This window comes from Apostichopus japonicus, chromosome 2 (assembly GCF_037975245.1).
Source record: "Apostichopus japonicus isolate 1M-3 chromosome 2, ASM3797524v1, whole genome shotgun sequence".
In the NCBI taxonomy this organism is placed as follows: domain Eukaryota; kingdom Metazoa; phylum Echinodermata; class Holothuroidea; order Aspidochirotida; family Stichopodidae; genus Apostichopus; species Apostichopus japonicus.
This window is the reverse complement of record NC_092562.1, coordinates 740,113-884,291: the sequence shown is the minus strand read 5'-3', so window position 1 is coordinate 884,291 and position 144,179 is coordinate 740,113. Positions and strand designations below refer to the sequence as shown.

The window sequence follows — 144,179 nt, the reverse complement described above, 5'->3', positions numbered from 1 at the left end:
AAAATTTGAGAATGTTCAGAGGCTGTTTGCAAACAGGCATTTCTTTGGGAGGTGGTGGTGGGTTGGCTGTAATTCCAAACATTTTCTTTTTTCGCTCTTCAATGTGTTGTTTCCTTTTAGTAAAGAAAAATTTAGACAAATTTCAATTTTGACATTAGGTTACCAGTGCTGGTAACCTAAAATCAAAACTGAAGTTCAATCAAAAATTTCCTAAGTTAGACCTAGCCTATGGTGGCCTAGTCCTATAACTTGGGTAGCGAATAATCGCCATGATTCTGCCCCATACATAGAGCCTACAGTGAATATCACCGTTCGCCTCACAAGTAACATTTACACTCCAACGTTAGGCCTCACAAGTTACAGTTAGGCCTTACGTTAGGCCTAGTCTAAGTTAGGCCTAGGCTAAGTTAGGGCTCACAAGTTAGGCCTAGGCTAGGCCTATGTTACGAGTAAGATGGCAAATAATCCCACACTGTGGTTTCGAATCAAATTAAAACATCGAATTTTATCAGTTGTTTTTTGCATAAGCTGTTTGATTTGATTGAAACTAGAAATGAACTTACTGCTGCCATACTGAATACTGAAAAGACGACCGCAACTTGCTTTCTTGTGACTTTGGCCCTGATATATTTCGCGCAACTGGTTCATACTAAGTATTTCATATTAAATGGAAAAAATAAGGAAAAAGCTGGGCATGCCAGAAAACAGGAGGGTCGTAAGGCTAAACAATCACACAACAGTGATAGAGAACTTGCTAGAATATAATTTGTCTGGATGAGTGGTATATGAAGTGCGCCTTCGTCAATAACGGTTTGCCAAATATTGGGGAATGTTTTCGGAGAATGGTGCAACGGGTGGAGGTTGTGAATGTGTGTGAATGATGGAGTGTCAGGACGGAAAAAGGAAAGTTTTAAGTTGCCATTAAAACGACTGATCTGAAGACTTTAGTATTCATGTAACTTTAAGTTGTGAGTTTGTTCGAGTTTCCGTACGCTCAATGCAATTAATAAACTTTTCTTTTTAGGGAATTTGGACAAAGTTTAGACGTAGTGTCGAACCGAATGATAAATCTATACTGGGGAACTGGGGAGCAAAGTCAATCGGATTGCTTAATCAGCTTTATAGAGATATAACTTGTAATGGTGGTGGTAACTTCTTATGTATATCAGGTACCACAGGTTGGGGGAGGGGGTGTGGGGGTTGCGGCCCGTTGACAGATTTCGTTCTCCGGGAAACTTTTCTGCTGCTCGACTGAAGGTTAATTTTCACAATTAAAGTGGCCCGAGAACCTTACGACAAGATATAAACGTCCCTGGCCTATACGTACTATATCCAAATAGTCATACATTTAAAGCTGAAGAAATCGGAGAGTATGCTCTCACGTGATTTAGAAATCTATCTTTCAAATACCAAGCTTATGCATTATTCTAATTTAAAAGGGTCAATCAAGAAATACTATAAAACATCCAAAAGAAATGGTCTAAGAAACCATGTGACAGAGATTCGAAGATGGCAGTGATGTAAATAATTAGGGTATAAACTTCGCCTGTTAGGACGAAAGGGTAATAACAAGAAAAGATAAATGAGCAGAATAAATACAAATAAATAACCAATCATTTACAAGTTCTACTTTGGATTATTGCTTCGTCAATATAATGGTCATGATTTTACATGGATCTCATCCGGCAACTGCCGTAATGACTGCGTACATTATTACAGCGCAATCATTAACCAGATGTTTTGTTTTTTTTATTGTTGAGATTCAACCTGTCAAGTTTCCTTAAACTTTCCAACCGCTGAGTTAGAAAGATTTAGGTATCAGGGAGGCTGTAGGCAATTGGGTGGGGGAGGGGATGGGGAGGGGGAGGGACGGTCTGTAAATGAAGGGAAGTTTGAAAGCGTATCATTGCAAAAACATTTTACAGGTAAACTTAGTAATGAGCAGTATAAAGCGTATCTGTGCACGGACAATTTAAGTTGTCATTTTACAATGAATGATCGATGATGACGTCACGCCAAATACATCAACTTAGATCACTGTTCCAGTTCCTGTTTTCACACTGTTATTATTGTATCTTTCCGACCAGCGAAACCTCCTGTTCTTGTTACGTCTCTGCATTAATTTACCTGTGGGTGTTGATTGGGTTTTCGAGTGCAGTTCAAACTTAACCCATTGGGCAACAGCAACTTTACCAAAATCTTTCAGTAAGTTCTTTGAAGAACCCCTGGATGAGCCTCTGTCTACCAAAGCCAATGAAATTTGCGGAATCTAGAATCATGATAAAAAACAAAGAAACTTACTGAACGTTTCTTCTTTTCATTCATGAATTTGCGAAATATACTTATATATATATAGGTTAAAGCTAGCTCTCATAACACAGAATTACAACTTGTTTTTATTATTATTATTATTATTATTATTATTATTATTATTATTATTATTATTATTATTATTATTATTATTATTATTATTATTATTATTATTATTAGGATTATTAGGATTATTAGGATTATTAGGATTATTAGGATTATTATTAGGATTATTATTAGGATTATTAGGATTGTTAGTAGGATTATTATTATTATTACTATTACTATTATTTTCTATTATCATCATCATGAAACGATAGTGAATTCATACGGTATCTATAAAAGTCCCTTCGCTTTCTTCTTGAAAGCAAAACTTAACATTCCTGATTAAAGAAAAAATGATCATATGTTTGTTTGTTTCTTACTGCATGCACGTTAACTCCTTAAAGTATGGATCTAATTTTAAAATATGGCAAATTGTAATGGACGTACTTCGAACAGTGTTCAATGTTCAACAATAGACATATACTATTATATATAGTACACACTTGTACTTCATGCTACGCACAACAACAAAACAAATGCCATATAGGTTATATACCATGGCAACTTACCGCGTCCGATTTATATTGAAGAAACCCGAATCTACTCTTTTCTCCAGCTTGAAATATTGGAGGAACGAAGCGGTTTGAAAATCGTTTCTTGAAAGGTATAGTAGATAAATAGGACATCTTTTTTGTTTCCTGCTTCATATAATGTCGCAATCCCCGGAATTCATTTCTCGTGTTGGTTGGTGCCCATGGTACATATAGATATCGAAAGACTACGTTCCGAACGCCTTGGGTGAGAGTTCAATATCGCAAGCTGCAACCACGAATGGTTGCGCACGTGTTAAAGTTTCATATGATACCTATATAGTCAACGCGCGGTATTTAGGCACACCGCAGTCCAATAACTTTTAGGTATGTGCGCTCATGTCCGTACGACGCGCGCACTCTCGCAACCCATTTGAAGACGTTTTCCTTTCAAAGGGATCCATGCATTCCATTGCTTAGAATTATTGGAAACGAGCTTTTCTTAAATTCCACGAAGTACGCGATAGAACAGTCAATGGAATTCTCAAGGTCCATGAATCACAGTCTTAATGGTATATAACATTAAACACCGGCTTTCAAAGGAACTTTAATTTAAAGAAAAACAAATTCAAAATTTTCGATTCGACTCAAGTTACTTTTACTATTTGAATTGAAACTTGACTAGTGAAGATGACTAACATTTCTATGGTTACGTATAGTTTCGTATAGTTACGTATAGTTTCGAAAAGTAACGCAAAAATTATCAAATTCAACAAAAGAAGATGCTTTCAGTAACGTTTAACCCCACCCCCACCCACCCCAACCTCAACCACCCCAACCCCAACCCACCCCACCACACTGAGATACAATATTGGCATCATCTAGGAGATCAGTCAAAGCATCAAACTGGTATATTGTTGAAGTTTGACATGGAATGTTGCTCGATAAATATTAGTTGTAAACAATTTGGAGTATCCATGCAGATAATGGAGAAACTTGTATAAGACAAAACTGACATTGTTTAGAATTAAAATCTGTCGTTACCACCCAGACTTGTCAGAATTGCAACTATATTTGTTTAATAGATTTCAATATAACCGTACGTGCAGTCATCCTGTTCAAACTGATAAACTTATGATTTCTTTTTGACAAAAGCTAAATATTGGACTTGTTAATTTTTTTCTTTTTCTTTTTTCTTTTTTACCTATTTATATATTATTTTATTTAGTTTCCATAGTGACAAGAAGTCAAAGGTGTCTATTAGTCTATGTGTGTGAGACGTTTTGTTTTGTTAAATACTTGAATAATGTTGACTCAATTATAGGGTAATTGCCATCACAGACATGACATAAGAAAACTCTTTCAATTGTTCAATGACGGTACTTGATATTTTCATGTGTATGGAGATAAGGAATTGTAATGTTCACATGGCTTAGTCCGTCATTTTCTCCTACTTGAATGAATTTCAACTTCTGCTTTCGAATGATCTGTAGCCATTTCCGGATTATCAAGTATAGAGAGACGAAGAAGCGCATGATTCCCCCACCCCCCCTCCTACCCCCGCCCTCCCAACCCCCTAAAATCATGGTATCTTCGCAAACATTTCCAGGCACAGCCAATGTACATTGCTTGATCAGTTGGTAATGTGAATAAGAGACAACCGTTAATCAGTATAAACTGAAGTGTGTTATAACACCGTAACACTTGTTAGACCTGTCAGCAGATGCTGTTTCAACTAATGACTGGTTAGGAGTCTAAACCGCTGTCCCTATGTTTGACAAGTTAGTTTACCTTGTAAAGATGGTTCAAATTGCAGATTTTAAGCGTTTTGCAGTAAAGTGTCATCCATTTTCTGTTAAAATGTGGACGAAATTATTTAGCGAAACCTTCAGAGTAGTCTGGTTAGTCCAGTCAATCATTATGCATTGGATTGTGTGTTTAGTATTTTCTGTTTGTAAGTCCTTCTCAGTAGCAACTAGTCATAAATGTAACACATGTTAAGAAATTATAACATACATCGGTTTAGCTGTTGAACGGGTACTCACCTTTACCAGTTTTAACTGATAAAGCCATGAGAATCGGGTGTCAGGCAAGACATAATAACAGCAAACACATTTGGGGGATGGAGGAAGGGAAGGGGGTTGTCAGGCAGATGCCACAGTAACGTGCAGTGACACACAGTGTAACGTTAGGCACCATAACCGCAGTATCATTCGATGCAATAGAGAATGTGGCAAAAATATAGGAAAAAATATTTCTGTCTATATATATATATAGTCAATTGAGGGCGACATGCATGTGCTCGCACCCTAAGCCGGTGGTGTCTCCCCAAGTTATATTATCCCCGACGGAAGCCGAGAGATGTACATCTGGTATTCATTTGGTCCACACAATATACCTCCGTATGTTTACACACTATAGATCGTCCTTATACTAATGCAACCTAACAAACTATTTACCCTACAGTGTGTAACAAATAAAACAAAGATTGTTGAACGTTGTATAAAGCAAAAGTCAACAGAATAGCTTCTATTTCGCCTTAATCAAACTTACCCAGTCTTGTCCAATGATTAAAACCCTCTTTAAGGTTACTAGCCGACATTTGTTTTACACATTGGTTCCAAATTGGTTCATTGAATGACCATGGTCTCTGTGTCGCCGACGTGAGCCCTTTTATTGTTGAACCGAGAAGTGGGGAGTCAAATATGCAAGTAAACTATATACTGTAAAAAACTTGATCAGTTTGTTCTGCGAACGACCCAATAACCCAGATGTAAATTGTTGAACAAGAGACGTCTTTTTAACCCAATTGATGTCAACGATTATCAAAATATCGCCTCCAAAATTTGAACGAAAACTTTACAAATGAATTGTTTTTCGATTTTCTTTTTCTAATGAAGGTTTGAAAGTATACTTTCTTGCAGTAGAAGGTCAGTTTCGAGTCAGTTAGTTTCACTATAGAGACATTGATAAGAGTAAACCTAGATGAATAAATGTCTTATTGTGAGGGAAACACGTGTTGATGTTTAAACGTGAGTGACCATTAATTGACTTTACTAGCATATTTGGTTGAGTTGATGGTACTAGTGACCTTGATGATACTGAGATACCTTCCAACAAGTTTTTTTCTTTTTCTTCTTCTTTTTCTCACAGTTAGTGTAACCAAACATAAATGAATATACTGGATATATCAATAAATCATATGCAAGCATCCAAATTATGTCTTACAGACAATAATTCGTACCGTAATTAATCACAGGTTAGAAGCATTCTGAAAATTTTCAAATGATTTTCGTTTTTGAAATCCAATCTGAATTAGTAATGCTAATGGCGTTCATTGTTATGAGATTTTTAACATCGAAAAGCACTCAAAAAAATGATCAACAATAGCTCAAAATATTCGCGACAAGAAAACTTGGGTCTTCCAAAACGATTTTAAATTGTTAATTTTGAGCGATTTAACCTTCCCTTCGAACCCAACCCTATACCAACCCAACCAATACCTCCGACTCTACCACGCTAAACCCACCCATCTTCAAGAACACCCAACCCCTGTGGCTGTTCGACTGCCTCCTCCCCCTCCCTCCATCCGCCCCTACCACTTGCCATAAACTTGCGATATGACCCAGTCACCCCGAGCCACAATCTGACAATCTGTCAAAAAGACACGGAAGCATAACTTTGCAATTATCTTGTTAAAGTGGGTGAAATACCTGTATTGGTTTTCCAGTGGTTATAGCAACCGTACGGCGCGAACGATAAAAAATAAAACCAAAAAGAAAAAGGTTGACACACGAAATCTACAGTTTGTTTGTAAGGTTTTTTCTTATTGAATGTTGCTCCTAGAGATACATTAAGTGGTTCGCAATGGTCTTTGTGAAGCCAAAGCTAAATTATGCTAATCCTATTTCGACTTACCCCATGCAAGACATTTACAGAAGCTATATAGCGAATAAGACTTCTTATCAACCGTTGCATCGAACCGTTTGATCAAATTCTTTCGAGGAAGATACAACGAATAGAAGTCGGACTAAGTAAATTTAATTTGTTACGTCAACATGACTTCAGAAACGAGATTAAGATATTTAAAGTCTTTGATTTCTTGGAGAAAGTTAAACACGTCTTGTACACAACAAACTGAGCCCTTTAGATAGGTGAAAAGGTAGCGAAAGTTTAATCCCCAAAATGAAAGAAAGAAAAAAGAAAACACACAAAATCAATGTAGACGTTAATACCATCAGACTGCGGTGTAGCTTAGTATGGGTTTTGATAGAACTAAATGTATATGAGGGGGGCTTAAGAATAAGGTAATTAATGTGGTAGTCTAGGCATAAAGGCCTAGATTTTTGTGTTTGCTGAGAAAACCGTATCGTACCATATGACGGTTAGATGGTCTCAAATGTAAATGAAAGGATTACTTGAGAGTTTACATCTACAAGGTCGTATAAACCCACCAAGAAAGCAACGTATACATTTGCCAAAGAGGGGGGGGGGGATACTTATGTATGGCCATGCATGTATTATTGATAGTGTGTTGGAAATAGAGTTATTTTAATTTAAGAGCACGATGTCCTTGAGAAATGCAAGTATGTTCATTTACATGACTAGTTACGGTATTGTTCCCTTTTAGATGAATGGGGGAAAGATGTGGCACTTTAAACTATTCGAGGGCGTCTTTTTCATTTAATAAATAATAAATTGAAAGTAGAGCCTGTGCAACAAATTCATCAAAATCCGCCAATCTCGTTTATGTACCAACACAATAACCAGTACCGGTCTAGCAGGCAATCCGTATCACACTCTTCTTTGTCAGGGAGCGATATACTTCTATAGAACAAATAGAGGTGACTGTACAGATTGCTGTACGTAGGGTATATACGAATGCAAAAAACCCAATGCTAGTTTAGTAGGCAAGTATGAAGAACCACTGGCAGGAACCGTGTCCTCTTTAAGGGTGGAATGTAATCTCTGCAGGACCCAAGTGAGGTGACAGTCTTTCTTGTGTATATGCGGACACATTAACCTATGACCAATCTAGCAGGCATATATGTAGGCCTGTTTTAGGAAGGTCCAGAATACTCTTCACACTTTGCGTATGGCTATACATACGAATACAAAACCCAGTACCAGTCTAGCAGGCGATACCGGTAGATCCAGAAAGCGGAATATTCAAGATACGCAGGCCGATGGAGATTACGAAATCTTTATGCAGTGTTAGGCTTGCAGGCCAAAATACCGTCTTCTACATAAAAGTCCCTGCTTGCCGATGGGAAGTATCTCTTAACAGGACCAAACTGAAACAAGTGCAGGGATACAATATACCTAGTTCTAGCCTCGCAAACGACTTATTTTATTCCGTATCTGCACAACCCCCGACTTAACGCACTATGAGTTTCTTTCCGTTGGCCTAGTTGATTGTTAAGTGATATTCAATAGGTACGAGCTACGCAGGCAATACCACTTATCTTTCATACTGAGTCACTAGTCGCACTGAAAATCATACTGAATCTGTCATCGTGTTCTATCGTCTTCTCATTACGTTATAGACTTATGCCGTCGAGTCTTGAAGTAGTTAATTCCTGCCAAACATCTCAAGTGGCTAGAATTTCGAAACATGTCTATCAACAGCTGTTTATCAAAATCCAAAAAAGATTATCCCTCTCAGAAATGTCTCAAAGACAGCAAGAAGAAAAAAAAAATAATAATAAAATGTATATGATCTTTAATAGTCGCGTTTTGTAAATTGTTATTTCCCTAATTCTCACAACGATGTGAGGTATAGCGGCGAGACAGTAAAGAGTAGAAGTGTTTGTGGGTGACAGAGAGAGAGAGAGAGAGAGAGGTGAGAGAGAGAGAGACGGGAAAGATTATCTACTTCGTAATGACGCGACACTCTGTTGAACTCAAGTGGCGAGGATCAGCCATGAAGAAGCTATATCCATATTGCCAGCAAAAGCCGAAAGGAGTAAACTAGTATGTATAATGACGATAACGCACTAGAGCTTGTTTAAAAGACGGTTGGGCGACGGATTTTATTGCTTTAAAATCGATATTATCTTATCGTTTCTGTCAAGGAGAGGTTTAAGGAAGATACAAAACGCTCAGGTCAAATTGATACCGAACATGTTTGTGGCCGTATATTAAATATAATGTAAGATAAGATTAATATGATCCCATCAGGGAAGTGTATTTAAAGTTTACGAAAGCGAAAAACTGGTTTTATATATATGTATGAGATTATAAAGAAGATAATACATGCATGGGGTGGTATATGTTTAAGTTGCTCGACGTATATAAGTGAAACTGATAATTACTAAGCAATATTCAAAAGCAATGTATCCATGTGTTTCTTACTTTGTTTTTAAGTTGCTTGTTTGTTTGTTGCTGTTATTATTGTTGTTGGTGTATTGGGGGGGGGGAGGGAAGGGGGAGGAATGGGTGTTGGCAACTCGCTTCAATGTCGTCATCATATATGGCGAAAAAATTACACGATCAACTGTGATTACAGAGGGTGACCAAAATTTGAAAATGTTAAACAAAGAATCATTCTTGGCAATTGTGATGGGCCATTTTGAAAAACCACGATAAGCGACTCCCCCACCCTATGGCCAAATCCTTGCAAGCTTCACTTAGTCCTCTAATTTGACTGGGTATTTAGTGTTTTCCTGAAATCATGATTATACTTTCAGAAAGGAAAATGCATAAAATCGTATTAAATGGTAATCATATGAAAATTATTAATAATTGTAAAATGAATGTCACAGAGAGGAGAAAGTTGCAACAGTTTGTTTCATTACTTAAAAATAAAATGTAAAAAAAAAGAAAGAAAAAAAGACATGTCCAAAGTTAAATGGACGGTGTTGGGCGGATAAATACTGTTGAATCTTGGAAACAAAATTCCCCAACTGAACGTCCCCCCCCCCCCATTGACGATGAAGGTGGGGTCACCTCCTCCACCCCCCCTCCCCCTCTTAATATTATATTTGCGCATGATACGATCGTCTGAATAATTAGAAAGAAATACATTAGCAGTCCTAACGTTATAGATGGTATGAAGCTAATATCAAGTTAGCTTTGCATTATGTACTAGATGCGAAGTAAACTATGCTTGTACGTGTTTAGTTTTAACAACACACTTAGCATAATTTGACACTTATTTATTATACTGGGTTTTATGTACCCTATCGTATCAATAACTTGCAATAATTTATAACCATTGCTAATTCATATAGTTTCTCTTTTTTCTTATGAAACAATAATAATTCACATACATGGATTAATTCATTTACCATGTCCATGCAGCACCCCATTAAAGATAAAATAACATCTTATTAACTCTTGTTTTTCCGGTACTCGTAAATAATCAATCAGTAAAAAAATAATAGTAATAAAACGATAAAAAATCAGCCGCTTATATAACGTGTTCTGTCACTTTCTGAATTGCCGCCTCGCCGTATTTCCGCCCCGCCTTCTCCTCCCTCCATAGCCCGCGGAAGTTCTCTTATCGATGTCCGGAACAGATTGACGCTTTTCACCACACATTTATATATAATTACACAGCCCACAGTACAAAGACCCTGATGGCATAAATCCTACACATTATAACTTAATTAGGATAGATCCTCGTTATGTCGCATATTCAAATATGAAATATGACAATCATATATTTATCAATGAATCCAATTTGCAACAGCGCCTCCTAAATTGATCTCGTTTAGGGGGGAAACAGTTTATTATCGACAATAAGTCATTCAGTGAATGCCGAGAAGAGAATCGAATCCGTTTAGTAACAGCGACTGCGATATATTGATAGCTATATGGAGAACTGAGGGCGATATCCGGTAGTTTTCATTGTATATATATATAGATATATATATATATATATATATATATATATATATATATATATATATATATATATATATATATATATATGAATCAAAGAAGGTAATAGTGTATTCATTCTATAGGTTTAAAACTTAATATAAATAATTCACGTTTTTACGTTAATTTTACTCTCACAGATTCGTTCTTTTTTCCCATTGTGACATTATGAAAGTATATATATAGAGAGAGAGAGAGAGGCCTTTGTCTTCCAATTCATATTTAGAAAACCAAACTTCCATTATAAAGATCGCAATCAAAGATGTACAGATATACCTTTGGTCGATTCATTTGTCCTTTTGAAATGAATGAGAAAGGTCAAAACTTGAGATCTACCCACTCGCCCTACCCAACCCCCCGCCCCCAACCCCACCCAACAGAGCACCATGGTTGCCCATGCATACTTATGTTATCCTTTTTCAAAACATTACTTCCATTTCAATGTATCCGAGGGAACTACAATATCAAACATGCTGCAAAGCCTCTGGTGCCTCTCCCAATCCACCCACCCCCCCCCCCCGCCTCTCCAATCGGTGTGAATCTTCACATACCCTTCTACGAATGTTTCGTACTTACGTCCATGCGATACACTTTCATTAATGAACAACTTGGTTAGAATTGCCGTAAAAATTGTAACCACCTTTTTTTCTCCTTTTTGTTATACATTTATGGATAAATAAACTTCTTTTTAAGAAATCCTTCTTCTTAAAAAATTCCACATTAAACTGAAATTTGAATAGTTATTATCATTTGCTTGATATGAAGATGTTGTTTATTTTATGTAGTATTAAAGTCTACTTTTAACTCAACTTTTATGATATATAATACCAGGAGAGAAATAATATTAAAAATAAAACCCGTTGTTTTACAAAAATCTGTTTGAGCGATTCAGCTATTCGTTTCATTCCTTTTAACTTTTTTTATTTTCTCTCTTGACTGTTTTCTCATCTTTGAAAGATTGAATAACTTTAACAAACAATTCAAAATAACTTTGCTAACCTCCTCACTCCCCCCCCCCCCCCTATCCACGAAACCCGCCCACCGTACCCTTCGTCTACACCCCATCATTTCCGCTTTTGCTGATTAGCGGTGGCATTAACCTGTGTTTTTTTCTTTCTTCTCTTTCTTCCTTAAACGTCTTTACCAAACACTTCAATGGCCTAGTTTTATTTTCAAAGCTTTTTTTTGTAAGGTTGAAAGTTCGTGGTATTCCGATGAATCAAGATATGGAATCTGGAGTGTTTATTAGCCATCAATTAGGATAGTTTTGGCAGCTAATGGGCTTTAGATCGCTCTGTAAACAGATTTACATCTCTGCAAGTTGAAGTTCCACTAACCGAACTGTTTTTCTTTTTTGTTCTTTTCTTTTGGAGCTGTTAATACTATATGAGCCCGTTATTGGTACACGGTGAGGGTCTGTTATATATGCGTGTGTTTGAAAGGTACAAAAGCAATTGAAAGGGCTTCGCGCTTAACAAATTTCGTTTACTCACGATTATTTTTTTTTTCTCTTTCTCTCTCTCTCTATACTTGTTTGATTGATGTAGGAGGTTCTATAATTTGGCGAGCATTTAAGTCTGGTAAATAAAAAGGAACTGCGTATATACTATGACAGCCATTTGTTATAACGCAATACTTTTTATTTTGTTCACTTAAAATCATCTGTCTTGGTAATTAGTATTGTTCAAACTCTCTTTCGATTAAACGGGGTATACATTCAATTAATAGATGTTTCCTTGGTAAACTATCCATTAACTTCGAGAGTGTGGGGGGGGGGGCAGGATGGGATAAGAGAAAAAGAAAGCAGAGTAGATGATTGCTTTCGCCGATTGATTAAAGATTTGTTAAAGACAAAGGGAAGACAAGAAGGTCAATTTTGTTATAATCACAAATCAAGTGACTTTGCAATCAATAATATTTGCCAAATCATTTGATCTGTAAACGGAGTTATTAATAGGAATTTACCGAAAAGACTCAATCTTTTTGAAGAACCTTTAATTGAAATGTCAATTTGCACTATACGGCCGGATCTGCAGAATCAACGGGCAACGTCTGTTAGCTGGATATTTAATTGAAGGTATATATTAAAGTAAATTTGTGACGTGTAATTTATCTTAGTGTTGATCAATTTACTTTACCGGTATGGTATAGACAACGGTTCATAGAGTTAACAAAAAAAAAAAAAATGGGAAGAAAAAGGACAAAGTGAAGGTATAGACAGGGCAACATGCGAACAGTAAATATCAACTTATTATATAAGATTTTATTTGGTATTATTATGTCTTCTTCCAAAACAAAATGGGGGGAGGGGGGGGTAAGGTCTTTCGATGTAAGGATCACTTTTTGAGAATTTTGGTTCTGCTAAAGTTTCCTCGCTATATGCCTCTCATCTCTAAATATACCATCACACTGTACTACTGATACTCTTAACCCAACTAGTGGCGTACGCAAAGGGGAAGGGCCAGGGTCCCACCCCTCCCCCCCAGAGCCCCTACCCAAACCCACCCAAATGCCCTACTCTACACCATCCCTCCTCTATCGTGATTCGAGGAATCCGACACATAAAATTCCCCGACACATAAAAGGTCCCCGATTCGAGTCACTCCAAATGTCGTCCAGTTACAGAGTTGTTGACAATTCATAATCATGGACGTTAAATATGAATGTAAGAGACTGACTTCGGTCAGCTTGCGGCTTTGATAAGCCAACGAGGCTTCTTCGCGAGTTCCTGCTTGCAGGAGGATCTAAAATACATACATACATACATACATACATAAAATTCAAGAGTATTTATTAGTACTATACCTTGCATTTAGACAAGTCTACACCTATTAAATATTGTTTGAATATGCAGGCTCATTGCAGCACTACTTGACGACTTAACCTTTCATTTGTTTTGTAACCTAAACAGGGTCAGCTTCAAAACCACATCATCCCACCCACCCCAGACCCTCGTTATGAAATACTTTATCGTTCTTTTGATGTTCAGTGGACGTATAGTTTTATTATTATTATTATTATTATTATTACTATTATTATTATTATTATTGTTGTTGTTGTTATTTAAACGGAAAGACAGGAGGAGTATGCCTAATAATGTTCAATGTCGTCGCGAGAAACTACATCGCTAGGTCAAAGTTTAAAAGTTAAGACCACAAAGTGCAAGTTTTTCAATTCGTCTTGCTTATACATTCCTCCCTTTACAGGTTCGTCATCGCTTTTTATCTATATTTAATCCCCCTTAAATCGCAAATGAATTAAACAAACGACTTGAGTTAAACGTCTAACATTCTGAGAGTGCCATTCGTAAATAAGCCCGGACCTCCAAAGACAAGATAAAGAGGCTTCTCGTTTACTTTCTGGTTGATTAAGTGTCAAGTACAAAATACAGGGTTCACTAAAGTACACATGGAAAAAAATAATAATACAAAAATTTCCTCTCGTGACCTAAAATAACAATGTTCTTCTCTCACCTGGAGTTTTTACAAGTCGACTTGTATCCCTTATGATGACGTTTTAAACGTTCGCTAGCTAGGCCGAGGCGGAAGGATGTTGATCCTGTCTTAACAAGCAGAGGATTAAGGTGAGCAGGTGCACAAGTAAAATAGTCCTCAAATGTTAATAACTTTAACCTATCCTAACACAGTTCTTTTGACAATCTCGACGCGCTGTAGTCATTCCGACAGTTTCAATATTTTGATAACAGTTTATATTTCATTTTGTTCTTTCTTATTCTGAGTCGATGGTAGCTTACAAATCAAATCTCCGTCTCTCGGTAGACGAAATTTCGTGAACATTTTCTTCTCACGATAAACGAGTTGACTTGTGTCAATAAATAGGAATAGAGAAGAGATAATATACCAATGTTGGTGTTGGAATTTTGATTTTACCCGCGTAGCTGGCTTAACTTTTCGTTGGCTCCGATAAACATAGAGTATATTCACAGCATCAGAGTCGAGTTACGCAGGCAAAGAAGTGATTGGAGTGTGGGTGGGTGATTGAAATTCACTCTCTCCAGGGGAGCTCCTGCTTGTTCAATTGCAGTTGCAATAAGACCATGAAAGTTTATAGTAACCAATCTATACGTAAATATACGATCCATGCACGATGGGATGGGACAGAGGGATAGTTAGGTTTTCCCTCTAGTTGACCTTGTGCCCACGACCCCATCCTTCCCCCCAACCCCTGTCGACAGGCCTCCCATCTGGTGGCAACATACCATTATGTAAGATACCGTACCCGAATACGGTAATGCGCCAAAATATCTCTTTGCAGCATCGCATATTAGCTTCAAAGATTTGAAATTGGAAAGTAGCACATCATATTAAATGTTTTGTGGGACAAAATGTTGTACATGGGTTCCGGACAAGTTTTCACTTAGCCTATTATATGAAACATCCAAACGGTTACGACCATATTCGTCTCTTGGTTATTATGTTGGCTAAATTTCCCCTCCCCCCCCCCTCCTCCCCATTTGCTGATTTGCCAATTGCATATACAGATGCTGCCTTAGTTGGTCGGAAAATTGAAAATATTAGCTTACCTAAGTCTTCAAATGGACGCAAAATATATTGGTAAGAAAGTTTGTTGATGTGTGTGTGGGGGGGGGGGGGGCGTTTGAAAAGTTTCTATTTGAGATGGTAGGGAGTCGGAGGGGGTTGTATGGGCACTCACAAAACACCAAATACAGTATCTTATTCAGCCTTTCTAGATATTTAGGTAGGTTTGTTTAAAATTCAGCTTATTTGCACCGCGTCTTCACCAATGTCTGTAGAAGTTACAATTGATTGTTGTGTCCATTTGTTCATTCATTCTATCTGTGTTTGTTTCTTCGTTCGTTTATTTCCATGTTGTTTGTTTATCATTGTTGTAATGTCATATTAATTTAAGCATATTGTGGTGACGAAAACTGATGACATGGCTATCTTATCATACCACAGACAAAACTTGTTTCTTCCAACTTTTTTTTTCTCTCTTTCTCTTTCTCTTTCTTCTTTTTCCCGTCAGTACTTTTTTTAACCCACGAAATTTGATTTCTGACAACTCAAGTTTCAGTCTCCACTTTTCAACACTAATGACCTAGTTATTTCATATAGAGATAACATTACAGATACTACGAAGCGCTTTGGACTTGAGGTTCCACAATGCAGTTATCATATTATATAGTAGAAATTACTGGTAAGAAGTTTTAAAATCAGGTCAGATTGTGTCAAAGGATTTCATTTGGTGATGAGGAGGGAGGGATGGGGGAATATGAAAACATAGCTCAACTGATACTACCACAAAAAAAATATGTGGAAGCGATTGACACGAATTGTCATATGTTTCGTTGTGGGTGTGCGGTAGCACGCATGTAAAACAATTACCCTATAGGATAAATACACAAAATGCCAAGGTGTCGATACAAGGTTGGCCTTTCACAATGTGCTGAGTGATAAGGATAATCGTGTAAAATATTTAATCTGTTTATGTAGTCCTCTGAATATCGTGGTGGGAGGGATACTAACAGCTGAACCCCTCTAGAAAACTTATAACACACACAACATGTCAACTAAATTTCCGGTTTAGAAAACAGAAGGGAAAGAAAAAGGAAAGAAAATAGTAAAAAAAAAACCTAACATGTAACTGCCAAACTATGCGTTTGTAACTACTGACTTCCACTATAACGGGGTCATGGTGACTCTAAAGAGCCTGTTTTGCGAATTCAGGGATCCTGCGATCGTACTACGCACAACACAACACGTGGAAAAAACCAGTGCCGAGAAGTGGGGTCAAGTTGGTAGGGTTGTGTCAGGGGTGGTGTCGCGGGGAGGGGGGTGTAATGCATGCAACTTATTTGTGTGCATTGAAAATTGAAAATCGTAATTTATATAGCTTCCGTTGATATATATATATATATATATATATATATATATATATATATATATATACATATATATATATATATATATGTATATATATATATATATATGTATATATATATATATATATATATATACACACACACATATATATATATATATATTCGAACCCGGGCCTCCCGCTCTGTACGCGGAAACCCTAACCACTAGGCTATGGACGCTGATTGTTTGTCCAGAGGTTCGAAACCGGTAAGGAAGGTCATATTTCCACTGTAGGCGTTTGTCACCTGTATCGAACAATACTATAGTTCTGTTTTGGTGACATATTTTGCCTTACTCTAGATATCAAACATGATGCTAACCAACTCGAAATCATTTGTGATTCCTAAAGCCGGATCTCGAAAGAGATACTTGAACAGACATATACATATGCCGCACAGCTGTCTTCAATGAAACGATTGTACACAAAAGGCAAGCAAAGAAAATAATCACAGGTCAATATAAATAAGTTTTCAAATGAACCAATGTATAGAATTCTATAACCTCATGACATACGCAACTAGGCTATAACCTATACCATTCTCACCAAGCCCTACCCCCGCCCCCACCATCCATTCACATTAAGTTCATTAACTACATACACACCCTCTCACACTGCCTCTCTATGTCTATTTGTCTGTCTGAAAAATCTCTGCAATTGACGGTAATGACTTAACTAAAAGGTCACCATTATTACTCCGTCCCAATTTTTTAGGTCAATAAATACTTCTAAAAGTTTTCAAAAGTACATCTACGAAGGTTTCGTCAATAGATAACATTTCTTAAGAGGTGAACTGAATTACGGTGAGAGTAAACTGTTTGTTAAAGTGAGAATATGGAGTGACCATAATTTGACTACAGCCAGCATATTTAGTTATTGAACGACCTACATTGAATTATGTCTGATATAGTGGGGGGGGGGGTGGGCGGCGCGGGAAGGGGGTGTTAAAAGCCTCTGCACTCTTAGTTAGGAATCAATAGACTCGCCTTTCCGTCATTATACATGATATGAACATTCGATCTATACCGTGAACAATGATTGCACTTATATGCATCCAGCGGTACGCATTCCTTACCAACCTCTTTATATACACACTGGCAAATTTTACAAATATACATAAATTAATGTTCCTTCCATTTCAATACTTTATGTAACCTTTTCCGTTCGATTTTTCTTTCATATCAGTCTTGAAATCAGTGCGACATGTTCATAGATTGGATGAAAAAAACATATCGTCAACGATTGACATTATGACGTCATTCATTACACTATTCGCCTTCTCGTTTTCTTCTTTCGTTCTGTTATTTCTTAACTTGAAGATGAACGAGACACACGTATCCAAACACATCAATTCATTCTTCAATATATAGCTACATTGCCATATATTTATATAAGTGAGGACTAGAGATATTTTTTTTTTAAATTATGGTAGGTCATATCTGGCTAATCATTTCTCTTTGTTGGTGGGTGGAGGGTGCGAGAGAGGTGGGGGGAGTGGGGGCTAACCTACTTTCATGTATCGTCAAATTTCGGACTTTTCAGTGAAGGAGGAGAAGATATAATTAGAGACAAGTATAAGTTAGAGCACATTCATGGACAATGTTAAAGTACTTTCCAAGGTATAGACGTTGGCAAATATCCAATATCCTGTATTCGTTTGCTAATAATAATAAACTTCAGTCAGAGTTGGTAAGGAATAACTTCGGACCAATCACCTCTATAATTTGAGCCGTCGATTTGATCGATTACATCGGGTACATAGGGTGCATTGGATATTGACAAGTTGGGCGAAAGCGTATAAACTGGCTTTGTATAACTGTCAATCAGGGCGTATTATAAATATATATATATATATATATATATATATATACCCTCACTTATACTAATAAAGTAAAATTCCATTTGTTTTTCTTCTTCGAACATGATTACAAAGTTAAATGGTTTCTATTAATCAATTATTGTTTCACACCCTTATCATTGTCATCAATTTCTTGCCTCAATTTAATGAAAATAGAAATTTGATAAATCGTGACAAAACATTACTCCCCTTTTTTCTTTATTCTCTTTTTTTTCCCTTTCAAAACAAGACGCTTTATATACGACAGACACGGTACTGAGTCAATAATTGAATTGATAAAAATGAAATAGAAAATCAAATCAAATACAAAAATAAGAAGATGAAGAAGAAGAAGATGTTGTAATTTGATCGTGTTAAAGTTTGATAGGACTGACACCCGATCGTGTGTGGAGGTTGATTCGAACTGTGCGAAAGGAAATCCCTTAACGTGATAGTAGCGATTCGCCGTTGACGATTTGGTCTTCTTCTTTTTTTTGTGCACATATTATTTGGTAATCGTCGTTTCGTGATCCTTGTATTGACGTACCATGACGGCGTCGGAGTGCGTTCATTTCCGTTTCCCTTAAAACCGATGGATCTGCAAGTGTCCATGACTTTATTTCGAGGTAATCTCTTCGTTTTAATTGCAAGCATTTCCGGGCCTAATCGGTAATGTTACTCTCTGTGGGCGCATAGGCCTCGCGGACGTGTTACCGAGTGCTTTTTGCTGAAAACTGTTGATCGATAACTGATAACTTTGGGTTTCAAAAGAAGACCCCCCCCCCCCCCAAAAAAAAGGAGAAAAGAAGTCATATAAAATATAATTTAAAATTCCCCAGGTGTACAAGATGATTCGTTCTGTAACACCTGTCAGAAAATGTCAAATTCCCTTTAAATAAGAATAAAAAAACTGAGGGGAGGAGGAGAGAAAGACAAAATTTCGGTGGAGTTCTATAATGGATTTATAACTCATCTTGCGCATTTTTCTGGGCCCATATTTTTGTATAAGCTCAATCCTGAAAGATACAGTGGGAATAATAAATTAGAAAATCAATTTTAAAGTGAACGTCACATAATTTTCTAGTTCTCATCCTACCTAGCGTTGGTTTGTTCGTTCTGGTCAATCGATAAAACAAAACAAAATTACTCTAGGCAACGAAGAATGGACAGACAAACCCAATAGAAGATTGTACAGCTTGCGGGACATGATATCATGAATCTAAGGGTCCTTACTTCAGGTATAGAGAACGGGGCGGTACACACTTATATCATGGAAAGGTTTAACTTGAAATCCAGACATTGTAACTTTCTTGAACTCTTCAAGGTATCTTTTCATTTCACTTATTCTTTTTTCTTTTTTTTTTTCATTTTTCTTCTTCTTCTGGTTTGTTTCCTTCTCTCTGAAACCAAAACACAGGAGACGTATGACACCCAACAATGATTCTAAATCTATGGTGTATATAGAGATACCATTGATGAATTCCATCCCCCCTCCCCCCCCCCTCCACCCCAACCACTTAAAAAAATCCATCTGACTTACGAAACATCAAAGTTTTGTTGTAGTTCATTCATGCTTCCCATCTTTATTTAATTAATAATTGTTGCCTTCTAAAAAAAATTATTTTATAAATTCTTTGTCTTTGTTTTCATTTGCACTCCTTTGTTTATTAACTTTTTATTATTAGTAATATTATTTTTTTTCGGTGTTACTTGGGGTGTTAAGGTGGTTTTCTGGCTTTATACATTATACAAAGCTGTCTTTCAAATTAGCTTAGTTTCAACTTTGGTTCGTGTCACAACAAAGTTAACTTCCAATTAAAACTCATTGGACAGACTGATAAGCCATCAAAGTGAAAACTAACAATGATATGCTTACGAGGCGGTGTTGGAGGGGGGTGTGAGGGGGACAAAACTTAATTGTCGATATCAGGGCACTGGCTCTCTATCTTTCAGGGCAAATTTAACCAAAACTTCATGTCATCATTGTTTCCCAATCAGGGAATATTGTTCAGGGCAAAAAACATTTCGCCCCCCCCCCCTACCAATTTGAAATAAAATGTCTTCCCATACGCCTATGCTAACAGTTGATAACTTATCAAGATATTAAATGTTAACACATTGCACAAAATGGCCGACTACGTGACGTGAAGTTATGCCTTGATATCTTATACATATAGGACTCATTGTTGCGTTGTTTTTTGGGAAAAGTGTGTGTATTTTTTTTTTTCCTTTTAATCAAACTATATTTTTCACTATATTTGTCATAAATGTAAGTTCAAGGTAATATATTTTGGTTTATGTTTTCCTTTATATAACCACGAAAAATACGGAAATATACAAATTTCTCAAAACGGATAATCATCTTCATTCTTACAATGAAAAAAAAATTAACAAAACAATGAAATAAAAAAGAATGTATCTATTTTCCCAAATGTTTCCGATTACCAACCATGAGGATTAATATTATTATTCTATAAATTCCGATGTTAATTCTGGCCAAGCTAACAATTGAAACCATTTATAAATACGCGTTAATGAATTCCTGGTTCTGCATTATAATGACAGGAAGGCAAAGGTACATAGTTTTCACGATGCAAAACGAAATTATACGGATTCATATATTTTTTTAACAATATTTTGATCAATAGACTATTGAATGTTTTTTTTTTCTCTATCTGTTTTTCGTTTAATCTGTTTGACAGAATGAAAGCAGTTTTTGTTACATCACTTTCAGAGGCTACGTACGCTAACTTTTATCTAAATACTACGTTACTAAATGCAAATACTTAGGTTTCACGAAAACAACAATATTTCAAGAGAGACTTAAAAAACGATTATTTCAAATTGCAATAGAGTTAATATTCTTTGATTATAATAATAAATATCGTTTCGGTGCTGAAGGTGTTATGTCATGATCGACAGCGTTCGAATCATATCTAAATTGTCAAATAATGGCCACGCGTGGACAGCGGGTGTATAGTTCGATTAAATATTACACCATGATCAACCGCATCGCTATAGCAAATGGAACAAGTGGAAAAAATTGCACAGTTCGCAAGGTATATATATATATATATATATATATATATATATATATATATATATATATATATATATACATATATATATACATATATATATATATATACATATATATATAAATAAATATAAATATATATATATAAATATATATATATAATTACGTAATTATAATATAATTACGTATAACAACAGCGTTAAGCAACCATTAATATATGTTGTCATGTATTGTCCATTTGCAGAAGATTTTCCAAACCTCACGCTTACTCAAAAAGTTTTTGATGACAAATAAAATCATTTTTTCTTATCTATAAACATGAAACTTGGTTTTTGTCACGCCCTACTTTCAGATAAAATGACAAACTGCGAAATGACATAATGATGAGTCATTATATACACTTACCCTGTCCCTTTTAGGCCTATTTTAAATTTCTCCAAGGGCAATATTGTTTCCCCGAAGACACAATTAAATAATTATCAAGTTTATTTACCTGTCAATTTCAAATTGGCCCCTTTGAGTATTGCAATCTTTCCAACGGTTACCTCGACTTCACCCAGTCTATGAAAAGAAAGAAAAAAAAAACTAAAAACGAAAAGGGGGGAAAGAGCTAGAAAAGAGAAGACAAAATGAAGGTGAAGAAGATGCGTATTACTGGGACAAAAATAAAATTAATTAAAAAAAAAACTATTTATATATTTTGGGTATAGGCATTCTTTATCGAATTATGGAAACACTACAATACGATTATATTGGTTGACCCTGCAGTGTTTGTCATTGTTATATGTGTACATTGTAATAAACTTTCTAAAATTATATATATATAAAACGAACTGTGAAAGAAGTATATAAATATGTATATAAAAAATATATCTTAAAGATCTTTCTTTCATTCTCTTTTTCAAGTATTATTTTTTTCCCCTTCTTATTGGTTTATATATGTTTTTGAATTTATCGTAAGGAATTGAGTCATGGTTTGAAAGTGCTCTTAACAAACCCTTCATTTCGGATGCACAACACGTTTTGCAGGAAATCATATAGCCGCAGGCCCTGTAATCCTACAGGGTTTAAACGGAACCCCTCTCAGAATTCATTAAGTGAAGAAATCACATCATTGTTAAATGTTGTATCCCCTTAGGACTAATTGCTCTTTTGTTCGCCCGTTGCCATATTTGTTAGCTCAAGCCTCTTTCAATCTATCGAGAAACGTGATACAACGTTGGGAACACACGCCCAAGTGTACTCAGACATCGTCACAGCTAGCCTCAGCCCGACGGTGGCTGTAGTTCAAGTTTCGCGCTCACGGTCGTAGTCCACTTCCCCGGGAACTTAAGAGACAATTTAGCCGTGAGTTACGGTGATTAAATTGCCAAGATCACCGTTGATTCGTTTCCTTATACTGTTGCGCGCTTCTCTTTTACAGTCTCAAGTATTGTGGCGTGAATTTTTGAGTAGGATTAATACAACCAGAGCAAACACACGAAATATGACGCCGGTTCACCCATTTCACTTTTATAACTCTTATTCTTTTCTCGTTTTTTATTTTCCTTTTTTGTCTTTTATTCTTCATCGTCATCTTCTTTTTCTCCTTCTTCTTTCTGTCTTTTTTTAGCCACGACGTCAGCGGCCACGTGTGAGCTATGATATTAATATTAATGAAATTGAAAAAGAAGAAGAAGAAGAAGAAGAAGAAGACGAAGACGAAGGAGAAGGAGGAGAAGGAGAAGGAGTGAATTGAAAGTGAAAAATCAGAATAAGTCACTGAGCCCTATCGGATGTTTGTTTATTTTGGATAATCTATTCGGCTGTTCTGATACACGGAGCGATCGAGTCCAATTACGTAGACGTTTGTCAACCTGATACGCTTCGAAAAACAGACTTGTGATGTCATGCGCACGTGGTATATATATATATATATATATATATATATATATATATATATATATATATATACAGATATATATATTTATACATATGTGTGTGTGTGTATATATATATATATATATATATATATATATATATATATATATATATATATATATATGCGAGATCCGCGCCTGTGTGGCGATCATCCGACAACTGGGCGCAAATGATCGTGAAACCGTATTTCTTGCTGGCACGGCTGGGCGGTCTGTTACCATGGCGATACTCTCAGACGAGCTCAATCTTTTTGTTTTGTTTATTGTGTCCTTTGTACGTAAGATTGTCAGCTTTTCTTCTACGCAGAGGTTGCACTGGCCCGATTCGCGTTCGTATGTGTTCGATTCCGTTACTATCTCCCAGCTATCTCCCAAATGACAGACGTATAACAACAGCGTTAAGCAACCATTAATTTATTAAAAACACTGATTAATGTCTCTGAACATGAAAAAAAATGAAAAAATCGAACCTTGTTTTTTTCGTTTTACCGCCATTACGCCCCTGCCCAGAGGCAGGGGCTATCTCACACTTTACATACGATTAGACGGTCATATATTTTCTTTTGCATATCGGCTTTAGTTGCTTGTCATTTTCAAATCAAATATCTCTTACTTAACTTTCTATAATACTTAGTAGTTTTTAATTTATTATTCGATTTACTATTATCTGTTCTTTCATTGTTGACTTTATTGTATCAATAGTTCTATTCAAGCTTACTGCATATAGGCTTCTGCCTGCGGTTGATAAAAGACGTTTAAATTATAACATTTTTATTTTATTTTGAAGTTATCTGATAATTGAAGTTATCTGATATTCTACCGAAATTGGGCTTGAAGCAAACAGGTGTGATGTCACAGTTGCGCACTGACAAATAATGATTTGTCTATTGATTTGACCTTGGATTGGATAGGCTTACTAGTTTGTCTAAAGGGGATGTGAAGTTTATAAAATACTAATACCATATGGTACATTCGCATTATGGATGCATCTATTTGTGGAGTAAAAAATTAGACGTAAATTTTAAAGGAAAACAAAACATTATTTATCAGTGTGCAACTATGACGTCACACCTGCTTGCTCCAAGTTCACTTTTGGTACGAAAGGTGGCAACTTCAACTGTCATTATCTCAAATAAGGTACATAGGAATTGAATGCAAATTTCACCACAATGCTTAGATTATGTTCCTCTTTAACATATCAAAGGGAAATTTTGACCTGGACTATTCTTTTTAATGATGAAATTCACGAAAATCTCTGATCAAAATCTAGAGAGTATTTATGAAGGACAGGTGACTGAGAGAATGGAAAACGAAATGGCGATAATGTAAATAAGAAAGAAAAACCAGTGGTCATCGCTTGCGGTCAACGGGCTGACCCGCTCCGGACTAGAGATACAATGCCCGTTCCATGTCCGCAGGGGAGGAGAGCTGGCAACACCGTCTATATACCCACCCCCATTGTTATAGTGTTGTGTTATTATTGTTGTATATTTGTTCAATCGGTCTAAGGGTGAACTCGAGTGTGTGCTTTAGACGAGTGGCCACATCTCGTTGGGTTGGGTTTTTTTTTTTTTTGGTAGCCTCGAGGGTTGATTGACATATCAAACGTATTGCTAATGATCCTGACAAAAAAATATAGACATATATGTAGATATATATCTATATATATGTACTATAAACTGTTTTTATTTCAATATCTTTAGTGCCAATATAAATACTTTTAAATGGTTATAATGACTGCGTACTTTACAAATGGCAGTCTTAATTGCTTTTATACTCTCCATTTTGTGGTTGCTATCCCAATAGACTTTGTCATATATCTTAGCTCTTAAAATATAGAGCTGAGAGGCATTCTTGATGAAAATATTTGCTGTATTTTGAATAAACATTATTATTGAAAGTGTGATGATATGACAGGGTTTGAAGCTAATAAGAAGAAGTTGAGAAATGAAAACGATTAAATTGCTTTGAAGGATACAAGTGGGCACGTTATCATCTTTTGAAAACAAAATGATATTGAAAAGAGATAAAGAGTATTTTTTATTTATGGTTTTTAAATATCATTCTTGACATGTGGGAATACACAAATCTCTCGATAAAGGTGATATGATGTTTATATCCTTCCTCTTACAATCTCTTTCAAAACGGTCTGTTGCACACGTACATGGCGTAAAGACGCCAGATGTTATTGTCACAATCTAGGCTTTAACCGGGAAAGCCGATTACATAAAGCCCTTCACATACCTACCGCATGCACCTGTTGTTTCATCAACTCCCTTGTCAGACCCACTCCATGCACTCCACGACCCCCCCCCCTACCCTATCTACCCCAACCCTATACGCCAACCCACCTATACACACGTACAAACTATTTGCATGCACTTCCCAGACAAAACAATAATTTTCTCAGTTATACTCCAGGTAGGTAAGCTCGAGTGGGGTTCTTCGTTTTGTCTCTGTCATGCCCTATCTGTACCCCACAGTAAGGCTGGAATGGGACTTCTTGATTTGGCTGTCTCATGCGCTATTAATACAGAACTCAACTGCACCCATGCAACAACCAATCTATTTCCCCTTCCACTACCCTTCCACCCCTTTGTTAATCGACAGTATACATAGACTTCTGTATTTAGCTATAAATTCCAACGTAAAATTATATCCTTTGTAAACAGGGTTCCCTATATTTCGTAAAATTGTTACATGGCGTGGGGGGGGGGGGGGGAGCTCTCAGTTAGAAGTTTAATTTGTCACTATTTCGTAATCTTTTCTATAATGTATTTATTACATGTTTTCGGTCGCGCATTTTCATTACTGCGATTAACAAACTAAATACAGATAAATAGCCTCTATAGTCGACCTTCGATGTCACTCACACCGAATTTCGAATCACAACAGCTTAAACAAACAAATCAATTCTGTGGTGTAATTGAATTCTGCATAAATATAAATAAAAAGAAACCAAGTTATAACTGAAGAAAGATGTTGATTTATAAAGAACATTTTTAATATTTACAAATTTTCAATGTCATGGAAAGAAATTTTATTTCGCTTTTTATTGATTTCATTATAGTTTTAGGGGAATCAACAAATGTTGCGTGCACCTTCCCGCCTTGCTACATATGAAAAAATCACATTTATGCAACGAAGCTTATTGAACTTTCTGTTCTTTTGAAGAATTTCAAGGTATAAGTTTATCTAAAGAAAAAAAAATTGCAGACCAAGCGATTTATTATTGTAATAGGCCATAGTCTGACGATATCATACTTCATAAATAGAGGATAGATAAATTGCACCTCCTTCCCTGAAATAAACGAAGAGTATTACCTGTTTCCACCAAAGTAAACATGTTTTTTAGTGAGGACATTGAAAGTGTTATGTTTTCCTTTGGAGTCTTGAGTTTTGCATCTGAGAAGCTAACCTAAATAGCCCAGCCACTTTATTCGATGAGCTTCAAATGTTTTAAGGTCATTTCTCGTAAATTAAAAGTAATATGTAAATGAATAAAGAGTGGTTATTGAGGACACTCTCAAGAAATGAAATTCTCGCTTTTTGGAATAAAGACAATAAGAGTCTATATGTGGACTCTAACGTATACACATTTCATTGCTAGCGAATGTTGCAAAAGGAGTTATTTCTTTTCAGTTGATCTAAATAGTACATCTTTAATTCATATCCTATTATTAAATATAACATATCAAATGTAGTATGACTTATAAAGTTTCGTTTCAAATAATAAAGTAAAACAATCGAAAATGAGAAACTTCCAATTGTCGAATTTTATTTGGTTAATATAAGATATGAAATGTGTCTGGGGCGACGAATGTGATAGAGAGAGCATCACTTTATTAGTAATAACTACAAAGGTATGTTATTTTGATCCATTCCGGTCTTATTTTGAGTATAATATTCTGTAGGTTGCAAATAGCTATTATAACACACGAGAGGCGAAGATGTAAACTTGGATGAGTAAGTAAGCACACACACACACCCGTACACAAAATAAAAAACTTAGCCTATATATTTTGTATACACACTTAAAAGATTGGGCAAATATATCGTTTTATACCTAACAATGGTATACTTATGCATCGAACCAAAGTTACCGTAATATTGACCAAATATATCTCTTTCCGACAATCAAATTGTTTGAGAATTGTACTCTTTTGGGAGCAAAACTTGGATTGGTTACATACGTACCCCCCCCCCCCCACCCCATAGCTTTGGCTAAAATATTTGCCCAACAAAGTTTTATAATGGAAAAACTACCTAAACAAGAAGTGAGAGAAAGAAAAAAAACTGAGATTCGGCCTAACCTGCTGCTGCCTAAAGGTTCGAATAAAGTAATCAAAAACACACGTTACGCATTGAGAGTAAAGACCTATGAAAATGTTGCGTTCTTTTACAAATACAGTAGCATTACAAATTCTTGACATTTTCACTGGTTGCTTCGATACAAGATGTTTATTTCAATGTTGACATTTGATGACCAAAAAAAACTTTGCTTTACTAGGCAACCGATGGTATATCTTAGTAGTTGCTGCCGTTTTCAGTTAGAAAATATTTGTTTAATGACAAACAGAAAAAAAAATCGTCTAAGAACTTCGTTAACGTCAAAATGTTAAGGATGTGAGGGGAAGAAAGTTATATTTGCATATGAAACTTAAAGAACAATGTTTTGTTTTTCATTTTAAGGTTTAGTATCAGAAATATCGACTGAAACCACACGATTTGCAGTCAAATCGACATAATGTATTATTTTATAGATGATTTTTTTTGGACGTCATAATATGAACTTCAAAACAGTTGAGTAGCTATGCAGGTATAGGATTTTCTCTGAACAGGTACTTGTGTTTGTATGTGATTTACATAAAAAGAACAGCTTATATGGATAATGTAGTATGCCAAAGGGAAATTCAGAGATTACAAGCTTGTCTCCTTCTGCAGACTTGAACGAATTCGTTAATTATCTACTAAGTTGCTTTCTTTGACAGAAAAAAATAAATAAATAAGAAAGATAAACAATATATATATATATAAATGGATTGATTCTCGGTAGGTTTAAAAAAAAAAATCGGTGGGAATTGGCGAATAGTCTAGAACGACACAAAACTGGAAAAAAAATATGATTTATCATTATAGCCTATTACATAAAATGACATCAAATGGAACGATGTGAAAACACATGGAATCACATATAAATATAAACATATACATGAAATAACATGGCAGGAAATAACATGTTATTTTTATTTCATGTTATATTAATTCATGTCATCTTGATGTCATTTCATTCTATATTGTGTTTTTTTACTTCTATTCTATTCAATCGGTTGTATGATGATATCGAATCAAATATTATCACGTCACATGTATATTCAATGATATGAAATTTCTGAAAACCTGTGTAGGTCGGTACTTGTCGTTATTGAAAACTGAAACAGATTAGATATAAATTCACTCTGCAATCCACCACCCTAAATTCTAAAGATTGAAAGAATTCTCTCTCTGTGAGAGTGTCCACAATGATCATTCTTTTTAGTGATGTACTTTGAGTCTTCACCCTGTCAAGTACAAATGATAACAAATTCATCGATGGATAGAGTGGATGTATTGACTTGTTTTGTTAATTCTCTCTCCTTGGAATTCAAAAGTGCATTCATGCTCTATCAACCAACTAACGTAGTGTCTTTATTCTCCCTATATTCCCGCCTTTCCTTTATTTTATTTTTTTTCTTTCTTTTGTTTCTCTCCCTCCTCTCGATTCAGGCTCACAGTCTCAACATCAAATGAAATTGACGTCCCAATCTCTCATTGGCTATGTGTCGGAGACAACTCCTCTGCAATATTCATTATGCCGTCACCGGTTGGAATCATTTGAAACTCTCGTTTTCTAATAATGAAACGAAAGAGAGATGGAGAGAGGTGGAGAGAGAGAGAGTCTCAGAAAGTTCATTGAGTTTAATCTATTTTATTCTTCTTCATCTCTCTATCTCTCTTTATTTTAATTTTTAATATATCTCCCTAAGTCAGCCAGCCACCCAATATTCGTTCGATCCTTAATGCAACATTTTTCAAGTGTACAAAATTTGATCTAATAAATTTTGCTACGGTGTCGAGATATTTTCGCAAATCCTTTGAGGGACATATTGAAGAGGAAAGCAAAGCCCTTGGCAATAGCTACTGTATCTCCCAAACTAAAGAAAGACAAAAATTTCAATTTTATAACTCGTCTAAGATTGACTTAAAGCAAAGCAAATGGTCGTTTCTTTTCAATATAGGCAGTGTTTATCCATCTCAGTCTGCAAGTCATTTTATAATGAGATCATATCGAGCAGTCCTCACTGCTCATGTTTTCCTACCACTCTATATCGATCTTCATTTGTCAACTTGAAGAAGTCGTAGAGAGCTAGAAGAAGAAAAAAGAAGTGTAGACAATATTGAGTAACTTCTTTCCATTTTCTTTCTTTCTGTGGTTGCCTGGCTGCTTATTAAACCTTTTTTTCTTTCTTCCTTGTCAAAATTTAAGGCAAAAGGGGGAGAATAAATTAATTACACATCGCCTGAGGTATTCCTTTAGGAATTGGCTTAATCATCGCTCAAAATTTATAAGTCTTTGGTCTAGAGATGTCCGAGGGAAATCCTTCGATAATTCGATAAAGACTTGTTTACATCTATGTTACATCACATCTTTTTAAGTTGCAAGTGAATAACTTAGCTTCAGGCCAGCTGTACGAAAAGATGACAAAAGTCACGACCTTGTATCGTATGACGAGGATTTACCGCCACGAATCTGAGATATCTAATATTTTAATGCAGATCTTTGTATCTGGAATATTTATCAACTCTTATGAAAAAAAGCTTGTGGGGAAAACTTCCAAATTCTCACTTTAGTATCTCAGAAGTATATATATGTAGCTAAGGAATGGAATGTTAACAGAAATGTACTCATGGATAAAATGGTTTAAATTGGGTCAGTGACTCTTATAGACAAAAGCTGCATAGCTCTTCTTCGTCTAAGATTTAATTTTATTGGTCCAAAATTTGAGCATGGTTTCAAAATTTCCTCGAGGGTCTATAGTCTACGAGGTTCTACCCAGATATTTCACTCTCACATTGATAAGGAGGAATACCTTATATAACCAGACAGAATGCATAGTTTAGACCAAATTGGCTGTAAGGAGGCATTTTGACCATCCCATGTCATTGTTGTGTTTGGTTCGGGTTCGTTTCGTTTGGTTCGTTTTGGTGTGGTTCGGTTCGGTTCGGTTTGGTTTGGTTTGTTTTGACTTGGTTCGGTTTCGGTTCGGTTCGGTTTGGTCCGTTTTGGTTCGTTTTGGTTCGGTTCGGTTCGGGTTTTGTTTTGGTTCGTTTTGGTTCGGTTCGGTTTCGTTCGGTTTCGTTTCGTTTCGTTTTGCTTTGTTTTATTTTGTTCCTTAGAGCTATATTCTATGTTATGCTATATTGACCATCTTCCTCTCCACCCTACTTCTTCCCAAACACCCCCATCCTCCCCCCCCCTCCTCCCCGCCCCTTTCTCTCTTTATCTTTATCTATACATGCCCACTCAGAGAATAATCACCCTCTTCCTGTTGCTTTCCAAACAGAATTTTTACATTTCAAGGAATTTAATATTTATTTAATGTTTTTCCATCACTGTCCCCTCTCGAGGGATGCTAATGCGCTATACATCCGACACATGCCTTTACCTTGTTATTCACATTATGAGACACGTGCGACTCTTAGCACATATCCTACTGTCCTTTTGGAAATATGTAAACGTTCCTACCTTTCTTTCTAAGGCCAGAGAATATCTCGCAAAGCAAAGCAATTTAAGGTCATCTATTCTTTTCAACTATACAGAATCAGTTCTTATTAAAAATAACAGGCGAAAAGACAAAACAAAGTTTAAAAAAAAAGAGAGTCGAATCGAAATGATATGTTTCGGAGGTTAAACAGCAAGGAAGGCTTCCGGGGTTTTCGACTATGAATGTACGCTACCTTGGACTTCAAAGACATAAAATTGCCGAAACACGCTTCGGAAAGTGAGATATTAACGGGAAATTATAAAACACATCTGACATTATTCTTTTAGATCTCATTATAATTTATTCGTTCGCTTGGTTGGCAGAAAAAAAACAGAAATCTGAAGAGCGAATGTTCTAAGCAATAAACTGTTTTGTGTTTTTTTCCCCCGCACGAGGGAGTAATTTCTGACAAGGTATGATACCCGCGTTATTGACTTCTACTGTTATTAAAATTCCTTTCGAGGGGTTTAATAATGCCTTCTTAGATTCCATATTTTCTTTTTTCTTTTTCTTTTACCCTTGTCTGTTCGTCAATTATATGACTTTATATTATTTATTTCATGTCTTATTTCTCTTTTTAACTTTTAATATATTATTAGTATTAGTATTTTTTTATATATTTTTTTTGTCATTTTTTTTTTTTTATATATTTTCAATTCATCGAGTTTTCTTGAGAACATTAGCTAGACAAGAGTCGTGTGCGGTGTAATTGAACGCAAAATCTGGCGCTGAAATTGCTCTGTGGGGCGTTAACGAATAATTAGAAAACCGGTGTGAATGATCCCAAGGCATTAACTGAGCATCGATCGCGTAACCTCATCATTTTTTCCCCTTTATTTTACTGTTTTTCTTTGTTTTTTTTCTCGAATATCCTCACTAAAGCTATTGTTTTATTACACATTGTTTTATTACACCTTACTTTCTTTCTTTTTTTTTCTTTTTTTTCCTCTTTATTTCTTCTGTCTTTGGGCCATTTTTTGCTGTATAAGTTAAGAAACGCGTACACAAATTTTATGAGTAAATCAACGAGGTGTAAAGCAATCGTGGATGATAGCGCCAAATTAAATTTGGCGCAATTAAGGAATCAACAGGTTAGGGGGGCCACAATCTGACAGATTACAGATCATTCTATCTAATCTTAAGGGCACCCTTTCGAATCCCGAAGGCAAATTATTGGCGCGTTGTCTTTATTTTCAGCTTAGATGGGCAGGATTATTAATATTGTTTTTCCCTTCTTCATTTTTTGTCTTTTTGATTTTTTGGAGGGGGGGGGGGGAGAAGGAGAGAGAGAAAGATAAAAAAGGATGAAGTTATTTGGTAGGTTGACATTTAATAATGAAAAAGTGTAGTCCCTAGAATAGAATTGGGTAGCTGGGGATTAAAAAGGGTGACGTTGACTTTGTCATTTTAAGTTTTATATATTAATTAATTTAAGCCTTACATGTCTGTATTATATTGAACTATTGTCGGCGACATTATTACACCTGTGTGTTGAGCTGTCAACAAAGAATCTTACAACAACAAAAATCAAACTTTTAGGACGGAAAGGAGAAATATTGATTTAAGAAAATAAGATAACGTTAGGGGTCTATCTGACAGCTCAGTGAAGGAACAGGCTGATATGAAAGAACGCCGGTGTTGAAAGATAATAAACAGAGACTTTCAAAATCATTTACAGTCGATCGTTCGAATTAAGATTTACCTTCAGTTTTGTAACGTTGCATCTTGCTGACGTTTTAAGCGACCAAGGACATCATTCAAATTACACCTCGATCTCAGGGAATGAATCCATGGAACGGGATCGAATAGGTGGGGGGGGGGGGTGTTGGGGTGGACGGCAACCCCTACGTGCATTCCTTTACATTTTAGTGATGCTTTCTTATGCAAGTGCTATTTTGTCTCTGGCCCATCCATGATGTCCTGGATCCTTCACTAGATATATATATATAGATACCCATATATATACCCACATATATATATGGATATCTATATATATATATATCCATATATATATATATGGATATCTATATATATATATCTATATATATAGATATATATGGATATATATATATATATATATATATATATATATATATATAAATATATATATATATATATATATATATATATATATATATATATATATATATATATATATAGTTACATAAATCCCTTGACGTGTTGTTTTCCCATATCATTTCTCTTCTTTAATAAGGTCTGTTTTGTTTTCCTTCTATTGCTGGAAGTGGTACGAATGTCTTCACCCTCAAAAAACAAATATGTTTTGTATATATTGTGGTTTTACCTCTTTGTGAATGATCGTGGGAGAATGTGGTTGATAATTGGTATATTTACTTAATAACGCGATAAGGCGATAATGTGATGAAATATATTTGTCCCTGTTTTCTTACTGAATACCTTTAGTTGTCAGAAACAAGCCAAAAACTAATGGTGCCGGCTCATATTTGTTTTATTATTATTATTTCTTTGTATTTCTTTGTATTTATTTATTTAATTATTTATTTATTTATCTTTCAGCAAATAGTGTATAATGTGCGAAGAGAAAGCATGCATAGTATTACCTGTACTAAAACGTTCGTGCTTGTATATAAATTTATCGTTAAATGTCAATACGTTGAAAATGCATGCTGCCCTTTATGAAACTGTTGGGAAAAGAATGTAGGAACCTCCACCCCCCCCCCCACCCCACCCCACCTTCACTCCCGTAAAAACGAAATAAAAGGTTGTTTGAATGTTCTTTTATAGTAGTCCACCAAAATGAATATAACTTTGCTATACTAATTCCATAGCTTGATTTTTTATCACAAGTTTGTATCACTTTGACGTCTCTGACGTCACAACATATATTTGACTATAAAAAGCCTGAAGAATAATACAAAATGTTTTTTTTTTTGTGGTTAGAACAATTCCGATATCTGAAGTTGTATTTCCTAATAACACGTTGTTAGACTGAACGTTAAAGTATTGTTCTCGGTATGCCACTGCATTTCCTATGAAATATTAATATTTTCTGGGATTAATCGTAATATATATAACATTAACACAAAAGAAGATCGATAATGTCTTTAATTTAATTTCAGAGCGATTTTAAATGAAAAACTAAATCCAACCACAACAATAAAACCAATCCAATTTTAACTTTCTGGTGGCAAAAACCAATAGTCTTTTCTTTTTTTTGGCCATTTATTGATAAGTCGTAACTATGTTTTTTCAGTCCTTCTATTATAATTCTGGGGTTAATAAAATAGAATGTGTTTCTGAATAAACACAATAGTATCATCGTTGTGCGTTTGTTTTGCTATCTGACCGAGGACTTTAACAAAATAATTTCAGGTCCTCGGTTGTGATTTCTAAAGAATCATAGCATATCAGGGTCGTGGCCTTCGGTTCAGGAAAAAGAAAGTAAAAAATTGGCAGACAATCTTGTACTGATCATGACCCTTAATACCTTAGACTTGAGCACCATACCGGCCTATCCTGCACATTGGGTCAACCTGGATAGACTATAGTGTAATTGTAGTGCCCTTTGACACCCGCTCCAATGTTTCTGGCCCACGTGTGGCACACGTACAAATATATGTGAGGCCCCTTGCATGCTGTATGGTATTGCAGCCGACTTTAAATACATGTCAAAGAGTTTCCATAGCTAACTTTCGTCAACAGTCGGTGATTCCATTCCCTCACCGCAAACCCACCGAGTCAGGGAGGGGCCCAGGGGCTCAAGGCCCCTAATCTGATACATTATGACATTTAATCATATAACTTTGTTTCAGAACAAGGTATATATTTAAATATATATATATATATATATATATATATATATAATGGCAGCATGCATGGAGAACGCTTGATGCGCGCGAGCATTTAGTACTTTTTCACGGTATTTCTTACGCAGCGCTACATCGTTAGTAACTTTGGTATCCATCGATACTACTAGTCTCCCGGGGCCGCTCTCTTCCGAGAAATCCTGGATTCATCAATGCGATATGGATGACGTCATAAGGAACCAACTGAATGACGTCAGATCGAAGAAATAAGAACTCAGAAAACGCAGAAAAGATACCAATGCATTGGTAGTAGTATTCGTAAGAAAAAGTCAGTTTATTTTTTGTACCTTCCAAACGAATGGAACTTACATACACACATCATCTTTTCAAAGAGCTTATTTATTACATGTCAAATTTATACAATTGTTCCAAATAAACATATATATCCCATTAATATCATTTATTATTATTATTATTATTTCAGCCAAAAAGTTTGATTTTTTTTTTGTAGCGTAGCCTCCTTCCACATTCAAAAGCTCTCTTGATGTTACAAATAACAAAATGAAAGTTTCACTTATATACAAAACACACACATACAAAGAAACAGTGTTCTTTTTACCTCTTATTGTGAATTACTTTTTATCAGTTTCTGTTTTTTTTTTTATTCAAATTAAAACAATATATCAGAACAGCGCCCATCAAATCGGAGACGATTGTGGTTGGTTATAAGCATGGTTGTAAGAATTGTTATCGATTATTCGATAAATGGATGAATTGATAATCTCGTCATTAATGAGTTATTTGGTAGTTATATGAATACAAAGAGAACAACGCTTTTTCGAAAATGTTTCTTCTGCATAACAATTGGATAATAGCTTCTTATGCCCATAAAATGTTACATCAATCGATTTTCTCGCCTCCTCTTCCAGTTCATATATATATATATATATATATATATATATATATATATATATATATATATATATATATATATATATATATTAATGGTGGGATTTTCGAGGGTCCTCCTTGCTTTGTCTGTTGTTTTATTAGAATGATTCCTGCAGCCTACCATCAACACTTATTTTTTATATATTTTTTTATATCTTTTATTATTTTCAAATCATGAACTTCTGTGATAATTCAGTCAGGTTTAAGTCTATAATTTGACGTCATTAATGTATGTATATATTTTTTTCCAATTGCTAACTTTAGTAAGCAAATGACTTAAAAGGAAATGAGAAAACTTTTGCAGTAGACATTCAACTTACATTAACAGCCTACTGCAATTTTGAACGATGAAGTAGGCCTAGCCTCAAGCTCAATATGTGCTTCTAACATTTAAACAGGAAAAGAGTCTCTTTAACAAGGACCTACTTTCGTTGTTTCACATTACCATAGACGAGAATTTTCCAAGTGTTTTTTTTGTTGTCAGTAATAAAATAACTTTCAGAAACATGTTCATGTACACATATACTTGAAGTGTGACATAGTTTCATGATGGTGGAAACGCCTGTAGCATTAGTGTATTCTAATCATTATTTATTTCCAAAGGCAGAAACGAAATTTCAGTCTCAGTGTATGCATTAAAAGTAAAATAATAATAACAAACAACACTTCAATTTATTCGGTAAAAACATTAACATTCTAACTCAAGAATCCTTCAACATTTCAATGATGGTTCAGACAGAAGAATATGAAATCTAGTGACAGTCCATAAAAAGATAGTTATTTTTATATTTCTCAAATTAGAGCTAAAAATAGTAGTCGGAAAAATCTCAGGGTGTAACCCATTCTCTACAATTTCATTTCCAGCCGATTGAAGAAGAAAAATTGTGCGCTTTAGCTTTACCTGGTTGTTGTTGTTCTTGTTTTTGGTTTAATTTGTTTACAGGGCTAATAACAGAACAACAATTTGCTTAAGAAATTAAAAAAAAATGAATAGGCTAGTTTGTATCAACCGTTACTTTATAAGATTTTAAGGAAAGATCTCCTGTCTTACTTTATTAATGGTATGGTCCAATACTAATGGCATGGTCATGATAGAGTTTGAGTTCGGCTTATACATTACATGATTCTTAGTACGCATGCGTAAATGATAACGTATAATGATAACGTAAATGATAACGTAGTTGAGAGTGTGTAACAAAAAAAGAACCTTTTTTTAAACATTTAATTTTAACTTTAAATATTATAATGTAACGAAATCATAAAATAAATGAAGAAATAAAATTTAATTGTCAAGCAAGGTTTCCCTCATACTAGTACTCTCGAGTCGTGAATATTCATGATGCGTGACGTCATTAATTTAAGATGAAAGATATCATAACTTTACTTATGCATTGTCGTGACATGTAACATCTTCTTAATTTCATTATAACTTAAGAAGATTTTTGGGGGTGTTTTGTCGGCATTTATTTTGATTAAAATACCGATAGGATTTTAATCAAAATAAAGTGGATTTTAATCAAAATAAAGTGGATTCTAATCAAAATAAAGTTACAATCAATTACAACAAAAAATGTGCAATAATTTCATTTAATCAGCAAGTACTTAATTTACTAGATTCGATTCTCAACATTTCGTGATAAGACACTATTTTGATATTGTCGACTTTTTCTTCATTATTCGTAATGAAAGTGGACAAGTAAAGCTACTTTCTTTTTTTTAATCATAAACCCCTAAAAACAAAGCTGCCATTTATTGATAAAATAACCTATATAACGTATACATTTGCTCTTTGCTGTTTGTTCAAGCTGTGTTTGTTGCTCTAAATATCTGTACCGGGTGAACCCCATCTGAACAAACAAATGGTGTTGTATTAAATCCCCATATTGACACGTATGGTCATACATAGCGTGCTATTGTATATCAGAAACGATCTAAGACGATAACAAACTTTTTATTCCAATCCAATTTTATTATTCTGACAATTGTTTCATGTTGAGCAAAGTGGGATTGGGGGAAGGATCTCTCGGCATCTGTATATAACGAATGCCTTTTTTCCATCATGCAGTTATGTTAATCAGATTCGTTCTTGGTGTTACTAGTCACAGTTCCATCCGGGGTATCTTCAGAGGGGCTGCTGGGTTCGGTACCGTGTCCCCCTCTGATGAGTCCCGGACACTGTACACACTCCGGTGGACAAGATGCATAGGGGGCAAACAGATAGCGTGGGAACATGTCAGCAGAGTTTGGTAGCTTCCCAGCCAAACTAAACGGATGGAGAGCAGGGAAAACAAACCTGCCTGGCGCCGATGCGCCGGAAGTTGATAAGTCGCCCAATGCGGACGAGGCAAAGACAGGTGCTCTGCCGAGCAGTGATTCATGTTGGAAGGGGTGTGGTGGTCTCTGTGTCAGGAAGAGCGGAAGGGATGTATTAGGGGAGAGAGTTGTCGGTGGGAGGGGCGTAAAAGCTGACTTTAAGCCACCCACTACACCCATCTTGTGCTTTTCGCTCAGAGTGGGGTGGAATTGCGGTGGTTTAGAAAGTTCTTGCATTTTACCAATTGAGGCAAAATAACTGTTTGTCCTTTCGCAGTTATTCGTCGTCGGCTGGTTACTTTCTTGCGAGGAATTATCTGTAGCGGAGAGAAAATGTTCGATGGCTTTTATCAAGTCTCCGTTACAACCTTGTAAGACGAGTTCTAACACAGATCGTCTCTGACTAGGAAACAAACGCGATAAGATTTCTATCGGGGATAACCTCCCAGGTCTAAAAGGGGACACGAAGCTCGCTGCGAGACCGTTGAATGTATCTAATGTCGACGATTTCTTTATTTTCTTATCTGGCGAGGGGCTGTTCTCTGTGGTTTTGTTTTCCGCGGGCCTTTTCATGCTGTCGTCTGCTTTCTCTGATGTAGTCAAGTTTGTTTTAGGTTCTGGAACGCTAGTTGTAGGAGATTCACGATCACTGTCTTGTTTTCTGTCATCTACCGTAACCGTGGTGATTTCATTATTATCTACAAAATAAACAAAAGAAAGAAAAATTGCAAGATAACAAATCTACCAACAACAAAAAAACAAAGACAAAAATCGAGATATCAAGTGATTCAACAGGTAAATATTCAAACATATTAGAACTCATGTTGACTATTTTACTTTAAATTCTCTGATTATGTTTGATTTATTAAATTACAGGTTTCGTATTTCGCGTAATCACTAGATTCACCAACCACCAACCACTCCCTTCACTCTTACATAATGTATACATGGCTACGGTATCGTATCGTACCAACAACTTCGCTGCCCCTAAGCTACCCTACAGTTTCTAAAAACTCACAACCCCCTTCCCCAGCCCCACCAATAATTTCCACTTTCACGTTTGCTTGTAGCACTTTTGACAGACCATATAAGTAATTAGTAGCGTTCGCAAGTTCTTTTCTTCTCCACGGCCACCACGAGCCTCTTTAATCGACACCCGCCCCCCCCCCTCCACAACCCCCTCCGGCCGTGTTAACACTTGTATTAGTATTATCAGTAGAGTATTTCATTTGAACCTCTTTGGGCCTTGTTCTGTTGCCAGCGCGTGGAATACGTTGTGTTTGTTTATTTTGTCCCCACTAATACAAACCAATATTGTCCATACTTTCCGTTGACAAACTGTATTTAGTAAGGCCATGTGACGCCCATTGGATAACAAACTTTAATTCTTTTTTTTTTTAGCTAATTCCTTCTATTTATTTTCAAATAAAATCAATCGTCAAATTCAATAGTATTACACTATCCCATCATATTTGAATTATGAACAAACTTATACAGAGATTTAATTTTCCTAGCTTTTGAGTAAACATCAAACTTTGTTGTTTTTTTTCGTCATCTTCCTTCTAATGTGGCTATACGTTGGATACCACGCACTGGGATTGGTAAAGAATTGTTTGTTTTGTTAACAATGTGGAGGTCTTGTTTTGTGAACTTTTCGTATATATGTCACAATTTTAGTTAAGCCACATTATTAGCGCAGCTGTTTAATACAGCCTCTCCTCTTCAAAATAAATATATAGACATAATACTTTTAACACTAGATAACTACCCATATGAGTATCCGAAAGTACTGTTCGACTCTATTAATTGGTTGCATGCTTCAACTCATGTTGTATGTTTAGACTAGAGGACAGATGCTTCGAAATCGGTTAGTTTTAAAATAAGATTCAACTTAACATATTTGATCGTCAAAAATTAGAGAGAGGTTTATCTTTAAACAATTAAAGATCAATAAAACAAATTGAACGAGATGGCGTATACATTTCATATAATTTAATAAAAGGATAGGAAAGTGTTATAACGTTTTAAATCAACACTAGAATGGTAGATATGTGTTAAGGACTCTGCGGGATTTGTTACAAGTTGGGCTAAACCTTAAAGTTCAAAGATGGTATAGTTAAGACTTTGTGAATATATATTTGCGAATAGATTGACGCGCAACCACGTATACTTCTGGGGAGTGGGTCTCAATTATGGGCGCTCAGCCGGTTCCCCTTCCCCCTCCCCTCCCCCCCGTAGACAGAATATAACCAAAAATCATATAACAGACATTGTTTCCAAAGTTGCACAATATAGCACCATTTTGCATCTCAACACACTTCATTTTCCCAACATAATCTCAAAGAGGGAGGGACACTACCTCTCCCCACCGCGTCATCCCCCACCCTGCCCTCCCTCAACGCACGGCATCCGCGTAAAAGAACCGGAACTGGTGAGTGATCAGCAACAATTTGACATCCAATAGACAGACGTTACTACGCCAAAGACGGAAACCGACTCTATATAGAATTTGAGAGATAAAACCGCTGCTGATTAGCTAACCCCGTGAAGCACTATATAACTAAAGAGTGTGCGTTTGCCGCTTGACCTCGTTCAATTTGAAGCGTCGCCAGGCAGCCATGTTACAGGCTATAAAAGACAGGAAGGCAACTGATCTCACTTCTATTATATGGTAGGCTATTGAAATACGAGAGAAACATTGTTTTCATATTTTCTTTTTTTTGGCGTTAAGAAGAGAATTTTATACAGATTACCATTTTGCTTCATATCAGCCGTACAGTTATTGTTTTGGCATTACGCGAACGTGTGGACGGGTGATAATTCGGGTGTGGAGATGCGTATGTCCGGTATTACTTCATTACTGTTATTGGAATACTGACCATTGCAAGTTTATCAAGAAATACTGGTTTCGACATAACTTCTTCCCCCCCCCCCCCTCCCTCCCTTTCCCTTAACAAAATGTATGTGTGTGTGTGTGTGTGTTAATATTAGCAGTAAAATTGCTTTTATCAAGCATTAGTTAAAATTGATTTTGTATGTAGTTTAACTACCGGTTCAAAAGACCAAACACTTGTGGCATTCCTTTTAAAGATGTTATAGCTAATTCGTTTCTTTCCTTAGACAATTGTCAATTTTAGTTTCATGAAAAGATGTACATTTTGATCAATAATGATATAAAAAGAATTATTAAAAACAACCCTAAACTTTTCTAGAGAAGTTCACATTCCGTAAATACATGATAAATACCCGACAACAGTTAACTTTCATTCAGATTCTGTCCTTAAAGGTTGTCAAACTATCAATACTGCTGCCTGCCTGATTTTTCAGTTAACACATTTCTATAAAATAAGTTTAAAATTACCGCTTTTAACTGCATTACAGTGTTTTTAACTATAATATGTGCTTTCAACAGCTCAAAAGGATATCCGAAACGTGCCTAGAGGCGATGTAAAAGCATGTTTTTGTCACAAAAAGAAAGTTAACTTTCATTCCATCAAATAAAGAAACAACAAAAGAAATAAAAGTGTTTTTTGCCATATCTACATGGTTACTTGAAAAGCAAGTTATTTCATTTTTATATAAAAGATCACCCTAATTACTCACTAGAATTGTTGCCCTCTCTATATGTATTCTCGGTAAATTTACCTAAAATTTAAAAAAAAAAAAATTGACGATGTGAAAAGTGTCCTATGTAATACTTTTAGTTGAGTGTCACCTGAGCAAACTAAGGCCATATGTTATACTTCAACTCGTGAGCCAATACAAATGTTTGGACCAATTATGTTTCTCCCCAAAAAACAAATTTACACAAGGATCGATGAAAGATCTATGCATTGGAGTTTTCCGATAAAAAATATATATATATTCAAACAAAAGATGTTATTAAAAATTATTTTAATACAGATATAGTTATTGTAGTTATTAGAAAGTTGATATTCGACAGGTTTTTCCTAAACTTAATCAATGATTTTACTATAAAGAAACAGCGTATCTAAAAATAAGGGAGTCTCGTTAAATTAACTCATCCACCGATGCAACGGTATTGGCTTTCATAATAACAATGATGTCTCCTTTAAGGGATAATATTAAAACTTCCAGAAATGAAATAAACGTGGTTGGGTGACTAACATACTGTATATATAGAGAAGACAGAACTATAATGGCAGAAAAGAAGATGGCGTCGTGTGGCGCGGGGGAGGGGGGGGGGATTGGGGGCTCTTGGGAAGGGTGTCGGATGTCGGATATCATAGGAAGTTTCAAATAGAAGTTATTCTATCATAATACCGATCTTCGAGAACGGTATCAAAGAAATTAGAACACCGATTTATATATATATATATATATATATATATATATATATATATATGCCTTGCACAACATTTTCAAATCTCAGATGACATGAATATTAAATGAACATGCTTTTATTGTTTTTTTGTTTGTTTTTTGTGCCTATGTTTACGGTTTATTAAATGATCTTAGCAAAGACGTGACAATCTGCAAAGTTGTGGACGTGTTTTCCTTTTCCTGGCTTTTTTTTTTGACAGTCGCTTGTTTCATAATTTTGATGTTTCATGCATATGCAAGATCTTAGAAGACATTCCGTCTAGTCATGTTCTTAGCTAGAAGCACTAGAAATCAGAGAAAGGGGAAATATTTTTCGTGTTAAGAAGTGACAGTAAAGTGTGCATAAATTCCTTGTAGACCCACACTTGTCTCTCGCCTAATTGCATTTAAATGGAGCATGTACCAATACAAGTAACACTCTTTTTCTCTATCATGTGAGCTCCTATCGATTATTATGTTATACGCTTTTGTACAAAATATATACAACCATTTTGAGAGGGTCCTCTTATGCTCAGGCGCTTGTTTGTGGCGTAGAGTGGTTGAGCCCTTTGGCAAAACTAATACTTGTGTGTCAATTTCGCCCTATATGAGGATACTTGGGAAGCAATTTTGATTACATTCAAACGAGACAACGCATAAATTAGAAACAACCAAATTTACGGATCAGAGTGGGAAGTGAGAGAAAAAAGGAGTGTTTCACAATTTCTATTTTCCCTTCCCGAGGGGGAGACTTTGTTTCTGACAAGTCAAAAGAAAAGAACAAAATTATTATCTCTCACGAGCCAACACTTGAAGATAGTTTGATGACCACAAAGTGGATGGCTTTTCTTCCCTCTTTCTTGTTTCTTAAGTTCATTTCTTTATCTTTCTTTTTTAATTTTGTAGCCCGTGTCTTTTAAAGAGTTACTTCTGAATGACTGAATGAATGAATACGTTCTTGTAATATTTTATCGCCTCTATATCTCAGCAGTGATTAACAGGGTGGGATGAAAACAGCTTCCCCCCCCCCCTAATTCTCGAATTCTTCTTTCTTTTTGGGTGGGGGATGGTGCGATAAAAGAATATGAGTCATTATTATCCCACACACGTGATCACATGATTCCATTTAATTTCATAATTGATAATAACCTGTTAAATTTTACTCAAAATTCAACATTTTAAATGTACTGTATTTCGTTAAGAAGAAAAGGGAAAATATTAATATAAAAGAAGGCCTAATTTGTCTCTTAAAGTATCTTATCTCAGTAAATTACAGATCTGCGATATTTTTTGTTGTTATTGTCTTTTCTCTCTGTCTTTTGTCTCGATCATTTTGTTGTTTCAAGGAATATATATATATATATATATATATATATATATATATATATATATATATATATATATATATATATATATATATATATATATATATATATATATATATATATATATATATATATATGATAGATAGATAGATATATACATTCTTTTGTTACTCCTCAGGATTCAATCGCTCACCAGGCCTTGTGTTTTTCGGACGTGCAATTCTGCTCTTGAAAGTCAACTGTATTTGCCTTGCACAAACTCAGGCTAAATGACAGACAGAGGGATCTTTTGTTAGGCTCGTTAAACAAGTTTTTTGGTGTGAACTTGAAAAACTTTTCTTCTCTCTGTTTTTTTGTCCGTAAACGTGACGGCCTATTCATCCCAAACTCTTTTCTTCGGATTCATTTTTTTTTTTGAGCTGCAATCGCGTACAAGACATACACACACACTCACTAACACACACAAAAAAGTGTCAGTTTCGTCAAACAGACCTCCGGGGGCAAAAACTTGATAACAAGTTCTTCTTTTGGCCTGCGGCTGACATGTTACAAATTGAGTAATTTTATAAAGGTGCACCCGTACAAATGATATTTGTATGCCGAAGCGGATTATAAGAGCCTATTTACCATACAGTGTACCAAACGTGTCTGTCAAACTCAATAGAGGCTTCAAGCAACACCTATTCACCTGACTCTCTACATGTAAAAAAGTGTTGTCCAAAAACATAAAGAGGGAATCTGAAAGGGGTGTAATATAGGCCTATTTCAATTTGCACATTTGCTATAGGACGGACGGGGTGATTGTTTTTCGCAATATGTGATTTGACGCATATATGCATTGAAGCTAGTCTAGTCATGCGATATTAAAGAATTGATATATGGATTTACTTAAATTCATACAGATAATGTTAAGATGGTCTCTATATAACACTAGTAAATATGACTCATATCAGTCAGACTATAAGACTGTAGAGTTACATGTTATCACGAATATATAGGTGATCAGTTTTCTGTTGAAATAGTTTTGTTTTATTGCATTGGTGTGGGTGTGCTCTCTTAACGGTATAAGGTAATTAGGTTTTCACATATGAAGTACAATATACATAATAATAAAAGTAAATATAAGTATACATATTAAAATAAGTAATATAAAAACCTCACACTAGGTCCATTTCCCATATCGACGTAACAAAATGGTTTGCGAGGCAAAACATAAGGATGTTACAACAAAATGCCATTGTCTTTTATTATTTCATTTTACTATTCTTACAACTGAAATCTCTGTATAATTTTATGGGATCACTTGATCCCCATGACGACTCTCTTAACAACAATATACTTGATCCAACATTAACTAGCATGACTTCACGTGATTGAAATTATATCCCAGGGAACATAAAGACAATTTTGGATGTATTTCCATGTAGGACATATCACATATTATTCAGCAATTATTCCGCAATGATCCCATACCAATGACACTCACATTTCAACATTTCATATCTCTGAGCAAGCCTATGAAACTGAAAATTGAAAACAAATGTTAAATTACGTAATAGACTTTTCCTCATTCATTCATTCCTATTTTATTATCTGTTTCTTGTATGTGTTTGGGTGGATTCCATTCAATATGGTTACGGTTGGAGTATTTATTCAGTAACAACGGATAAGTAGATAAATTAATTTCTTTCAACTTAACTTTCACCATGTACTTGTTGTACTCGAGTCCGTCTCTTTTTGTACTCAAAAAGTAAACTTTAACACACTCTTACTCATGGGTTTGTACTCATTTACTCATGTACTCGTTGTCGACGTTTTGCCTTTATACACATTATCGTATTTCGGGACATTACACTCGCACCTCAAAGTGTGAAATCTAGTAACACCCACCCCACCCTACCCCTCCCCTCACCTCATCCCCCCACCCACTCCCCTCCCCCTAAAAAATAAGAATAATAATAATAAAGAAGACGAAAAAGAACCTGAGATCTTTATGCCCTGTGGAAAATATTTAATGTATAGATACAATATCTGCGTTCCTTCAAAAAAGAAATTAATTACCAACGAATTGGGCTTATATCCTTTAATAATACAAATCTCATTCCCCACGTATCTCGTTACTTACACTTCTAGAGAAGAAAAAACCCTTTCTAAATCAATTGTGTATTAGCTACGGTACTTAACATCTAACCCATCTTAATTCTTTCAGAAATTCACGTCGATTTAGAGTGATGCATATGGATTATATATATTGCTTGCTTGCTTTTTTTTTGTAAATCAAATTTGAAAACTAGGCCTAGAATAGGACATCTCGACAATTTCTACTTGAACATGCTGCTCAAATTTCAAAGTCAATTTTGTTTCCACTAGAACGGTATACCACGTGATTATAATTTGAGTGACGAAAGAAGTTAAAAAAAAAAACAATTGCTGGAATTTTTTATTTCACATTTAAATCGGCTCGTGACGATGCCTGCCGTAATGTACCATATATTTATGTGTTACATACTAGACCTGTCTGGAAACAAACCGCACATCTTAATTCTAACTATTACCAAAGGGTAAAATACTTATAATATAATGATGAAAATAAAATATTTCATGTCTGTTTTGTTTGTTTGTTTGTTTTTTTTTTTACCAAATTTTGTATGCGAATGTTGTACAACACAAATCAGTTTTCTGTGTTTGTATGTGGTAACTATGTCACATACAGAATAAAGCCATGAAGTGAAAGGAATGAAAACATCTATTTTTTTAGTTAATCGTTTAATTAATGATTATTAAATAATTGATTAAAATTAAGTAAGCAACCTAAGAAGATCGCAATGGTTCAAAATAAGATAACCCCCAAGATTGACTCCCAAATTGGGAATTAATTAGCGATTATTTCCCACCATTTCCATTTGATTATGAAAATTTTGTCGCCCAGACATCTCCAGACCAGACTAGACTACAGAATACTAGATCTATAGAAGACTTGTTCAGCTAGTGTGATGTACGCGTGGTCTTAGAATAAACATCAGGCTGAATGATTTTTAGTACATTTCAGATATAATATACACCAATGGAACTAATGCATAGAGCAAGAAACGGACACAGTTCATGATGGAAGGATGCACCTTACAAGACTTAACCCCGTCTATATGTATATGTCAAGAATGTTTATCTATATCTGTGTCACGTGGTAGACGCCTACATAAACAAAGACACAGAAAATATAAAGGCATTTTTTTTTTGTGGTGAAACATGCATTTTCACGAAATAGTTTTAGTTTTGTAAAATTTAAAAGTTATAATACAGTTTCCTTTTTGCATTAGAGTTAAGCAATTTGATTTAATAACTAAATGGACAATAAGTATGCTTTACTATTAAAGAGGTGTATACATCAACATAACCTAACATACGAAATTTCAAAACGTTTACCTTTAAATCAAGAATTAGGACTTGACGTATACGGTACGTGCATGGAATTACACTATGAAATATTCGTAATGACTTTAACATTGACAGGGCCACACACATGCTGTACCTCCAAAGGTGAAATTTAGCCAAATGTAAGAATGAAAAGTTTAAATTTTGTGGCAAATGAGTCGGGATATTATAATGCGTTACCAAAACCATTTCATGTTAGATGAACCACCAAAGCTTTAGAAAAGTGTTTTTCTGTTTTTGGTTTTGATTTTTTGCGTAACTTGTATTAGGCCTACTGCAGTTAAGATCTCTGAGGTATACAGTATACAGTAAAGGAAAGATTCTACAGTAATTGTTTTGTATCTGTTTATATATAGACACACGTTAACATGTATAAATAATTCAAAAATGAGGATTTTGTTTAGTTCCCTGATCAATTATTAAAATAAATCAATTGTAAGTCAAACAAATGGCTTAATAAATCACACACAAAGGCAAACGATACATTAACGGCGGCACTATAGGACAAAAACTATGTCACTCGCCAACCTATTACAGCAGTGACACGTCAGAATTCCGTTTGCTGATATAGGACTTAACTAAACGTTTGGCGTGACATGATGAGGAACATGTTTGACTAAAGTATACATTTAACAGCGATGGTACTAAGAAACAAACCCAACTAAATGGTAACCACATTCATTTCAAATTCTCACTGTATAGGTTTAATTCAAAGCAAACACCCAAGCCATATGAAACGGCTGTTGTTGTTGAAATCGAGTTAATATGTATTGGGTTCAAATGTATTAAAAATATTAAAACTAGAATATTCAAAATGAAGGTATGAAAACATATCGTTAAGATTATTGCACTGATCTTCATCAGAAAACAGAGAGTGGTAACAACTTTCTGTGGCAGTTTTGTTTTTGAGATGGTATAACCAGAGGAATGAAATAATGTTGTATTTCCTGGAATTAAAAACAAACCAAGGCTTGTCATATATATACTTATCTACCTATAAAGGTACTTGATTAGGATCTGCAAGCCAACTTTTTCTTCTAAAAAAATAATGATGTGACATTTTCAATTGTTTATTGAGAATCAGTTTTTATGGAAAACCTAAATCCATAGGGAGAGAAATTTAGAAATTGTTTTTTTGTTGGAAGAATGTTTCACCGAAGAAAAACAAAACCATAGTAATGAGTTAATGTCTTTCATAATCGTAACTCTAATATCAAATTTACAGCAAAATACGAAAAAGGACGGCAAGACTTTCAATCGACTCATAATATAATTATGATCACGTGATCAAAGATCATTTGAAGGGATTCGTCGATGTTAAAAATGTCTTCCTTTATTTTCATGGTGCGAAATCATTTTGTAACGAAATGCTAAAAAAGGGCGTTTTAAGTACTTGAATGGGGTTCCATGCAGTGCGAATACTACAAATTTTTATTTTTCTTCTTCTCTCTCTCCCTCTAAATTCTTTTTTCGACCTATTTTCTCTCGGCTTTCAGCTAAAGATTGCGACAATACAAACGGGTCCATGGGAATTGTCGTGTTAATGATGCGTCACATGATACCAGAAATAAGGCAATCAAAACTAAATTATATGAAAATAATTTTTCAAAGATTTCATAGATAAAATTTGCAAAAATTATCAATCAATACTTCAAATTCTGTTAAATATTACATCTTGTCAACAATATTTCGAGTGCGTATACTCTTAAGACTCTAACATGACTAATCTAAACGAGAATGAAAAGTTTCAAGAATCATAAATGGAATTTGATTTTGATGTTTAATTCAAATAATTCTTAATAACCGATGATTTTTTTCTTCTTTTTTTTTTCTTGAATTTAATGTTCAAACTATCGTCAAAGAAGGAAAGAAAACTATTTGAAGAAAAGAAACAACATTAATATAAGCTTTCCACGCATGGATCCATTTTTTCCTAATTCACACACAGGCACGTTAGTTTCCGTACGTTTGTGTGTTTGTGAATACAGTTTCTTACTTTCGGACATGGTCAGGCCAAGTGACAAATTTTAAAAAAAATCTTTCTTTTTTTAATAATCTTTTTTATGAAAAACACATGATTTCCCCTCTTTTAGTTTATCTTGGTTTCGTATTTAGGTAAAAATTAACATCATCTTTCAAAATGTACGTACAATGTCGGGTGTAACTTTTTAAGAGAAATAAATCTACCTTGGCAGTTTGATATGAATTATTTGCTTTTTCTTTTTGTCAGTAGTACGAAAAATGTTAACTGAACCCCACCGAACGGTACTCTCAAGTATTTTATAATAAAATTAATATTGTCTATACCATCCTCAGAACTTTTTGTTTAGCGTGAAACAGCTTTAAATTGTTATTAATAAGGGTCAAGAAATATTACTGCAGTTAGTAAAGGGTTTCTTCAATCGATTTAAATATGGCATAGTTATATATAGAGAAATATAATAATAATAATGCTACAATAAACAGTGGACAAAGAAAGAAAAATCTTTAAAAAATTGACAGACCGGAGTCCTTCTCTACATATCAAAATTTATATACTATAAAGTGTAATGAAAAGTAAGCAATATGATTTGATGTAAGCTAACGTTGAATAAGAAGTGTTGAATAAATAATAATAAAATGAATATTAATTAAACTGAATTTTAATATTTGGGTTTACTATTTGATAAATTGAACAAGATCTGTAATATGAATTTAACTATTTTCCCACCTACTAAATAATATCAAACAAGATAAAAACGGATACATTTTAAGAAATGATTTAATGTGCATATGGTAGTTACCGGTACGTTTGTCGTTTATAATGGTTTCTGTATTATGGCAAATTCTGAGGTTTCATTAATTTGCTTGTATAATTATTATCTACCTCATCTGATAATATCCTTACATTTCTCAATTTCACAAATTATTTGAGGTTAGGTATACAATGCATTCCAAATCCTGACGCTACTACTACTACTACTATAACCTACATTTATGCACAATGTAAACAAATCGATTTCTGTCCATGTGTATAGGCTATGCATCAATACATGGTTACAAATTTAGTCATGATAAGGGAAACTAGAATTCATATTGATTTTATCTATAGTTATTTATTATGTAATGGTATTTGCAATTTAAAAAATAGTAATGAGAATATTGACCAGAACATGAGATTTATTTATTTATATTTAAGTTTTATACCTTTTGTAATATCTTGGAAAAAAAGGAACGGTTTTGTTTTTTTCCTCTTTTCATCCAACTTTTTTCAACCGTTCAGCTCTTTTCACAGTGGTTTAAAATTCTAAAAAATCCAAGTCGATTTTGAATGATAAAGGAAACGATGTGATATCTAGGAATCAGCTTAAAAAGATTTAAAAAATACCAATGTATGAATTAACAAATTATTGGGTTACAAATCTTATTTGGGTTAGTATTCTTGACATATTAATGTTGGTTATAATATAATTCATTATTAAAACATGTTAAGAAAAAATGCCCAGGAATTAAAAATCGAAATATCACATCGAAATTATAAATGGAAAGGTTTACAATAACACACTAGATCTTCTTTCATTTCTTGTGATTTTTTTTTATATATATAATTTTATTATATTTGTGTATATACTTAGCTTCCCTCCGTCAGTTCAGAATTTTACAAAACATTGTCACTATATAGTTCTGTGAGTACGTAATTCATTATCATTTGGAAAGCTGGTCAATTCTTCGATAAAAGAAATAATGAAAGTTGGAAGATGGAAAATAACAACGAGTCATTTTCTTTTTTGACACATGAAAATCTGTCTGCGTCTCTGGATTGCGGTTATAGAAATACATATTGTCACAAAGTTAACAAGATAAATTGTTTCCGAGATGAAAGATTGATTTACGATCGAGTGTGCAAATATTTATAATGTTAAATTGACCAAAGAAATATACTTCACGAACGATTAGGATTGTGTCTATGCGGCTTAACAATCCATTTAATATCTTTACTGCTTCTTGTACAAGATGATAATGGGGGAGATATTGTTAATAAAGCAGTATAGGTGGGGTGATACGAAAGCGTCTGTGAGCTGCATCCACTCATGAAAAAATACGTAAAGGCTTGCAAGGAGTCAGGAATAGGGGATAGTTGTTTGTAGCGTGATGGGGACCGGCTCGGAAGACATTGATTGATGAACGGGGTATAGGCTTTCAATTGTATGAGAATAAGTTTATATTACAATGCATTATTTACTGAATAGGTTGTCTGGTATAGTGTAAAAACAAAGCACAAAATTGACAAAAAATATGTATTTATGTATATATGAATATATGTATGTATATATATATATATATGTATATATATATATATATAAATATATATAAATATATATTTATATATATATATACATACATACACATATATACATACACACACACACATATATATATATATATATATATATATATATATATATATATATATATATATATTATTAAGTTTATTTTATTAGTATGAGCTTGGAACAAGCTATGATAAATTTGTTTTTATTAAGCATTTCAGTCACTGCACAGAAAAATAATCATCAAAGCAGAATGTAACATTTGAACCAAATTTCGTTCCCATAACAATTTAAAGCGACTAAAAAAAACAACCTTCTTTCTTTTCTTTCGTCGATTTTAATTTTCCTACGATTGTATATTTTATGTTTATTTCTCCCACCCACATACCCTCCGTTTAAACTCTGGTTATACGGAGCACTCAGTACATACCAATGTTTCGAAGTAAACATAACTTTCAGAAATAGAGAAAGAAATCGCACTGTTAGAATTCGACAGGGGGTGTGAGACAATAAAAAGGTAATTTGTCTCTGGTACAATCCAAAAAGAGTTAATGAAAAATATTGGTCCAAAACTTAATTAATTACTGTTTCATAATATCAATGTCATGAGTTCATTGACTTAGAACATATAATTGTACCATTGATTTTTTGTTTTACAGAAAGAGGTGAATATGAAACAACAGAGAGTTGAATGTTCTAAGAAATCAACTTTATTGTGACATTAAAAAATCACGATAGTTTGAAATTTAGAACCGCCTTTATTTATCGGATGTAAATCATGCTTGCAGAAACACATTTGACTTCACTGGACGAAAGGTGTTACTTTTTGCAACGTAGGTTTTTGCCAACAAATATGATTGTATTTGTTTTAGTGTATTTATATTTGCATTCCTGAAGTAATTTCAGCGTCTCCAGGAAAAAATAGAGTTATTGTTTTTTAGAAATGCATGAAAAATAATCAGTATAAAATAGTCTTTATATGTCACCTTCATGAATATATTTTTATATATATGTAAACACACATATATATTTATGTATGTTTATAAATATATATATATATATATATATATATATATATTATACTGATATATATAGGCCTATACATATATATATTATACTGATTAGGTTTCATGCAATACTAACGACAATAACTCATTTATCTGGGGTGAAGGGAAGTTTATACTAAAACAATAGTTGTAATACCATTAACGAATATTCTCTTAGTATGTTCTTATTATGCTAATTAAATAATTTAATGCATTACACACACTTTGACAATATGATTTACACTTTCATTCATTTTCGTGAATGTTGGCTGACTGACTAAAAGAAAACTATAACTGAAAGAAAATATCATATCATAAATGAATTAGGTCTAAAAACAATTTGCACCCTTTCCCTGATATTTCTTAAGATTTTTCTGAAATTAGCATACACGGATTTGAGAACCTGTTGCTCGATTAAAACATCAGACCATAAATAAATCTGTTGTCACGTTACACTTTTGGATAAATGATCGGTTTCATAACATTCCCGTTTAGTTATATTTTTCCTGCTAATTATTTTACTTTTTAATCAATTATTTATCAACTTTTATTATGATGATTTCGTTCTTTTTTTCATAAACTTACCTGCAACGTCTTGAATATCCGTGTCACCTCCGTCGAGTGAATCTTTGTCAAGATCGTCTGCCTCAGTTTCTCCTCTCGACCCAAAAATCGGTCCTTGAGGAAGATAGCCATAATGTCCATCGGGGGAACACGCCCTAAGGCCCATTATAATCGCGTCCTCCGCCGCCTGTTGTCTTTTTAATGCAACTTGGGCCGCCATGACCCTCTGCCTCTCCGCGATGAGGTTGCACTTAGGACACCGGCAATCTCGGAACCTACAATGCCGCTTGTGGCCCTTCAGCCACGAAATCACGCCATGGTTACGGCAACGGGCGCATTTGGGTTTCCGTGCACCCTTTTCGGTCAATGGTCCTCGAAGGAGAGATAAGGTCCGCATGTCCATGGATGAATGATCTACAGCAGAAAACATTCTTCGAATTATCATATAGGCTTAGTTTGGTCAACTTTTGGATGGAGCAACTCTCTTAAAATCCAGCGAAATTCAACGGAAAATAAAACAACAATACACTTTGGATCGGAAACACCATCGAAAAGAAGTGAAACCAGAAAAGGAGAGTTTGTGTCGTTGATGTGTCGAAATCGATCCTTGTTGGAGAATAAAATGTCTCGAAAGCGAGGTCAGCTTGGCTTAAGACGGGAATGTACTTTTAAAAGTCCAAGCAAGCCTTCCCTTAGCCCTCTTAAACTAGTAGGAGACCGTGTACGTGATACGTCAATATTTACAACGTATTATAATTCCCTGCACTCATCAAGCAATTAGCTCTTTATTGCCACATAATAGAGATACCCACAAGCTACAAGTATGCAAGTTTGCCATTGGTTCATTTTTCCACCAATCAAAACACAGCAAGTTGTAAGTTCGCAAACTTTCTTGTACGATCGCACATGTACGGAAAATTATACTATATGTGTTGTATGCTTGCTTGTTGGTTGGTTATGTTACCCATTTTTTTTTCTGAATTTATACAATGACACTTTGATAGGGTAGGAGTGGGACTGACCCGAGCGTGGAAGTCTGTAAAAGCGAAGTTGATAAGACAAGTCAAGTCGGGGGGGGGGGGGGGGCGGGGGGCGGGGGGGGGAGGAGTCCAAACAGTTTTGAAGTTTTCTCTCTCGTGCAACAGGAATGTAGCCGTATTGGCTAAGAGATTATTTCTGCTTTAAAGTTTTTGCGGTTATTAGGGTATTGCTAACGGTTGCATTGTTATGACTGTCAACTCGAGGAATATGTAAATGTGGTTTGTTGATGATGAGTGGTAATAGAGTATGATTGACAGATAAGAAATACCAAATTGTTTCTGATTAATTGAAACCTCAATGGAAAATTATTGCCATGAACTGTGGCATTAGACAGGGTGTATGGGGAGGGGGGGGGGGGTAATGAGGGGTAAAGATTGGGGTGGCTTTAAAATCAATTAACGAACCATTCGCCAGGAAATTGTCCGATCATTTTCAAACAATTCGTTTGGTTCAGTCAAATCAAAACTGCATTTTTCACCTAACGTAAGTTGAACAGCATACTAAAACGAGTGACACCTATATGACAGTGACAAGTTATAGCATGTTTAACCTAACAATATTATAATTTACATTTTATATCAAACTCTCGGAGAGATCCCTACACTTTTTTTTTAAATTATTGTAATAACATTTTTTTTCCGGCAAGTAGCCAGAACATCGTTCCATGCGAATGCTATTAATTAAAATCTTCGTTTTCGAAAATGATGTATTTGTATCATATATATTCAAATAATTTCAAAATGAAGAGCTTTCATATAGTTTCTTATTTAATCTTTCTAGTTTGTAGTTTTCTTGTTCGTTTCTTTTGTTTGTTTTTTGGCAGTAGACAATTGTGCCCATTTTAGTCCAAGTATTCATACGTAAATTGTTATTTTGTTTCATAGTAACATCTTCAACATTGTGGACATACATTCCAGAATGCCATAAACTTAACGGATACACTCCACCAACCGATATATATATATATATATATATATATATATATATATATATATATATATATATATATATATATATATATATATACATATATATATATATATATATATATATATGATGCAGTAGGATAACCCGTGGCAAGTAACCACTGTTAACCTTTTACACTATACAGAATTTTGTTTTCCTTCTTTTTTTGTGTCAGCCCAGTTAGAAGGTTTACTTTGGTCCTTGTTCTTGTCAGGTAAATAAATTCGATATTTAGTACACTGTTTTTGTGGTTGTTACAATATACCGCGTGTTTGCTCTTTACACTCAAAACACCTGGATATACATGTGCACGTTGGCAGTTGGGTGTTGATTGTAAAACAGTTCATTGGCATTGGGCACCTAGGCCTATATTGATACTTATTCTACACAAAACAACTGTATCGAACACCTTTCGTGAAAACGAGACAGACAACCCAGGTGTTTGAATCACGTGATCGTCACTAATCGAATCACTCCAATGATTCATTAATTAAGCTCATATTTAGTATTAATCACATTTGTAAGTTTGGATTTACTCTTTAACTGGTTTCTTTTTATTTCATTTTTATTTGATAATGAAACTTGAGAAGTCGTTAGACATAGCTTTGTATCAATAATTTGATACCAATTTCGCAACTCAAAAAACAAAGTGATTTACCTCAAGTGATGTGTCCCCTATGTTCAAACGATATGTCCCATATGTTGAAGCGATGTGTCCCCTATGTTCAAACGATGTGTCCCATATGTTGAAGCAATGTGCGGCCTATGTTCAAGCGATGTGCCCCCTACATTCGAGCTATGTGTCCCCTATGTTCCAGCTATGTGTCCCCTATGTTCGAGCGATGTGTCCCCTATGTTCAGGCGATGTGTCCCCTGTGTTCAGGCGATGTGTCCCCTATGTTCAGGCGATGTGTCCCCTACATTCGAGCTATGTGTCCCCTATGTTCCAGTTATGTGTCCCCTATGTTCGAGCGATGTGTCCCCTATGTTCAGGCGATGTGTCCCCTATGTTCAGGCGATGTGTTCCCTGTGTTCGAGCGATGTGTCCCCTATGTTCAGGCGATGTGTCCCCTGTGTTCGAGCGATGTGTCCCCTGTGTTCGAGCGATGTGTTCCCTATGTTCAGGCGATGTGTCCCCTATGTTCGAGCGATGTGTTCCCTATGTTCAGGCGATGTGTCCCCTGTGTTCGAGCGATGTGTCCCCTGTGTTCGAGCGATGTGTTCCCTAGTTTTCTTTGCCCGTTAGAGAGAGAGAGATGAGGAGGAGGATGGGGTGAAAGTGTATGGCAAGCCATATGGGACAAACACTGCATAATTTATCCGCGTATTAATTGGAATTTATACGCGTATAATTGGAATATATACGCGTATATATTATGAGCCAATCATATGGCTTAAATATATCCGCGTATTAATTCGAATATATCCACGTATTAATTCGAATATATACACGTATTAATTCGAAAATATACACGTATTAAATAAAATACATATGGAGATTAAATCCTATATATGCACGGATTAATTAGAATATACACGAAAAAACAATTCCGCTCTCGCTGTGTACATATACCAACGATAAATGTTTTGGCGGGCTCGCGAGATCGCTTCAAAAAGCGAAACTTTACACATGTACAATTAATACGCGTATATATTCGAATTAATACGCGGATATATTATGCGGTGTTTGTTCCACATGGCTTGCCATAAAAGTGAGGAGCGTTCGCAAGGGACCAATAGTAATCTATTAGTGAATTTTTAAACGCAACAATTATTGAAACAACAATTTCGTCAAGATTCATCAAGTCTGTGTCTTTGTCAAAAACAAAAACGTCTTCTTTTCTTCAAACGATAAGGAAAACGAAAAAATAAATTAAATTTCATATATAACTTTGAAACTTCAAAATTCATTACACGCTTTGGGTTAAAAATTCAAATTTCCTGGGATAAAAAAAGAAAGAAATTGTGCTATATTAGTACAACTTATTGCGTTTTAATTTAAGGAAGTTTACATAGGAAGTTGCATTTGGCATTTATATGAGATTTGGTTTCGATCACAAAAGACATTATTAAGAGTTATACATATTTACGTGGACAATCCGAGCCTCACACTTCCCAACCACTTCTAATCTTATTATTTTCACTCCAGAGCGTGCGCGTTGAAGTAAAATGGCGTTCGTTTACGGCGCACCAATTCCGAATGATTTCATAGATCAATGGTTTGCCGTTTTATACGATACCAATAAAGAACAACGACTGATAGCAATAAAACAGCCGAGTGTAGAGATAGATAGATAGATAGATAGATAGATAGATAGATAGATAGATAGATAGATAGATAGATAGATAGATAGATAGATAGATAGATAGATAGATAGATAGATAGATAGATAGATAGATAGATAGATAGATAGATAGATAGATAGATAGATAGATAGATAGATAGATAGATAGATAGATAGATAGATAGATAGATAGATAGATAGATAGATAGATAGATAGATAGATAGATAGATAGATAGATAGATAGATAGATAGATAGATAGATAGATAGATAGATAGATAGATAGATAGATAGATAGATAGATAGATAGATAGATAGATAGATAGATAGATAGATAGATAGATAGATAGATAGATAGATAGATAGATAGATAGATAGATAGATAGATAGATAGATAGATAGATAGATAGATAGATAGATAGATAGATAGATAGATAGATAGATAGATAGATAGATAGATAGATAGATAGATAGATAGATAGATAGATAGATAGATAGATAGATAGATAGATAGATAGATAGATAGATAGATAGATAGATAGATAGATAGATAGATAGATAGATAGATAGATAGATAGATAGATAGATAGATAGATAGATAGATAGATAGATAGATAGATAGATAGATAGATAGATAGATAGATAGATAGATAGATAGATAGATAGATAGATAGATAGATAGATAGATAGATAGATAGATAGATAGATAGATAGATAGATAGATAGATAGATAGATAGATAGATAGATAGATAGATAGATAGATAGATAGATAGATAGATAGATAGATAGATAGATAGATAGATAGATAGATAGATAGATAGATAGATAGATAGATAGATAGATAGATAGATAGATAGATAGATAGATAGATAGATAGATAGATAGATAGATAGATAGATAGATAGATAGATAGATAGATAGATAGATAGATAGATAGATAGATAGATAGATAGATAGATAGATAGATAGATAGATAGATAGATAGATAGATAGATAGATAGATAGATAGATAGATAGATAGATAGATAGATAGATAGATAGATAGATAGATAGATAGATAGATAGATAGATAGATAGATAGATAGATAGATAGATAGATAGATAGATAGATAGATAGATAGATAGATAGATAGATAGATAGATAGATAGATAGATAGATAGATAGATAGATAGATAGATAGATAGATAGATAGATAGATAGATAGATAGATAGATAGATAGATAGATAGATAGATAGATAGATAGATAGATAGATAGATAGATAGATAGATAGATAGATAGATAGATAGATAGATAGATAGATAGATAGATAGATAGATAGATAGATAGATAGATAGATAGATAGATAGATAGATAGATAGATAGATAGATAGATAGATAGATAGATAGATAGATAGATAGATAGATAGATAGATAGATAGATAGATAGATAGATAGATAGATAGATAGATAGATAGATAGATAGATAGATAGATAGATAGATAGATAGATAGATAGATAGATAGATAGATAGATAGATAGATAGATAGATAGATAGATAGATAGATAGATAGATAGATAGATAGATAGATAGATAGATAGATAGATAGATAGATAGATAGATAGATAGATAGATAGATAGATAGATAGATAGATAGATAGATAGATAGATAGATAGATAGATAGATAGATAGATAGATAGATAGATAGATAGATAGATAGATAGATAGATAGATAGATAGATAGATAGATAGATAGATAGATAGATAGATAGATAGATAGATAGATAGATAGATAGATAGATAGATAGATAGATAGATAGATAGATAGATAGATAGATAGATAGATAGATAGATAGATAGATAGATAGATAGATAGATAGATAGATAGATAGATAGATAGATAGATAGATAGATAGATAGATAGATAGATAGATAGATAGATAGATAGATAGATAGATAGATAGATAGATAGATAGATAGATAGATAGATAGATAGATAGATAGATAGATAGATAGATAGATAGATAGATAGATAGATAGATAGATAGATAGATAGATAGATAGATAGATAGATAGATAGATAGATAGATAGATAGATAGATAGATAGATAGATAGATAGATAGATAGATAGATAGATAGATAGATAGATAGATAGATAGATAGATAGATAGATAGATAGATAGATAGATAGATAGATAGATAGATAGATAGATAGATAGATAGATAGATAGATAGATAGATAGATAGATAGATAGATAGATAGATAGATAGATAGATAGATAGATAGATAGATAGATAGATAGATAGATAGATAGATAGATAGATAGATAGATAGATAGATAGATAGATAGATAGATAGATAGATAGATAGATAGATAGATAGATAGATAGATAGATAGATAGATAGATAGATAGATAGATAGATAGATAGATAGATAGATAGATAGATAGATAGATAGATAGATAGATAGATAGATAGATAGATAGATAGATAGATAGATAGATAGATAGATAGATAGATAGATAGATAGATAGATAGATAGATAGATAGATAGATAGATAGATAGATAGATAGATAGATAGATAGATAGATAGATAGATAGATAGATAGATAGATAGATAGATAGATAGATAGATAGATAGATAGATAGATAGATAGATAGATAGATAGATAGATAGATAGATAGATAGATAGATAGATAGATAGATAGATAGATAGATAGATAGATAGATAGATAGATAGATAGATAGATAGATAGATAGATAGATAGATAGATAGATAGATAGATAGATAGATAGATAGATAGATAGATAGATAGATAGATAGATAGATAGATAGATAGATAGATGGATAGATAGATGGATAGATAGATAGATAGCAGGCCCTACTTTGTTAGTAAATATCGTTTCTATATTGTTTATAAAGTAAGCTATAATACCCCGTTCAAAACACGGATTTTAGGTTAAATTCACGAAAGAAAAGTCTTCAATAATAACCATCAAACATTTAAACAAAAAACAAACAGAAAAACATTAGCTTCAGACGACATTGAGGGGTTGAATGAAAAGTCAGTACATAAAATTAGTTATTTTATGTTTGCTTTGAAGTCCAAGGTAGTGCAATACTAACACGATAGAACATATGGCCTTCGGCGTTGGCGATCAAACAAACTTTAAATGAACGAATGTAATCAAGAGGCGCTTTTCAAGGTATGTATAGTTTGACGCTTGTCAAAAGGTAAGGTTATATATGTTTTATCTATGGTTGGACGGATTATAATAATTATTAATGTTTTATCTATGGTTGGACGGATTATAATAATTATTAATACAATTTGCGATAATACAACTTTTGCGGGGTATAACAAAGCGATGTTCAGTTGTGTGAAAGCTCCTGGAAAGGGAAGATTGATAATTTCCCACAGAAAACAGAAGTTCGTTGATATTTAATGTTTCTTGCATGTTTCTGTGCATAACCACAAGATATATATTTAAATATATATATATATATATTTAAATATATATTTAAATATATATATATATATATTCGGTTACGATAAAGCGAGTGAATTTATGCCACAGCGACAAGACAATGACGTAGGTTCACGTGAGCATACACTTAAGTGTACATTAAAGTTAATCAATTTTCCACCCACGACATGCTACAAAGAGCAAAAATGGTCACCAATAATCCAATGTTTTGTAACGGTCAGTTCCAGAGCATTACGAAAGCCTTGTTGGTGCATGGCTTCACACAATAATCCCCGTTCTATACCTCATCATTGGTACAGCCCTGACTGTTAACGTCAAGCATATGGACTAGTAGCAACAACATTTCAATAAAAATGAATTTAATATTTGCTCCTCTTTCGTATATCAACAATTTCCCTTCACAAGGTTCCTATACAGCAAATTCAACCATATATATATATCCTCCCTCATCTCACCCCTATACCACAACCATATTTGTAATATTTACTTAAATATATATATGTGATACAGCCGGAATATATTTATTGCTCCGATTTAGTAATGTCGGCGGGAATTTTTCTAATGACGAAGTAAAGGAACTATAATTATCGTCGGGGGGTAAAGTGATATAAATCAGCTCTGTTGCCACTGTGAACGCGCATTATTTTACCCATGTCTTCACAAAGAGAGACAAAAACATTGGTTAAAGATAATAATTAAGTGGAATAAACTTTCCTATTGTCAAACAAAATTGTTTCGAGAATGCGTGGTTTAGTTAAACAACTCTTGTGTCGAGTTAGTGCATAAATCCATCACCGAAAATGCATAATAAGATGGTCCACTTACATATTTTGTGCAAATACCCATTGACAACATATACTTAACGACAGGTGTCTATTTTATGCATGCCGCCAAACGCCACTCGACGCCCACCCACGTGGGGTTGTCAGTAACGCCATGAATTTCGACACAGTGTAAAGACAGACAACAAAGAGCCTTGATCAATTTGATTCTTTCATTTTTTCTTTCTTTTTCTCCCCTGTTTCGTTAGAACCACATCACGTGATTCGCATAGCGTTCGTCGTTTGCTACTGTGCAACCAACTCCTTTGAAAACGTCACGACTGCAAATAGCGCCTACAGAATTTCAATGTGGAGTCAACTGTACAGAGAGAAAGAGAAGAAGGAATATATCTATATATATACATATATATATACATATATATATATATAGAGATATATATCTAGATATATATATATATATATATATAAAAGGACTAAGTAAAATTGTGCGGGTATAAATATTTACCCTGCCCGCCCACGTAGGTAAGTCGCTGGTAAATGTAGCGAGCCGTGAATTCGGATACACCTTCTACGCTAAATTGCAGACGGTAATCCATTACACTGTAAACCGCCAAGCCAATCTTGTCTGGTTTTTTGACGAATACATAAAGATATCCATTTTGACAAACCTTGATTGATTGACGTGCAAACAGAATGCCACTGTTGAAGTGTATTGTTCTATGTCAATACTCCACCTTTAACAAAGTTTGCTACAAAGCTAGAAAAAAGAAGGAGGCATGTTTGAACGCCTAGACATCGTACTACAATGTCGATATCGAAAAATGTTTATATAACTTCTATAACTGCAGGGTATATTTTATGAATGTTTATAACACGCACGCACGCACATACATACATACATACATACTCATACACATACTCGCACACACAGACCCGCACAGGCAGACCCGCACAGGCAGACCCGCGCGTACACACACATAGATAGATATAGATATATAATTTAAATTGTAAAGAGTTGGAAAATCCAAAACAGTGATAAAACTTCCAGCCTCCACCAGGATTCAAACCCGGACCTCCTGCTTAATATGCGGACACCTTAACCACTAAGATATGGACGCTGATTGTACGTCCCCAGGTTCGAAACCGGTAAGAAAGGTCGAAATTCCACTGTAGGCGTATATATATATATATATATATATATATATATATATATATATATATATATATATATATATATCATATGAAAAGGTAAAAGCACCTCCGGGCGCGTGATGGTAGATTTATACCTGACGATACGCACAGTTAGCTTGAATTATTGACCCTGGGTACGACGAGTCAACGCACCGATTTTCAAAACAACAGTCAAACTTTCAAAAAGAGGAATTGATACTAGGTTCAACTATGTCAGTTCTACCTTTGGTTCGAAATACATTGAGAGAGAGAGAGAGAAACTCGCTTTTACATGTTATGTATATATATATATATATATATATATATATATATATATATATTATATGTAGTGTTAGGCGTCGTTTAACATGAAAATAAACAATGTCCCTGAGAGGGCGGAATATCAGTCTTATAGTGACGTACTCTATTTATGAAAACATAATTGTATCGCTCGAATCACATGAAATAGATAACAAATTCAACGGTGACATTTGACCTTTAAACGATTACCCATAATGCTTGAAGCATATACATACAATGTACTACAATGTGGTTTTATTTATATATAGATACAGAAAGAATAAAATTATAATCGCACGCCCGCGCGTTTCCCTTTACTCTTAAAGGGACACACTATGGTGACATAGGAATATGTAAGATATGCCAGTACGGCCGCTATGTTTTATCAACTTAAAAAATGGGCTTCTTTAAGGCAATTTTGTGACATTTTTGGGATACATATATATCCATGTGCATTTTCGTCAAGAACTTATAACAATATTTTTTGTTCACAAGTTTCCAGGGTGAAAATTTTGAGATAAAGTATGAACAAGTGGGGTCCTTCGTTGAATATGTGACAACATATGGATTACATTAGCGAATTCAGTGAGGTGTATTGTCTGCAAGGTATCGGCTATATCAGTTTGCAGTTCACGCTCTATTGTAAGCGTACGGTAAAATATAACGATAAACGCCGTAAATCATTGTATGCAGTCGCTACTGCATCATGTACGGAGAATATCTACACGATCAACACTGACAGTGACCTGTACTATAGTGTATGATACTGCATACTGTATATATTGTAATCGGTTCATACTTGTATAGGTTTGGAGAATATTTCGTTTCCTGTTATTCGAAAGACTTGCTGTCATATAATTATAAACTATACATTTTAATTCAACCACAGTATGACTGAGCTAGGTTTGTAAAGTATACAAGCAATGCACATATTGTACCGGGATACAAATAAGGGGGGAGGGGGTTGCACAAACTTCACGGGACCGAGGGGCATGTAACTTTGATTGGAGAGGGGGCGGGACCATATAAATTTACAACAAAATAGGGATCCATTACGCATTAGTGATCAAAAATTGAAGTTTTTGGATATGTGGGCAAATTTAATTACAATGTTTATTTCATTTGTTTACCAATATTGCAACAAAACGGCAATTTTTAATAACTATCATTAAAAATTGGAAATTGTTACCAAACCGGGACTCTTCTTATTTAGAAGTGGGGAGGGGGGGGGGGTGCAGGGTGTTTGACGTTTGTACACAAAACTGAGGGGCATGTTTCTTCTGTACCAGGCTGCCTGGGTTTCCCATCTCATGTAATCCACTAAAGTAACAGAACGCATTCTTGTAGCGGCCCGGTAGGGTAACAGGATATATAATGGTTACTCGATCTCGGGGTAAAATAATATCTGAAAGCCAACTCCCGGTCCGGCCCACTTGTTTAGAGACAAAAAAGGTACCAAGATCTGACAACGAGGTTAACAGTGAGGAACGGGAGAGAAAACATACCACCACCGCTTCATATACACGCGGAAGGATATACCGGAGCCCATAAATATCACTATTTATTTATGTAAAACTATGTCTGTTGCGAAACGTGTGTGTGATAAATTATTTTAATCGTCCACTTTTTGGGGAGGGTTGCATAGGCTAGGTTGTCAAATTTTATTTATGACCCCACTCTTTACCCATAAACACTTGTCTTCAGTATGTATTTTAACTAGTTTGTGTACCTTATTGGAAAACCAAGATCGAGTCTTGTCAAAAAAAAAAAAAAACATGACCAAAAAAAAAACAGAAGTAAATATTTGTCATGGTTACATTGATTGGTACGTAACCTATAACTCTTTAGTTCAAATCGTTTTGTGGGAAGAATTGTCATATTTTGCGATGAAAGTACATGTTATGGAGAACCATTAGAGTCATAAACTATATGGATGCCTGCGTGGCTGCCGTGGGTTCTACGGTTTTCACTGTGGCTGTATTATGTTGGTGTGTTAAACCAAGTAATGTGGTGTTTTCTGTTTTATGCTCTGGTTGTTGTTATGCTGGGGAGGTGGATGATATGGTAGTGTTATGTAACCCACTTATTCATCTACCCTATTTCGTAATATAAGTTACCATTCAAGTCTCCGAGTCTTCCGATTGTTACTATCCCAGATGCGCTCACGCATTCTACATAACTGGAACTCGCCAACAAAGTGTTTCTGCGGACTTCATGAATATTCATTACTTACTGGAACATTCCTTTACACTCCGGGGATAAAAGCCACAGACGCCCGATTGAGCGCCCTCTCCGTTTTCTCCGTTCGTTCCGTTCAGAGGTTGCCACAACTCTGATGTTTCCTTGGCATTGATTACTGTGCCCATTTTAAACACAGTATATATTTAACTCTATACTTTTGTCGGAACTCCGACCTACTCACTCTAATGGCTTCGCGTCGCTCTATCTGAACTTTATCTACATCCAGCCGAACTACTTCTAAAGCAAACCTGGACACTATCCGCCTAGCACTATAAGGTAACTCAAGAAATAAGCAGAAACTCTCCCCCCGGTTCTCCAAGTCCAGAAAGACGTTAATTGAATTAAGAATCGATAGTTATGTATTATGTTCATATTTATACTTTGTTCTGCCATGTAAATAGCTTATTAAATGCTTTAAACTTACTTTCATCCTCGTGTTCTCCTTTTTATGTCACGTGATCTGTTCTCCACATTAAGTCTGAGAACGGTCACGTAACATAATTGGGGGCCTATCCGGGAACTCGAATTAGACGAACTTCCTTAATCCAGACATTCATTATGTCTTTCGATTTGAAAAAGTTTATCGATAAGCCATCTATTGATGAGCTAAATTCCCTTAAGAAATCTGACATTATTCAGATTGCGAAACATTATCAAGTTGACTTCAAAACAAACATGAGAAAGGATGAAATTAAGAAGTTAGTAGCAGAACATTTGGTTGATGAAAATGAATTAGAGGAATCGGAACTTGGGGATTTGTCCTATGTGAGCTTCAATGAGGGTGCAAGCACGTTAGAGTTGAGAAAATTAGAGCTACAAGCCCAAAAAGAGATTAAATTGATGGAAATTGAAATGGAGAAAGAAATCAGATTGAAGGAATTAGATTTAAAATCATCGGCTGCAGACCCTGGCTCACCCATTTCCCTGGTTTCTGGTTTACACATTAGTAAATGCTTGTCTCTAATTCCTAAGTTTAAAGAAGTTGATGTAGACAATTTCTTTTGTCATTTTGAGAAATTGGCGCATTCGTTGTTATGGCCAAAAGATAAATGGGTGCTGTTGATTCAAAGTTCTTTTGTTGGCAAGGCACAAGAAATTTATTCTGCATTATCTCTGGCAGATAGCCTTGATTATGATATTGTAAAAACAGCGGTTCTTAATGCTTATGAACTTGTACCTGAAGCGTATAGGCAAAAGTTTCGAAATTTCAAGAAACAACCAAATCAAACTTATGTTGAATTTGCTCGGGTGAAAGAAACTCATTTCAATCACTGGTGTTCTTCTAAAGAGGTTCAGGAATTCGAGGAACTGAGACAACTTATGCTGGTTGAAGAGTTCAAAAACTGTCTAAGTAACGAAATTAGAGTTCACCTTGATGAACGCCAAGTTGATTCTTTATCTAAAGCTGCTGTAATGGCAGACGATTATACCCTCACTCACCAATCTTTTAGAAATGTAACAAATAAGTCGCATCTTAATTATGTTAGGGCTAGTAATCCTTCCAAGTCGTATGATTCTGTTAACAAACGGCAATCATACCCAAGTCGCAGTAAAGACGACTATGTCAGCTCTAACAGGGTTGACCCTGGTGTACCTGTTTGTGGTTATTGTCGTAGTAAAGGTCACCTAATGGCAAATTGTTTCAAATTGGCTAGAAAGAGAGAACGGGAGAGGGAAATGTCACCAAATCCATTAGCAATTGTAGATAGATCACCCCATAAGCTTGTAACACCTGTGAGAACTGACAAAATTACTAGGCGTACTAATGAAATCCAAGACGAATTTTTACCATTTGTCTCTGATGGTTTTGTATCTCTTAACGAGGATCTCCCGCCAGTGAAAATTAGGGTATTACGGGACACGGGTGCTGATCAATCTCTGCTATTGGAAGGCATATTGCCACTGTCTGAACAAACATCAGCTGGCGGAGATGTATTGCTTCAGGGGGTGGGGTGTATTTCTATTCCTGTGCCAGTTCATAACATCCATCTTCAATCAAACATTGTATCGGGTATGGTTATGGTGGGTGTTAGACCATATCTTCCTGCAAAAGGGGTGCAGTTTCTCTTAGGCAATGATTTGGCAGGTGGCAGAGTAATAGTCAATCCAATTGTCACTGACAAGCCGAGCACTTGTGATAACACAGAGCAGTTACAGAAAGAAATTCCTAATCTCTTCCCTGCATGTGCTGTGACTCGCGCTATGTCTAAAAAACTTCAAGAAGTTTCAAATTCGGATCATTCTTCCTTTTCAAACGAGACTAACTCCAAACATAGGGAGTCTCCTAAGAAATGTCCTCCAAAAGAGGCTTTCCATAATTCCCAAGCGGAATTTAATTTGGCTGATACCTTTTTGGGTCGCCTTTATAATGATCCCGACCCTCCTTTGGGTCCCCTAAGTTCGTTACCAAACGGTGCGAACCCAGAACAGTCAAACTCTGTTCCTTTTGAGGTGTTCTCTTCTGATTCCCTGTCAAGAGAACAACTCCTGTTAGAGCAGGAAAAAGATCCTGAACTAACCTTGCTGTGCGACAAGGCAATCACCGAGGACGAAGCAGAAAACGTCCCGGTTTGTTTTTACCTTAAAAAGGGTATATTAATGAGAAAGTGGAGACCACCAGATGTATCCGCATTTGATGAGTGGCGAGTTTATCACCAAGTGGTCGTTCCTAAAGTCTATAGGTCTGATGTATTAAGTTTGGCACATGAGACGCCTTTTTCTGGTCATCTTGGCGTTAACAAAACATACCATCGTATTTTGAATCACTTCTTTTGGCCAAATCTTAAGAAAGATGTTTCTTATTTCTGTAGAACATGTCATACATGTCAACTAGTGGGTAAACCGAATCAAACAATCCCACCAGCACCACTTAAACCAATTCCCGCTTTTGAAGAGCCTTTTAGTAGAGTGATCATAGATTGCGTCGGTCCTCTACCGAAAACTAAATCTGGTAACCAGTATATGCTTACTATAATGTGCGCATCGACAAGGTTCCCCGAAGCTATTCCTGTTAGGGATATTAAGGCTAAGACCGTGTGTAAGGTTTTGATTAAATTCTTTACTTTGGTTGGTTTACCAAAGTCTGTTCAATCCGATCAGGGTTCAAATTTTATGTCAAGAGTTTTCCAACAAGCTATGTATCAGTTGAATATTAGACAAGTTACATCTAGCGCTTATCATCCACAAAGCCAAGGTGCGTTGGAAAGATTCCACCAAACATTGAAGAGTATGATTAGGACATATTGTTTTGAAAATGTAAAAGATTGGGATGAAGGTGTTCATTTCTTAATGTTTGCTGCCCGAGAGTCAATTCAAGAGTCATTAGGGTTTAGCCCGTTCGAGCTTGTGTTTGGTCACAGAGTTCGTGGTCCACTAAAAATGTTGAAAGAAAAGTGGATGTGCGAGACAGAAGACCTGAATATTCTTGATTATGTCTGTAAGTTCAAGTACAGACTTCACAGAGCATGTGAGATTGCCAGAGAAAACCTAAAGAGTGCTCAAAATAGCATGAAACTTAGATATGACAAACGTGCGGTAGATAGATCATTTTCACCTGGAAACAAGGTATTAGTGTTTTTGCCAGTTCCTAATTCACCATTGCATGCTCGATATTTTGGCCCTTATGTTATTCACAAAAAAGTGAGTGACACTGATTACATTGTTTTGACTCCGGACAGACGTAAATCCAAGAGATTGTGTCATATTAACATGCTTAAGAAATATTACGAGAGAAACTCTAAGGATAATAGTTTCAAGATTACGTCATCAATTGTTACTTCTGAAGTAGATTGTGAAGATGAGGTCGAAGGTCAAAATGTTCCAGAAATGTGTATTAAATTGCAAAATTCTGATGTAATGTCAAACCTTGATAAGAAGTTATGCCATTTGTCAACTGTTCAAAGTGAGCAAATCGGTTCATTGTTGCGAGATTTTTCACATCTATTTTCAGACAGTCCGACCAGGACTAATCTAGTGTATCACGATGTTGATGTGGGTGATTCGAAGTCAATTAAGCAACACCCATATAGAATGAATCCTGTAAAATCTAAGCATCTGCGTGATGAAATTCAGTATATGTTGAAACATGATATTATTGAACCTAGCGACAGTGAGTGGTCTTCTCCATGTATTTTGGTTCCCAAACCAGACGGAAGTTTTAGATTTTGTACCGATTATCGGAAAGTAAACACCGTTACACGGACCGATTCATACCCCATCCCTAGAGTGGATGATTGTATTGATAGAATTGGTAATGCAAGGTTCGTAACGAAGTTTGACTTGCTAAAAGGGTACTGGGAAATACCACTCACTGATCGAGCTAAGAGAGTGTCGGCATTCGTTACACCCGATGGGTTATTTCAATATAAAGTAATGCCGTTCGGAATGAAGAACGCTCCAGCGACATTCCAACGTTTGTTAAACAATATAACTGCCAGTTTAGAAAATTGTGAAGTTTATATTGATGACATTATTGTGTATAGCAACTCGTGGTATGAGCATGTAACTCGTATTAGATCACTTTTTGAGAAGTTAACTGAGGCAAATCTTACTGTAAATCTTGTCAAAAGTGAGATTGCACATGCAAATGTTATTTTTCTAGGTCACGTGGTTGGTCAAGGCGAGGTAAAACCCGTCAAGGCCAAGGTTGAGGCTATTGACAAATATCCAGTCCCAGCTACGAAAAAGCAATTAATGCGATTTTTAGGTATGGCTGGGTACTATAGGAGATTTTGTCGGAATTTTTCCGATGTTGCTGCTCCGCTCACGAATTTATTGAGTAAGAGCACAAAGTTTGTTTGGACAGAGAGTTGTCAAAATGCTTTTGATAAAGTCAAGGCAATCTTAATGAGTTCCCCTGTTTTAAGAGCTCCAAATTTTTCTAAGCAGTTTACGTTAGCAACAGACGCAAGTGATTTTGGTGTAGGCGCTGTTCTCTTACAAGTCGATGATCACGGTGTCGATCACCCAGTGTGTTATTTTTCAAAAAAGTTCAATTCACATCAAAAGAATTATTCCACCATTGAGAAGGAAACGTTATCTTTGTTGTTAGGACTTCAACATTTTGATGTTTACTTAGGCACTACTTCATTTCCAATTATCGTGCTAACCGATCATAATCCTTTAACGTTTTTGCAAAAGATGAGAAACAAGAATCAAAGATTGATTCGATGGAGCTTATTTTTGCAACAGTATAATTTATGTATTAAGCACATTAAAGGAAAAGAAAATGTCATTCCAGATGTATTGTCAAGAGCATAAAATGCATTCGAATATTTATCTTCTTCAATGTGTAATTCCTTAAAAAAGGATCTTCATTGTATTAAAGCTTTGTTCTATGGCCAAACCTTTTCCCCAGGAGGGAGAGTGTTATGTAACCCACTTATTCATCTACCCTATTTCGTAATATAAGTTACCATTCAAGTCTCCGAGTCTTCCGATTGTTACTATCCCAGATGCGCTCACGCATTCTACATAACTGGAACTCGCCAACAAAGTGTTTCTGCGGACTTCATGAATATTCATTACTTACTGGAACATTCCTTTACACTCCGGGGATAAAAGCCACAGACGCCCGATTGAGCGCCCTCTCCGTTTTCTCCGTTCGTTCCGTTCAGAGGTTGCCACAACTCTGATGTTTCCTTGGCATTGATTACTGTGCCCATTTTAAACACAGTATATATTTAACTCTATACTTTTGTCGGAACTCCGACCTACTCACTCTAATGGCTTCGCGTCGCTCTATCTGAACTTTATCTACATCCAGCCGAACTACTTCTAAAGCAAACCTGGACACTATCCGCCTAGCACTATAAGGTAACTCAAGAAATAAGCAGAAACTCTCCCCCCGGTTCTCCAAGTCCAGAAAGACGTTAATTGAATTAAGAATCGATAGTTATGTATTATGTTCATATTTATACTTTGTTCTGCCATGTAAATAGCTTATTAAATGCTTTAAACTTACTTTCATCCTCGTGTTCTCCTTTTTATGTCACGTGATCTGTTCTCCACATTAAGTCTGAGAACGGTCACGTAACAGTAGTCATAACCACTCCTGGTAAGGTGGCGCTGCTTCGTTGAAGACTGTTTCTTTAAAAGATATGGTGGACCGAGAGACGTCTGATGATGCTTTCTTGAATGTTGTTTATTACTGAAGGTGGATGGTCAGGCCCGTAGCGAGAGTAACCGATTGTTTCTCCTTTTTTGGGGGGATGGGGGGTCACATAAATGCAGGAGAATCGCCACCCTATAGGACGTGCCTGAGGGGAGAGGGTGTCACGCACTTAATAAAAGTGCTGCTTATCTCAGTGGCCTTATAGATGCAAAAATGATGCAATCTTTTCTATTACTTTTGCATTCCATTTTTCTGTTTGTATATCAACCTTACCTTATTTTTTATGCAGCTATATAGATTTTGCAAAATAACGAAATATTTCGTTCCACCCCCCCCCCCCCCCACCGGTGACTGCATGCCTGTGGATGGTTGATCTCTCTATGCACGTATGTAGCATATAGTGTTGGTATAAGAAATTCCTTGGTTTATACATAGATAAATATTTTCCACCTGGGCACCAACTACGAGACATATTGAACCGCAACACCATCACGATGATTAGCTCCTACAGTAACGCCCAACGTATCCCAGATCATAGCTACTCATAACAAATCCATTCTGAAAACTGAGAAAACTGTAAAATCCACACAAGACAAACCAAACTGCAACTGTCGTTAAAGCAAACCATGTCCGCTTAAAGGAAACTTCCTATCATATGGTGCAATATATACCAAGCCACAGTGAGAAGACAGGATAGCCTTTATAAGGAAATAAGGAGGAACCACATGTTGGACTAACTGAAAACATACAGCCTGCTTTACCTTTGACATTGTATAGATCGAGCTTAATATATATATATATATATATATATATATATATATATATATATATATATATATATATATATATGTGTGTGTGTGTGTGTGTGTATGTATATACGCAAATGAACATCAAACTTTTAGCTATATACATTGTGTGTATACATTTAGCGGCTTCAAAAGACAAATCTTATCTTAGATCAATTAAGTATACACGGAAATCCCGTTCACGAGCGTGTTAACCCTTAAAGAGATACATTGTCGGGCGGTTCTCAACTTGGCCCGTTTCTACTGGTGATGTCATAACAAAGTAACAAAATCTTATCATATATGATTTATGTTTCGTTGTTTTAAATCTCAACGAGCAACCATTCAAATTTGAATGGATATTATAAACGACATGAATAATAACCAAACTGATAACACGTTGTGTAAATTATTTTTATTCCTTAATCAGAATCGATAAGACATTGTATCATACAAGAGTCCATTGTATCAGGTCTTTCCATCACCCCCTTATCATCGAAACACTTCATTCTGGGATAATTGTCATCATAATTTCAATATCTTTACAGTCAGTTGCGGGCTTACTATATGTATATGCGTTTGGTCGGTAATGTTACGACAGATATATGTGATACAGAGTCAATATTTAAAGAGACAATCTAGTATAGCAAGGAATGAGTATATAGGCTATAAGGTCAACTATAGCGATACATGGAAGAAAACCTATAGTACAGCAAAGAATTGAGTATAGGCTATAAGGGCAACTATAAGGCTGCATGTTAGAAAACCTATAGTAAATCAAAGAAATGAGTATAGGCTATAAGGGCAACTATTGGGATACATGGTAGAAAACCTGTAGTACAGCAAAGAATTGAGTATAGGCTATAAGGGCAACTATAAGGCTGCATGTTAGAAAACCTATAGTAAATCAAAGAAATGAGTATAGGCTATAAGGGCAACTATTGGGATATATGAGAAAACCTATAAAGTACAGCAAAGAATTGAGTATAGGCTATAAGGGCAACTATAAGGCTGCATGTTAGAAAACCTATAGTACAGCAAAGAAATGAGTATAGGCTATAAGGGCAACTATTGGGATATATGGTAGAAAACCTATAAAGTACAGCAAAGAATTGAGTATAGGCTATAAGGGCAACTATAAGGCTGCATGTTAGAAAACCTATAGTACAGCAAAGAAATGAGTATAGGCTATAAGGGCAACTATAAGGCTGCATGTTAGAAAACCTATAGTACAGCAAAGAAATGAGTATAGGCTATAAGGGCAACTATAAGGCTGCATGTTAGAAAACCTATAGTACAGCAAAGAAATGAGTATAGGCTATAAGGGCAACTATTGGGATATATGGTAGAAAACCTATAAAGTACAGCAAAGAATTGAGTATAGGCTATAAGGGCAACTATAAGGCTGCATGTTAGAAAACCTATAGTACAGCAAAGAAATGAGTATAGGCTATAAGGGCAACTATTGGGATATATGGTAGAAAACCTATAAAGTACAGCAAAGAATTGAGTATAGGCTATAAGGGCAACTATAAGGCTGCATGTTAGAAAACCTATAGTACAGCAAAGAAATGAGTATAGGCTATAAGGGCAACTATTGGGATATATGGTAGAAAACCTATAAAGTACAGCAAAGAAATGAGTATAGGCTATAAGGGCAACTATAAGGCTGCATGTTAGAACATCTAGTATAGCAAGGAATGAGTATATAGGCTATAAGGGCAACTATAGGGATACATGGTAGTAAACCTATAGTACAGCAAAGAAACTATAGAGGCATGGTAGAAAACCTATAGTACAGCAAATAAATGAGTATAGGCCATAAGGGCAACTATTGGGATACATGGTAGTAAACCTATAGTACAGCAAAGAAACTATAGAGGCATGGTAGAAAACCTATAGTACAGCAAATAAATGAGTATAGGCCATAAGGGCAACTATTGGGATACATGGTAGTAAACCTATAGTACAGCAAAGAAACTATAGAGGCATGGTAGAAAACCTATAGTACAGCAAATAAATGAGTATAGGCCATAAGGGCAACTATAGGGATACATGGTAGTAAACCTAGTATAGCAAAGAAACTATAGAGCTACATGGTAGATAACCTACTATAGCAACGAAATGAGTGTATCATACAAGGGCAACTATAGAGATACATGGTAGAAAACCTATAGTACAGCAAGAAATGAGTATATAGGATATAAGGGCAACTTAGGGCTGCATGGTAGAAAATCTAGTATAGCAAGGAATGTGTACATAGGATATAAGGTCAACTATAGGCTGCATGGTGCAAAACATAGTATAGCAAAGATATGAGTATATAGGCTATAAGGTCAACTATAGGGATACATTGTAAAAAACCTATAGAACAGCAAATAAATGAGTATATGCTATAAGGGCAACTGTAGGGCTGGATAGCTCAGATGGCTTCTTCAACATTTGCCAGGGCTGTAGAAGTTGTTTTATTCCAATATGCACTATACTAGTTAGCCTTTATGTTATCACAGCAAGTGGGATTAAGCAGCCCCCCCCCCCCCTCTCCGTAAAAAAAGCAAGGGGACAGAATATTGCAGAACGTCCTGGTGAACAGTACTCAACACGTATAAAATATGTATGTGGGGTAGAACCTAAACAGTCCACAATTCTTCAGATTTGTTTCAAAAGTTGCAAAATATTGCACCAGTTTGTATCTAAACAACCTCCATTTTACTAAAATTTCTCAAAATGCAAGGGTTACCCCTCTCCTTTAGCCTCTCGTTCTTGATGACATTTTGTCTGATATACCCCACACCACCACCCCCCCCCCCCTCTCCCCATCCGCGTACAAAAACTGTGGTTTTTAATATGTTCCTTTCATTAAAAAAGTGTGACCGGACCACAAATGTTAAATATGAAAATGTTTTTTGTAGTATTATTATTATAACCATTAATTTTATAATAATTGTTCGCTCATTGAACTTCACTTGGAAAGGTAAAAATTTAAGGAGGTTTCTGAATTTGGTCATTTGCCAATTTTATGGGAGGTGATATTGGAGATCAAATGAAAAAAAAAAAAAAAAAAACTATTACATTAAAGTGAGAAATTGTTTTAATTATTGTCAAGCGTAAAGATAACGTCCCCAACAGTCTACTGTCAAAGATATTAAACAATTTCTGAAAAGCACAGATCAAGATATTCAACGGCTTTATAACAGGAATATTACCTACAAGAGCCAATATTAGCATATTTCTTAAATAATAATTATTGGTATAGGCATTTACCCAACCAAGGCTGGTAGCCATCGATGTCAGCTGTTACCATTTGTGATACGGCGACGACATTGTTAAAACTGACCTTTAAGTAGCACTTATGTAGATGATATCAAAAACCCGTCTCATTGTTTGCAGTTATTTGGTGTTACATATTTGAAGGGTTTTTTTTTTTTACAACAAAAAAACTGAGACAAGGTATAATGATGGATCGATGCAAGACAAATGTCAACATTATTCAGAAGTTTTGTTGTCCCAAAGTAAAGTACCTTTTGTTGTCCTAAAGTAAATGACTGTTTTGTGTTTTTTACAAAAGCAAAGTAAAACGACTGCTACTCTGTCGATTTGAAATGGAACTTTGATAAGAGTTGCATCCATCTGAAGATTACTTGCCACTCAACAACAAATATATATATATATATATATATCATATCAAGTATATCAAGATAAGAAGAAAGTATACCGCCCTCTATATTCATTTACTCTATATTGACATTTTTCTGACTTAATTACTTTTTCTATGGCTGTATCGCAGTCCCCCAACGGTGTATTCCCCCCTCCCTATGACTGTAGCGCCCGTTATATATGGCCTTACACTACACCCCTCCCCCCCCCCCCCCAACCATGACCACAACCATATTACTCATGTTACAGATCACGACAAGTTGGGTGGGCATACTTCTATATAATCACGATGAGTGTAGTTCCGTAAAGTGTGGATGACTTAAATAGTGCCATCACTTTGAAGTTAATACGGACGATTCCGAGCTGTGACTGTGACGTTATCAATAAACAGGTTCACAAGATTCAAATACAACCTGTGTTTGACACAATGAGATTAACGGATTTAAAAAGGTGTGAAAATGGTTACATATCAGTCATCGTGCTAACATCCCCTACAACCGGTGGTCATATGCCTGTATATATATAACTTCACCAACCTTTGGAATTTCTCCGCATTTAAGGCAACAAGAATGGGATACCGCAAAAAGGAAGACAGGAGGAGAGAGATTAATACAAACAAACTAAGGAGAAATAAACAAGGAACACAGGAAAGTACAGCACGCTGGGAGTGGCGCGGGGGTGGGGATTAATGAAACACTATGGTAAGGTGTAAGAAAAAAAATATATATATATATATATCTATAAATATATATATATTTATATATATATATATATATATATATATATATATATATATATATATATATCTATAAATATATATATATATATCTATAAATATTAATATACATATATATATATATATATATATATATATAAATAGATATATATATATATATATATCTATCTATAAATATACATATACATATATATATATATATATATATATATATATATATATATATATATATATATATATATATACAAATGTCAATGAGAGCGTATTACAGGGTGAACCCCTGGTGCTTTTGAATCTGACATTGTACACAGAATGACCAATGTTGAAAGTTATAGAAAGCCATTAATATACATTCAAACGATATACAAGCATTCACACCAGTATAATCACTCGTCCCTTGGCATGTACGGCAATGCTTGAAGACAAATTTGTTTAATCCTTCTTACATTATTTTTCCATTTTGTTCCAAAAATTTAAAGCAATTGAAGACAAATATAATGTATTGTACATAAAGATCGTATGAAAAGGGTCTGTTGTTCGCCTGTTGCCTATTGTTCCTATATTTCTCTTTTTTTGAGTTGTTCAGTCAAAACGTAATTGTGGAGTCAAAATAACAAATCGAATAGTTTGAAAAGAAATATCGCCCAGCATACATGCAACCATGAAACGTGATGTGCCCGCAAAATCCATACGAAAAATACTGCCCCAAATATGTTATTTTGATTTACCGAGACTCACCTATTGACATAGTACAAATTGAACAACACAGTTTTTTTTTAACATGTTATAACGAGGGCGCTCTTTCAAGAAGCAATTTGGATAATATATAGATTGTATGAATGATCTATAACACCCAACCATTGAAGGGACAGACTGTTTTAATTTTTGCAGTTCTCATCTTTATTGGTGATTTTTGAATCTTGAGAAAGATTTAAAAAAAATACTAATGGTATTAAAATCAGGAGGATTGAAGTAAGGTATAGTTTAAGTTTTATTTTAGAAATTCATTGATTTTACCAACCTTTCACCACTTCTATAGCTTGTAGACGCTGGCCGGAGTTAAATTAAAGTTAATATCAGGGACCTGTCACTGGCAGTCACTCTTGGAAAAACTATAAAGTAAACGAAATAATATAATAAAGACGACACAGTCCATGCGTTACTTTAACAAAATATATATCCGTATCCTCTCGTGGTCTACAATGAAGTCCTTGCCTCAGTTTACAGAGGCAAGACTTTTACATAGTTCATTGCACAATGTGAATTGGGTATAAATAGTTGGCAAGCTTTTAAAATTATTAGTCAAATTAGCTAGTTGCCTTTAACCCAGTCGTTTATAATTAAATGCAGTTTTCAGTCGTTATTTTACTTTCTACATTACGTTAATATATTTCTCTTTTTGAATTGTTGAGTCAAAACGTAATTGTCGAGTCCAAATTGCAGATCGAATAGTTTGAAGAAATATCGCCCGGTATACTTGCAATCATAAAACACGATGTGCCCGGAAACTATTTACGAAAAAACAGACCCCAAAAGTGTTATTTTAATTTATCCAGACACAACTGTTGACATGATACTAATTGAACAACACCAATAGCGAGGGCGCTCTTTCAACAAACAACTTGGATCATTTGTAGTTACGCCATAAACTCCGTGCGGTGATGCTCTTGTATGGTGTCGTTGCCAGTGGTGTATGCAGAGCGGCTCCGGGACAGCAGCCATGTCCCAATCTCCATCTTCGGTCGGACGTTTAAACGTTCAGTCTGGGGGTGTTTACCTTCAGTCGTAGAAGAATTAGACCTCTATTCTTGGCTCAGGAAGGCCCTACGTTCATTCCCCTACCTACTTCACTAAAGAGGAAATTTAGAAGTTGGTCCTCCCCTCCCCCACCTTCTTAATGATGTGAACGCCACTCGTCTGGTATATACCACAAGTAATTGCTGCAATGGTTTACGCATAGATAGAAGTTTTCAAAAGACATGTTCTACCGCCCCCCCCATCCCATCCCTACCCCATATATACTAATTGATTGCTTGTACTATCATGGGTACTTGTAAATTTAACCACCATGACCGTTTAGAGTTTGAGCTATATATGTGGTGAAAGGTTGGTAAAATCAATGAATTTCTAAAATAAAACTTAAACTACCTCACTTCAATCCTCCTGATTTTTATACCATTAGTATTTTTTTTTTTTTTTTTTATAATCTTTCTCAAGATTCAAACATCACCAATGAAGATGAGAACTGCAAAAATAAAAAAAGTGTGTCCCTTCAATTGTTGGGTATTATAGGATGGTTATAAACATTACTCCAACTTTAGTGTGGTATTTGTTCGCCGTCTTATATATTTCCACCCAAAAAAGAAATAATATCAAAGATAATTTGACTTTACCATAGGAGTGCCCCTCCCATTGATTTGGAGGGGGGGGGTAAGATCCCGTGCCATGTCACCCACCCTTGATTTTACAAAAGAACCCGGGGGATGCTATGGGGGTCAGCCGGTAGATGGTCGACCAGAAGCCTCAAGGTGAAGTGGGTGAATCCTTGCCCATGGCCAGAAGGTCCATGCGACCGGCATGTGTACGGACCATGTCCATTGAATAATAACATTGGCCCGATAGGGACCTATTCTCCTATACAATGCTTACAAAAGCCAGCAAGATAGTTCATCAATTTTTAAGATTGAGAATTAAAACAGCGCCATCTCTTTCCACGTTTTGATTTGCGCGCTAAGACAACCAGCATATACGAGTATAGTAAACATCAGGTAACAGTCACAAGAAACTCTAATGACTTATTAGCATAAGATTCATCGGAAACATTAATTAAATATTTCTGAGAAGTTTTGCTAGAAAGACTATGTAGAAACAAAAATATAACACAAACATGGCAACGTGGCAGTGACGTTTTCGGTCGGCTTGAAGGATAACTTTGAGGTACACAATTAATTTTTTGATAAATCGACCAAACGGTGATGGCTTTTAGTGTCAGTCGCGATAGCTTTTTCCGAAAGGAATAACGACCAATCACCTGAATATTTAGTTATTATTATTAATTTTATATATATATATATATATATATATATATATATATATATATATACCGGTATTTATATATATATAGATATATATATATACCGGTATTTATATATATATATATATATATATATATATATATATATAATAATAATATATATATATGTAAATTATTTATATATTTTCATGATCATTTTCGTTATCAGACATTATTTACCCGCCACCATTTACCGACCACGATGAGCTGCGTGCGGTACACATTATAATATTATCTATACACACTACGGTATTGTATATCTGTAAATTTATCTAATGATCCGTGTGGACATCGAAGCGCCAACATCATGCGCTATATGCGCATACGCTTCGTAACGAGAGTGAATTGGGGCCCAAAATGGGTGAATTATCCTAAGAAAGATTGATACTCTCCTTTTTAATATCTTTGGGTATGGTTTCATCTTTCATTGTTCAAAACTATAACAGAACCGCAGCGTCGATGGTGAACTTTATTCGCTGTACTTTCGCTCATTCTATTTCCAGCTGCTCAACTTACAATTAGTCTTGACAAATGATGTAAATTGGTTGAACCGAACGTCTGTTTTGGACCTAGATCATACCTGTCATTCATCTGGTCCTGTTTCTACGTGTCATCCTCGCGAGTACAGCCTCCAACAATAACAGTGTCCCGCTGCTAGCTTCGCTCTCTCTTACCACGCTAGAGGTACAATAAACACTATCTCATCGCCTTCAATTTCATTTCTATTCCTTAAAATCCAACAACCATTGCTGAAAAAAAAGTTCTAATTTTACCTTTTTTTTTTAAAAAAAGGGTTGCTAAATAGGTTTTTTTTTTTACTTTTACTTTTGCATTTGGTTTTTGGTAAGAAAGCCATATGGGTGTCCAACTGATTCCTTGTTATCAAAATAAAGATTTTTTAGCTCAACTGCAGGGTCCCTTAATTGAAACTCCAAGTTTGGGAAGAAAGGTGTAAATGTCATGTATTTGTTTATTTAAATTACCTTTATGGCATTCAGCCGTTTTTGAAATATTTGAGTTTCTATTGACTTTACTTAGTTCTGTACACAACCGTCTGTGCGGGACTAAATAGTCACGTGTAAGTAGTCTTGTTTCATCGTTTATGACGCCCCCCCCCCCCCTGTATTTAAAGGTCCATATTGCGTTGATCTGGCATGATAGCATTCCATTGTCACCTGCATTCATTTGCATATCAACAAAATGCGATTGATGAAAGAGAGATTACTGTGATAGAAGTTTACTTGACGAACACTAATTAAAAATTAATTAATCTTTTCGTAAAAATTTACAAAATTTCGTTGTCCCAAACAATGATGCATGCACACCACACCTTTCTTATTCATATTTAAAATCAACCAATCAAATCATCTCTATCACGTGACGTCAGACAAAAACAAACTCCTATTTCGCTCATTTTATACGAACTTTTATATGTACTACGCCTGTTATACTACTAAATGTAACTGAGTCATGCGAATTAGCAATTTCCTTTACACGTAATGATATCTGCCAATCAAAACCTCTAAACAGAAGAAAATAAGCAATTAATAGACGTATACAAATATTCATTACGCGTATTGAAGCTTTCGTCAGCACGAACGAGCTAGGTAGCCTAAAACGCGAGCAAATCATAGGTTTATTACTTGCAGCCCGTGCGTACTATTAGTGTATTACTAACAAGTAACATTAGTTTGGGTATTAGACGTTCGTGAAACGAATTAATCATGGCAAATACAAGGAATATAAAGACAATAAGTAATGGAATAGAATTAGGCTGTAGTCCTAACGCATTAGACCTTTAATATAATCCACAGTATATGTTTCGAACATGTCGCTACCTGTTCTCAAATCTTCTATATTCTGTCTCGTCCGATTCGTGATTGACAACACGTAATAGCATCTTCAGTCAACTTTAAAAAGGTTTATTTTCTAATTCGTAAAGGAAGTAGGATTTCGTTAAAATAATTCTCGTAATTTTCAAGTTTTATATATATATATATATATATATATATATATATATATATATATATATATATATATATATGTATATCAATGTTAACGCAATAGGCTACACAGTTTAAAATATCGACGCTATATAACCGGCGGTCTCATCTATGCATTTTTGCCTCTTCTTCTGATCTCTAGCTATACCCAGGATTCCAAGCTCCTCTCTTCTCCGTCTCTTCCAATCGCCTTCTGTTTGTTTAACCTTGCTTTCTCTCTACCGCGTTACCTGCTCTCCAACTGTGCAGGGAGATACAAGAACAACTTTGCGTCAAATTGAAATTTTGACCTTTGCATTGACCTTTGGCCCCGCGGGAGGTCACTCACCCCAGGGCATATATTACCGGTTAAAATCATGTCATATTCTTTAATAGGTATCATCCTGCTTCCCCAAACTAACAATAGGTTAAATTACAAAAGTTTGCCCAAGGATGGGAATGAAATTATCACAAATTTGTCAAAATTCTCGCCTGCCGGGTAACACCTTCCTGACGATCCTATTTTATCAGAAGAACTCGGTCGATGTAGCTTATTTAGTCTACTGTATGCGGTTATTTTGTCGTGTAAACGATTACTTAAACACTTTCCCCCACAGGAGATCTTTTTTACTTATCATGATTCTCATCGATCTCGAGAGCTGTTTAATTGACAGGAACAAAATGTCAAAATAGAGGTGGAAAATAAACCAAAAATGCACAAACAACAAAACAGAAGGGAAAGTGATCTGTAGCTTGTTCTTATACGAAACTATTTTGTTAATCTTTTCATTTACATTTATCAGGAATCTAAAAGCAAATGTTAAAGAGTTGGATGAATTACACTATACGGTATAAGTATTATTATTATTATATATATATATATATATATATATATATATATGTATATATGTATATGTACACATACATATAGTTATTAATTTATATAAATTATATGGGCTTCTGATTTACGTTCTAAATTTGCTTTAAGAAAAACTCATGGACTTTTTAAAGTTACGTGTTAAAAAGGTCTACATTCAGTGCAAGATTTAATACACATATGTTATATTCACTAAAAGTCATTCTAAAATTGAGATTAAACGATTATATACTAATGATTAATTTACGCAAAATACGGTTCAAAACGGGACCAGCTTTGTTCGATCGGTTAAATAGCAAGGCCTCGAGTGGAATTACACGCATATAGGCCTACCTCTACTGACTACGAACCACTTGACATAACACCAAGTGTTCGTGTATGTGTAAGCATGATGATGTGTATGATATAATTATGTCTAGTATAATTTTGGGTGACCTGCTATCATACGCTTTGTTACACAAGAAAGGTTCGTACAAGGTATACACATCCTTAACGTATGGAATGGTTGCACACAGCAACTGCATATCATGACACGCTTAGTAAAAATAAACAAAACTTCGACGTTTAACAGGAATCATTTTGCCTGAATAACCTACTGTCTATGTATATATACAATTGCAATACAAAATTGAACGGTAAACACGTTTCCCAGGATATTGAAAAAATGACTGCACTGATGGACGGGTTGGAGGGAGGGGGGTGGTTAACTGACACTTTGACAGGATCGACTCACAAATATTTCAGCCTATAGACATCACTTTCAATAACAAAGTATCTTTAATAACGAATTTGAAAGACAGGTATATATTTCAACTGACATTATTTATTCTTCTCCGCGGTAATACGCCTAATTATTCACGACGATTAGCACAAACATATCTACCTCCAATTCCGTTAGCTATATCATCTTGGTTTTTTAATTTTTTTTTCTATGGGCGGTCTTCTCCCCTCGTGTCAACTTATTTCGCGCAAGGCCACCCAGGGGTATTTGAAACCTTCCACACAGCTCGTTTCATATATATATATATATATATATATATATATATATATATATAAATATATATATATATATATATATATATATATATAAATGAAAATCGTAATGAGTTGGAAAATCAAGAACAGTGAAAAAACTTTCAGCCTCCACCGGGATTCGAACCACGGGCCTCCCGCTCTGTACGCGGACACCCTAACCACTAGGCTATGGACGCTGATTGTATGTCCAGAGGTTCGAAACCGGTAAGGAAGATCGTAATTCCACTGTAGGCGTTTGTCACCTATATCGAACAATTTATATATATATATATATATATATATATATATATATTGATCACCTCCCTTTCGTTTGTTGTATATCGCCCTCTATTTTACAAAACGTCCACCTTTGCTTGAAAACTTCAAAGACCGGTTATGACTCGTTACAAGTAATTTTCGTTTGTCAAAGAATCCACCTGACCAGCAGCTTACGAAGGGATTTATCAGTTTTCCTTTCGGGCTTTAAAGTTATTTCAAAATAATGTCGAAGTTGGATTTTTAGTATGATGACATTAATCTCACCAGGACTATTTCTAAGCCTGCTAAAATCAGCATGAAATTCCATTTTTCAGAGAGAGGGGGAAAGTAGTAAATCAGTAAAAAAAATTGATATATTGACCTTTTTTAAAAAAAAAACACCCATGTTCCAACTCCAACTGAGAGTTTCATTGAACAATCAAAAAAGTTTTATGGAACGCAAAGAAGACAGAGGTAAGCTGCGCACCGCGGTACTACGGTACACAGGCTCTCAGTGACCGCGTGTGGTGACCGCATACTTGCGTGGTGGTTACTTTTCTCATTAGGATTTCATTTAGGCGTCAGGTACACTTTAAATGAAGACTTTGGTAAACCAACGGGCCTGACAATCATCTTAGTATCACTTTGATTGATGTTTGCAATATTTTTTTTTTGGGCGCGAAAAGTGTTAATAAACGAGGGCGCTTTTACAGGTACCGGTATATGTAATTAATCATTGCTGGTATGTAATACGCGACTTTCATTTACACCAACACATACATGTTAACCTGTTAATCTGTATAGGCTTGAGTGTAAGATGGTACTGGGAAATGCGTTTATACATATAGTCAACTGTTACATAGTCAACTGTTGTATATAGTTTCTGCTCCAGGTAGCCACTTCTGTTTGTATATGTATATATATAAATAAAAATATATATGTACATATATATATATATATATATATATATATATATACAAATATATGGTTTTGTTGGTTTTCATTGACACACACACACATATATATATATATATATATATTTATATATATATATATATATATATATATATATATATATATATATATTCACGTTTCCTAAAAAAATCTGAATTATGAACAATGGAGCTTACTCGACAGAATATCTGCGAAATACCGTAACTGTAGACAACCGAAATATGCTCTTGAAGGAACTATATACGATATTTGCGCATAAATGTATCATGCAAGTAACACGCAATTGTTTTTCGGAGACTTTTCATTCTTTTAGTATTTCTAATCAGCGTAAACCAGCGATCCTACACCGACTTTAATTGAGTCAAGAGATGCACTTATAACGAACGGTTTATTTTTTATAGCCTATGAAGCCTATATATCTATCCCTATTAAACACGATCCAAGCATGGTCGTCGACCCAGTCGCCATGGTTACGGTAGCGTCTCCATTTTCACAGGTAAGAACCATTTCATAGTCTGATCTACTTCTGACAGGTGTTCTGGTGACCTCGTATCGATGGTTGTCCGTCCAATCGCAACAGCAATCTCCCTATGTGGGACTCGAAACAACTACTAAACTTTAAATAGTGAGTTGCTTTAAACGGAGAACGTACGTCATAACAATAATGATTATCAGTGAGATACGGACCATTTCTCTCTTACCTGCCTCTGACAGCTCACCAGGTAACCCGTCGGTGCTCATTTCAATAAGCGAAAGTTGTATAGCAGTGATAGTACGTTCCACAGTCGAAATGATAAACAGCGCCAGTCGAAATGATAAATAGCGCCATCATTTGTGCAACTGTCGGTGAGTCATCCCTCGTGTTACTTAAAACTTTTTTAACGTATTTTTGTTTCTATCGATTTTTTTTTAATTTAGTTTATCAATATTTAAATCATTGAGGTTCAGAAAGGCTTCGTTATTGAATAATTACAAGAAAAGGAAGGGAAATAAATTAATAAGCATTAAAGACTAGGTAAAAAACGAACATTCCACTAACAGATCCAATTTGATGCAGATATTTGGTTACCAATTTCACAGGTTTACGTTTTATTCTTGTAAGATCCAAATTGGTATTGTCAGAAATGAGAAAAACCAGACAATAGACCCCCACTTGTTTTGTTTTATTTTTATTTTAGATCAATATAAATTAACAATATAGTAACATAATGTATTGTCTGTAACCGATTTTATTTCTTTAATTTGTCACTATATTTTACAATATACCTGTCACCGATGAGTAATAGAGAATATGCTAAACTGCATAATTCTGTTGTCCTAGTATGTGTTTGAGTGCCTCTCGGAGCTTAACCCCCCCCCCCCCCCAATGAATGGGAGTAATTCGTAGAGACAGAAGCAACAGGGAAAAGAATGTTACTTCTTGAAAAAGTACAAGAACAATTCTTAGCATGCTTAAATTTGGAGCCAACTTGGAGGATGACCTTTAACTCCAACCCCAACTTAGTTTTTGTTTGATAAACATCTCTCGTTCATTATCAAATTTATGGTTTTAACTCTAATTTTAAAACGTTTCACAACATTTCTGGAGAAAGGGGCGTAAAGTAAGAATTGCTAGTCGAGGCATGATGATATATGACGTCATTGTTACGTCATTTTGTCATGATTTGCAACCTTTTAGATCAACTTGAAGACACTAGTGGTGACATAATTTAGTACAACTAATGTAAACTACAGCAAGCTATCAAACACGGTAATTTGGAAATTTGGAAATGAATGATTCTTTAAATATACAAAATGATTTCAACTCTTACGCTTAGCGTCTTTGTTTTTTTGCCTTTATATTAAATAATTTATTTTATTTTATTTTAGTTTTATAGTTTTAGTTTTTTCCAAACGGACAAATACACAAACTATCACTTTACAATTAATTCTGTACCACAAAAAAATAAAAGTACAAAATATATATTTTCATTGTCTCTCCTCTCCTTTCCTCTCCTTTCCTCTCCTCTCTTCTTCAATTTGACAATCGGTATCTTAAAGTACTTGCATCATAAATTTATTACGGTTAATAATCCCTTAATGAGGTCCATTGGGATACGTGTAAATGGTACATTATTTGTATTTAACGCCGTAAATCTTTCCCCTCTCTTTCCGTCAAAGAGCCCATCTTTTATACTTATATATATATATATATATATATATATATATATATATATATATATGCCTATATATATATATATATATACACATATATGAATATATATATATATATATATATATATATATATAAATATATATATGTATATATATATATATATATATTCATATATGTGTATATATATATATATATACATATAGGCAGATACAGATACATATACACCGCCTGTCTTTACCGACTATACTAACCTGAACCAGGGTCAAACATGATGTGTAATTATAAAGTAATTGTTATCAGCTATATGGGCCTACCAAATAACAGAGGCTCTGAGAGGCTCCCGACAGGACAAAAGGAAATTCTTCGAGTCTTTGCGTGCTCTATTTAATCGCAAAACGTGACCAAGGATGAGTGTGGACTTGTGTCTCAGTGAGGAGCTGTCAGAGAAATAAGCGATGTATTTAGGATAAACAAACCCCCCTTTAGCCAGATTAACCATTCCGATAAGACAGAGAGGTTATAACCCCCTAACCCCCCCCCCCCCCCACCAAAAAAAAAAAAGAAGCTGATTGAAACCGAAAAAAAGCATTTAGTTTAAAGAGTATTGATAGGTGTCAATGAATACAACCCCCGTCAGACTAGTTCATGCATTTTATATTTATTATAGTTAGTGAAGTACAGCTCGGTGTAAACTTTAAACGGATAGTTTGATATAATGCTTTACGTCATATGGTCGCAACAGCCAATAAATTCAGAAATGGTAAATGGTAATTACACAACATCGTCAAGAAAGGTCACGTGGTGATTTATTTAGGTTTTTTTTGTTTTGTTTGTTTCGTAATTTACCATTCACTCGTCTTTTGAAGAATTCCATCTGCAGATGGCGATATACTGATATAGAATGGCGACCAGATATACTTATCCATTAAAATTAATGAATCTCGATACTTGTTATTAAAACCAAGCTGCTTAAACAAAGGATTACTGTTTAATATACATCATGTTAATATAAGCCTCAATTTTAACGAACCGCGAGAGCTTAATTGACAGCCATTTGGTTATGTGGGATCCAATTTATGAACAATAAAATGTACAATAAAGACCAAAAAAGCAAAACAGAACCAAATAATCTCATATTTGTTACATATCTGAGCGATTAAACAGTTTATTAGTTAAAGTTGTGGCTTACCTCTAATATACCCAGAATAAAATAGCCACGGACCACTTTTTAACAAATGTTGAAAACGTGTTGAAAGGTCTATACCCATCGATACTGACCTATGTGTTTGGCGTTTAGAATGAAACGGTCATGTGGTGAAGATAAAAATAATGAAAAAAAGAAAGCTTTTCAAAGAGCTACCTTTTACTAGTATTTCCCCCAACTAACTGAAAGAGATGAAACAATTTTTTGTATAAAGTAGTAACTTACACATGACTCATTCAAAATGTGGGCAGGAGTTTGTCACTTCAAGGTTCTATTCCAACGTCTGACAATTTTGAGTTCGGGAAACCTCATGAATAAAACGGTCATTTAAATTCAGAGAAATGAAATTAAGAACAAGCTTCATTGTAAATGTTACAGATCCCAACTGACAACCGTAATAAATTCTATGTTTAGCAGTGTGTGAAATTAATAGTTTATTCCATGAAAAGATTTATCCCTGTTCGGTACATACATACATACGATATATACTAGCAAGTATCAAACAGATTACAAAATATTGAACAAGATGAAATTTATAAATTTATGTTGTTGCTATTGTCGAACATCCAAGGCACGCCAAATGTCATCTAGTTGTAATAACATAATAAGTGCTATCAGATAGTCTTTCTTACTTAGAAAGCTTATAATGCAAAAACAGCTTACGAAAACAAAAAGTAATTTATTAAAATATATTAAATATTCTACCTTTCCTTCTAATTATGTTTTCAATTATATATATATATATATATATATATAAATGAAAATCGATTTTCATTTATATATATTCATTTGCCTTTGTCGTTTACCTCCATTGCATTTATATATATATATATATATATATATATATATATATATATATATATATATATATATATATATATATATATATATATATATATATATATATATATATATAAATAAATAAATAAATCAAACTATTACAAAGCCCTCTTAATAATGCTTAAAATATATGTACTTTAAAGGAAACCTATGTCGTTAAACGTTGGTTAGTTACGTCAATTAATTTGGAGCCAGCTTTGATAACAGAATAGTAGCGGAACGGCCCACGGGGCAATTTTGATTTAACGGAAGGGAAAGATCGCTTATTCTTAAAAAGACAAAGACTAAAAATAAAAATAAAAAGTTGAACCTCGAAGATACATTCCTGGTGACCGCCATATATTTTTATCAACATAGTAACTACAGAAAACATACTGGATAAAACGTGATCGTAAGCTACTTTTCCTTGGCACTTAATCACAGTCAATATGATTTATTTAACATTATCATCTGATGATATCGTGAATATGTGACCAATGCGGCATCCAGGCTCAGTGCAGGCAGGAAATGACATACTTTATAAAGATATCATTAAGATATAATATCTATAAGGTAAATTATAATGATGGCAGAAATATAAAATATTACGACTTTATAACATAATTATCATTCTCACAACAACAAAAATGGCCTCTGGCGTCTCTTAAAGGGATAATATATTTTCATTGTATAAGAGTTTCTAATAAATTTAAACAAAAATAAAATGAAATAAATTTGGGATTTTTGTGTACAGTTTATAGTTTAGATAAATTTGCTATTTTTTTTTATTTGGAGCCAGTATTGATTGAGGTTAAAGTATAGGATTTTTGTCAAGGTTTTATATTGTATTAACATATAAAAATTTTTAATTCTGTATTTCGTGTTCATGCAGTTATGACTATATGACCAAGTCGTGAAATACTTACACATGATAAAATTGGACATCACGTAATCTATAAGTTATTTTCTTCTTCTCTTTATTGTCATTATTATTATATTTTTATATTATCATTTTTATCTATTTATTTCATTTTATACTAATTCAATCATTTTATGATGTGTTATGCGAGTATTCAGAGGTATCACAAATTTTCTCTCTCTCCTCCTCTCTCCCCACCCACCCACCCCTCTCTCTCCACCCACCCCTCTCTCTCCGCCCCTCTCTCTCTAGTTTTCTTCCTTTCTGTATGCATGCGAGATTTCTACTTTTGTAATGCGCCTAAGTTTTCTTATTTTTCTTATACACGTTTTGGAAGTGTTCTATACTTTGTAAAACCATGCACGAGGCTTCATAGGACACTTCCTTTTACAACTATTGTGTAGTTACGTTTTTATTAATCAACTATATTTTATATGAATTTTGTAGTGAACAATACACAAACAAATTAATGAAACAAAAGAACGTTAAAATTAATAACATAGCAGTAGCTTGTTTAACATTAAAAAAAACATTAATAATATTTTTGTATAAATAAACACCCTGTACTTTATCTGGATGACTAGAAAATATTTTAATCTTGGTTCGATCGAAACTCTTATTTTCAGTGAAATTTGCAGATTTCCTCCAAATACAAACAATGTATTCAAAAGGCGACTTTATATATTTATGTAATTGTTTGGACTCTTCCAAATTTTAAACTACACTTTCTAACAGTTATAAAGGAATGCAAAACGCTCAAATCGTTGTCTTACTGGTAATTTTACTCACTAAACCGTCATCATTTAAGGTGCAGAATTTTAGAAAAAGAAATTTTCCGTAAAATATATGGTGGTAATAAGATATGAAAACCTCGCGGTTCAAACTTTCCAAAATCATAAATCATACAGGCAGATACATGTTTGGATGAATAACTGAGCAAAGCATAATATCATATGGCTGTATATAAACCCATCTTTTACATAACAAATAATCAAGTTTTAACTTGGAGCTTCCGTACGCGGCGGTCATCAACTTTCGAATGATTTATGTTGGAAAACATTTATGATGAATAATTTTCATTCATCATAAACTTATATACATACATATATTATTCATATATGATATCGGTATATATATGTATATAAATATATATATATATATTAATATATATATATTTATATATATATATCTTTATATATATATATATATATATATATATATATATATATATATATATATATATATATGAATAACATATGTATGTATATAACATATGTATAAATTGAGATATCGAAGGATGATTTTTTTTATCAATTTATTGTGTTGTTTACTGATTAAATTGTCGGAGCTCACTAGCCGACTAACTCCCCAATACACAACGCCGTCCCTTTCCTTACTTCTAACTTTCAATGAAATAGAACGTTCTCTCACAACAAATATATTTACAAAGTCGAGAGAGGTGGTTACTCTTTCAAGACAAAACAAACATGTAGCATTTACATGCAAAACTAAATTCAAAGCAGGTTTACAAACTCTGCCAACTTTGCAAACTTCGGGGGCGTAACATTTGAAGGGGAAAGGGTGGGGGGGGGGGTGAGGTAGGTGATGTTATCATTAATGGTTATAAATAATACTTTTAGCTCTTTGGTCGAGAAATGTGTATTCAAAGGACCTATGGTAAAATGACTGGACGTTTACAAAGAAAGGTGCCAGTGTGTGATTCATGGTTACACGGTATTCAAGGTACTGTAACCGTCTGATGTGGCCTGGCATGCCGGGAGGATAAATCGCTACATACCGCCTGCACCAACTCTACGAGCTTGATAGCTAAGTTGGTATGGACATGGCTTAAATAGTTAAGTTGCCGGTAGACATGGCTTGCAAACCCTGATGTCATTGATTCGGGCCGTTTTAGCCTTACACACCAACAAATAAAACTTGTCATTGCTCTTTTTCAAAGTTGAGGCATTATTTCTAGAACCTGTAAGTAGGTGAAATATGGTTTCGTAACTTAATTAACAACTCACGCACCTTTAGCAACTTGAATATTGATTGGTTCATTAATGAAACATGAAGGCACTCTATCCTTAACTCGGCAACTTAAACATAACTTTTTTTTCCTTCGACACGTGCTATCATTTATATTTGACATTCTTTAATATCTCTCTACCTCCCTCCCTCTCTCTCTCTCACTGTTCATTTTACTTTTAATATTTTTATCATCTATATTTTTTTGTCCCCCGTTTAATAATGAGGATAATACGTGCCGCTTGGTATAATTCAGTGTCAACGGCCGCGTCCTATCATCATTTTTTTGCCTTGTCATACATTTTTTTAATTTATTTTTTTTCTTTTTTGTTGGTCTTTTCTCGGCTTAGCCAATCGCACACAGGTGGTTGTTACTTTCTCTCGCAATGCAGGCGAGGTCACGATCGGAATAGATACATGGAAATTTGATGGAAGACTAATCTGTAATTAAATTCTTTATGAAGCTATTAAAACTTCTTCGAGACCAATATTTCACAGATAAATGGCATTCCGGGTAATTTCTCATAAATGTGACTTTTTCTTCTCTTCAATCAACACAGAGTCACCAGGAAACGACCTGCTTTGAGTGTCGCGGAACTGGGCTCGTGTGTGTGTGGTACGGATGGTGTCAACACGTCATAAATCAATTTTATAAGCATAATTTTTTCTTCTTCTTTTTGGGACCATTTTTTTCAGCAATCATCGTTGCATTTTTTTCTTTTTCTTTTTTTTGACGTTGGAGATTTAGTGATTTATACTGTGGTAATATTACCAATAAATAACGTATCGATAGAGTTTAACGGTTAACCTTTGACCTTAGCCCAGCGACTTGGGGAGGCTTTAATGGTTAAATCGTGCTTGATGTTCGGATCAAGCTAGTTGTCTTTTTACGATTCATTTGCTTATAATGACACTTTACAACTTTTGATAAGTGAAGTGTATTCTTATAATCTTTTTTTTAATTTTTTTTTTTTTTATGATTAAAGGATGGTAGATTGTCATAAATGACGAATGCCACAATCGTGCGTCATGGTGAAAAAATGTTCCTACTTCCTACAAGAAATAAAAACTTAGTGAAAATACAAAATGCCATAAAAATAAGAGAGAACAACACTATGAAATCCATACACGAACGATCCATATACCCAACATGATGCACATCTATAGCAAATATGAGTTGACAATTCGAGTGTCGAGATTCTCAAACAGTTTGGCACTGGCAACGAGCGAATTTCACATTCACGGTGTACAACTGTGGCGAGAGCCTTTAAGTGTTGATAGCCGCCTATACGTTTCTTCTCACCCTCTTAACAACATCCCAAACCCCCATTATGACCCTCTTCCGATCTCTGCCACCGTTTCGGCAAAACACCCTCCCATGCAGCCCTCTTTAATATGTGTACACAATTCTTGACATTGTGGACGAATTCCATCTTCCTCTTAGTCTAGTCGACAGCAATTTGTTTACTCGCAAATTTATCTTTGCTACGGGTTTTACTTTCGCATTAGAGCATGCGTATTCTTGAGATTGCGAGTGAATTCCAATATGTACAGAGAAGTCATCCATTATGCATTAGTAAATAAAAAAAGCCCTATTTGTGAGAACCTTCATGAAATAACTGAGGTTTGCAGTCGTCGTCGGTGCGACCATAATTACAAAAATAATAATTAAAAATATATATAGTAAAACGCTTTCTTTGGTCTGTTACCTCTTATGTATGGACCGCTAAATGTGTTATTCTTTGATATCAGAGATGTGGAAGAATGAATGTTGAAACTAAATGAAACTATGGATGTTGATTTAAAGCGAGCTTAAAGTATATGTATTATTGTTCGATAGGGTCAATATTGTGTAAACATCGAGACGTGATGTTTGAAGTTGAATGAAATCTTGAATACCGCTTTAAAGGAGCCTATAGAGTACGTTTATTGTTTCATATGGTCAATGCTGTATATATCTGGATATATTATTATTCAAACGTTAATAGTCACTTAATGGAGCTGAGAATAACACGACAAAATGCTAGAAAAAGCAAGAAAGGTGGTCACCAATGCATGGCTAAAACGTTAGCAACAATTTAATCACAGATTTAATGACTATACCGACAATATAAAACATATATATATATATATATATATATATATATATATATATATATATATATATATATATATATATATATATATATATATATATATATATTTTTTTTTTTTTTTTTTTTTTTTTTTCACTTTTTCTTTTCCTGTTTTCTTTTCAACAAGTACTCACTCTTCTAAGTAGCTCTACGCGCCTATACAATAAATGTATAATTGTCAACAAAGTGAGAAAAAAAACAAAATAGTAACTACATCTTAACTGAAAAAAAAAAAAATTATACACAACCTTGACTTCAAAACCTAATATTCCGTTTTATAATTTGCCCTCTCTCTCTCTCTCTCGCTTTCTCTCCCACTTTATTCCCAAAAAAAGTAGCCACTTTGGAAAATGTAACCTTTCCTGTATAATTTGATGTAAAAGCAAGAAAAAAGGCAAGGAAAGAAAAAGAAAAAAAAATAAGCGAAATGAAAAAATATGAAGCAGCGACCGTGTGTACTTTCTTGTGCCAATTTGAGAAGAAACAAAAAGAGCTTAAAAGGAAATTTATTGATGCAAACTGGTGTGATTTTAACTGTAGTACAAATTTGATTCTTAATAATTGTATCCGTTGTATTTCATATCATTTTATTAATGCTCTCACTCTTCTCTCCACTTTGGTATATTTGTTTCTCTTGCATTTCATTCAAGTATTTGCAGTAAATTACTTAACTCCGATAAGAGTCACTGGTGCGACTAATCTTTTGAAAATTACTGCAGAAAAATCAGAACAAGAGAAAAATTGTAAGTAGATTCATTTTTTTAAGTGTTGAAACAGAATAAGTAGATTTTTTATTTACTTTTCTTAAAGTTTTTTTTTTATAACAATTTCTTTCTTCTCCACCTGATGGTTATCAACAGCAGAGCAACTGGTTACAAATTGAAAACTAAATGACGCGTTAAAAGACAAGAGTTTTGGACATTTCGATTTTTACTTCCTTTGAAATAACGCATCTCCAACTAATGCATGATGCGACGTTTTTAGTTATAGTGGCTTAAAAGAGATAATTTGTTTGATGAGTGAAAAATTCAAATGACTAATGTTTTTAGTACCTCTGGTCCTTAATTATTACTTTGAAATACAGACGGACGGACAAAAGAAACATTCTTTTACAAGTAATAACACTTAAAAGTATCGAAAGTTCGTCAACAAATCACGCGAGTGGACGACTTGCCAATAAGCAGCGCAATAGTTCATAAGAAGATTTATCTATAGCTTGTTCCAAGCTCATACTTATAAAATAAACTTAGGCTATGATGGTGTATATATAAATATATATATATATATGTATATATATATATATTTATATATATATATATATATTTATATATATATATATATATATATATATAATCATGGATATCATGTATATGCTAATGCATAACATATGCATTAATCTGACGTTGACTTGATCAATGAAATGTTACTAGCATTCATGCATATAGTTATTAATTATATTAAAATTGTTACGACAGTTTGTGTACCCTCGTCCGCTGCAATTATCGATATTAAACGAGTTTGATAATTTTGGAATAAATAACATGTTCATTAGACCTAAATCTTTAAAACCGTTATTGAAGGACTTATTTAATAAATTATACTCCTGAGTCATAAATATTTATTAGCTTCACATTACATTTTTACGACAGTATATACTTGTATTGTCGTTGCATTCACGATTTTGATCATTTCAAATGATGCAGGCGTAGACTATATATACATATGTATTTGTATATCATGCAAATTCATTAGATCGATATTAAAGCCTGCAGTTTCGGAAGAACGGTATACATGAATTTAACACCCAGTTCTCCCCTGCATCCCCTTAGGAAATATATAAAAAGGAATGTTCTTGTTTGTGAAAAATATTTACATCTTAGGAAATCAATTCTTTTGTTCATGAATATGCATTCCCTTCCGGTTATACTCTTACAATTAAGAAGCGTAATTGTGATAATATGGATGAGCTTTTACCCATGACTTATACATATTCATTAAAACTACATCACTGCAAAATCTCTACCAATTAGATTCCTAAGAAACTATGAAACTGACCTCATGCTAGTCGAAAGGGTTTACTCAAAATATTTCAAACCTATTTTTCTGTGTCATGCATATACTTGATTTCCCCTCTTTCTTTCTCTCTTTGGATCAAATAAAATTACTCTACCCCCCCCCCCCCTCCCCCTCTCTCTCTCTCTCTCAAATCGAGTCAACTTCAAGAACCGACATCTGCGATAACATAAGACCACTGCTCACTCCTTTTGACAGCTCCGTCCGGTTAAACACAACATCATTTTGCTTTTAAACCGCGCCCTGAAATAACTTTTGCAAATTAAAATCTTAATTAGACTCAAATTTTGAATAGAGAGGCCGATCATTTTAGTATATCCAGTTATTATTATTATTATGCTCTCTTTTTTTTTAATTATCAAAGTAGCTTTCTTTAGCTTTTGTTGCGTACATGTCTTCGGCTTTCTTTCATGTTATTTGGTAGATATTAGCGCATTTTGGGGGATCGGAAAGGCGTTAACTTTTTCCCGAGGGCTACAGCTGTCCACCTTAAAAAAAAAAAGGCTTTTGATAAAGAAATAATACTTTTCTCCCGGTTTTTATTTTTATTTAACAAACTTCAGGAGAAAAGAAAAGAAAAGAAAAGAAAAAAATCCCAGTGAAAAATACCCAACAACGAAAAAAAAAATTGGGGGAAACACTACGTTCTTTTCACTGTTACATAGTTTCTTCTATAAACCATTTATCTGCGTGCGCACTCTTGCGCAAAATGCGTGTTGGACTAGCTTTGTGTGTACTTGATAATCTTATTATTTGCTTGATTGCATCATCCTGGCTATTGTGCTTTTACACTGTTAGCACCCCAATTAAACCTCTACAAAATAGCATATACCCGTGTATAATTACCGAGCTGCTATGTTGTCTGTCGTTCATGTACCCGGGATATAGCAAACACCCTAAGGATACACTCAATTCTGCAGTAATGGCTCTTTTAAAATCAAACCCCTTTACTCTGAATAAATCGGAAATCGGCTTAAAAAATCCCACAGTCCTTGTTTGTTAGACGAGCGCGGCTGTTGTGTATATACGCGGGACCTTATAATATAGTACAATGACACACACGTCCAAGTCAGTCAGACTACATATGAACTTGATCCCCCCTTCCTCCCTCCGCCTCGGATATATAAGGTGTTAAGTTGTCATTCCACAAAGTAACTGGGTGGAAGAGGAAGCAGAAGAAAAAGGGGAAAAAAACAAAACAGAATTCGTTTACACAAGACTTTCAAAAATTTCATGGATTTTGTCACAAATCATATTTATTTTTTCATCCAATCATGATTATTTCAAAGAAAGAAGAAAATCTATAGCAAATATCATCGCCTCTTTGGGTTCTCTTTGATTTAAACCGTATACCTGGTTTGTCATGTTTCACAGTTACTGCAATTATTGGAAAAAGGGGGGGGGGGGGAGGAGAGGGGAAGAGGAGATTTCTTCAGAGAAGAAGAATACTTGACATATGATGAAATTAAAGCTATAGTTTTCTTTGAAGGTCTTCTTAATATTTTCTTCTTCTTTTTTCGTCAGAAGTCTTACAAACGTGATATGAAAACCTCAAGGTCAACCCTCTCAAAGCATTTGTGATTTCTTCTTTCGGGTTCACTAAGCAGAAACCGAAGAGAAGAGTAAAAGTTGAAATGTCAAACAAAAATCCATTACTATTAATTCTACTAAAGGGATTACCTATCCTTTGGATTTTGACAGTTTTCTTGTTGGAAATCTATTAACTTGAAAGGGGAAGTTTTTTTTTTCATATTAATATATCCTATAAACTTCACACACTCGAAGGAAAGCTTGAAATGTAGATTCTTACAGATAACTAGTTTTCGAAACTTCTCAAAACTTTTAGGTAAACTTTAAACGTTGTGGGTTTTATTTGTGTGTGTGTGTGGGGGTGGGGTGGGGGGGTGTTAGTATAGTTGGTTATCTATATATATATATATATATATATATATATATGTGTGTGTTTTGATTCTGTGTTTATTTGTTTGTTCGTATATGTGCTTGTTTGCTAGTTTGCTTGTGCCTTTGTTGATATAGTACTTTTGTATCTGCATTAAAATACATCCAAGAGGGACCTAATTGGTTTCACAGTCGGTGGCATACATGGTGGGACAGGATAAAGGGGTGCAGGTGGGGTAAGGAAGGCGGGCAAAGAATCAACCGTGAAAAAAAAAAATTCAGAAGCGAGACATAAACTGATCAATGAGATCCATCTACATTTATTTAAATTTATTTAAATTGTTAAAAAATATTTATTTGAAAAGATTCTTGTTTTTGAAAATGGAACCAAATTGATGTACTAAACCGGCTTTGTTTTAGAAACATGAATAAATATATTTTGCAATTTTTGTTTGCTCATGGTAATAAATAAGTAGTATTGACCGTTTAATCCTAATAAGCATGGAAACGTGATTAACGTAGACTTTCAGTACTTATATTAATAAATTAATTAATTAATGACTGTGCCGTATACGCTAATTTGAAATCTATGCCGCCCTTAGATCATAGCTATAGTGCGGTATATATATATTTCTTAGTCTGTTCGATCGAATTGAAAGCAGCAGACTATATATTTTCAGGTATTTGAAAATTGCTGAGTTTATAGTTCCGCCAAATTGTGACAAAGTTAACGGGAAGATATTGCAGCTTTACGGCAATTTTATAGTTTTTTTTTACAGACGGGTCGTAATATTTTTCAGACATTGTAAGATAATGTTTATTTTCCCCATTCAGCCTCTTTACGGTATAGGTAGGCTATATTCAATGAACCCCGGTACGAAAACAATTTGATCCATTCTCGACCCCAGTCACATGACATCGAAACTGTGTAACCGTGTGATCATAACGGGGGTATATTAGGTTAACCACACACGATCTCGGTTACTGAAACTGTTCAACGGTGGGCGATGATCGACTGTGTACTGTGCATATATGGCTAGAAGTGACGTTACACATGATCTTAGCCAAAACGAGGTAGTCATAGATTTCTCTCTCCCCCCCCCCCCCCCTTTTTTGTTGAAAGGTTGATAACATCTTTACAATCATCACCCAAAACAAGTTATAGTTGATCATAATAAGCCTCGTTAATTAAGGTACCACCCACAAACCACTCCTATAACAGACTTTATGCGTCCTTCTATATACGTCTTGTTTTGACAGTATCTATTCTATAACCGAGGTATTTATCATACACCTTTTTTTTACCCCTCTTTTACATACCGTTTTTATCCGATGTATAAAGTCATGCGGTTATTGTTAAAAAGAAGGACGGATCCTTTTATCGACTTGACAAGGCTGTTGTTGGAATTAGGAGGAGGTGAAGAAGGGATCTTTACCAGAGCGTGGAAGGAGACTTTAAATTGGTGTAATGATAGTACTCAGTGATCTTTCACACCTTAAAACTCAGACTAGTGATCCTTATTACCCGTCCAGACCCCACAGTTCACTCGTATTATAAACACTTTCTTTTCCTCGCCATTATTATATCGTCAGCTCTTATTCAATGGAATTTACTTCTTTTCGGATTTGGAGGATCTCTGCAATTTTATCTGTAATTACTTCTTATGAAGAGTAAAGTAACGTTTTTTTTTTTATCTCTCCTCCCCGGATTACATTGAAGTAAACCGAATAAACACTCGAGGTGAATGAAGGCTTAAAGCAATGAGACTCCCGTCTGATAAACTTATACTCACTGTTTGTTACTTTTACAACGGTCAGTGGAATCGAAACTTCAGCCTGGTTTATATATATATATATATATATATATATATATATATATATATATATATATATATATATATATATATATATATATATATATATATATATATATATATATATATATATATATATATATATATACATATACATATACATATATATATATATGTCTGTCTGTCTTTCTGTATTTACGTGTAATCTGTTTTTCTTTACTATATATAAGTGATGTGTCTGCATGAAGTATCACGATACCCCAAAACCTCCCAAGACATTTTGACCCTCCCCCCATCCCTCCCCTACTTATTTCTTAAGATGACAGTTTAGCATATTTATTTTTCTGACGTCATAACGGATGAAATATCTCAGTCGAGGAAAGATTATCAAGTCCATCAAACTTTAATTTTTTCTAATTTTTAATTCTTTCCTTCTTTAACTACTTAAAATAGCTCTGTTCAGTCTCGGATGGAGAGTCATCTCAGTGTTTTAATTGTAAATGTTAGCAATCTACTTAAATTAAGCCCCTAATTCTAAACGATTTCATTGGAATGTAGTGAATTAGATTGAACTCTTCACTCTATTAAATTAAGATGCGTCATGTGTGTGTGTGTGTGCCAACTCCTATCATCTCTGATCTGATCATGCTATCGTGTATCTCCGCGTTGATTTGGAGTCTATTGTGGAGGTTAATTCGCAAGATCTGTTCACTCCTAGTGGAGAAACTGATGTGAAATTATTTAATGTAATTCAAAAATAATTGAAAGATATTTATCGTTATCACCGCTTAAAGCAGCTTTCGACTTATAGAAAAACACAAAACACGTACACTGACAGGTGAGGGGTATGTTCTCAATACTGACCATCTTAAATAAGAATAACAATAACAAGAACAAAAACAACATTCATGTTTTCAGTGGATTAGGGGACATACCTTTCACCCACATACCTCTCTGAGAAAACGTATCAATCTAAAGGTGTAAAAATATGGCAATTATTAGATCAGTTTTGACCTTTCATTTAATTAAATGTAGGTCCATCTTTAAGGTCAGCAACATCTCAAAGGGGGAGTGTAGCATCCTACCCCCGCCCCTCTCACCCCTGAAATGATTTTCCAGAAAAATATATACAAACTTTTAGAATTAGTTGATACTGCAATTTCCGAGTAGTTTTCGAAAATTTCAAGAAAGTGACCTCGGGTCAAATGATTGACGCTTGGAAAATTTTGTGGTTTGCCGGAAACATCATCTCATTTGTCGGCGAAAGTCTTCATGTTATCGGAAACATATACAGTCTCGTCCGGGGCAATTGGTCCAACCAAGTGATCAAGTTATACACATGTTCGCCTGATTTATCGGGACAGGCATAGATTTTCATCGGGTGTAATGGCTAGCAACATTCCCAAAATACCCCCCCCCCCACCCCTTCCCCCTCAGTCATCGGATCACAGTGACTACCTTAACGTTTGATGTACGATTAGCGAGTCTCAATTAAGGAAGTATTACTTGAAACCTGAGAGACAGCGAATTAGAGAAACCTCTGCTAGGACGAAACGTATTCAGTTATTTAGGAGTGGGGTGGGGTGGGGGTTGGGTGGGGGTAGGGAGGGAGGGAGAGGAAGCGGAAGGGGATCCAAACGTTAGATACACCTCCGACGCTATTCCCTGTTATTTGTATTTCTATATTATGGAAATTAGACATAAAAAAATATTCTTCTTCTAATCAGGTCACTAAATGAACCCTTAAATCTTATGAAATGATCCATAAGTAACGTACCAGCATATCATAAATAATTGCATATCCGAGAGTTTTCAAGCTTCAATATTCGAAAGAAAAGTATTCTTTCATCTTTATTATATGTCTTTTGCAAACTCTAACACCGTGAAATCGCGTTTTCAAATATTCAAATTCTCCATTCCTCGAATGATGAATGAATCTTTGTTTTATTCGAGAGAGAAGACAAAAAATAAATCGAAAACTATAGCGCATTTGCTACAAATTTTAACTTCTTTTTTTTAACTTTTTTTCCAAATTTCCTATATTTTGACTGTCAACTTACACGTCACTGAATAAGTTACAATTATCACGTTACATATTATACAAAGAATCTCTCAATAAATTACACGCCGTTTTGATATGGAAAATAACTTTTCGTTTCATTCTTTAACTTAAGATTCTAAGAAATGTGCCCCAAGCTATTGTCCTTTTAAGCTCTATGCTTAAGGCAAGTTTAAAAGCCGTCGGTATATGAGAAAATTTGTTGCCTCTGCAATTTCACAGCCATTTATTCAACCATACCCTCTACTTGTTGCGTGATATTATATGTAGAGATAATAAAGTCAATTATTAATTGGGTAAGTGGTTAGGTGGGTCACGTTAACTCCAAATTCGAAAAGGTGAAGTGAATAATTCCGAAGAGCCGAAGAAAAAGAAAGAAAGAAAAGTAAGAATTTGCATCCTCCGGTATTTCTCCTTGGTTTTCTTATAATATGAAATATTTAATAAAAGGCATCGTTCTATTAAATGTCTAGTTGTTGCGCAAGTTACCATTAGAAAGGACAGTTTATACTCTCTTTGTTGGTTGAGTTGGCTTTCCAGCGAAACTTTACATATCGATATCGCTGCGTGACGTCACTAAATTTTTTTGTAATGTTGTGTCCATAACAAGGAGAGGATATGTATAATGATATCACACTGTCTGGTTTTTTCTTCACTTCGTTCTAATTTCATGTGATACTAAAAACATTTATTTCTAATCCTTTAAGTAATGTTTGTTTTTTTAAACATCAATCGATTAGACTCGACGAAAATGACAAGGATTAGCTCATGTTCATTTTGTCTCCCAATTCAATTCCATGGTGAAGACATGTTTTTTTCATACTATAATGGCGTTATGAGATGATAAAACAAAAATGTTTCAATATAGGTCTTTCACGACTTCTATTGTGTATGGGTATGTGCTTGTAGTTCCGGGTCAGGTCAATTGATAAACACAGAAACAGGCATATATATCACTGGTGCATGATGCAGTTCCGGGCCAGGTCAGTTTAAGTACAAATAATCAAACATTTATCACATGTACTACGCGTGGTAGTTCCGGGTCAGGTCAAGGGATGTACACAAAGGCAGACACGTGTCACACGCATGCGCATGGTTTAGTTCCGTGCGCATGTCCAGTTATACACTTACATGCAGCGATGTATCACAAGGATGTGATGTAGTTCCGGGTCAGGTCGAGGGATGTACACAAAGGCAGGCTCGTATCACATTTGCAAAATGAAAAGTAAGCCCAATCACCATTTGACATTTATCTTGGACTTACACAGATGCAATAGGAATGGTCACATCTTATTCACAAAAAAGGTCCATGTTTCTGAACACATCTTATTTACAAATTAAAGGTCCATGTTTCTCGAAACGTGTATTTATGACTATTGGCAGTTTGCAGTTTGAACTTATTGATATTTTGTTGCCTCTTCTTCCTCTGACATCACATCAAATAAAGCTGTCTTTATTTAGGTGGTGAAGTTCAGAAAACTCGGTCCCTTTGTATGAACTGATTCTCCTTCGTATCAAACATTCAAAGGATTCTAGAATAAGACAGAATAAGAATAAGATTGAGCTCTAGAATAGGATTGAAATGTCAACGAATAGAGAGAAAAGGATTAGTGTTCAAAGTGCAGAGAAACGAAACATAGGCCTATACTTTATGCATAAAACCATTTCTTGTGATCCGTATACATATTTATACTGTGCTCGACAATGTCACCAAATCTAAACAAATTTCACTCAAAATATAGATTGAAATTGGTCAATCTAGCTATATGTATTGACTGATCCTTCTGATATAAAACACAACTCACATGAGTACTAGTAAATAGCAATATTAACTTACATACAGAATGTTTCGAATGATTCGTTTCATTCTTCATCAGTGAGCATAGCTCGTAAAAGGACAATTGAAGTCAAATGCAATCTTCTGGGACTTTCACGTTATCTAACATATGGATCCAGAATAAGACCAGAATCGATAAAAAAAAAATTGCTTGAAAAGTCCTTTCAACACTACCTTAACGCCTGATCTAACAATCAAAAGACAAGCTATAATAACGCAATAGAGAAGACCCTACCATTATACCTCCGTAAAAAATTTAACCATTCTTTTAATCATACGTACCAACGAAATATACAAAGCACCCCACCCCCTCCCCCCATATATTAATATATATATGTATAAATATTTATATATATATTTATGCATATATATATTAATATATGGGGGGAGGGGGTGGGGTGCTTTGTATATTTCGTTGGTACGTATGGTACGTATATATATATATATATTCTTATATTATATTTTTTTCAAAAACAGCTGCTGCTGTAAATATGTCACTAACGAAAATTTCTTTAAAAGGTTACAGAAAAGTTGTTTTATTTAACTTATCCTAGCTTCTATATCCCTAAAAAAAATGAATAGTTATAAATATTTGCCTTGGCCGCAGATGGACAAATCGTTGCAAATTTAAATCTGCTAGACATGACATGAATACAAGATCCCTAGACTGCACTATTTTTTTTTTCTATTTCTCAAGGATTTCCCGAATTTTCCAAAACAAGTTTCCCCTTTTGTATAACACCGTTAGCAAGACTCGCAGGACCTGCCTTTGGGGCTAAACCCTAATGTAAATGAATATATCAAGCTAATTTTGTTTTCTTTTTGTAGGTTAATAAAGAAAGTTATATTTTGAAGGAAAATAAATTACCCACGTTGCTTTGTAAAACAAGAAAGGAAAAAAAAAGGAGCCCCAAAAAAAAAACCGGTAAGAAAAGTCAAGTCAAGAAGTTAATAGGCTTGCCTGCTGTATATATTTCTGTGTGGATGAATTGTTTCTCTTTAAACCCCAAACATATCTAATTTTACGCCTGTGCTCCCTCAAAGCGAGAAAACCCCGTTATCGACAATGTTGTTAACGAAGTCCGCGCAGAGGTAATTTTCCGCGTTTTTGCGCAGACACAATATCACAAGGAATATAACTGACACTTCAAAAATCTGGCCATTTTGTCAGACCTGACAAATACCTTCTTCAGAAAAGTGGGCGGATTAATAAACTTTCTCTAATTCCGCCAGGCAGGTTCCAATCACCTCTGTTACAAAAAAGAAATGAAAAGAAAAGAAGAAAAAAAAAGCTAATACCATGTTTGTCCTGATTTTTTTTTTTTTAATTACAGTTTGGGGGATGGCTTTTCACTTTCAGTTCTGTCTTTGACTTTATTTGTGTTTTATGTTTCTTTACCCATTTTCTTGACCACCGTATATTTCACCAAATCGTCGAGTAGTAGTGGACACAACAAAGGAGGGGGCCAAAGAGAGAGAGAGAGATAGAAAGAGAGAGGAGACACGGAAAAGTCAAGATAGGGCGTGCGGTTACCATGACGAATCATTCAACGCCTTACTGACAACTGACCAATAGGAGAGCCCGTTAAATGTTGACAGGCAGGCAGGTACTAGCAAAGAAAACAGATCTGCTACAGTGTTTGGTTGGTCGTCTCGCGCACGGATTGATGGGAACTCTCAAATGAGATCTCCCTATGAGGTTCTGTCAATCATACCGCTCTGGAATTTGAAGTGACGTAGTTGACTGAGGGCGATAAAGTTTACAAGTTTTTTTTTTTGTATTCTTTACTTTTTCTTCTTCTCCTTCTTCCACTGCGACATATAACCAAGCGTTTGTTTTCTTCCCTGGACCTAGTCTATTGATTTGATTCATTCATTCTTCCTTTCTTTTTGTGTATTCCATACTCTGCTTCGACTTGTTTGTTACCGAATACCGTGAGTTGTGTTTTGTTTTTTTGCCCCCGTCAATTGTGAATCGCTTCCTTTTTGGGTATATGTTATTGTTGTTTCTACCATTACCCACAAACACTGGTATATTCAATGCATGGTGTCGATTCGGAGTCATCGGTATACTAGTGCAGCAGTGCTGAACTGGGGACTATTCTGTGCATTTGATGTTGGTTGTATCATGAGTTTGGAAAACACGTTTCATAACCGCCCTGTGTCATCCACTGATATGCCAGTTGTGCCAAATCATCCCGGTCCGACACACCATATACCTCACCCACAGCATTCATCAGCAAGCCACCAGCCAAATTCGACACCAATGTTACTGAGAGCGGATAAACCGTATCCTCGTACGCCGAAGTGTGCCCGTTGTAGGAACCATGGTGTCGTCTCGGCGCTGAAGGGACATAAACGCTACTGTCGATGGAGGGATTGCGTATGTGCCAAATGTACCCTGATTGCTGAGAGGCAGAGGGTCATGGCTGCCCAGGTGGCTCTGCGGAGACAACAGGCCCAGGAAGAGACGGAAGCCAAGGAATTAGGACTTTATTACGAAACATCAGACGGAGCTATCTATGCAATGAATGGAATTGCTGTGCAAACACATAAACCGTACGATCCCTATAGACACCAAGATGGCCCCGGTAAGTCATGAATGAAACAAGTTAAATTTCTCTTTCTTTTGTCTTGGTAAAATATTAAAATTCTATAGTTAGTTTCTCATTAACAAAGGTAGAATTAGAAAAGGAACATTAAACCCAGAAGAGCAAAGTAGAGCACGTGTAAACAAAGAGTCGTTCAGTTAAGTTTGGTATATGAATGTTTTGTACGGATTTTAGTGCATCGTGACTGAATAACTGGTATCTCGTCCTCTACATATCACTGAAGTTGGCCTTTTTAAATGAAATGGAATATATACGTTTCAAAATTAAAGAAGGTGAGGAAGGGAATGGGGGAGGGGAGACAAAGAAGAAGATAAGTAAATATACTCCAAAGAAATGAGGAAGGATATATACATATATTCTGTAGATCAAATTACCATTTTCCTGTAAAGAGAATAAGATGAAGGAACTTGTATAGGTCATTCAAATAGCTTAAATGTTTGTAACTTATACCTCCTGAACGTTTCGACACAAATAAGAGTAGGCCTAGATAAGAATGAATGATTTCAGGAAGAGCTTGGTATTCTCAGAATGTAGTAGGCCTATGATGATTTCTGAGGTTTGAATAATGTAATAAGTTCAGTGTATATGCGCTAGTTTTTTAAAAATAAACTCCACGTGATTTTTTGTTCTTAAAAAGGCTACCATGCTCTTGTATTTTTTTTTAATTTTCTGCTCAACTCTGCTCAACATCAGATGTAGTTTTCATTAAAAATTTACCTCAGGTTGAGGCCAAATTAATCCACTAATAAAGAAAACTAAGGACATCTGAAATTTTCTGGAGAAAAATATCAATAATATTTCAGTCTATGAAAAGTTCGCAAAATGAACAATAAACCTTCTGCTAGAAAATTAAAAAATGAGTATGTAAGGGAAACCATGAAATATTTAGAACACATTTTCTTTAGGTTAACTAGTTATTATGCTTGCTAGTTTAATATTGAAGTAGCAAACTGGATGTAACCACGTGGATATTGTATATATATATATACTGAAATTGAGAGGTATTCAACTGTTGTTTTTTGTTAGTATCACGTACCTTGGTTAGAAGCGACAAAAAAAAGGTACCGTACCACATTGTTTTCAAAAGTTGCAATATGAAGATGTACAAAGATTCAGATAAGAAACTAAACTTGTGTAGTTTAAGTAAAAAACTCTAATGAATATTTTGAGAAACCTCGTTTTTACGGGAATAGTCTCTGAGAAAGATATTGTTGGTTATGTCAGGCTGAGTGTAAGTAAATACTGCCAAAAAAAAAGAACAATATCAATAGATATTAACAAGAAATCTCACGAGGCTTCTCGGAGAGACGTGATCTTATGAATTATGAAAAAAGTGCTTTTGTTTCTTTAAGATATTAAAAGTGAAAATTATGTTTTAGTAATATCAAACGTGCATTGCGTGTTAAATGATTTGTGAAACTCTAATGGGGTAGCACCACCCAAAGTAAAAAAAAATGACAAATAACGCAAAATTACATAGGAAAGTTAGCAACAGCAATATTGAAACTGCCAAAATTATGCACAATGTAAACAAAACATTTAACAGTTTAAAACAAAACTCAATTTAAAATTTTTTTTCAAGCTACTTTCGATTTTAATAAATTGCAGTACAACTTAAACCTCTGAATTAAACTCGCAGACTTGCGGATTCTATCAATATGAGGAAATAACGATGAAGTTAACAATTATAATTACAAAATTAATATATTTTTTTTCAAAGAACCCTGCTTACATATGTCAAACAAATCGATTATGAAACTCTTAATTAGGAAAGATTGAACCTCAAAGAAAAAACCATGTTTATTTTTTGTTAAAGCAAAGAAAACTGTTATCATTTTTTTTATGACTGTTTATGTTACCAATATATATATTTATAGGTACAGATATATGGATATCATCATTCTTGAAATAAAATAATAAATATTTTCACTATTATGTCTTCACATCGATAATAAAACGTTTTTATGGTCTGTTGGTATCCTAGTAACATAACAACATGTTGAGTCTACATATTTATGATCCAATTAATCTTGCATGTCGGGAAACACATAATATAACCACATAATAAACTGAAAAAGGCATGAAACGAAGTTTATTAACAAGAAAATCAGTAACTTTCTAAAGTGCATCATAGTGCTCATACTTTTCCATATTACTTATTTGAATTTGTATATTGCTTTTGTATCAAACACAACAGTATACAGCATAACACTGTGAACCTTTGTAATACCTCTATCCAATAAACCCCCTCTATAACATACCACTCTATACCACGCGATCTGGAAATGTGCTGTTTTTGCTAAGGATTTCCCCCCACGAAATTCATATTTCTACTGTTGCTGGGCTGTTTAAAAAAAAAATATATATATATATATATTTACACATTTATTTTTTTGAATTATAGAAATGAATCTATCACGTACTGTAGCAAGTTTATTTTGTTAGTAATTTTCATAATTTTAATTTAACATTTCTCGATTTGATATTTTGCCAGTGAAATCGTTTTCGCCGGGGGAGGGGGTGGAGGGGGTGGAGGGGGGCAGGGGAAGGCGTGGATTCTAAAACCAGACTCAGTGTCTTACGCCATATTTGTTTTAATATAAAAAAAAACCATAACAAAACAAACTTCCACATATAGTAATGGTTAAAACAAAGAAAAGCCGAATCGAGAACAATTTAATTATGTACGTTTGAACTAGTTTTGAACTCGTGTCGTAATATAGGTTGTACTCAATTCTGAAAATTGTGTAAAGAAATTCGTGTTTTCTGTTAAGTGATCCCTACAATTTTTAATTTTCTTGTATCCCTTGTTACTATACTTACTGTAGTTTTGTGTGAAAGATTGATTCGTTTGTTGCTATATAGTCGATCAAAATGTCGTCAAGGGATTCGCTTTGCAATAATACGATACAGTACAATGCATCTATCACCCACATAAAACGATACAAATGGAAACTTTTGAAGCGAAACAAAAAAACATCAGGAAAAAAAGGAGTAACACTTACAACGAAAAATTTGATCCATTGTTCGTTATTACCGTTTTAACCCAGACTTGGGTCTTTTAACACTAATCATCATTCATTGTGCTATGTTTTGACAGCATGCTATGCAGAGAATTGGTTATAGGTTACTACGCAAATTGTACACAGATTTAAGTATTTACGTAATAAGAAGGGGGAATTTTTGAAAATTTTATTTGATAATTTCATGCGAATGAACACGTGCAGAATTAGTTTTTATGTTTTATTTTGGGTGATTGTGAAACAAAGCTATTACCGAGAATTCGAATAATTTTTTTCACAAAGTGTTTTCTTAAACTGACCTTTGAACTTCAATAAAAGAGCAGCATTGATCTATAATAAGACCTGTATATACGGACAGCCATCAGTAGACAATTAACATACACAATATGAATTTAATATATATGTATTGCAAAGTTGTTTTAATCCTTCCAAAAACAACTAAATCCTTTTTCCCTAATTTCTCCGTTTAAGGGGAAGGATTAGACTTCAAAGTTCAGTCGTCTCGATCATTCTTGTTGATTTTTAAAGTACTTATCCGTCGACTTTGGTAAATTTGTCTACAAATATAAAAATGTATATCAAATACTTTATGTCGACATTTTTATGACGTCATTAATGAGATACATATAATTATATCCGAACATCGTTTTTTCTTATTTTTGGAACAATAACAGTTGACGTGCAGTTTGTCTGCGTTTTCTTGATTTTTAATAACAGTCGTTTTATTTGACGACTGGTGCTAACTTCATATTTTGGCAAAATATATGTATGTATATATATATATATATATATTTCGAGAACGCCACCTCCCATTCCTTTAAAGTACTACTATCCACGAATGTTTTAAAAATTGGGAAAATAATAATTAAAATAACTTTGGAGGCAGAAATAATGAAACTTAACAAGTAAAGACGTGGTTTGATGATTTATCTCGTAAGCTAGATATTCTTGTAATATACTTCTTATCAGGATTTTTTTTCATAAATCTAATATTTGATTGTATTTGTTTGTTTTACTTTTGTTTGTTTGTGTTTCTTATTTATCTGAATCGAGTGTTGCATGAAACTTACGTGTCATATAGCCACACACACACAAAAAAGAGGTAAATACCCATCCTAGAAGACAAAAAGAAAATGTGCAACTTTATGATGCAGAAAACTATAGAGGAGTCTTTCATAACCTATATATACAAATGTCTTTTTCAGAAATTTATTCTTTCTCTTTTTTTGTTAATATTCCGTAAAATTACAAAACTATTATATGCAAGGGATTTCAGCAAGTTTGACATTTTTTGGTATGGATTATATTGGATTAATTACAAAAAATACCTTTGTCTTATCGAAATCAAACTGATGTATAATCTACATACTAAATTTTGAATACCTTTTGGCTTAATTATTCAAAACGGTTCGGGGACTCAGCGAAATGGGGACTATCAAAAAGAAACAAGAAGAAGAAATATAAAAAAAAATAAAAATAGCTTTTAGTTTCGTCAATTTTGTGGATTAATAGCAATCGAAACAAGATATATATATTGGCAAACAAAAACCTCGAACTAGACTTTTATAAGTTGTGACATTTCAGGCTGAAATCGTTGTATTTAATAATTTAAACTAAATTTTAACTAAAGTATAATCCTACATGTGCTCTTCTTTGCATTACATAGACTATGTATATATTTTTATATTTGTTTGTGGACTATCCACTTCCTTTGAAATAAAAAATAAAATACCAATGACCTGTAATTTAACAATAAAATTCTACTCCGAAAAGCAGAATAAGTTTGATCTATATTTTACAAGTCGTAAAATTATATATTTATATGAGTGTTTAATTAAAATATTAATATATACCTCTAGTTCATAAAGGTTATGTTGTTGTCAAACATTTGGGAAGAACCAACAACAACAGATATATATATATATATATATATATATATATATATATATATGACAGAAATGTGTTTTATTACTCAATATAGAAACTTGTAAAATATTTAATAATGAGGTTGTACGTTCCTTGTACAAATTATGCATTTTATTAATATTATATAATGGTCTTCTTTTTGACGAAACAGGTCATATAATTTAGGACATATAATTTTAGTGGAGTGTTATATCAATACACTGGAAAAAGAGATGAGATGAATTTAACAGCTAATCTGTATCTTACCTTAATAGTTTGGGCTATTTCTTTTTCCTTTGATTCAAACTGGTATGTTTTATTTTTCTGCATCCAGTTCTTAATAGAGGATCAGGATTAATATATGCCATGTATCATTGTTTTTATATGAACTCTTCTGTATAGAAACAAAGGGGATCGACAGTCGCATGCAATGTAAGTTATTCGTTGGAAAAAAAAGACATCAGTTCCTAATTTTTATTTCTAACCAAAACCAGCGCCATTTTGTTTTGTAGCATAGAGGTATGGCAGTCCACCCGTCAGCCCAACTTCCCTCCATCAACTTAAAATATAGTTGGGATATACTGAATGTATTCTAAAGGGGACCATTTGCAAATGATACGAGTTCTTATTCGAACTACATACATATTTCACTTCTTAAAACAATAGCTGACGAGTGTCCGAACTACATAGTTCACGAGGCATAACAATTGCTAACGAGTGTCCGAACTACACATTTACGTATAACAATAGTTCCTGAGTATCCGAACCTATATATTTCACCATTTCACCATCAAAATAGTTTGTCATCATACCGCTGATTTGATTTTATAGCAATTACTTTTTTCCAAACTTTGAAAGATGCCTTTTATCCTGTGGTTTTTGTATCACCGTGTATCTTGGTCGGATATATATATTTCTTTTAGATTATAAACCTCATAACTTCGTCCTTCTCCCCTCCCTCCCCCTCCGCCATCCCAACCTACACCAAACCCCAACGCCTGATGTCGAATTAAAAGTTCTTTGTTCGAAGAGGTGTAACATGGGTTACGTCACAAGTTTCATAATAGAAAATAAAATAAAATAAACTTTTAACGGTAAAACGTGTTCACAAAGAACGAAAGAACATAAAAACAAACTTCCCAGAAAGGTAATTACATCCACTGTTTGGTGAAACTATGATTTTCTTTACTTTTAGTGCATTTTAAAGCAAAACAGAAAATGGTCCGCTTTGATGATACTTTTAGTATTTTTCTTTTCGTTCATTATCGTTGTGCTGCCATATGCAGTGAATACCGCAAATAGACATAAATTTATAAGGTTACAAATATACTTAATTCTATTCATTCTCTGGTAAAGTTGGCGGAGAGGGGAAATTGTCATCCCATCCAGTAATGCTATTATTTTATTATAACAATAGCCTACATATTTGCACAATTATACCTAAACAATGTAATCGATCAGAAAATTGCAACACACAAAAAAAAACCACACACACACGCACAAACATACAATAAAAGACACACTCGAGACAGGAATACGAAGGGGCAGAGGAAGAAGCAACAAAGAAAATGGCTGGTGCAAAGACTACTAATATTAGTTCCATTATTTATCTCAATTTCTTTCATGCCCTACCTGTGTTTCTAACGTAATAAAATTACATTTTCACTGTGCCCATTGCAACATGACAGTACATATATAGTATCATTGCTTCGAAACTAAAAAAGTTGTAAGTTTCTAACCTTTAAAGAAGAGATTCGTCTATACCAAAACGAAAATGTAATTTAATTTCACACCGATGTCTCATCGCGAGAGGAAATAATAATTGTACAAAAGCTCTTCGGGTTAATTACCTTAGGCTATACGTGTAGAGAGATTATTCGAGCATTTAACATGATATTATATTCCTTCGTGAATCGATGTAGAAACATTTAGGACATATTAACTACAATCTTGAATAATTTTGATGAAAGAGTTCAGATAAGAAAAAAACATAAACAAACATAGAGGTGAATAAGAATTAAGAATTTGCTTTTTTCTTTAGTAGTTTACATGATCATGAACACATTTTGTAGATCGCAGAAAAGTAAAGAATATAGATAAAAGATTAAAAAAAATAACAACAGCTATTTAGAGATAAATAGTCACTTGATGAAACAAACAAAATTAGTGACGCGCGACATGTTGTAGATTTTCATGTATTAAAAGAGAGCTTGCTTAGGTGAAATAAATCATTCAAAATGAAATATGTAACATTTTATTTTTACTTTTTGTATCCCCTTTTTGAAATGTTTACATATAAGATATGATAGAACTTGACGAAAAAAATAAATATAGATTATATAGATTTTTGCTGTCGTTAATATTTTCAATTTCAAATATGTTATTACTGTCAATGGACAGCAATGTTTAGTTTTCACAAATTTTAGATTAATTCTAAAAGTTCTGAACCATACAAAGTGAGCATTTCGACCATAGAAAGGGCAAACGGCATGTTTGTTACAATATTCTTGAAATATCTTTATCAAATGAATCAATTTTTGTGATGATAATTCAAAGTATTACATTTATCGATACTTGAATTAAAGTTATCCAACTTTCTTTACAGACATGGCTCAATATAACAAAGTTGGTTGCTTCGAAAATTCAGTCATGGGGAGGGGGGGGGGGAAATGTATAGCTAAGGGGGGATGCAATGTATGGTTTCAACTTTCGGGTCACATACGTCTATGTGACGTATGTGCAGTTAATCGAGGATGAAATATTGCAAAATTATGGGGGGGGGGGAACGTTTTTGTTTTTAATTTTTTATCAAATTTAAGAATTGGAGATTTTGTACGGCCCCGACATTCTTCCTCATCTCCCACGTGCTTAAAAACACTTCGATTCAATATTTTGTACTTTCAGATATTGTTCTGATATCATTTCAAGTTTCGCTATAACAAAATAATAATAATAATAATATTAATAAACTCAGAAATATGAACTGGTATATAGAGCAGAAGATATAGCGTTGTAAGTCATAAAGATGATGTCATATGTATATACACCCAATGTACAGAAACTGCTTTCTATGGAGCCAGTTCATATAGTAACGTTAATGCAAATAGGTTACTGTGTCATATCGGTGTATGTTGACCGTCGCAAGGGAAGCAAAATATACGGCGTCGTTAAACTAGTGTCACTTTTACATACCTGCTACCACACCAAATGACGACTAATGGCGGCGTTGGGTATACACAAACGCAACAACCTTCCTATATTGTTAACGTACATAACTTTATGACACCAATTATGGGTCATCATTTGTAGTCCCATCAACCCCTCCCCTCTCACCTCCCTCCCCCCCCCCCCCCGTCTCTCTCTAAAAAAGAAAGGAAGATTGACGAAAAGGCAAAAAAAAAAGGTTAACATATTAACTGTGTGGTTTTACTGACCAATTGGCTATACATTTTAACGATCACTTAAAATGTTATACGACTGATTTTTATAGGTCTTCAATCACTTATAAATAAACAAAAGATGACAAGAAAAAAGTTGTCTTGGGGACGGTTGACCTGGAATCTATTCCCTCTTGTGGCTTCTCGATACATGACAAGTTTCTTTTTTCTCTCTTAAACGAAACGACAAATTTCCTTCCAAAACTCGGAAGAAAAGAAACATCACGGCCAAAAAAAAGATTGGTTTTTGATAGATCGATGAAAGATGGTTACCATTAAAGACTATGGTATAGTCATGACCAAATGGGTGTTTTCAAATCGTTCGTAGGATAGAAGAATGCTCTACATAAACGACCGATATTTATGTCAACAGAGAAACAAGATTTCATTGGAGTGTAACTGGTTGTAATATGACAGTAATTGTATACAATCTTCGTGACCACTTCACTTGGGATTGTTTGGCAGGTTGACTCAAAAACTGGGGAAACGAAATCGACGGCTGTCAGGGCTTCTGGACAGATAGACGTGGTGTAGAAGGAAGGTGAAAGGGCACATGTTTGTATGTCTTAACCTCGTCAAAATGTGGTGGCAGTACTATGCGTTAGCTCAGGGAACATGTGCAGCAGTACCCTGCTATGCACTGTAAAGTTCCATGGTTAACCAAGGTAACATTTTCTGATCCGCCCCTATATGAAATACCTACAACTATAGAAGTTTAAACTTTCGAAGTGCAACCATGGGGAAAATGCACAGGAGAATTACGTAGTGTTTTTCAAAATAGGCAACATACATATAAGTAAAGAAAAAATAAAACACATTAGGCCTACGTTCATTCAAATGTTTATTCCAGTGTAGTACAGTATATTTTGAAACTGGTAAAAACTAAGTGTCTTGATACACGCTATATACCTTTTGCATTAATAACCTATATACTTAAATAACAGATGGTTGGAAGGTAGAGTGTCGGTAGGCCTAGCCTTTGCGCAGTGCCTCACTCAGGCGTGTAACGCATTCGAATGGAATTTACACAAAACAAAATGTTTTTTTGTTTGTTTTTTGTAACGTGTAATTGAAACATCGAATAACCACATAACACTGGCTGGCAAACGGTATTAAACATTGGTGTTATGAACCTATAAGTACAATGGCATACAAACATAGTTATTATCAACACTGATATTTAAACGCAATATCAAAAGTGAGTAAACTTAATTTATTAAGCTTGCACTTAACTGTAAATTAAACAAAAAATATTCAAACATATACTTTTTTAATATTTATTTCAATTGGACAGTCTATTCAAATTATCTACAAATTTATCTTTATTCGTTTCAGATCAGTTTGTTGAGTGCAATTTATATTACCGATGAATAATATATAATAATATGATAATATATTTGCAACTTGTGCCATATACTGTTATATAATGATCATAAAGAAAACTTTACTATATATTTAGTGTTCATTCTTTTATTTTCATAAGTATAAACAAACAAACAAGTACCAGTTTTAATTACAAACCACTCCACATCACCCCTCCCCTTTTTTCCACTTGAGTCGCAGCAAGAATCCAGCTAATTTGTCAGCCTTCAAGACTACTAACAAAACAGCACCCAATAAAGCCGATTGTTAATGTCGGATTAGTAGGTGTATGTTGGTAAGGAGAGAAAAAAGTCAAACCCGAACAAAACAGAAAGGGCGAACTATGAAAGGGGTTTGACAGGGGCTAGATGTGAGAACGTTGCTTTGATCCCATTGAAAGCATCGCTGTAATAACAAGTCTTTGTGGTCTCGATAGACCTAAAGATTAAAGAAAAAAAGCAAGGTTTCCTAGACCGGAAGCAATACAGCAGTGAAGCAAAATATTTTTGATTACAATTTCGACAATTTGAATTGGGTTTCTTTGCTTTTGATGGTAAGAAAAAGTTAGTTCCTGGTTTTTAATGGGATAAAAAAAAATTAAAAAAAAAACACCTGAAAAAGCTGGTTATACTTTCTATTTCTAATTCTTTTGAAAATATATAAATTTTTTGTTAAAGTGTAAAACTTCGCACAAAGGAATTGAAAGTTTTGACATCTTTGTTATAACTATATAGGTTGAGATATTTTAGAGATTGTCACATATATAGTTAGTTAGTGTGTATATCGCAACTGCCAGCAAACATAATATACTGAAGACATTCAGGAAAAAGAAAAAAAAATAGAATAATATGTGAAGTCACTTGAACACATCAGTTTGTCTGAAGAGAGGTCAAGGTGGGATTCTACAAAAAATTATATAAAAAATAAATAAATATAGTTATTCCCTGTTTCACGTCGGAACAAAAAGTAGATCTTTTCGTTGGGGTGGGGGGGGGGCAGGGGTCGGGGATGGGTCTTCATTACCCTGATTTACCGTTATATTGGTTCAAATAGTATAGTCAGAAACACACTTTGGTTTTGGTGGTCAAGTTACCAGCCGATCCCAAATTGGAATTTCTCTCTACAAATGTTACAGAGTTTATAGATATGTCTATAGCAAGATACCAGCGATGTGTGTGTGTGTATGTTTGAAATAGGTATATTTTCCATCATTTTTAATTCTTAATATACAGTAGCTTCACCAAGTACAAGAAACTGGCCAAATTATGTTTTCGATTTTTTTCGAAAAGTTTTCGAAAAGTTTCCGATTTGCTCTTTTGTTTTCCTATGATGTTGAATTCTTACAGTAATAATGATCAAGTTTTGGGCAGGACGAAAATTATTTTCGTATGCTATTTGAAAGCATTTCATTATTCATTACTGAACGTAGATCAAATATATAGGCGTTACTTTTTAGGTATAATGGTCCTTTGTTTGAATAATAACAGTCTTATTTTGAGAAATACTGGATAAAATGTTGTCAATTTTGCCGTAAAGTTGGTGGTCAAAAACAAACAGCTAGCTGAAAGTAAACAAATGATAGTAAACAATACTGAGCAAACAGTTATTGGTCAATATAGGGTCATTCAATGCTCTAAGTTGGAAGTGAAATATAAATTTACCGACGTAACATTGTTTTTACAAATTATAATTGTTTGCATGCAAATAATTTTGGAATTTGCACAAATATGACTGAATTGCAAGCAGGACATTGGCTAAGAACTGAGAAAATAAGTTTTCTCTTGTATTCATAAAAATATATTTTTTGATTTTACTTCACAAAACGCAAACAAATATAAATTGATGGCAAATGTTATTGATAATTTTATCTTCAAATTTTCATATAATTCTCAGTTTTTCTCGATCATACCAATCAATCTTTCCAATCTGATCCATAAATAAGTCAAAACATTCCAAAAGTTACGAGGTTTTTTTTTCTTCGTCTTTAATTTGGAAAATTAGTCAAACATAAATGGAAATAATATACTTCATATTGTATAGTTAGACGAACATTTTGTCCATCAACACTATCACAGCAAACTCAGAAAGAAAGTATACTTTTTGCATTCTGTTTGCTTTCTTTTCTGGGGGGGGGGGGAGCGGAGGGTTGAAGATTTCTTAAAAAAGATTATAGGCCTATATATTTCTACAGTGTCCTAGCACACTTTTACTATCCATTTCAGGAAAGTTCATTTAACTTGATACTTTTGCAAGGATGATTCTTAATCGACTGTTAAATTAAACGAATGATTTCAGGACGAACAGAGAGTCCACTGCAACATTTGGGGGGAAATATATATATGCACAGATCAAAACAGACAAACTTCTTTAATGGGCAATTGCAATTTAGTAGAGGGTTTAAAGGGGGTGGTAAGCCCCCCCCCCCCCAATTATTTTTTTTTAATCCTGATGGAAAAATGATGACTTTAATTACTTTCGAAAGTGCCAATATTAGAGGTTGAAGCATTGGCTTTTGGATAAAGATAGAGTTGCAAAAGGCATTTGTGGTCTGACTGAGCTGTATTTTGGGGTGACAAAATAAAAAAAAGGGAATTATTTCTCGTTATTAGCAAAAGCTTAAAGGAGAATGTCAAAATGAGAGCAATTCTGTCGTATTAAGCTTGTGGATTATTATATATATTTTAATTTATATTTTAATTATAATTTTTTTTCAAATGATAATATGAATTTAAGCCCCTGCATAACCAATGGCTGCTGTGTAATGTGCCTCGTTGCCATCCCTCCATACAATCATGTGACCGTATAAGTTTGACTGTTTTCAACTTGTTTAGGAGATGTGACCATTCTAAGGTAACAACCTCTAGCTGAATATTTTGTTCAGGTCCATAATAAAGTTACAACCAACACAAATGACGAAAATATGATCATTCTAGCTTAAAATGAGAACATGTGAAGCATAAAGAAAATACGATTTCAAAAGAAACTGTTAACGAAAGATAACCCACGAAAAGAATTGGGGGGGGGGGGAGTAATAAAAAGTTAATAAAATAAAACAAGCACGGTATATTGGTGAAAAAGCGGTTCTTTCCATCTCGAATTGGCCAATCAAATCATTCCTCTACAATGAGGCCTTCGACTGTCACTCCAATTGCTAAGAAATGTAATCTTAGTAATATCGAATTTTTCGCTCCCTCTGTTAGCATTTCATAATTAGGATTTATGATAACCCATGAGTAGATGCATGTTACTACTGCAGGGGGAAGAAGAATATTTCAAAGCTTAATTCCCCAAAATATTAGATGAAAAAAAAGCCTTTGAATCGATATATATTGTTTTTACTTGGATTACATTTTTTCGTTTTACAGTTTTTACTTTATACTGCTATAATGCCATTAAACTGTTCACACTATTTGCATCGATCGTAACAGTGTTTCATTGTCTGAAAAAAATCCTCATGGCTTTATAGAAATAGTCTTTCGTCCTTGATGCAAAACCTATGCTCCATTCAAATCATTTAAACGGGAGAGTGATATTGTGCTATATGTATATGCTTCTCTCTCTCCACCTCTCTCTCTCCGTCTCTCTCTCACCAAGGTGAGAAATTCAGAGGGGGTAGAAAACGTATTAAGGATCTACCATATTAAAAGTTGTGACTAAAACAAAATTACTTTAACAATCAAATGAATCGAGTTATAGCATTCCGACGTAATTTTTTGTTTTTTCTGTTATTGTCACCAGTGTGTACTTTCTTACAGAGGCTTATATTTAACAAGTTTCCAATGTCCTCGCTCAGTTGGTATTACTCTTGATTAAATTTTCACCAATTTTCTGAGCAAGAGCTTAAAACACCTTTTCTTCTTTCCTTGGGAAGTACGATACATAATTTAATTCATTACAATTTACTTTCAAAGGCCTCTTCTTTTCTATCGAAAGTTTTAAATGGATAATTAGAACAACAATCACACCCTTTTTTTCTCTTTCTAATCCTTCCATTCTTTTTGTTACACCCCCTCCCCCTTCCCCTCTACCCGTTTGGTTCAAGTTGTACTTTTTCACCCTCGTGGTTTTAACATATAACGTGACAAATTCATCGCTTATCTTGCAACAGTGACTAGATTTTCGTCGTCAGAAAAGCCCCGTGGAGGATTCCGTTTTTATTTTTTACCCACTTTCGACCTTTCATTTGCACTTTTCCCCCTTATTTTTTGTTTCTGCTAAATGGAATATGTATAATATGTATAAGAAACAACGCGTAATCAAGCGTATGTATGTTCCGAGTCTTCGTTGCGCATCGTTGTGGTATATAGGCGCGATATAGGCCTATACTGGTAACAGAGAAGACTAACTGAGCCAAAATAAAAAAATATATATTTATGAAGTGAAAAAATATAGAAAGAAAATTGGGAAGAAGAAAGAAGAAGAAAGTTTTGGCAAGAAGCAAACATGATTAAAACGACTGGTGAGTTGGTGTGAAATGGTCCCGGTGCAGGAACGCATGATAAAACACGACAGGTGCCATGTACTTTTTGTGTGTGTGTGTGTGTGTAAAAAAAAAACCAAAACTTATGAAGAAATAAGAAGGAAGTAGAAAAAAAGGTCTGTCTTTTACTCCCTTTTGAAGTATTTTTCATAACAAAATCTTCATGTTAAGCGCTGCCGGAGGGCTGGTTAAGTATTCGGAGCTAATATGTGGGTAAAAGTACAGTCGAACTACCACAAAGTTCTCGTCGACACAATAGCTTTTCTCAACCCCCAGATTTATCCGTTCTTTCTTTATTTCTTTATTTCTTTCTCTCTTTATTCTTTCTTCGTCTTATTTTTTCTCCCCCGTTTATTTTTCCCCTTCTGTTTTGGGATAAAGCCCCGAATTGTTGGCTTGGTCGGATTTTGAAATAGTTGATAGTGTATACCCATCGCTGAGTTAGCCATTCAGGCGTAATGTGATGCCCGGTAATCGCGAAATTTGTCGACTCTAAGTTCTAATTTAAAGTGTCTTTGATCCCAGCCTAAAGTTCGCCTCAAGCTAAAAAAGCGCTTTTAAACTTCACACATTTACAAGCAGGGACAATTTAACGCCATATTATGATAAAAGTTACGACTTCCGCCACGGGCAATGTCGAAAAAACTCGTAATGAAGGCAGTTTCGTATATGTATATATGTATATATATATATATATATATATATATATATATGTATATGTATATATATATATATATATATATATATATATATATATACCAGTTAAGAGATAGATATATGTACACTCTACTTTTTTGCAACATTTCTCTGATATACATAAAGCTTGTTTAAGCTGATGGTGGTATAGCTTAGTGATTTCCTACGGCAATTTGTCTGAGACACTTTCTACTCATTTTGCCATAGTTTCAAATAACTCTTCATTTACATCAGAATTTCGTTCTCAAAAATAAAAAATGAGATATCAATATATATTAACTCATTTTGCTAATAATTCATCTCATATATGAGATAGTTTGAAGTATTCCAAATATTTAATGTCTTTGCTATTTTTTTTTTTTTATTAAACTATGTTCCTCCGTGTTTCTTTTTTTCCTGTTTCGTCAGGACTGACTATACTTAGATCAATTTGTATATGTGATGGAAAAGGTAAAGTTGCAAATATTAGGCTAATTCTAGCGCATTTCCAGCAGTTATAACCTGACCAAATGATCCAGAACTAACCTCGGAGATGTAACGAAGGTATAGAGAGGGGAGTCGTGACATTTAACTTGATTCAAATAGGCATGTCACGGATCTTCAATGAAACGGAGACTTAATCTATCGCGAAAAAGAGAAAAGAGAAGAAAAACAAATTTACTGGTCGACTGGTAATGGTATCCAGTGAAATATTTGTCATTCTAAGAAAATTGTACGAATATATATTAAAAAGAAGAAGAAAAAACAGAAAGAGAAAATGCTTGGTGAATCGTAAGCTTTGTGCATTTATACCATTTAGTCTGTTGGACTGGGAGCATGCGCAGTTATGTTGACATGACGTCACTGATATTATGTGCCTCATCTTCAAAAATGTAAAGCTTGACAAGTCTGTTTTGCTAATGGTATATTTTATCAGACGATAACAATTTCTTATGCATGAGAACTCGGGTCCCTACAAAATATCGAATAAAATCGAGTACTAGAGTATATTTGCTTGAATAATCATATAATTAATATGTTTTTGGTTCCTAACATCAAGATGACAATGGTTGGACTCCACTCAAAATTTAGCCATTCTTCACTCCACGAAGATACCAAGATTTTCTTTAGTTGCTGAACGTCATATGTAAATACTAAACTTGTATAGAACAAGTACAACAGCTGGCAGAGTGTCCGAGTAAAAAGTAGAATTTCCCTTTGACATGAGAACGAATACGGGTACAAGTCTCTACATGTGATTACGGGTACACTAAATCTATGCTATAGATTCTATGTGCTAGTACTATATGTACTATGTACTATATGCACTTGTATCTATGCTATAGATTCACAAAACGCTGCGAGCTCGAGTATTAATCCATATCCGAGTACAAATCCTGGTATAAGTACGAGTACACAGGCAATTAAACTAGAGTACGATAACAAGTAAGGACTCACTACAAATATGGTTCCAAATGGCGTTGTGGTCAAGTGGTTTAGGCAGTGGACTTGATATCTAAGGTTTGCAGGTTCGAGTCCTGGCCAGATCATTACACGTTGTGTCCTTAATGGACAAGGCACTTTGATTTCAATTGCCTCTCTTCACCCAGGTATATAAATGGGGACTTCAGAGATAACCTGTTAATATAATTGCGTGCGCCGGGTTGTGGCTGCAACATATGGGAAGTCCCCCCCCCCCCCCATGGGACACGTAGTTACCAATAATCAGGGATTAAGTAGTTAAGTCGTGTGAGGGGCCTTGGCTCCTGTTCCCTCCCAAGAAACGTAAATCATCCACAAACGAAAACTATCCAAAATACAACCAAAATGCGTACAAACCTCCGATTTTCGATAACTGATAACTCGTCAGTTATTTTCAATTTTTCCTTGTACAGTGTACCCTACTGCGTTCGGTCAATGCGTATATACGAGAGGACTTCAGCTGGTAAAGTTCGCATGTGGCTAATATATCAGTACATTATTATACAGTATTAAAACCGACGATCGATTAATCGCAAGTTTCATTCATGAAATAATGAACTGTTTTTCAAGTAGTTATGTTCCCATTTTGTTCATGTGCCGACATGTCATATTCAAGCCACTAAAGTTGGCTATTCAAAAAGTTTCGTTCTATTGAGCCTGCGCCTTTGAGCCAAAAGTAGAACGGGTGAGGTGTTAAAGTTTGACAGTGGGTCGGTGGTATATGGCGGGGTGCATGTATTGATCAATGGAAGAATTATACCCACTTGTCAAGGTCATGCTTCGATCATAAAGCCGCCCTACCAGCCAACTGGATGTTTCTATGTTTCTAGGTGTGGCTAAGAGGTCAACGGTGTATAGTCCTCATATATAAGCTAGAAAGTCAAAATTTCCCCTTTTGGCCTGGTTAATCATGCTTAAAATTGCCAAGCAAACATTTTACCGACATATTCAGAAGCTTTCATTTAAGCCACCCTGACGCATTTTAAAGTAATGTGTTTATTGATCTGGGGTTTGATGAATTGGTTACAATTCGGACAGTCAGAACTCCGCCCCCCCCCCCCCAAAAAAAAAGAGGTGTTTTCTGAACAGTTGTAGCAATTTCACGCTGCTTAAAATTTAGGGACCAATAGGCCCCTAACTTATGACCTCTTTAAAGTGAGCTACCTGTGTGCACTTAACTAAATGTATTGATTCTTTTGTCCATGTGTGGATTCAACCATTGTATTATCATATACATGCAATGTGCCATTTATTTATACATACTGGACAAAACCGTGTGGGTATATATATATGTGTACGATATGTTCTGTGCCATATGTTACCCCTGTATGTAATCGATCAATTCGGTATCTCTATAACCGTCCTTGTGGGCAAGGTTACCCTAACACCGTCGGGTGGGATGAAAGTGAGAAAGGTGTGAATATCAAAACAATATTAACCAGCTTCAGGTGTGCTCAGGTGCGGGGGTCATTCCGGTTTCAATTTCAAGAGAAAGATAACAAGTTTAATTTTAAACCTTGATTTGTCCTGCAATCTGATCGGTTTTCAGCCAGGTAAGGATCTTGATATGGTGTAAAGGGGGGTTTACCCGGTCTTAATGATAGAAAGTAATAAGGGTTAAAACTAAATCAACTTGGGGGCACGTTTGTAAAACCTTCGATGAAATCACGCTTGCTTGGCACGGGGTCTTTTACCTGCTACGGTATTTACGGAAGAAATGGAATTAACGACTGGTCATGGGAAGCCTATATATATATATATATGTATATATATATATATATATATATATGTATATATATATATGTATATATATATAATATATATATATATGTATATATATATATATATGTATATATATATATATATTTGATTTAAATTGTGTGTGTGTGTGTGTTGTCAGAAGAAACTTTCACAAAATCGGCCCCATGACTGTCACGGTAATTGGTATCCTGTAGCGATATCGCGGTTCGACTTTCCTTTTCACGGTGGTATTACTATTACGTAATTGCTTCGGCTGTTGTTTCAAAATCATATAAATGTCACAAATGAACATTAAGGGCCCAATGCCCCGATTCGTCTGGTTAATTCCAAATAGTACATTTGGTTAACTACTCATAGGGCCCTATTACCTCTGGCAACTTACATACGGTATATACGATCATATTACTTTGTACCAACTTTGATAATTCTTCACTCATTGTATTTGACTCACTTTGGAGCAGCATGTACCTTTTCGTTCAGTTGCAGCTGGGTCCCACCCAACCCGCCATTACCTTAGGTTATCTTTGTGGCCCGTACCTATACTTTTGGTTTGCGAGGGACCCAGCACAGCCCAGTCCCGTTACATTTGCTTTCTTTTGGGCGTTAGAGGTCACGCCCTCTACTATTTCCTGGTCATTTAAAACAAAGTGAGACAATTTATGCGAGGTATAACCATCCCTATGTATCAAAGCCTAGACTCTAACATGTGTTACCGCGACATATCTTTCTACAAGTTTACGGTAAGAAAGGGTTTGTGTTTGGTTGTATGTAGACAATTCGGTATCAAATATGTATATATCCAAAATCACGGCTCGAAAAAATCATCTCTTGTTTCCATCTTGAAGAATTAATATCAGCCTCCGTTCTTAATTCAAGACTATTTCATGTACGGAAAACTCAAGGATAACAACTCCGACCTTTTTAATTACAGACATACCTTTAGCCTATAAAACATTTATTCAATTACAGTCTGGATTTTACGATCGGTCGGAATGAATGGATCGCAATATAAGGGGGCAGCTTAGGATAGTCAAGACACCCACCTCAGACTAACCATGCAGGTCCCATAGATATCGCAACAACAAAAAAATGGCTAGTTTCCAGCCAAACATTATGGCGCGCTCAACAATACGTTAATAGTCCTAATATACAACACTCAGGTATAGGGCCTCTACCAACATGCCTTTTGCAAAGACTCTTTTGATACTAACAACCCATACGTGACTAATGCCAAAGAAATAATGGAGGGAAGGTAAGCTACAAAAGCCTCGTAAATGCACCGGTACACACGGTAGAGACACGCTGTCTGCCTTCGCTGTCCTCGACAGGTGTGATAAAAAATGGCGCACGGCGGTTTCTTTTTTTTCTTCTTCTTTTTTTTGTCAACATGTTTTGCATGGTAGGCTCAACGGGTTGCCTCGGGTGCATATACGTCTTTTTTACTCTTAGGGTAGCAACGCAATTGAGATAGTCCGCTCATTGAATAAACTAACTGACGAAACTATTGTCAATATTTTCTTTTCTATGGCAATATTGACAATAAACTGTAATTAATTTGGGCTTCCTGTTATCAAAAGGGTAGCTCACACAATACTGGAAACACTATATTATTTGTTGTTGCTAAGCACCGACAAAACCTTATATAGATATAGTCTATCGTTGACCGACTTGGCCAGTCTGGTCTCTTGACCAGACCATCATGCATATCAATGGCATCAAATTAAATTTCATATCGTTTTAGATCATTTAAATGCGCTGTATCAAATTGTGTTTTCTATACCTTTTACACTTTTTTTTGAGACTGAATCACCCTTTAAACTTCGGAGATTCATCAATTAAAAAGCAATTAGTCTAATACACAGATCAATTAGGTCATAGTCTCAAATGTAACGCACAACTCATTTGGAAGTAAACATTAGTTTTGTGGATTCAAATAACATGTTCACAATGCTTTCCATTGTTGTATTGTTTGAAGTGAAGTTAAAAAGAAGATTTTCTCGAGGAGTTATTATAATTCATATAACAATGGATTAACACTGATTGATATTACAGTACTTGGCTTGTATACTGAGTAGCTGACGTCATTATCAAATTAAGCCTTAAAGGAGCATTCCAAAAAGAATTAGAACATGATTAAAGATAAATATGTTGACAACCAGAATAGCTATAGAAATATAACTAGCAACCAAATTGTTTCTATTTATTATGAACTATTGATATATCAATAATAAAATTTTCAACTTTTCGGTTTCTTCGAATTAATGTTTCTTTTTCTCATGACTCCTTCGTTTCGTGATCCGAAATGAAAATTACAGCTGACAGGTCATTCATTGGTTTCCTATGACGTCATGCAGATTTCTGCACCGTATAAGAACACTACTGGTCTCCGATAGTTTATATTGTCTGAAATATGTACCTGACCCCCCCCCCCCTTATTTTTGGCTTGTTTCATCAAAAGTAAATACACTTTTACAATACCCTCCTTTTCAGCCCATGCCGTCTCTTTCAGGAAATTAATTTTCCTTAAAGTCCATCATCCCCCCCCCCCCCGCCACCCAATAGAATGCACGAAATCAACAGAATAGCAATAACTTTTGTTTCAGCTATATAAATAGGATATATTTGTATTACACTCTCTTTTTCGTTTTGAAGGGAGGTTGAGAGAGGTAGAACGGGGAGGGAGGGAAGGGAGGGTTAAACTAAGTGCTAGAGTGAAATTTATAACATTATCTATATTGACTTCATGCCCGCATTAATATAAGACGTTAACACATTCACGATGCGTAATACACACATGATACAGCCATGCAGGCTATATACACTGTGAAACTAAGTGGAGGGGTAAGTTAAGTTATACAATTTTGATTACGTTCATGTCCATGCCTATATGTGGACTGGTAGTTCATTTAACTTTGAAACTCTTCTCCTTTGGCGACGAAACACAAAAAAAAGCTAATCATCGAAAGAAAAAAACGAATGGTTATTAAAATAGTGACATACTCATTCCGCGCACGACTAATTCCTTTGCCTGTTTTTCAGGTTTGTAAGAAGCCTGTCAACGGAGCTGATTCGCGTTTTTGTGTACAGATCAGTGGCTTATTGACAGTTCCCACAAACTGACCTTGAATTACCAAGGACTGGCTCCAACCAAACCGTGAATTATGTACCGTTTTCAGAATAGCGCTTCAGAAAGATAAGGGGGGTGGGGAGGAATAAACTCAAAATTATGCGCGTGACACGCTTTTTTTCTTTCTCTTGTGTGTTTTGTATCTGGGAATAACAACTCTCTCGTATTTTATTGTAACGATTTTTGGCCCAACAATACCATGATTAATTAGAATTTAAGTTGAAACACTTTTGTTCCAAAAAAAATTCACTCTTTTTTGTTTCTTTTACTTCTTTTGGGCCGTTTTTTCCATTCCTTTCAATTTTGACCTCATCAAAAGACTTTTGTTTTGCTTCGATTAATAGTCTCCTGTTAATAATACCTGGATAGTTTTTTTAAAGATGCAAAAGCATTTTTTACCTTTCAAAAATAATGAAACACTTAACATAAAATAGCAAATCAATCACGCATTCTTCGGTTTGTCAATAGCTACTGTTGGTAAGTGAAGCGAAAATACTTCTTTTTTTTTGTCGTTGAGTACAAACCAGGTGTGGTGTTGTTATTATTTCATATTTCTGTAACAACAAACTCTTAAAGTCCCAATTTAATCAAAAGAAGTTATGAATTGACGAAAAGTACGTTTGCCTGTGATTCGTAAACTCAGGCTGTTATTGTATCATTTGGCCCAGCGGCGGCATTTTTTTTCCCTTTTTTGGGCTTTGCACTATTTTTGATAATTCTTTTTCTCCCTTTATGTTTTTTTTTTTTGTCAGCATGTAAACACACTACGGAGTTGATCCTTTTGTTCGATATCAAGCAAAGTTACATTGTTGCGTTTATAAAACGGCGTCCTGACTTTTTGAGCTTTAGGTAATCATATGACTTTGATTAAGAAGAAAAAAGAAAATGAAAAAAAGACTATATACGTATATGAAAAAATAAACTTTGGTGAAGGTCGAACCGCCACGGGAGTAAAAACACAGAAGTATATGACAGAAAAATAGATTAATATTACCCTGATACAAGATGAGAGAAGGGGGAAAAAACACAGATGAAATTGGAAAGAAAAAAATGGAGAAAGAATATATAGAAAACAGAGAACGTGGAGTGAGAAGCATGCATATATTATGTCCCTATATAGTTGAAATTAAAAAGGATGAAACACGTGTAAGTAAAGGAAGAATAAAGAAAATGTAGTAGCTATAATTGAGATTTTAGCTGACTGTATCACGTGACCAGGTACTTTGATACTACTTGGAACCAAAAGGAAGGATGGGTTGGGGGAGGGGAGGGGGGAGAATTAAGTAGGAAGTATTATTCGGAATTACTCCCATATCGTCACACCTGTGAATAGAATGAAGGGCAGGCTGGGTTTACTTGTGACAGTGAGTGTGTCGCTTCGAGCACGACCGAGGCACTGTAATATACATTATCATGGCGTAATGGATGGAGCTAAAATTCTTTGGTGATAAAAAAAAGAAAAAACTTATGGGTTTGTCTAACACATGTTTGAAATATGAGTATAGTGGTATTATAAAGGTGTAAAGATTGACTGGAGTCTGTGTAACATCTTTGAAATAATAGTCGTGGTGTTAAAGAGGTGTGAAGATTGACTGGAGTCTGTCTAACATCTTTGAAATCATTTAAGTGGTGTTAAATACTACTGGAGTCATAATGGTGTCTGTATAACATGTGTGAAATAATATTGGATGGTGTTAAATACGCTTGACGTTTGAATGGAGTCTTTATCGCATGTTTGACACATCATTAATGGTAAACTTAATGTCTGAGTTTAATGTCTGAGAGAAGTCATTTACTGAGATAATATTTAGTGATATAAAGTTTTTTGCTAAGTTTCGTTGTTGTCAGCTATAGTCTGCAGGCGGCTACTTAATACTAACGTCTTCAGTTAGATTAGGCAAGAGTGATCCTCTCATGCTTATATACACGGCAAGATGTGATGTGGGTTAAGTTTCTTCTTTCATAGAGTGTATTATATATATAGGCTACCGTATTGTCTCAACAGTAAACTATAACCATGAGTCTAACATTTGTTTAAAGGCCGGAAGCACTTACTATCGTAAAACGGGGTGGTGGGATCACGTGAGAAGGGACACCCCGTGAACACGATATTCTGTTCATAGTTATAATAGTTAAATAAACCATACAAAACCATCAAACGATGATACTATAAATGTATACCAATTAGAATTCAGTTCGAAATAAGTTGCCATGCACACAACCGTACAGTTTGACTATTATCAAATTATAAAAGTGCGCCACGTATATTTCATATCGTTGACACAATATACCTAATCACATATAGTAAGTGTAACGAACTCTTTCCACTTGAGAAAATCACTGGTAATGACATATCAATTTAAAGAAAAATGAACCCTATGAAGCCTATGTCAGGGTTACCATGCGGGTAGAATTACTTTATAACCACGCAGTAGTAACATTATTCACGGATTGGATGAATTAATTAGGTTACGTCCTAGAAAAAGTAAACGAAAAAACATTCCATTGGGTTACTGCTGATACAGCTAGCAGTCGATAATTCACATCTGCACGTAACCCTTAACGTGGAAAGAGATGCGTCCGACCTCGTTCTCCGTCGAAGTCACGTGGTGTGTTGTTGCAAGGATGTTGAACGCAGTAACTTTGTCACAGCTTTCTGGTTGAATAAGTTACATGGACATAAAAAAAAATGGCGCTGTCTGTTCTAAAACTATACGCTATTATGTGAAATATTTGAATGCTGAATTTTATTTCGGTAGCTTTATGTATTATAAATTTGGTGTTTTACATAGACGGGATAGGAGAGTTGTTGGAACGATTCTTAATCCTTCTAATATCACATTAATATTGACAGTTTTGTCTATAGTAAGTGTTTAGGGTTACGATCAATTTTCCAAATTGAGTGGTACCACATTCTTGGACCGCAAAAGTGAGACATGATGTATCAAACTTGTAGCACGAGTACAACAGCATGAGTATCAATATAAGGTACAAATCCTCTTGGGGTGAGTAAGAGTTCGAGAGTACAAGAGCTCTAAGCACGAGTACGAACAGTTAGGTCTTGTACTATATAATATCTATACTAGAATATATTTAAAACATGCCAAGAAGATGTTACAAAAATGCCACGAGTACAAACCCGTAATGGCCAGTATCAGTACAGTTAATTATGCTAGAACACGAGTACGAGTGGGGACTTAATACCAGCCTGTTATGTACTAAAAAACAGATTCTTCATAAACATTACAGCAGGAAACATGAAATAAGCTAAAACATTTCAAAGGTTTGCAAACGAAACAATTATAATAAGTTGCATTTTCCGGCTAAACCATTTGGATAAATTTGGGCTGTAAAGGGTTATTAAAACGATACCATTGAAGCAACCATATAGGTTGTATCCATCATACAGAGTTATATCGAAGAATAAAGCAGGGAGGTAGTTTGAAACATTATTCTTAAGATTAATGCATGCCCGATCGGACCGTAGCGTTAAGTCGGAGGTGGAACGGTGGGGGAGGGATGGGCTATAGAGGGGTGTGGGAGGGGGTGACATTTAACCTAAAATGTACTCAGTTGATAAAAATTGTGTCATAAATATGTGTCAGGCGGAGTGTATAGCCTAGTGGTTAACGCCGGCGTCTCCCAGTCATGAGATCCCCGGTTCGATTCCCCGCCGACAGCAATGTGTGTCGTCTGGCAAGGGTGTTGTTCAATAACAACTTCCCGACATGGACGTTAAATGGATGTGTGCCGAGAGATTGGCTTCGGTCAGCTTGCGAGTCTATAAGCCTCCATGGCTTCTTTCGCGAGTTCCTGCTTGCGGGAAGATCACATATACATACATACATACATACAAATATCGGAGCAACTGATAGGCGGTGATTTCCTGCTCAATTCTGTGACCAAACTATCATACTTAGTATGAGGGTCGCCTAAAGCATACAATAGTATACTTGTAAAATATACTCTGAGTTGTCGAAAAAGTCCAAAAACGGGGGCATTTTTCAGCCGGTCTGAAGTCGATACTGTCACGCATTAACAGCATAAAGTCTATCTTTACAGGTTTCTTTTTACCGCAAGCTGGGATCCCTATGAAGAGATTAAGATTGTAGCAATAAAAGATGACAAGAGATTGAATAGACCCCCATTTTTTTTTTTTTTTTTTAATTCTTTGGAGTCGACGGATTTTCGCAGACAGTAGATTTATTTTGCAACGCGTATAGACGCGATAGTGGTAACACGCGGGCAACTAAGCGGAAACTTGATAAGGTTTGGCATTCATTGTGTCCTATATATATACCTTCCATGCAGTAAGCTTACAAATCTGTGGCTCGGTGCAAACTTCATTAAAAAGATACATTGTCGCCGTGGATTAGAATTCACCTAATTGGCCCGATCATGAATTGGCGGGAGTAGAAAAGCAGAAAGAAAAGATCATAGTCGACAGGACGTCTGCAGAAATCACATTTCCAAAAGCTATGCTTTTATGCAGCATAATCCACCGTGCAGTATATAGGCCCTATATATTTCACGTCAACTTCTATAAGAAACACATTCGACAAAAGAATTGTTTGGTTTCCAAAAGTGATACCCTAAATAGCTCGTTAGTGTCTTAATTCCAATCTCATGAAAGCGAACCACCAAGGTGGAGGATTGGGTAAAGGGGGGGGTGGGAGGTTTACGATCTGCTTAATATAAATACGTCATTCTTTTCTTCTCGTTTTTTTTTTAAGCTTCTCACTTCGTTTCATTTTTTAAATTTCTAATCTGTATTGAAATCGTATATCTTTAGTAACATCTGATGGATTAAACATTCTTTTTCGTTTTTTTTACCATAGAAGCCTTTCTTCTTCTTCGTCTTCTTCTTTGTCTCTTTCTTTTATGAAAGGGGAGGAGGAGGGGGGTCTCGAGAGGAAAAAAATACATTTCGATAGAAAACAGGAATAGAAAAGAAATTCCAGATATGTGCAACTTAAATCGGGTTACACAAGTATAGCTTCCAATCAAACAATACGGGGTTGTATATACGCTATGCTATGTCATCATTACGTAGTGACATTATACTTTAGATCCGTCTGAGTAAATTAGTTTCAAAGGATACACTTTGTAAGCACTAAATTAATTTGCATAAGTTCGAGCGTTAATAACCACTGTTATCAGCCAGGCTGCATATGTCAATATACTACCACTTTTGATTTTTTTTGGAGAAAAGAAACCTTTATAGACAGCTGAGACTCATCGATTAAAGTGACTGGATTATGTAGTCTAATACACAGGCCAGTTGTAGGTCAGTTCATCAGATACAACTCGATGGGTGAAAACGGTAGACTTTTTTGGACTCAAAAAGAAAGAAAAAAACCTGTGTATGGGTTACAAATTTGTCAAGGAAAAAATGTGTTTAATGTCTTCCAAGATTACCGTACTAGTGTTGTTCCTATCATGGAGCTACAGGGGCGTATCCAGGATTTTCCAATAGGGGGGGCGCCAGGCATGAATGATCGCCGTCCTGGGGGATGGGTCTAAGGGGATGGGTGTACAATTTTTGCTTTCAAAGAAGGGCTGAAATGCAAAATGGTGTCATATGCATGGGCGGCGATCCGTACTTCCGAGTGGGGGGGGGGGGGGAGGGGATATGACCTTGTTGACTATCTAAGCGTAGCGCCACCATGAGTTGGCGCGAAGCGTACAAGAAAATTTTGGGATTAACAAACCCTCTAGATGGCCGGAAACGGCACTTCCCGAGGTTTCCAAGCGGCATATACCCAACTTTAAAATAGGGATGTCATGTCCGAAATATCTCATAATCAGGATCCAAAATCCTTTTTTTTTTAATTTCGGGTGGTATTTTGGGAAAATTGCCCCTGTCAATCTTGTTTCAGGCGCAACGTTAGAATGTTCGAGAGCTCTGTTATATTATTCGATGAAGAAAATGGCCTCATGCAGGCTATTATAGGCCTATACACATGCAATACACAATTACACATAGTTACATTCCTAGGTACCGATTGCTAGGGCATCCAGGTGAAACGTGTATTAAGCATTACCCTGGTTACATGAGATTCTCAGCTGTTCGAGGGAACATGTACGTGTGTAGGCCTACTATAGGGCCTATATGAATACTATGAGGGTGCATATATGTACTATATCAATACCGTGGGCGCAATAATACATTTTGTTGTTATAGGGCCAATGAAGCCTACAGTCAACTATTTTTGCTTTATAAAGACGCTTTATTTGAAAAGATCGCACTGCGTTTATGGTAGGCAAGAAATGAACTGAAGACTGATGGCCGGCCTGGGGGAGGGGTCTAAGGGGAGGGGGTGTCCCCCTCCCCTTTGGAATTTTTTTGCATTTCCAGGTGGCCTCAGATGCAATTTGGTGCAATATAGCACACTTCAACCCACCCACTCCATTTTGTAAAGAATTTTGCATTTTCACCTGGCCTAAGATGCAATTTGGTGCTTCAAATGAGATTTTTTTCTCATTTGGAAATGAAAAAGGGGTTTTCTGACTTGCCGAGCGGGGGGGGCCGAACGATACTTCCGCCCCCCATATTTTTCACTGGGGGGGGCTGGCGCCCCCCAGCCCCCCGGGTTCCTACGCCCTTGTTTATAGTGATAATACAAACACAATTACCATCTATGTTTCTAAAACTATTATGCCGCCGAACTTCGCCAGAACCTTTTTTTGGCAAACAAAAAATAAAGCATACGGGTGGGGGGGGGGGGTGGTTGAGCGATCACCGACATCTCACATAAAGGTCGTCATCAATTTTTTTTTTTTTTTTTGGTGACGGCCAATAGGGGGGGCGCGCGCCTGTTGCGCCCCCCCCCTGGATACGCCCCTGGAGCTATAAACCTAGGTTTATAGCTCCATGTTCCTATGAAGTTAAAATATATTTTGGTGGATTCATCCTTCTTTATCCCGGCATCACCACAATTCGAAACCGGTATTTACCCCGTATAATCAGACGTGGATCCAGGGTTGAAGGGTCGTGGGCCCTCCCATCCCCTACTTTCCCCTCCCTCTCTCCCTTACAATCACAAAAAAATCAAAATGAATAATAACACGAAATCTTGCGTGTAGACCTTAAAGTGCCCCAAAGAGCACTGGTCCAATTCAGATTTTTTTCTTGTGGGAGAAGGGGGGGGGGGGAGGGTGGATAACTCTCACACCGCCCTCTTTAGTCCACCTCAGTGAAATCATTGTCACAGGGCTCTTTGATATCCAGGATCCGCCCCTGATAATTCACCATAACTATTTATTGACTTTATGGAAATATGAAAATCGTGTGTCCGAAAATTTGAAATTTTTAAATAAGTTTAACGTATATTTATATATAACCCAATATATACATCATTTTGTCCTGGGACACTCGTCAAATTGTGTGTCCGAAAATTTGAAATTTTTAAATCAGTTTTAACGTATATATATATAACCCAATATATATATATATACATCATTTTGTCCTGGGACACTCGTCAAATTCTGTCGAGGTCAGTTTTATTAATTAATTTCCCGTTGGAATTATTATATTTTTTTTATCATATTTAAATCAAATGCATCATTGCAAAATTAACCAACTTGGATTTTTTCTTCCTCTATCAGAAATTGTGAAATAGAATAAAATAAAAAAATCCAAAGACCACAGCATGAGACCAAAAAAAAAAATGGGATTTTGAAAATAAACGAGTTAATCTACTTAAACTCTTTATTTAACCCTTAGCCACTTAGCGCAGCCTCAAAGAATTGAAAGGTGATAAAAGTTTGATAATACACCATAAAGAGAAAGCAGTTTTAATTTCCCTCTTACCCTCATTTTGAAGGATGCAAATATATATATATATATTATATACCTGAGTCTTTGGCATGCCAATCACGGTAATACGCTTAATTCGACTTGGGTCAATCTTAATTCCATTACCCTACTTCCAAGTTATAATGGCTAAAGCGCTCAAGTATGGACCCCAGTTCGATACCTACCTGTCACATTGCCAAATGACTATCTTTATATTTCTTTTTTTATTATGAAATGACAAATTTGATATTTTGGCTTTTTGGTCTGTGAAGAAATAGGACTTATGATTTGATAAAGGTACTATAAGACATAAGTTGAAATGACGGTTTTCAATTCTCTCTCTTTCTTCTTTCTCCATCTTTTTTCTCTCTCTTTCTTTTTATCTTACTGCACCCGTCACAGATTTTAAATGGATGCAAATACGTGTAAAAAGATCAAATTATTTCTACTCGAGCAAGTTGATTCACTGTTTTCCATCTCCAAATGGATATCTATTCGATATTGAAGTTTTCAACCTTTTTTTTTTTTTGACTTATTTCGTGTGGCACCGTAATATGACATATTTTTTTTTAATATTTATTATATGTTTTTTGATTTTCATGTTGATCACAGTTTACAATATAGTTTAATAGGACTTACATTTCTTTCAGACAACTTATTTCCGGTGAATAGAAGGGGAACTGAATTAAATTAAAGATGATTAACAACCCTATGTACCACTCTAGAAAATTTCTCTTTTTCTCGTGACAAACCAAATAAAAAAAATAATAAAAAAAAATGGGTGCCGATAGTGAATGGCCGGTCATGAGCTCGTGTAGGTGTAACTAAGTTAACCTCCTTTGAGGGGCCGTTTGCTATTTGGATAAGACGTCGGGTCATATTCATTACTCCCTACATGCATATGTAACATACTAATGTGACGTAATCGATGAATCGGCGAAGATAGAATTCGTGGTTTAGGCCAATACTCCCATATACAATAGGTATACAATAAATGTAGTGGTATCATGGTTCAACACTACATCATTTATATCAGTCTGTTACATGGTCCACTTCCGGAACGCCCATGCACCTCCTTTCTCATTTCCATTAGGTCCACCGATCGCCTTTCGACACCACGGTTTCTTTTTTGTACCCTATAAGAAAGGTCATCCAACATAGGGCCAGTGCAAACACACACACACACACAAATAGTTTTCGTAGAACTGATACAGTCTAACCATTCGTCTGCACACACACGAGGCCTGTAACCAAGAATTATTACGTAGTTTGTCTAGTGCAGTATCGGGATTGCATATACAAAAAAGAAAGCAGATACCACACATAATGGTCATGACCATTGTGCTACGAAATGACTAAATGTTTTATGCAACCATACTTAAAATAGCTAATACTCTCTCACATTGGTTAGGTAACGTAGACTTGTCGTTCGAGTACAATGGCATGAACACGAAATACAAGTATCCAATACCCCGCTGTACCAGTACGAGTACAAGCCCCTGAGAAAGTTTGTAAGTTTGCACCAGTTCCTATACTGTTATGCAAACTTCCTCGAGTATAACATGTGCGAGTACAAATCCTCGAGGACGTTTACGAGTCTAGAGGTGGCTAGGATACGACTATATACAATCATGGACTTACTACAGGTCCCAGGATTAGTGTATTGCGTTACCATTAGCTTATTGTCACATATAGAAGTGCATGGAATGTCTCAAAATGCGTAAGATGACACTTTTATATTATATAGTATCTATATGATCCTTCATCTGACTCTGTATAGGTATTGTTTATTTTCTTGTACAGATGCCAAGAGGGGACGTCTGGAGATCATCCATGCACCACAGAGTCCTTCAGCTGGAGTAGGGCCTCTCACTCCACCAGACTCGGCGACAGTATTAACCCATCGGATTCTACCGGGATCATCACCGTCTCACAGCCCCACAAGTCTCCAAGAGTCTCAAGATGGCGGTATCGCGTCTCCGACTAGTTCAGTTTCGCCAGCGCTCTCGGCGTCCACCAGTGTGCAGAGTCCTCACAACGTCGTGGCCGAGGGGAAGGAAACGCACGAGGTTAGCAAAAATAAAGACAAGTCACATGACTACGAGTTGAGTAAGCGAGATCAAGCTGCCGAAGGCGGCGAAGATGACGGGAAAGCGAACTCGAAGGCTCCGATTGATGTTTTGTGTCGACTGTTTCCCGCGCAAAAGAAAACTGTACTTGAACTGATATTACAAGGTTGTGAGGGGGACATCGTGCAGGCAATAGAACAAATATTAAACTCACAACCCAAAGACAGCCGTAGCTCTCTAAGGCAGGAACGTCAAGCAAACCACTCACCTCACGAGGGTGAACATCCCACTACTGAAACCACTTGTGTCAATGGCACCTTCATTACCCACCGACCGTATCTATCGACGAGTCACATGGTGTGCCCACCCTGCACAACTTCTTCCGCTTTCAAGTCTGCTTTTTCACCCTTACCGCCAGAGAGGTCCGTTCCGACTGCCTCTACCGCCGGCACCTTCCCTCCAACACTTCGTCTGCCCTACCCTCCTTACCCGCGGGGGATTCCACTGTGGCACCCTTATTCGTCAGGGATGTTCCCCGCTGCAGCGGCGGCCGCTGCCGCTCTTGGTGTGCAGCCTAGTATGGAGTACCTCACAGGCGGAATGCGGGAGATAACGGGGACATCGAAGGACATTCCATCGACTAGGGGTCCGAATGGAAGCTTTCCCAATCAGCACTTATGAAAAGGTTGGTTTTTAACCTTATATAGTATCCACTTAAAAACATATTTATATCCGTGGGCGTGAATGAGAGACAAGCGTGTGTTAATGCGGCGGAAATAATCAACCAAGGATTGCATGCAATCGTCAAACATTTCGTCGTCCAGACAATTTTCCATATAATATAACTGAACCAATTTTGAAAAGTTCAAACATGCGCGATTTCACTATTTGACATGTTATTCAACTAAAGTTTTAGGTAACATTTTTGGGTGTTAGTAGGGAATGATTGCATCAATAAAACTTACAAAAATATTGTGTTAGCGTTCCGGAAAACATGGACAGCGTAAGATGGTATACTGTGTGTGCGTGTGTTGGGGGGGGGGGGGGGGGGGGAGTACAAACTTCGAGGAACAGCGAGTTATATGAATTTGATTTTAAATTTTGAATTTAATATTTTGCAACAAAAGGGAACATTTCAATGCTGCATTTTTCTTCCGATTTTTTTCATATTTGTTTTAAATTTTCAACTAAAGGACAACTTTTAAATCACATAAAGGTGCACATGTTTTATGAAACAAAACAAAAAAACGAAAAACGAGAACGAGGCTCGTTCATCTGTAGCATCCCCCTCCTCCTCCCCCTTTCCCCACTGCTCCGTCACCTCTGCATGGTCATATTTAATATTACAATATACCTCTGTAATCATTCCACATTGTATCTGTAACTGTCTCATTTACAAATGCTATATACAAATTCGTCATCTGTTTCAATATATCGCTCCAGAAAAAAATCACGTCGATTTCACCATAAAAAAATAGAAAAAGGCATTGACAAGTCTGCCCGATCTACTTACGTCCTGGCTCACAATTTATTTTATTAAGGTTAATTTCATGCAAGCGACTTTCTAATAAGTCATTTGTAGTTTTATTTTAGTCAAAACGTATACCTTAATAAGTGTGTCCTATTTGAACAACCCTTACCCTATAAAAGCTTTTTTTTTTTTTTTGGCATTCTCCCTCTACTCATCTCAACCCTAAACAGAAAGCGAACAAAAAAAGAATAACCATCAAGAGATTGTAAAGGTATTTTGGAGATGATGTAAAATATATTTTAGTGTTAGTTGCTGTATCCACTCCAATTACGAGCGAAATTAGCGAACATTTCGCCCATAGGCTTATCCATCAACGATAGAGAAAAAGCACTTTACGTACATTTTAAACATTTCACGGAGCTTTGAATTTCTTACGGATTGAGGATTTGTGTTGATTTTTTGGTTCATAACAGACAGTTTGTTGGTACATTAAAAGCGATTTGTGTTTTAGTCTTGTCAATTCTTTCACTCTTTATACATTTCTCTGGGTAAGAATGATTATTTCGAATAAAAAGTGCATTTGCCTATTTAGCACTAAAAAAAAAGTCGTTGCCACTCCGAATTTGTACACTTCAAGGGCATGAACTTCAATTTCCGGGTGGGAAAAAAAAATCGATGTTAGTGCAACTGAAGGGGTGGGTGTAAAGAAGATATCAAACTAGTAAATATAGCAAGACCGTAAAATATATATAAAACAATATATGTTTGTCTTGGGGTGTTTGTTTTTGTTGCTTTTATTGCTGTTTTTGCGCAATAATATGACCTGTGGCGTAAAACCGTAGGGAGTGAAGGTTTTGGATGAGGAGCTGAGAGGCAAGGATCCGTTATAGTTCTTGTTGTGATGTGAATTATTAGTATCCATACAAGCGTAAAATAAATATATGACCAGGCTATATACCTTTCCATCTCATATCCTCAATTCGTATATACATTCGTCTGTTACTATGGCAACATACCACAATACGTACTTTTCTTAAGAACGATTTTGATTTCCGAAATGACATTACAAACATATATAGATGAATAAATACAGAGGGAAGCCTAATGCTTTTTTTTTATTACTTTTGGAGAAAGCTTACTGACTGACGCATGTACTTTGTAATTAACTTGATGATATTACATTGTTTGTAATTAATTAGGTGGCAGCAAATATTTCGTGATTAATCTGGTGGCAGCAAATACTGGTAAATAACTTGATGACAGTACAAAACATCGTATTGAAGTCGGTGGCAGCATATACTTCGTAATTAACTTCTTGTCAACAAATACGGTGCTTCGTAATTAACTTAGCTGCAACACATATATCGTAATTAATTTTGTGGCTGCGTTTACTTCGTCAATAAAATTCGGTGGCAGTACATACTTTGTTATAAACTTGATTGCAGCACAGTGTTCTTAAATAACTTGATGGCAGCACAGTGTTCTTAAATAACTTGATGTCAGCTCATTGTACGTAAATTACTTGGTGTCTACATTAAAGCGGTTTTTGTTATGGTTTTGTTATGTCGTTCCCCTTGATTACAAATAGCTGTTTCCATTTATTTAGATCAACAAAGTTCTCACACTGAGTGAAATTATTGCTTTTGAATTAGCAAATAAATAATTTTGACTGACTCAAGTTTGTTAATGTCTTATATGTGGTTTTCTTTGACAATTTGCTTAGGCCTATACCAAAAAAAAATGTGTCAAAATTAATTAATTATCGAGGTACTTTACAAATGAAAAAAGTCTATTAAGTTTTGTTTGTCCGAACAAAAATCATATTCCAAGAATGTTTTTTTTTTACTTCTTTTCAGATGGTTTCAAGATGTTTTGTTATTACAAGATCAACCCACCGCCAAGAGACGTCAGCATGTCCTAACCGCATTGTTTTTGCTTTCGAATTGTAAACACTCTTACCGTTCAGCCAATAGGAAGTGACAGATATACGTCAGCCGAAAATAGAAAATACAACAGATTTTCATCTTGTCCAGAAAAAATACAATTTACGAAACTATACAGTTGTAAACTGTTTCGCAGAAAGAAAAACACAAACCACGTTGTTGCCGCAACAAGGTCCGGCGAAAATGAACCAAATATCATATTTATATGATATGTAATGAATGTTAAGCACGTCACTTCTTTTTACAATCGTTTAGAGTTTTTGCGATGAGGAGATGAAAGGACCATGGCGATGCCTTTGAGGCTTCATCAGGGATACTACATGGATGTATAAATTTAGGGAGGTGGTTCTATTGAAGTGAGGGGGGGGGGCGGTGGGTATCTTATCATATTCTTAAAAATTGTAAAAGGGCTATACACATGATGTGGGCCTCATGAGAGGCCACTTTTCATTCAGAAATTATCTGCCTACGAGTGTTTCGATGTTAAAATGCTACGGGCGCCGCGGTATTATGAAGCACCCCAAGCTTGTTGTCTTACATCTCGTCAATTCGTCGTTAATACTTGATCTGGATACAAAACAACATCATTACCCCAAAAAACCGCGGTGTATGGAACACACCTTCTTCCGACTTGTTTCTACAATGAATGTGAGGTACATGCAGTCTTCATATCGCGGTGTATTCCCCCAGACATTTGTTTCAGTGTTTACACCGTATATTGTTCTACCTCTTCCTATATAGAGTAACACCGCGATATTAAACATGTGATTTAGCTTTGTTCTGTTTACATTCATCTTGCATCTTATTCCTCGTTTAGAAAGATGTTGATATTTTTAAATTCAAGTTCTGATTAAAATTACTGTTTTTTACAAACAAAAAACAAATTATAATGTTCTTCTTGTCTAATGTTTGTCGCCTTAGCTTAAAGGTACGTTCGCTGTTTATCATCCCGCCGATCAATATATGCGACCTCTGTATAATTCTAATCTAGAAAACGAAAAAACACTGAAATATTTTATATGGAAAAAGGTATTTCTAATAGTGTAATAGAAAGTCCGTTGGCACCATGTAACCAGCATGTCTAATGACATGGATATCAGTTAAAATAAATTAAACTAAGCTCAAAGAAATTTCAGATTTGTCTTCGTCGGCAACAAATGTTTGTCGAAACTTGCGAGTTTTTTAAATACAATATTTATTAATTTCGTTATAATCTTTGATCTAAAGAACATTGTTGTCGTTAAAAACTTTCATAGTTTGAGGGCAGTATAATACTATGAGAGGTGAACAAAGATAAGTTAAAGTAATTGTAATATTAATTTAATCCCACCAGAAAGAGAAGGAGACAGAGAGAGAGAGAGAGAAAAAGAAGAAGAAGAAGAAAAACAGGTTTAAGTGTTTTTACTGTTTTCAGTAATGGTATACCTGTGTTATTAGTTGTAAGATTGTATGTTTTATTTCATGTACATTTGTATCGCTTGTATATATGGAGATTGTAAGTATGCTGTTGCACTAAAGTGACGTCCCACCACGTGATATCAAAGAAAACTGACGTCATAAATACATTATACCAGCCATTGAATATTCATGTCCTCTCCTCCTTTTTTTTTTCGTTTATGGAAAACTCCTTTTCGTTTCTTCGAAAAATGGTTTAAAATTGAAATTACGAAATAAAGACGTCTGTCAAAGAGCATATGAAGTACGTAAAAGTAATATAAGGTATACGTGTGTAAACCCTGCACCGCATACCACAATTAAAGAAGAAGGAATTTGGGTTTGACTCAGCTGCAAGTGTTATGTTAGGAAAAGTACGGAACGATTAGCACAATATATCAGTGATACAATAAGGACAATTGAAGGCAGGCGCGGATCATGAGGGAGTGGGTGTATTAACCCAACCTCCCACCCCATCCCCGTTTTTTTTTAACCCGACAGAAAAAAAGTTAAGTAGATATTAACACAACCTTGCGTGTAGAACTAAAGATAGACCTAATTTATAGCCTTAACCGAGTAACAGTCGTATAATTTATAACACGGCAGACGTGACATCTCACTCGGAATTAAATCCCTGAACGCTGATTTAAATTCAACTGATAATAATGTTTCTTTTATGATCCTCGCCCGGTTTATGAGGGAGGAGGGGTGGGGTTATCTTGTTAACACATCCTCAAGAAAGATCTTCAGCACATTAAGATTAAAATATCTTAAATTGAAGATGATGTTATAACACAAACAAGTTGAAGTCGCGATCTGAGAGGTTGTAAACAAAGAGTAATATAGTATCTCGGATGTTATAAGGGATCTCATTTCTTTTCTTATTTTCCTTTTTTCCCTTCATCAATCTGCGATATTAAACATTGTTTGACAGATGCGATGACACAAACGTTGCAGAAGAAGAGGAACAGTTTCCTATGTGGCTCACAATATGTGCTTCTGTGGTGGATAAATGGTTTAAAGAAGACTAAAGAAAGATAGGAGGATATAATGAACGAAAAAAAGTCTGTTACTAGTAGTAGTTCCCCCTTTAATGAAAAATGTAATGGGTTGTTCCGATGGCTGAAAATTCACGTTTGTTTTATATAGACCTGGCCGAATTTACCATATTAAAAGCTCATTCAATCGCTACGTCTGATTTACCCAAACACTTTATGATACAGAGGTCGGGGGATGACCACCACCTCCACCGTCAGTCTGGGGGGTGCTCATTCGTAGGATTTTTAATAATTCGAAAGTATTTCAGAATCAGCACAACTTTGCATATAACCTAATAGTTGATCTAAAACAGTGTCTAACATATGCCTCAGAATGCGCCGCCATTTGACGTCTTCACTTTGAAATTGTTTTCTGGGGAGCACCCTCAGACCCTCCTAGACAGGAGTTGCATTTAACAAATCTCACATTCATAAAAATTGTTTGAAACGTCTATAACACGTCCATAAAGAGTCATACCCCAGTCTTCAGGTAAGTTGTGAAAATGACCCACCAATCAACCAACCCCAGCCCCCTCGTCCCATAATCAATAGTTGTAATAATAATGATGATGATGATGATGATGATGATGATGA

At 35.0% G+C, this 144,179-nt stretch overlaps 4 protein-coding genes across 6 annotated transcripts in view; 2 read left to right on the top strand and 2 right to left on the bottom strand.

The window, feature by feature from the left end:
- Positions 1-720, bottom strand: part of LOC139973371 (peroxiredoxin-like) — a 22,345-nt gene extending 21,625 nt beyond the window's left edge. The window contains exon 1 of the mRNA XM_071980017.1: positions 564-720. Within this exon, the coding sequence (XP_071836118.1) occupies positions 564-572 (9 nt within the window). The 5' untranslated portion in view covers positions 573-720. The remainder of the gene's footprint in view (positions 1-563) is intronic.
- A 34,652-nt stretch (positions 721-35,372) lies between these two features.
- Positions 35,373-78,212, bottom strand: LOC139973298 (doublesex and mab-3 related transcription factor 3, truncated-like). Of its 3 annotated transcripts, none has more exons than XM_071979884.1 (3): positions 77,891-78,212; positions 53,342-53,734; positions 35,373-39,018 (listed from the first exon to the last, which is right to left on the bottom strand). In XM_071979884.1, exons 2-3 carry the CDS (start codon positions 53,721-53,723, stop codon positions 38,078-38,080), a joined length of 1,323 nt encoding a protein of 440 aa, XP_071835985.1. In that variant the 5' UTR covers positions 53,724-53,734; positions 77,891-78,212; the 3' UTR covers positions 35,373-38,077. The 3 variants fall into 3 exon arrangements, with proteins under 3 accessions (XP_071835985.1, XP_071835995.1, XP_071835976.1); XM_071979894.1 differs by lacking the exon at positions 77,891-78,212 and adding an exon at positions 55,986-56,210; XM_071979875.1 differs by lacking the exon at positions 77,891-78,212 and having other exon boundaries at positions 53,342-54,094.
- On the top strand, positions 66,138-70,838 carry LOC139975939 (uncharacterized). The gene has a single exon (XM_071984239.1). It carries the CDS (start codon positions 66,138-66,140, stop codon positions 70,836-70,838), a length of 4,701 nt encoding a protein of 1,566 aa, XP_071840340.1.
- A 27,281-nt stretch (positions 78,213-105,493) lies between the features above and the next one.
- LOC139973292 (doublesex- and mab-3-related transcription factor A2-like) lies at positions 105,494-142,696 on the top strand. The gene is made up of 3 exons (XM_071979862.1): positions 105,494-106,560; positions 137,435-138,385; positions 141,028-142,696. The coding sequence occupies exons 1-2, from the start codon at positions 106,014-106,016 to the stop codon at positions 138,379-138,381; spliced, it is 1,494 nt and encodes a 497-aa protein (XP_071835963.1). The 5' UTR covers positions 105,494-106,013; the 3' UTR covers positions 138,382-138,385; positions 141,028-142,696.
- The last annotated feature ends 1,483 nt before the right edge of the window (positions 142,697-144,179 follow it).

Coding starts and splice junctions, on each gene's coding strand:
- LOC139973298 (XM_071979875.1), bottom strand. CDS start 53,765: ATGATAATTCGAAGAATGTTTTCTGCTGTAGATCATTCATCCATGGAC. Junction 39,019..53,341: donor GGATATTCAAGACGTTGCAG/GTAAGTTTATGA, acceptor TTTATTTTGTAG/ATAATAATGAAATCACCACG.
- LOC139975939 (XM_071984239.1), top strand. CDS start 66,138: ATGTCTTTCGATTTGAAAAAGTTTATCGATAAGCCATCTATTGATGAG.
- LOC139973292 (XM_071979862.1), top strand. CDS start 106,014: ATGGTGTCGATTCGGAGTCATCGGTATACTAGTGCAGCAGTGCTGAAC. Junction 106,561..137,434: donor TAGACACCAAGATGGCCCCG/GTAAGTCATGAA, acceptor TTTCTTGTACAG/ATGCCAAGAGGGGACGTCTG.